Source organism: Mus caroli, unplaced genomic scaffold (assembly GCF_978045245.1).
Source record: "Mus caroli unplaced genomic scaffold, Mus_caroli_1 scaffold_3, whole genome shotgun sequence".
NCBI lineage: Eukaryota > Metazoa > Chordata > Mammalia > Rodentia > Muridae > Mus > Mus caroli.
Genome location: NW_028227258.1, coordinates 95041233 through 95185411, shown reverse-complemented (window position 1 = coordinate 95185411; position 144179 = coordinate 95041233). Strand labels below are relative to the sequence as shown.

General features: G+C 40.2%; 4 protein-coding genes across 6 annotated transcripts in view; 3 read left to right on the top strand and 1 right to left on the bottom strand.

The window, feature by feature from the left end:
• Positions 1 to 36629, top strand: part of Rsrc1 (arginine and serine rich coiled-coil 1) — a 394696-nt gene extending 358067 nt beyond the window's left edge. The window contains exons 8-10 of the mRNA XM_085836068.1: positions 29645 to 29751; positions 35148 to 35300; positions 35897 to 36629. Coding sequence (XP_085692194.1) covers positions 29645 to 29751; positions 35148 to 35300; positions 35897 to 35989 — 353 coding nt within the window. The 3' untranslated portion in view covers positions 35990 to 36629. The remainder of the gene's footprint in view (positions 1 to 29644; positions 29752 to 35147; positions 35301 to 35896) is intronic.
• A 16881-nt stretch (positions 36630 to 53510) lies between these two features.
• Positions 53511 to 84165, top strand: Mlf1 (myeloid leukemia factor 1). Of its 3 annotated transcripts, XM_029475670.2 has the most exons (8): positions 53511 to 53679; positions 64659 to 64806; positions 71345 to 71389; positions 77237 to 77320; positions 78276 to 78404; positions 79587 to 79746; positions 82126 to 82255; positions 84044 to 84165. In XM_029475670.2, the coding sequence occupies exons 1-8, from the start codon at positions 53633 to 53635 to the stop codon at positions 84147 to 84149; spliced, it is 849 nt and encodes a 282-aa protein (XP_029331530.1). In that variant the 5' UTR covers positions 53511 to 53632; the 3' UTR covers positions 84150 to 84165. The 3 variants fall into 3 exon arrangements, with proteins under 3 accessions (XP_029331530.1, XP_021014144.1, XP_021014143.1); XM_021158484.2 differs by lacking the exon at positions 71345 to 71389 and having other exon boundaries at positions 53513 to 53679; XM_021158485.2 differs by lacking the exons at positions 71345 to 71389; positions 77237 to 77320 and having other exon boundaries at positions 53512 to 53679.
• A 16360-nt stretch (positions 84166 to 100525) lies between these two features.
• Gfm1 (G elongation factor mitochondrial 1) lies at positions 100526 to 142385 on the top strand. Its single transcript, XM_021158645.2, has 18 exons — positions 100526 to 100740; positions 102096 to 102248; positions 103948 to 104080; positions 106087 to 106291; positions 108149 to 108265; positions 109669 to 109819; positions 110825 to 110979; positions 112043 to 112127; positions 116930 to 117067; positions 118559 to 118660; positions 121067 to 121123; positions 123989 to 124126; positions 125304 to 125386; positions 135188 to 135350; positions 136849 to 136993; positions 140743 to 140903; positions 141866 to 141919; positions 142036 to 142385. The coding sequence occupies exons 1-18, from the start codon at positions 100657 to 100659 to the stop codon at positions 142165 to 142167; spliced, it is 2256 nt and encodes a 751-aa protein (XP_021014304.1). The 5' UTR covers positions 100526 to 100656; the 3' UTR covers positions 142168 to 142385.
• Lxn (latexin) lies at positions 125395 to 131307 on the bottom strand. The gene is made up of 6 exons (XM_021158646.3): positions 130951 to 131307; positions 129760 to 129822; positions 128717 to 128894; positions 128332 to 128468; positions 126014 to 126076; positions 125395 to 125747 (listed from the first exon to the last, which is right to left on the bottom strand). The coding sequence occupies exons 1-6, from the start codon at positions 131077 to 131079 to the stop codon at positions 125652 to 125654; spliced, it is 666 nt and encodes a 221-aa protein (XP_021014305.1). The 5' UTR covers positions 131080 to 131307; the 3' UTR covers positions 125395 to 125651.
• Positions 142386 to 144179: the final 1794 nt, after the last annotated feature.

Genomic DNA, 144179 nt, shown 5'->3' with positions numbered 1-144179 from the left:
CTAAGCAAATGAACAGATATGAGACTCACCTTGTGGGGAAAACTGAGAAACATTTTATTTAGTAGGGATGAAAACTCAGAACACAAACATACTGTATTACAAAAATGTCTAATAGTGTCGTTAAAGAGTATATGCTAATATACAGTGAAAATGGAAATGAGACGTGAGGGTTGAGACTGTTCTTTGTGACTTTATTACGTGTAAAAAGGTCTCAGTTTACATTCTGGTCACATTGTCCTTAATGGTTGAGTAAGGTTTGGCTCTGTCATCTAACTTCACTGAACTTCAGTTATTCAAGTAAAAATGAACAAAGCAGTGCTCCTCTCATGGGCTTTATGTACACTGGCTGTATGAAAGCACCTTATAAACATTTTTTGGGTGTTAGCGCAACACCGTACACAAAATAGCCTTAACTGAGGAAGGAAGTGGTGTGAAAGGCTTCCATTGTTAGGATTCAGAAAACCACATTTGTTACGGGAGAAAAGTAATCAATTCTGTCTTTGCTGAATTGTAAGTTTATCAGATCCCTATATTTGCTATTTTATTTCAATTCTGAGGTTTGGCCTTTAAATTTCCATTCATTTATACTGTTTACTCTTTTGAGGTTTTCATTTGTCAGAATTGTGAGCTCTTGGGTATCACTAACACAAATATTGATGTGTAGCTTCGGCCTATTAGGTATCAATGGAAATCAGAAAATCAATAAACTTAATAGCTGTTCATTACCCAGTTGATGCATTTGCAGAACTCTGTTGAGTACTGTCAGTGAATAATCAATTCAGTCAACATCTATTACCAGATCACCGCCAGGACTTTTGTATAATACACTATTTTATTTATGACTTTATATAGCTACTACAGCACTTTTTACGAGGCCGTCTTTGTCTTGTGGGATTCATATTGCTTATAACTGTGGTCACTGGAAGCACCTGTCATGCTGAAGGTCTTCCAAGATTAACCCTCACTTGACATAAGAATGGCTCTAATGCTTAGCAGCAGCTTCTACATAGGACAAGTTTTAGGTAGCAATTCACTGAGCATGATGACAGTTAAAAGTCTCTACTATGTGCTAAATTGTTTACCTCTGTATCACATAGTGGGTCAAAACATATACTACTGTAACCTATGAAATATAAAATAATGATATGTTTAGAGTTTAAGCTGTTGCATATGGCAGAGATTTGAAGATGGCTTCATATGGGTTGGCATTTGAGCTAATGTTTGCAGAAGGAAAACTCATATCAGCACTAGATGGCAGGCATCCATCCTGAGGAAGACTAGAAGGAGTGTAAACAGAGAATTTTATTTTAGGGTTTCTCATGATGTTTAGAATAAATAACTTTTTGAAGAAGTAAATTCCAAACTGAGTTAAAGAAAATGTAAAGCATTGTGAAGATTAAAAATAGAAACTTTTGGGGAGGAGGACTGGGATGAGGAGCTGGGGGGGGGGGGTGGAGCTGGGAGGAAAGGCTAAAATATAAATAAATGAAATAATTTTTAAAAAGAAGTCAAAGTTAGGACTTATTTTTTTAAAGGTTTATTTATTTATTTTATATACATGAGTACATTGTTGTTGTCTCCACACACACCAGAAGAGGACATCAGATCCCATTACAGATGGTTGTGAGCCACCATGTGGTTGCTTGGAATTGAACTCTGGATCTCTGGAAGAGCAGTTAGTACTCTTAATCACTGAGCCATCTCCCCAGCCCCAAAGTTAGAACTTACTAATGTATCACAGATGGAAAGCAGCAAAAATGGATGTCTCAATTCTGAATGTTGCTGAGATGTGTTTATTAATGTTGTTAGTGTATATGTATATATTCATATATATATATATGTGTGAATTGATTTAATGCTCTTTAAACAGAAATAAATATACTTATGATAAAAAATAGAAACTTTTTTTGATAAAGCAGCATATGTGAAACATAGCAAAGAGAGAACATGATTTCTTAAAGAGTTTAGGATGAAGTTTAACATGACTGAAATTAAAAATGATTTGTTCCATGAATAAAGTCCTTACACACACACATAAACCCGCATTCAACACAGTCCCAGAGAAATGTGTTGCTGCCACAGGCTTGTCCTCAGAGCAGATTTTTTAATATGCTGGCTTTTTTTTAAAAAAAGATTCATTTATTTATTATGTACACAATGTTCTGCCTGCACATATGTCTGCATGCTAGAAGAGGATGCCAGACCTCATTACAGATGGTTGTGAGCCACCATGTGGCTGCTGGAAATTGAACTCAGGACCTCTGGAAGAGCAGTCAGTGCTCTCAACTTCAGAGCCATCTCTCCAGCCATATGTATTAGGAGGTCCAGTGTTGTAAAGGAAAAGGTAAGTGTGGCAGCATCTCGGGGAGAAAAACACTTGCGGGAGTACATTGTCTTTGTGTCTAACAGAAAACCTGAGAGTGTCCTCTTACAGTGAGCTTAGGGACGTGCTCTGGAGACTAAAACAACCATCAGGAAGGGAATCTTCAACAGTGCTCACGGCTTGTTTGTTGTTTGTTTTGCTTTCTTTGGAATACCATGTCTGTGTCTGGGATGGCCTCATTGGCTCAATCCATCCTCCTGCCTCATCTCCCATAGTAGCTGGAATGGCAGGCTGGGGCCTTAGACCTAACTTTCAAATTTCAATGAAAAACATTTTGTGTAAGAGTTCTTAAAATACCTTAGTTTTTAATCTAGTGCATTAAATATTTTTCTAGGTTTTTCTTTTTAAAGCACTGTATTAGTTTTTCAGTGAGCAAAGTTAGTTAAGTGGTTTGGACATTGCTTCTGCAGAGCCTAATCAGTGCCGGGTTACAATCAGCAGATTATGTATGGCCACTTGACTAGAGCTCTGTGGTTAGGACAGCGCACTGCCTCTCTCCATCCTACCTTGCTTTTCTACTTATTCTTCCTCTGTTTATACCCTAGTCTCATTTTTCTTGTACCTATCCATAATATACATTATGCTATGTATTATGTGTATTATATATGGTAGAATATATATGTGTGTGTGTATATATATATATGTATATATATTCAGCATATATATGCTGAATAAATGTTACATTGTGTTCCTTATGAATATGATTTGTACATTTCTTTTCAAAATGTTATATTATTAACAGATCTAAACATTAATGATTTAATTATTTACATGCTACCCTTTTTATTTTATGGGTAAATTATATATTTCAAATATTATCTATATACATCAAAAATTATTCAGTAATTTTACCTCATTAACCATACAGAACAGGTGAGGATAAAACCATAAGAAAGTACTTTCAGCTAAAGCCATCCAGTGGAAAAAAGCATTTTCAACAAATGGTGCTAGCTTAACTGGCAGTTAGCATGTAGAAAAATGTGGGTTTTTTTCCTTTTTTGTTTTTTTTTAATTGGGTATTTTCCTAATTTACATTTCCAATGCTATCCCAAAAGTCCCCCATACCCTCCCCGCACTCCCGTACCCACCCACTCCTACTTTTTAGCCCTGGCTTTCCCCTGTACTGGGGCATATAAAGTTTACAAATCCAATGGGCCTCTCTTTCCAGTGATGGCCAACTAGGCCATCTTTTGATACATATGCAGCTAGAGTCAAGAGCTCCGGAGTACTGGTTAGTTCATAATGTTGTTCCACCTATAGGGTTGCAGATCCCTTTAGCTCCTTGAGTATTTTCCCATTGGGGGAAAATTCCCATACAATACCTGACTGTGAGCATCCACTTAACTGTTTGCTAGGCCCTGGCATAGTCTCACTAGAGACAGCTATATCAGGGTCCTATAAGCAAAATCTTGCTAGTATATGCAATGGTGTCAGCGTTTGGAGGCTGATTATGGGATGGATCCCTGGATATGGCAGTCTCTAGGTGGTCCATCCTTTTGTCTCAGCTCCGAACTTGGTCTCTGTAACTCCTTCCATGGGTGTTTTGTTCCCAATTCTAAGAAGGGGCAAAGTGTCTACACTTTCATCTTCATTCTTCTTGAGTTTCATGTGTTTTGCAAATTGTAACTTATATCTTGGGTATTCTAAGTTTCTGGGCTAATATCCACTTATCAGTGAGTACATATCATGTGAGTTCTTTTGTGATTGGGTTATCTCACTCAGGATGATGCCCTCCAGGTCCAACCATTTGCCTGGGAATTTCCTAAATTCATTCTTTTTAATAGCTGAGTAGTACTCCATTGTATAAATGTACCACATTTTTTGTATCCATTCCTCTGTTGAGGGGCATCTGGGTTCTTTCCAGCTTCTGACTATTATAAATAAGGCTGCTATGAACATAGTGGAGCATGTTTGTTTCTTACTAGTTGGAACATCTTCTAGATATATGCCCAGGACAGATATTGCAGAATCCTCCGGTAGTACCATGTCCAATGTTCTGAGGAACCACCAGACTGATTTCCAGAGTGGTTGTACAAGCTTGCAATCCCACCACCAGTGGAGGAGTGTTCCTCTTTCTATACATCCTCACCAGCTTCTGCTGTCACCTGAATTTTTGATCTTAGCCATTCTGACTGGTGTAAGATGGAATCTCAGGGTTGTTTTGATTTGCATTTCCCTGATGATTAAGGATGCTGAACATTTTTTCAGGTGTTTCTCAGCCATTCGGTATTCCTTAGGTGAGAATTCTTTGTTTAGCTCTGAACCCCATTTTTTAATGGGGTTATTTGATTTTCTGGAGTCCACCTTCTTGAGTTCTTTATATATATTGGATATTAGTCCCTTATCTGATTTAGGATAGGTAAATATCCTTTCCCAATCTGTTGGTGGCCTTTTTGTCTTATTGACAGTGTCTTTTGCCTTACAGAAGCTTTGCAGTTTCGTGCAGTCCCATTTGTCAATTCTCGATCTTACAGCACAAGCCATTGCTATTCTATTCAGGAATTTTTCCCCTGTGCCACTATCTTCGAGGCTTTTCCCCACTTTCTCCTCTATAAGTTTCAGTGTCTCTGGTTTTAGTGGAGCTCCTTGATCCACTTAGATTTGACCTTAGTACAAGGAGATAGGAATTGATCAATTCGCATTCTTCTACATAATAACAACCAGTTGTGCCAGCACCATTTGTTGAAAATGCTGTCTTTTTTCCACTGGATGGTTTTAACTCCCTTGTCGAAGATCAAGTGACCATACGTGTATGGGTTCATTTCTGGGTCTTCAATTATATTCCATTGGTCTACTTTTCTGTCCTTATACCAGTACCATGCCGTTTTTAATCAAAATTGCTCTGAAGTAAAGCTTTAGGTCAGGCATGGTGATTCCACCAGAGGTTCTTTTATCCTTGAGAAGAGTTTTTGCTATCCTAGGTTTTTTGTTATTCCAGATGAATTTGCAGATTGCACTTTCTAATTCGTTGAAAAATTGAGTTGGAATTTTGATGGGGATTGCATTGAATCTGTAGATTGCTTTTGGCAAGATAGCCATTTTTACAATGTTGATCCTGCCAATCCATGAGCATGGGAGATCTTTCCATCTTCTGAGATCTTTAATTTCTTTCTTCAGAGACTTGAAATTCTTATCATACAGATCTTTCACTTCCTTAGTTAGAGTCACGCCAAGATATTTTATATTATTTGTGACTATTGAGAAGGGTGTTGTTTCCCTAATTTCTTTCTCAGCCAGTTTATTCTTTGTGTAGAGAAAGGCCATCGACTTGTTTGAGTTAATTTTATATCCAGCTACTTCACCGAAGCTGTTTTATCAGGTTTAGGAGTTCTCTGGTGGAATTTTTAGGGTCACTTATATATACTATCATATCATCTGCAAAAAGTGATAATTTGACTTCTTCTTTTCCAATTTGTATCCCCTTGATCTCCTTTTGTATTTGATTGCTCTGGGTAGCACTTCAAGTACAATGTTGAATAGGTAGAGAGAAAGTGGGCAGCCTTGTCTAGTCCCTGATTTTAGTGGGATTGTTTCCACCTTCTCACCATTTACTTTGATGTTGGCTAATGGTTTGCTGTAGATTGATTTTTATCATGTTTAGGTATGGGCCTGGAATTACTGATCTTTCCAAGACTTTTATCATGAATGGGTGTTGGATTTTGTCAAATGCTTTCTCCGCATCAAACGAGATGATCATGTGGTTTTTGTCTATGAGTTTGTTTATATAATAGATTATGTTGATGGATTTCCATTTATTAAACCATCCCTGCACCCCTGGGAATGAAACCTACTTGGACAGGATGAATGATTGTTTTAATGTGTTCTTGGATTCGGTTAGCGAGAATTTTATTGAGGATTTTTGCATATTCTTAAGGGAAATTGGTCTGAAGTTCTCTATCTTTGTTGGATCTTTTTGTGGTTTAGGTATCACAGTAATTGTGGCTTCATAGAATGAGTTGGGTAGAGTACCTTCTACTTCTATTTTGTGGAATAGTTTGTGCAGAACTGGAATTAGATCTTCTTTGAAGGTCTGATAGAACTCTGCACTAAACCCATCTGGTCCTGGGCTTTTTTTGGTTGGGAGACCATTAATGACTGCTTCTATTTCTTTACCCCTAAAAATATGGGACTGTTTAGATCATTAACTTGATCCTGGTTTAACTTTGGTACCTGGTATCTGTCTAGAAATTTGTCCATTTCATCCAGGTTTTCCAGATTTGTTGAGTATAGCCTTTTGTAAAAGGATCTGATGGTGTTTTTGATTTCTTCAGGGTTTGTTGTTATGTCTCCCTTTTCATTTCTGATTTTGTTAATTAGGATGCTGTCCCTGAGCCCTCTAGTGAGTCTGGCTAAGGGTTTATCTATCTTGTTGATTTTCTCAAAGAAACAGCTCCTCATTTGGTTGATTCTTTGAATAGTTCCTCTTGTTTCCACTTGGTTGATTTCACCCCTGAGTTTGATTATTACCTGCCATCTACTCCTCTTGGGTGAATTTGCTTCCTTTTTTTCTAGAGCTTTTAGGTGTGTTGTCAAGCTGCTAGTGTGTGCTCTCTCAAGTTTCTTTTTGGAGGCACTCAGAGCTATGAGTTTCCCTCTTAGAAATGTGTTCATGGTGTCCCATAAGTTTGGGTATGTTGTGGCTTCATTTTTATTAAACTCTAAAAAGTCTTTAATTTCTTCTTTATTCCTTCCTTGACCAAGGTATCATTGAGAAGAGTGTTGCTGAGTTTCCACGTGAATGTTGGCTTTCCATTATTTATGTTGTTAGTGAAGATCAACCTTAGTCCATGGTGGTCTGATAGGATGCATGGGACGATTTCAATATTTTTGTATCTGTTGAGGCCTGTTTTGTGACCAATTATATGGTCAATTTTAGATAAGGTACCATGAAGTGCTGAGAAGAAGGTATATCCTTTTGTTTTAGGATAAAATGTTCTGTAGATATCTGTTAAGTCCATTTGTTTCATAAATTCTGTTAGTTTCACTGTGTCCCTGTTTAGTTTCTCTTTCCATGATCTGTCCATTGATAAAGTGGTGTGTTGAAGTCTCCCACTATTATTGTGTGAGGTGCAATATGTGCTTTGAGCTTTACTAAAGTATCTTTAATGAATGTGGCTGCCCTTGCATTTGGAGCATAGATATTCAGAATTGAGAGCTCCTCTTGGAGGATTTTACCTTTGAGTATGAAGTGTCCCTCCTTGTCTTTTTTGATAACTTTGGGTTGGAAGTCGATTTTATTCGATATTAGAATGGCTACTCCAGCTTATTTCTTCATACCATTTGCTTGGAAAATTGTTTTCCAGCCTTTCACTCTGAGGTAGTGTCTGTCTTTTTCCCTGAGATGGGTTTCCTGTAAGCAGCAGAATATTGGGTCCTGTTTGTGTAGCCAGTCTGTTAGTCTATGTCTTTTTATTGGGGAATTGCGTCCATTGATATTGAGATATTAAGGAAAAGTAATTGTTGCTTCCTATTATTTTTGTTTTTAGAGTTGGCATTCTGTTTTTGTGGCTGTCTTCTTTTTGGTTTGTTGAGAGATTACTTACTTGCTTGTTCTAGGGTGTGGTTTCCGTCCTTGTATTGTTTTTTTTTTTTTTCTGTTATTATCCTTTGAAGGGCTGGATTCATGGAAAGATATTGTGTGAATTTGTTTTTGTCGTGGAAAACTTTGGTTTCTCCATCTATGGTAATTGTGAGTTTGGCCGGGTATAGTAGCCTGGGCTGGCATTTGTGTTCTCTTAGTGTCTGTATAACATCTGTCCAGGCTCTTCTGGCTTTCATAGTCTCTGGTGAAAAGTCTGGTGTAATTCTGATAGGCCTGTCTTTATATGTTACTTGACCTTTCTCCCTTACTGCTTTTAATATTCTCTCTTTATTTAGTGCATTTGTTGTTCTGATTATTATGTGTTGGGAGGAATTTCTTTTCTGGTCCAGTCTATTTGGAGTTCTGTAGGCTTCTTGTATGTTCATGGGCATGTCATTCTTTAGGTTTGGGAAGTTTTCTTCTATAATTTTGTTGAAGATATTTGCTGGCCCTTTAAGTTGAAATTCTTCACTCTCATCTACTCCTATTATGTGTAGGTTTGGTCTTCTCATTGTGTCCTGGATTTCCTGGATGTTTTGAGTTAGGATGTTTTTGCATTTTGTATTTTCTTTGATTGTTGTGCCGATGTTCTCTATGGAATCTTTTGCACCTGAGATTCTCTCTTCCATCTCTTGTATTCTGTTGCTGATGCTTGCATCTATGGTTTCAGATTTCTTTTAGGTTTTCTATCTCCAGCGTTGCCTCACTTTTGGTTTTCTTTTTTGTGTCTACTTCCCTTTTTAGGTCTTGGATGGTTTTATTCAATTCCATCACCTGTTTGGTCGTGTTTTCCTGCAATACTTTAAGGGATTTTTGTTCTTCCTCTTTAAGGTCTTCTACCTGTTTAGCAGTGTTCTCCTGTATTTCTTTAAGTGAGTTATTAAAGTCCTTCTTGATGTCCTCTACTGTCATCATAAGATATGCTTTTAAATCCGTGTCTAGTTTTTCGGGTGTGTTGGGGTGCCCAGAACTGGGTGGGGTGGGAGTGCTGCATTCTGATGATGGTGAGTGGTCTTGGTTTCTGTAAGATTCTTACATTTGCCTTTTGCCATCTGGTAATCTCTGGAGTTAGTTGTTGTTGTTGTCTCTGGTTAGATCTTGTTCCTCAGGTGTTTATGTTAGCCTCTATCAGCAGACCTGGGAGACTAGCTCTCTTCTGAGTTTCAGTGTTCAGAGTACTCTCTGCAGGTAGGCTCTCCTCTTGCAGGGAAGGTGCCCAGATATCTGGTGTTCGAACCTGCCTCCTGGCAGAAGTTGTGATCCACTCACAGAGGTCTTAAGATCCCGTGGAGTGTCCTGTGTATACCTTACAGATATCCGCAGACTCCACGCCCAGGGTACCCCTGTGCTGGTGTGGACCGGAAGGGACTTGTGCCCCTGATCAGGCCGGGTTTTCTGCTTCCCTAATTAATGCAGTCTCAGGTCCCGCGCAATTAGATTGGAGCAACAGCTGTGTTCCACTCACCAGAGGTCTTAAGATCCCGTGGAGGGGTTTAGAAGAATGTGAATTGATCCATTCTTATCTTCTTGTACAAAGATCAAGTCTAAGTGGGTCAAGGAATTCCAAATACAACTGGAGACATTAAAACTTACAAACGAGGAAGTGGGGAAAACCCTCGAAGATATGGGCACACGGGAAGAATTCCTGAAGAGAAGAGCAATGGCTTGTGCTGTAAGATCAAGAATTGACAAATGGGACCTCAAAATTGCAAAGCTTCTGTAAGGCAGAAAACACTGTCAATAAGACAAAAAGGCCAACAACAGATTGGGAAAGGATTTTTACCAATCCTAAATCAGATAGAGGACTAATATCCAATATATACAAAGAACTCAAGAAGTTGGACTCCAGAAAATCAAATAACCCCATTAAAAAATGGGGCACAGAGCTAAACAAAGAATTCTCATGTGAAGAATACTGAATGGCTGAGAAGCACCTGAAAAAAATGTTCAACATCCTTAATTATCAGGGAAATGCAAATCAAAACAACCTTGAGATTCCACCTCACACCAGTCAGAATGGCTAAGATCAAAAATTCATATGACTGCTGATGCTGGTGAGGATGTGGAGAAAGAGGAACACTCCTCCATTGCTGGTGGAATTGCAAGCTTGTACAACCTCTCTGGAAATCAGTCTGGCAGTTCCTCAGAAAATTGGACATAGTACTACTGGAGGATCCAGCAATACCTCTCCTGGGCATATACCCAGAAGATGTTCCAACTGGTTAGAAGAACACATGTTCATAGAAGCCAGAAGCTGGAAAGAACCCAGATATCCCTCAACAGAGGAATTGATACCTAAAATGTGGTACATTTACACAATGGAGTACTCAGCTATTAAAAACAATGAATTTATGAAATTCCTAGGGAAATGGATGGATCTGGAGGATATCATCCTGAATGAGGTATACCAATCACAAAAGAATACACATGATATGCACTCATTGATAAACGGATATTAGCCCAGAAACTTAGAATACCCAAGATACAATTTGCAAAACACATGAAACTCAAGAAGAAGGAAGAACAAAGTGTGGGTGCTTCATCCCTCCTTAGAATGGGGAACAAAATATCCATGGAAGGAGTTATAGAGACAAAGTTTGGAGCTGTGATGGAAAGGACCATCCAGATACTGCCCCACCAGGGGATCCATACCATAATCAGCCACCAAACACAGACACTATTGCATATGCCAGCAAGATTTTGCTGACATGACCCTGATATAGTTGTCTCTTGTGTGAGGCTATGCCAGCGCCTGGCAAATTCAGAAGTGGATGTTCACAGTCATCTATTGAATGGAACACAGGGCCCCCAATGGAGGAGCTAGAGAAAGTATCCAAGGAGCTGAAGGGGTCTGTAACCCTATAGGGGGAACAGCAATATGAATTAACCAGTACCCCCTGAGCTCGTGTCTCTAGCTGCATATGTAGCAGAAGATGGTCTCGTTGGCCATCACTGGGAGGAGAGACCCTTGGTCTTGGGAAGATCATATGCCCCAGTACAGGGGAATGCCAGGACCAGGAAGCAAGAGTGCATGGGTTGGGGAGCAGTGCCGGGGGAGGGTAGAGGGGACTTTGAGGATAGCATTTTGAAATGTAAATGAAGAAAATATCTAATAAAAATTGTTTAAAAAAAAGAAAGAAAATCCTTTCAGTTGTTATCAGTGTTTACCTGTAGGTAATCAGTTAGCTAGCATGTACCTCAGTCATGTCCATCACATGAGTCCGCTCTCAGACATCACTCTTTCTCCCTGTGCACCACACTGTGCTTCTTTTCATGCTGCATTAAGAAAGCTATTTGTTTTGCAAAATTAATATTAAAAATAGGAATATGGTATCAAATACCCTATACCAAATATAATATTTATCATATTATACTTTACATGTTTGGGATTGGTTTTGTTGTTGTTGTTATTGTTTTGGTTTTTTGGTGGGTTTTTTTTTTTTTTTGGTACCACCTAATAACTAGTATACTTGTCAAATTCTTTACTGAGTAGCTAGGGTAAATGATTTTGGTTATTCTATGGCAAATAAGGAAAGATTTGTCTCTTTCATATAACGATACTCTGTCCTGGTTATAATAAATAAAGCATGGCCTTAGAATAGAGATATCTCTCCTCAAATAATTCTACCACTCACTACCTTAGTGCTTTCTCTGTTATTTCTCTCATTGAGTAGACATGTAAAGCCATCTATCTGTTGTATATCAATACTCCTAGGGAGACATTAACCCTAAATATGGAGCTGACAACAGCCTGAAGACCGACTGAAATTAGAATTGGCAAACCAATGAGGTCTGGGGCTTTTACTCACAGGAGTATAGTAAGGTTACTTACAGGAAGAGAAATGGCTCAACGTTAGCTGAATCACCAGAATACCTACCTGCAATCTGTATGATGGTCCATGAACACTGGAAAGCTGGGAATTCACTGCATTTCTTGTAAGCTGCTTGACCAACTGGACAGTATCTCAGCAAGTCAGCTCAGTTGCTCTGAGTTTTTTGCAGGCAGCTAGGCTAGTCTCTGGCTGCTCTTAGTACCTCAACTAGTCTGAGAATCTTCTAACAACTCTGCTTGTCTAAGCATGGGTATCAGCAGTCTTTACTGCTTAAGTGCTTAGGGAAAGGACTAGGATATCTGGTCAGTTTCAGTGACTTCCTAAGCTTAATGAACTTCCTGCGGGATGGAATGCTTCACCTCCCTTAAGAAGGAACACCATGGATCTTACTTAAGGTGCTCCCCCTACAATGAAATGTTTTGTCACAGGGGCAAGTGCTTATACAATAACATCCATCCCGTTGTTTTTCTTTTCAGAGGAGTTGCTTTTCCCCGCCATAGCCCTCCAGATGTGACTTGCAATAGCACTCTAATGACTGCTTTTCCCTCCATAGCCCTCCAGATGTGACTTGCAATAACACTCTAATGACTGCTTTTGTCAAAATCACTAGTATTTCTCTTTTGCTAAATTAAGTGAATTTTTTCCGTATTCTGCCTTCCAGCGACAAATTAACTATTTTATCTAATTTTCTACCAGTCCTAGCCCTTTTTTTCTATCCAGTCTCCGATTGTCTTTGTTAACTAGTTCACAGACATGGCTTTTCTGTTTTGCTCATTAGGAAAACTTAGCATTTTCACCATATCTTTACCTGTCCTTATTTCTACATCCAACTTGTTTCTTTAGGCTATGCTTTCTTTAAATTCAGACGTGAAAGACTTTCTTTTTCTTTTTCTTTTTCTTTTTTTTTAACATCCTTTTTTAAATAAAAGGTGTCTCAATCTATAGTCTTCCAAACTGAACTTTGAACTCTATCCCTAAATCTTTCTCATTTAAATGTCTGAGCCATTTCATTCATGTATTCATAAATCTAAAATTCAACCTTAATTCCTTTATTTCCTTTATCCTTCTATCAAAATTTGTCGACTCTTCATCCAAAATATATTTTCATCTTTCTGCTCTCCTGGTCTAGAGGCTTATCATGTCTTTCTTGGACTCTAGTAAGAGCTTCCCAGCTCCGGTCTCTCCTCATGTGCTGCCTTAGCCAGTGGCCCTAGAACAATTTTTCAGAGTTCTCTTCAGTGTCTTCCTGCCTAGACCATTCCTTTTTATGAAAGGGAGAGGGGCAGTTGTCACAGAAGCCTTCTATGTTCCTGTTTCTCAACTGTGAGTCTGCAGTCATCAGTACCCCTGCAGAAGAAGCTGCCTTGCCCTCTGTAGTCACCGGCAGGATGGATCATGGACTGCCACATGGTTTGTGGCTGCAGCATAGGCCACAGACATCAACATAGCTTCAGGTGGCAACACAGGCCCTGGATATACCCATGGTTGTTGGTAGAGAGAACACATCCCCTGCAAGGAAAAAAAAAAAAAAAAAAAAAAAAAAAAAAAACAAGCTTAGAGTGCTGAAGAACCATAGAGCAGACAGCATAACTCTCAAAATGGTTAAAGATCTGGTTGAACTTTATATGCTTAAGTACATGGGAACGCCAGGGCCAAGAAGTGGGGGGGCGGGGGGGCCCACAGGGGACTTTTGGGATAGCATTGGAAATGTAAATGAAGAAAATACCTAATTAAAAAAAGGGGGGGGGGAAGAAGTTTGAGGTGAGTCTTAGCAACATAGTGAGAGCCTCTGTCTGGGCATTGTTTCATGCCTGGACCTTCTAGGAGCAGAGTTTCATTGGCTAGGAATTAATGATGCCAATGTCTGGGGCCCCCTGTTCTTTTATATTGTTTTCTTTGGGTTTGTTGTTATTGTTGTTGTTGTCTGTTGTTTTTGAGACAGGGTTCTCTGTGGAGCTATGGTTGTCTTAGAATTCACTCTGTAGATCAGACTGGCCTTGAACTCAGAGAATTGCATTCCTCTGATATTTCATAAAGCTATTATCTTTTGTTTGAAAAAAAAAAGATCTGGTTGAAGAAATTAAAAAGAAGATTATCTGGGGCTTTGAAAGTAGGTGTCTTAGTGAATGTTCTGTTACTGTGAAGACACACTGACCAAGGCAACAGCTGCAAAAGAAAACATTTGTTCAGTTTCAAAGAGTTGCTCCATGTGGCAGTAAGCATGGCCACAGCAGGCAGGCATGAAGCTAGAGTTTCCATCCTGATCTACAGGTAGGCAGACACTCACTCACTCACTCATGCACAGAAGGGCAGGAAGGAAAGAGGGAGGAAAATAGGGAGAGAGGGAAAGGGGGAGGAGAGAGAGGAGAGAGAGAGAGAGAGAGAGAGAGATCTCAAAGCCACCCCAGTGGTACATCTCCTCCAAGAAGGCCAAGCCTGTTAATCCTACCTAAACAGTCCACCAACTAGGAACCAAATATTCAGATACATGAACCTGTGGTGACCATTCTCGCTCAGACCACCACAATAAGAGTATGGAGTTTGAATTTTATTTTAGATGTGACAGGAAGCCAATGCTATGTAATAAATTGAATTTAGGAATTGGAAGAAAGAAAAATAAGATGAATCTAGAAATTGGAAAATATACCAAGACCAGAGCTCAGGATTTAAGGGTTATCAGGTATATATTTTGAAGGTCATAAAATTTAGATTGTTTGAATTATGAGTCACCTACGTGTAAAAGGAATAAGCATCCCAAAAATGTGCCTTGGTATATCCTAAGGTTTACAGGAACCAGTATAGGGAAATGAGGCACTGAAAGCAGTAAACAGAAGGAAAAGCAAATATGTACTCTGTCATGAATGATAAACTAAAAATAGTGTTCCAGTAATGAGAACGGAAGAAATAGAAATTTACTGTTTCTCCTACAAAAGTTCATTATTACAGGATTTCAAAAACAGTGAAAAAGTAACATTTAGATATGTGCTCTAGCTTGTACAACCACTCTGGAAATCAGTCTGGCTGTTCCTCAGATAATTGGACATAGTACTACCAGAGGATCCCCGCAATACCTCTCCTGAGCATATATCCAGAAGATGTTCCAATCGGTAAGGACACATGCTCCACTATGTTCATAGCAGCCTTATTTGTAATAGCCAGAAGCTGGAAAGAACCTAGATGCCCCTCAACAGAGTAATGGATACAGAAAATGTGGTACATTTACACAATGGAGTACTACTCAGCTATTAAAAAGAATGAATTTAGGAAATTCCTAGGCAAATGGATGGACCTGGAGGGCATGATCCTGAGTGAGATAACCCAATCACAAAAGAACTCACATGATATGTACTCACTGATAAGTGGATATTAGCCCAGAAACTTAGAATACCCAAGTGTCTTAGTCAGGGTTTCTATTCCTGCACAAACATGATGACCAAGAAGCAAGTTGGGGAGGAAAGGGTTTATTCGACTTACACTTCCATGCTGCTGTTCATCACCAAAGGAAGTCAGGACTGGAACTCAAGCAGGTCAGGAAGCAGGAGCTGAGAGGGGCCACGGAGGGATGTTCTTTATTGGCTTGCTTCCCTGGCTTGCTCAGCCTGCTCTCTTATAGAACCCAAGACTACCAGCCCAGAGATGGCACCACCCACAAGGGGCCTTTCCCCCTTGATCACTAATTGAGAAAATGCCTTACAGTTGGATCTCATGGAGGCATTTCCTCAACTGAAGCTCCTTTCTCTGTGATAACTCCAGCTGTGTCAAGTTGACACAAAACTAGCCAGTACACCAAGATACAAGATACAATTTGCAAAACACATGAAACTCAAGAAGAATGATGACGAAAGTGTAGACACTTTGCTCCTTCTTAGAATTGGGAACAAAACACCCATGGAAGGAGTTACAGAGACAAAGATTGGAGCTGAGATGAAAGGATGGACCATCTAGAGACTGCTATACCTGGGGATCCATCCCATAATCAGCCTCCAAACGCTGACACCATTGCACATCCCCCCTAGCAAGATTTTGCTGAAAGGACCCTGATATAGCTGTCTCTTGCGAGGCTATGCCAGGGCCTAGCAAACACAGAAGTGGATGCTCACAGTCAGCTGTTGGATGGATCACAGCACCCACAGTGGAGGAGCTAGAGAAAGTACCCAAGGAGCTAAAGGGAACTGCAATCCTATAGGAGGAACAACAATATGAACTATCCAGTACCCCCCGGAGCTCTTGACTCTAGCTGCATATGTATCAGAAGATGGCCTAGTCAGCCATCAGTGGAGAGAGGCCCCTTGGTCTTGCAAACTTTATGGGGGGAGGGTTTGGGGGACTTTTGGGGTAGCATTGGAAATGTAAATGAAGAAAATACCTAATTAAAAAATTTTAAAAAGAAACAAAAGATAGGTTCTCTATAATTTTTCATGAGATTAATAACTTTCTATTCCCAATATTTTACGAAAGAAAGCGACTCTTCAGAGTTTGCTTCCCTGATGAAGAATAGTTCTTTGGCCATCCCCCCTATGTCTCCAACCATTCATCTCCTCATTCAGCAGGTTCACTGGTTTCTGAGTGTTTAGTAGGACACAAGCACTATTCTTTTTAGATATTAAAGCGGATTGTTCAGACCCCCAATTCAGACTGGTCCGCCCCACTTCAGTTTTGTAACAAATCTCAGCACAATTGATAAGCTTTTGTCCTAGGTCAGGTTTCCTTTAACCTTACAGCTGAGCAGTGTCTCTGCCTAAACAGCCACAATACGCTCTCTCAGCAGTCATCGCCCAAGGTACTGACCTTAGTGGAATTCTCCCTTCTGCAGTCATGTACGTTTGAACAAAGACTTTTTTGTAGTTAGTAATTTGGGTGAGTGTGTACCTTTATACAAAATTGTGAGGTTGGAGAGAGACACTGAATTTTACCTTCTAAGTCCACTTTCCGAGCATTTTGGTCAAATGGCTTTCAGGCACGTTGCACAGTAATTGCTTCCAGGGACTTGTTTTACTGTCTGGCTAACCGCTGTCTCATTGCTCCTGGATTATTGACCCTCTGTCCATCTTGCTGCCAGGATCAAGCCCTGAGTCAGCTTGTAAAAGCTCTTCTTGAAATGTTTTAAAATTAATTGTAGATTTGCAGTGGTTTCATTGTCAAAGGTTTGTTTTCAATATCTACACTGTAATATGATAGTTTGTAGTAATTAAATGAGTCTGAGTCGTCCTGGGGTATATCATGCATGCATGTGGATGCATACATGCATGTGTATATGAACATATAAGTTTAATGTTACTGTACAAAAAGTTCCACAAATAATACTTAAGGTGTATACAGTAACCTGGAGACACATTTAAAATGACTTTTAAGCTTAATAACTCAATGATAGGAAAATAAGAAATAACAATTTTAAAATGAACAAAAGATTTTAACATACATTTCTGTTATTGAGTGGCCAAAATTGCATGAAATAATTCCGTATCATTAATCATCCAGAAAAATACACATTAAAACAGCAGTAAGATCTCACTGTGTCTCAGTCAGGGTTTCTATTCCTGCACAAACACCATGACCAAGAAGCAAGCTGGGGAGGAAAGGGTTTATTCGGCTTACACTTCCACATTGCTGGAAGGAAGTCAGGACTGGAACTCAAGCAGGTCAGGAAGCAGTAGTTGGTGCAGAGGCCATGGAGGGATGTTTCTTACTGGCTTGCTTCCCCAGGCTTGCTCAGCCTGCTCTCTTATAGAACCCAAGACTACCAGCCCAGAGATGGTCCCACCCACAAGGGGCCTTTCCCCTTGATCACTAATTGAGAAAATGCCCCACAGCCGGATCTCGTGGAGGCATTTCCCCAACTGGAGCTCCTTTCTCTGTGATAACTCCAGCCTGTGTCAAGTTGACACACAAAACCAGCCAGTACACACTATATTTCAATTAAAATGCTACTTTAAAATCTAACCAAATGTTGAAGATAATAAACAACTATTTTATATTACTGTGTTGGGAGTGTAAAGTGATACAGCTGATTTTTAGAACAGTTTGGCGATTTGTGGTGGCAGTGCAAGGGACTGAATCCAGGACCTCAGACCTTAGTCAAGCACTCTACCATTGAACTACAGTTGCATCTAGTTTGCCAATTCAGCATCCGTTCCATAAATCCTAGCTGCTGCAATGCTAAGATAATAGTAATCAGCCAAAACTATCCTTAAGGACACGGTTGGATGACACAGGAGGGTTACAGCATTCGCCATGCGTGTCTGATTTCCCAAGTTCAGTCCTGGAACCCTTGGTAGGAAGAAAGAACTGCCTCTGGAAAGTTGTTCTCTTACCTCCACACATACACTATGACACACGTACGTCATACACAAAACAAAATCAAAATTCCATGGAAAATTTTATCCATGAATATTATGCTAACTGTGTTACACAGAACCAGAAACAGCATGTATCTGCTGATGAATACAGAATGAAAACAGTTACAGTTATCCATACATTGGACTTCCACCATTACCAAAAGCACACTAAACCATGTAAAACAATGTGGTTCTTATCTCAAACACATGCTGAGTATAAAACGTCAGGTGTGTCATTTACATTAAATCCTAGACATTGCAGACTACTGTACACTGGCAGAAAGCAGACTCTGATGACCTGGGTCAGGGTAGGGGTGAAGGTTGACTAAAAAGGAGCACCAGGACATCAGGTGACTGGGAAGTCTGTATCCTGGTCATGGTGGTACTTACCCAGGGTTAGCATTTACCAAGTGGGAACTGAGTGGAGGGATCACTTGATCCCCAAACTTGTAACTTTTGGTAATCAATAATGTCACCCATTTAAAAGTTTAAGCCATTTTCTGTCTTATTTCATTTACAGGATTCCCTGACTGTACTAGGTGTTTCCTCAGCCTTTGCATCTCTGATAATGTTTCATGGCAAACACTTATGTAGTTATTTATATCTTGGAACTTTTATACGTAATTTTAGTTTTCTCAAAGAGATATATGAAGGATGGTAACAAATGGAAAAACATCAGTTTTGCTTTTTGGGTTTGTTTGGGTTTTGGTTTTTGGGGTTTTTTGGGGGGGTTGGGTTTTTTTTGTTTGGTTGGGTTTTTTTGTTTGTTTGTTTAAACATAACATTTTGCTACAATGTGATACAGCATTTTAAAAGAAATATAAAACTGTAAGTACTATAGACAAACAATAAATACTTAAAATTACAGCTTTAAAATAAGCTTTAGTAAGGCCTAACTTAACACTGTGACTTAACAGTGTGAGCTTTTCCTTCTAAGTTTCTTGATCCAAATACAACATACTTATTTTAAAAAAATATATTAGAATTCATAGTTTTCTACTGACTGCCTTGATGTTCAAATATGAATATGTTAAGTGTCTAATTATGACATAAAGGCATCCCAGGTATTAACCTCTCTCCTATCCTCACTGTTCCTGATCCAGAAAAAAAAGTATTAAAAATAAAAACAAAGAACTGGTCAGGAATGGAAACAGAAGACAAACTCCAGCCACATCATCTCTCTCTGTCTTAAGAAGCTAGCAACTCAAATGTTTGTTTTAGTCAGCTCTTGAGTGTGCTTCCCACCACCTGCTTCATTCTCAGCGGTATTGGGGGAGCATTGCAGCTGCGTGACTCAAAGCTGATAGGACTAACGCCAATACCAGCACTAACCACCAACATTTTCAGCAAAGTTTAATTCATTAATCTTCGTGCAGGCAGAGCATAACTTACAAACAGACAGAAAAAGAGTTGCTGCATGACTCAAGAATGCAGGCTTGAGATTTTTTTTTAATCCTCTTTGCACCTGTGAGTAAACATCCCTGGTGCTGTGGGCTGTGGGGCACTCGCGTGTTCTGTTGCCTTATTTGAGACAGAGAATTGATGCATGCATTATCTGTAGGCTCAGTGCTTCTTCTGAGAAATGTCTTCATTTTAGCATCATCTCCTAATAACCCAGAACTTCTCTTTTGCAAAATATGAGCCCTGGATTTACTATATGTATTTATAATAAACCTTTGGACAAATGGATCTTTTAGTCTTCTATTACACTTCACCTCTGTTTCATTGATATTCAAGTTCTAGATATTTTAAATGAATATTTAGGACTAAAGTTGTAGCTTAGTGGACAAGTGCACATATCATATGCAAGGCCCTGGATTTGATCCTGAACACCACAAAAATAAATGAATAATATAAGGATTTTATCCTAAGACAGTTATCCTAGGTAAAAACCCTAAAGATCTTGAAACTAAAGTTATCCTGTTTTAGGTAGTTGTTCTTGTATATGTTTGATCAGTCATTATTAATATTCCTGTTTTCCCTAATTGGTTATGAAAGCTATAACTTTGATAAAATAATGCATTGAATTTTTATCTTAAATCACAGAGGTAACTTTTTATTTGAACCTAAATGTCAGTATGAATTTGTGAGATGTTATTTTTATATGAATACCTGTATTTTATAATGCATGTGATGTGTGTGTGTATTTATTAGAGCTATATTTGACTACACGTATATACACCAAGATTTATACAAAGACATTAGAAAAACAGGCACAGTCACTCATGGATATTAGTTATATATAAAGGTTATTGAGGATGCAAAGATATAAAAGATAGAAGAACCTAGTAATTGCCTTTAAGATCAGAGCACAAAGCATTAGTTTGGATTTTACAAGGCCAGCCTGCAACAAAAGAGCAGTAATTTATGAGCTCAGCGTAAAAGAATAGCATAATTGCATTAAAAATTAATGCTAATGAACACTAAAATGGGGAAGGTGGTTATGATGAAAGTTTGTATTCATCTTCCCTGGTTTGAATGATGGCTAGTGGCTTGATTAATGGCTTAATTTCTATCAATTAGCGGGGAAAAAATCTCCTGTGAGACAAGGGTAAATTGAGCATTGAATTACATATCTTGCTTTTGTGTGCTAAGAAAAAAGAGCTGCGTATCTCTGATATTAGCCACAGTGACAAATGTGGTGTGCCCCGAGATGTCTGCAGCACTCTGCTGACAGGCGGGCTGTGTGTGGTTATAGGGTGTTGGATGGAGACGGCTGGCAGACAGCATTCACTCTTAGTTCCTTAGAAACATTTGGCTCCCATCTACAGAATTTTAATTAGAGTCAATAACAATTCTGGAATTAAAATGGACAGCAGACAGCAACTGCGATTCCTTATTCTAATCTAGTAATCTGGGTTCCTCAAGTTGCATGCCTTTCTTCTACTTTGTTACAATGAAAATAAATAGAAATAAAAATAAAACTGTCCAGCAGCCTTAGTTCTGTAGTTCTGGTCAGATGATCATTTCTTATCATTGCATTAAAGTAAACATGACTACTACATGTTTTTCTACATGTTTCGACATGTTGTTGCACACAGTAAATAACAAAATCTAAAGTGAACATTTTTCCTGCTTGTGTTATTTGTAGGCTTAAGTGGAAGTGCTACTAGGTTCTCAAGTACATTATGTTTTGTTTATTTTAAAGGTCTTAAGAATATGATGTAATAATTTCTTTAAAGTTCTGTTTAAGTATAGAAGATTCTGAAGATACAATTCTATAACCCACGTCAAAATAACGTCAGAGGAGCAAGACCGTGTGTACATCTCTTCTACAAGCAGAGCTGTGTAACGTTTTGCTGTTTGAATAAGCATTAGAATGCAGAATGATTACAATCCCAAGGACATTTGTTATTTCTAGTAAATGGAAGGAGTAAGGAGAAATCATTTATTGTGTGGTGTAAAAAGGGTAAATAATTCATTTTAGAAGCAATGACTAAATCACAGGTAAGGGTTGGTTCTGCCACCACCTACCCACATGAGCTTGACTGAGTTGCTGATTTGCTTTAGTTTTTCATCTTGCAGTCAGGTTGCCCCAGCAGCTGTGATGGGTAGAGTGTAAAGTAGTTAACCCAAGTGCCTTAAATCTGACCTGTTGCTGCTCCCCGTACCAGCATAGTACCATATGGCATTTAAATGAAAACTCTGTCTCCATCATGTTCCCATTCAAAAGGCATCACAAATAAACAAAGCAAAAGTTTCGTGCATTAAACTACAGCAAATTTTCTTTGAACATAGATTCTTCCACTTGAGATAGATCATGCTAGGGGAAATGGCAAACCCCCTATAGCTCAGAGTATTGGATCCTGGCAGCTGTGACAATCTAGTAGCTTCCCCATTCACCACACTACCCTGGCCACACTGTGGCCTGGACAGATAAAGCCATGGCGGCCTTTGTACCTTCTTTGAGATGTGCACAGGAATGACTTCCAGTGGTCCTTGTCTCTGTTCATTCTCAGAGTCTTTCCTGCCACGCCTCAGCAGGAGTGAACCAAAGCCAGTCACAGAGTCAAAACAAGTTGGCAGCTTTCCTGTCCTTAGTGCTATAACTAAATGGTGCTAAGCATGCATCTCTAGTAGCATGCATTTACTAAGTATTTGTCATGATCTAATAACCTCACACTAAGCAGGAGTATCACTAGGATTTTCATAGCTACTTTTTCATGTTACCCTTTTCTGCTGAAATGTCAGAACATCCAGGTGTTCTTGCCTGTTTCCCCTGTCTCACATAGTTCCCTAGCTTCTTTCTGATCTCTCTCTCTCTCTCTCTCTCTCTCTCTCTCTCTCTCTCTCTCTCTCTCTCTCTCTCCCTAGCTTCTTTCTGATCTCTCTCTCTCTCTCTCTCTCTCTCTCTCTCTCTCTCTCTCTCTCTCTCTCTCTCTCTCTCTCTTTCTCTCTCATGGGGTACCCACCTTATTTGTTTATGATTTGTCTCCCTACTATATGCTCTCAGCAATGCCTCATGTGGTCAATGTGCTCAAGTATTTGAAAGGCAGAAAGAAGAAAGCGGGAGGGAAACTTTCCTCCTAAGACATGTAGCCCATTATTATCCCCCTACCAGAAAGGAGAGCTCAGACCTGCACAGCTTGCACCATTTGCCCAAGGCTATGACAGCTTGTAAGTAGTAGTTTGACCCAGGCAGTCTAAACCCACAGGTTCTAAAACTATCGTGTAGGAGGCTGGAGAGATGGCGCAGTTGTTAAAAGCACTGGCTAGTCTTCCAGATGACCTCGCTTCAATTTCCAGCATTCACATAGAGAATCATCTGTAACTCCATTTCCAGAGATCCAGTGCCCTCTTCTGGCCTCCTTGAGCACAAGCCATACGTGCAGGCAAACACTAAAGTAAAATAAACACTAAAACAATGAATTTTTTTAAGTCACTTGCACATTTTTATTTTTAATGTTTTAATGCCCTTTGATTTTTAGCTATTCAAAAAATATATATTTATTGCTCACTAAACAATACAGTACCCTCAACTAAGCTCTTAAGGTAACAGAGAGATATGTCATCTCTTAACTGAGGAGACAGAGCTGCCACTCACACAGAGGTCATGATCAGTGTGAGACAGCATATGCTAAGAGCCAGGTGAATTATGGAAGAGGTCTCTCTTCACACCAGTGGCAAGTGACAGCATCATTAAAACATATGTATAGGTATGACCGTAAATGACAGTGAAAATTCAGAGACATGAAAACTTTCTAAGTAAGATATTCAGTGAAGATTTTGTTTATATGAATCACAATGGCCCAATTCGCTTGTACTTTTTATGTTTAACTGAAATTCTTTGATTGTATGGTCACACTGAAATTATTTGTCTCATTTAACATGCCAGAGGAAGTATTTTAATATGGTGAGCTTGTGCTGGACCCCCCCAGTCACGTCTTGTGAAAACCACTTGAAGAACCTCTGCTTCCCTTGGGACAGGGTTCACAGTGTCAGCTTCTGGAAGCTTCTAGGCAAGACCTTTCTACCCAATGAGTCTTCTGATTTTTCAAGCCCTTTGTGGGTATAATTTTGTGGAGATTTGTTTTTAAGAATGTGTTTTATGAACAGCTTATAAATGTTAAGATTGGATAGGTTTCTAATGTATTCTTTTTTAAAGAAATATTGAAGAGATATTGGTTTATGTAATGTATAAGTGCATAGCATGTATCCAGTGGTAAAAGTATAAAATCTGGTGTGAAGCTTACCATCTTCCTTCCTAAGTGGCTACTGTAACTGCATAGAATTCCACTGCATTATCTAGCCTTTGGTTCTGGTTCATAGTCTGGCTCTGCTTAATTTTGCTGCGTGATTTCTTTTTTGCAACTTTTTTTGATAAAGTTTATATAAAGAAAAATGATAAATTGTTTTTAAAAACAAAGCAATAACTGTAAATTTTATAAGAAATTATCTTAATAATTTAAACTTTCTAATTTTATTTACCTACAAGTTCTATTGAAAACAACTTTCCTATTCAAGTATGTTGTCTTGTTCTTCATCCTTGGAAAGCACTGGGAAATGCTTTGCAATACAGATGCTGATCGTCTTATTTAAAACGGGATGCTCATGGTTGTTTTGTATTCTTGGCTAATATCCGAGTCAATTTAATCTGGAAATTGGGTAATACTTTGTATTATTAATGGATTTGTAGCAGTAGTGTTAGTGTATAAATATATTTTCCTGGAACAATATCATAAATAACTCAGTAACCTAGACCAACTGACCCAAATTTTTTGTTAACATAAAACGCATTTTAACTTTAGATAAGTTCATAAAATATTAATAACTGGAAAGAACCAGTTGACAATGAGCTCTTTGCATGTGTTAAAGATCTCTTTGAAGCACCAGTTGTCCTCATCCCAATATGACATCTTGGGCAATAGTGCCATCTGCTGTTGCCATCCTGTTACTGCTAACACAGGAGGCATTAATGTTTGTAATCAAAAAGGTGGGGACATCCTCATGGAGACAGGGGGGTGGGGAGGAGGTATGAGATGTGGAACAGTTTGAGGGTGGACTGGGAGGGGAATAAAATCTGGAGTGTAAATAAATAAATAATAAATAAAGTATTTTTAAAAGAAAAAAAACTAAAATTCTCTTATTTTCAAATGAAGTTTAAAAATTGCATTGGACTTCATTTTATCTATTTCACAGTGTAAATCTGTATATCATCATTGATGCACAAATTGGTGATATTTTAAAAGAAAACTTTGTAAATGCTATTAGAAATTGAAATTGTCAGGAACTTCAAATAGGAGAGCTTATATTTATTTATATACTTATATATATTTATATATATATATAAATCAAGAGTAATAATATTTCTTTTTCACAAAAAGAAATCAAAATTACTTTCTGCAAAATTAATACTGATATTTTTGTCTCAAAATGGGTTTTTGGTTCCTTTTTAGGAGTGTGTGTGTGTATGTGTGTGTGTTGTATTTACCAATAATATACTTGTAGAAATCACTAAGTACTGGTGAATGTGTTTCCTTCCTGGCTTTTAAACATTCTTTAATGTTATTCTTCTAGTAACTTTTGTCTTTCACACTGACCATCAAATTCAGGAAACACCTACTTCTCTGCCCCTAAGCCATTTGAACTCACTCTCTGGCTCTTCCTTTGGCTTTGAGTCAGGGGTTCACTATATCACTCAAGCTGGCCTTGCACTCTCACCAAGGCCCAGTCCAGCCTTGGTCTCACAATTCTCCTGCCTCATCTCTCCAAGTAGCTAGGATTACAAGCCTGTACCATGAAGCCAGGCTTCTAATGACTTTTCCTTTCCTTTCTTCCTTTGTGGCTCATAAGATGATTCTGTGCACTCATGTAAGCATGCAAAAACATAATGGAGTTAACACAATTGGTCAATCTTAAATGGATACAGAGTTTCTCTGGGTGACATGTAACAAAGAACCTGAACTCAGAATAGCATGGTATGTGTTGTTGGTACATTACAGTCCTTCCTAAAACTGCAGGTGATGCTCAAGACTTGGATTTGTGGATGTCAATACTAGAATTTTGAATATGAAACAATCTAAAATATTTTATGGTTATTGTTTTCAGATACTATAGAGCAGAATTATTATTATAAAGCAGAAATTTTGCATCTCCCATGCATCTTCCTGTTTTTAATTTAAGTGTCATTGTTGCTGAGTTTGGGTTGAGCATTATAAGATGAAAGCTATGTGGCTTGTTTCCACAGCGTAAATCAGGCAAGCTGGCTTCTCCTCCGTGCCCTGTCACCTTGTTAGTCCCGAGGTGATTTTTTTCTTAAAGGACAAAGATAATGTTCTGTTTTCTCTAATCTTTCTTCTCTCCTTTATAATTTCTACAGTGCTATTTTAATAAGCATACTGGCCCTTTGGCCGAGCCTGTGATACCATGCTTATTTATATTAGGCACTGGTTGTATTCCCAAATTTAAAGCTACAAACACTACAAGCTTTAGAGATCAGTACTGTTTCTCAGTTCACCTCTGACATTTAATACTAATGATGTGCTTTGCAAATCCAAATGAGAGAATATGTTAGACAGTTAGAGAAAGGAAATCCAAGAGAGTTAGTAGCTGATACGTGGGAGGCAGCATCCTGAAGTCAGAAATAAGGCTTCTTGTTGAGAATTTGTGACAGTAAATAATCCTGGTAAAACTAACTGGGATTTAAAAAAAAAATACTGTTTTCAAGGAGACATTAAAGTTGGTACCTTTTTTTGGTTATTTTTCTCTGCTGTAGCATTCTTCCTATGCATAGAACCTTAAAAATTACATGTTAGTAAGAGATCCATTAATATTAATACATTAGCCAGACAAAGAACCTCTCATTGTATATGCTCAGTACATCACATAATTAAAATCCAGAGAACCTTTTATACTAAAGCAAAGGGAGCTATTTGCTGCTTTGCAGCACTTTGGCAGTGCGTGAATTTATACAGGAAAAAGTGTTCTTCAAAAAAAATGGGGACATAGGCTGCAGCTGCTCTTGTTTCTAAGCCTTCCACACAGCTTCTCAGTGAGCCAAGACTGGGCTCCAATGGGAGAGCTAATCTTCCCCTTGAGTAAACAGATGCTTGCATGGGACTAGACCAATCACTTATGATTGGCCAAAAGTTGAGGCAAGGTATTTAAGGCAATATCAATTTTTATTACCCTTTGCTTTTGTGTTCTTTATGTCTGTCTCAGTGGCAGCCCCTACTCATTCAGGCCAGGGCTGCTGGAGTGCAAGATCCACTCTATGCAGATCCTTTGCCTAAGGCCAGCCGTCAAACTAGGTATCACAGCTAAACAAACTAGCCGCAGCCATTATCCATAAAGTCTAAATCCAAAAATATCAAGCTGCCTTAGCTAAGTCTACATTGGCTCCTGATTGGTATTGGTACGGATTGGTATCAGTTTGAGCGAGAGTTTCAATACGCATGTTTTTTGTTTGTTTGTTTGTTTGTTTGTTTTGTTTGTTTGTTTGTTTGTCCAGCTAATGTGGAAAAGAAAGCCCAAAAATAAGAATTGACACCTGAGTCCTCCTTCTTATTAAAATGTGATCTATGAAAGAGAACTCCTTCAGTAACTCAGTCATCATTTGAGCATTCATAAAAGCATCATAAAACCATGAAGTAGATAACTGTATAGCTAGCTCTACAGTAGTGAAGAGTAAAACTCTAAGGGTAGAGATGTCGTGAAGACATCCCAAGTAAAGAGGAATGTAGTATACTAGTGTCGTCCAGGAAGAAGAGATGCGAGCGAGCGCTTACAGTTTATAAATTCCTGAGGGGTCTGGGGTAGGAAAAACAATGTTTCTGAGCGGTTATGTATTTTACAGTTTAACCTAGAGAACTACATCACAACTTAAAAACATGTTAGTCAGAGAGCAAGATGTAAAAATTCAAAAATAAACTGAAGCAAACAGATAACTCTATAAAATTAGTAGCATAATCAAATAGAGAATTGTTTCAAGTAACTTAAAGCATAGTGTTTTGACAGTTCATCAGCAGAATAAACGTTAAGGTCAAAAACACTTTTAACAGCATGCATTAATACCCTTTTGGGCTTTATAGTAATCATTGCCATTTTATTTTTTAATCTAATGCATACCTAAATGGAAAATGAATCCTTTTGACAATATTGTTAATGCTGAATGTTTTGGCATATGAAAAGATACATAACTATAAAATTATTTAAAATCATAATTGCTAATTTAATTGATAGTAATCAGCATATATTCATGCTATATTTTCTCTCCTAGCATATCTTTTTTCCGCATACATTAGAAAGACTGAGAAGCAGTGGCAGTTCAGCAATAGTGAATATGCCAAGTTATTGATCTGCTGTCTTCCCCTTCCGAAAGGAGCGGAGAAGTAGATCATATCACAAGGGGCAGGAACTGTGTGAGATAACCCTGGAATAGCATGCCGTGGCTTCTCGACTCGGGATCACATAGTAGGGTGCGCTACCCAGATGTGAACAATTTGAGCATCATTAAAACTCTTTACATATTATTGTGAGCTCGTAAATGACATCTTTGGTAATCTGTAGACCAAACATACTAGTAAGGAGAAGAAATTGGGGCTGGTGAGGAGGCTCAGTGGATAAAGGTGCTTACCACACAAACCTGGTGACCCAGCTTCAGTCTCCGATTCGCACAGTGGAAGGAGAGAAGTAATTTCCAGGAGTTGTCCTCTGGACCCCACACACATGCCATAGACACATGTGTTTTCCTGAACTCACACTCAGAATTTTAGAGAAGAAATATTTTAGTAACCCCATAATACAGGCTGCATTTCAGTCACTGACAGCTAAATGTAAGAATGTTCCCCGTGTAAAAAAATTAGAAGTAATAAATACAACAAGAAAAGTTATATCTTATAGCTTCTAATTAAATAATTGAATTAAGAAGCAAACATTAATGCTACTAAAGCAAGTAATTGAAAGATTCATGAAGAAGAACTTTATAATGGGAAAGGTCAAATTGACATCATCAGCATTGATCAGTCTGAACATCAAGACAGGTGGTCAGTGTGCTTCCTGACTTAATGTAAGACAATTACACAACAGTACCAATTATAAGTTTGGAAGATTTATTTATTTTTATTTTATATGTATATGTGAGTGCCTGCATGTATGTATGTGCACCACATGCATGCCTGATACATGCAGAAGGCAGAGAGCGTACCTCAGGTTCTCTGCAACTGATGTTGTAGATAGTTCTGAGCTGCCCAGTGGTACTGGCCACTGAATGCACGGCCTTTACACGAACAGCAATGACTCTTAACCACTGAGCCATCTCTCCAAACCTCAAATGATCTGTTTTTCATCAAAATAAATTTAGCTTAAGGCCAGCCAGATCCAGAAGGGAGGAAACTATGAAATAAGTAGTTCACTTGCTCAGTAAACAAGCAACAGTGAAAGAGTGGGAGGCTCTGCATGACAGAGAAATCCTGTCCACACGCAAGTGTCATGTGGGTACTCATTTGTGTCTTGTACAAACAAGCTACTGTAGAAAGACATCTTTGATACCAGTGAAAAGGTAAACATGGAGCATGCAGATCATACTTAATTACTGGTAATCTGAGGCCTGAGAACAGAATTATGATAACATTGTTACTATTGGTGTTACAGCTCAACCTCTTAGAGGTGACAGAGCAGTGCACAGTCTGGAGTCTGGAGTTTGTTTGTGTAGAGTAGGTCCTCCTCTTGGATCTGCTTTTACATACTCCAGGTTTCCACCCCAGAATACATGGGAATGCACAGAAGTGATGACTGAAAATTGGGCAGTGGTTATGATGGGCTTGTTGTCCTTTCACTCCTGTTGTGGGTTTTCCTAATAAGACCTTAAAAGTAGAGGGGACAGGGCTTACATTAGCAGTGCCTCTTCAGTAAGCTTTAGATTTTAGGTGAGAGTCTTAGTTTCTGGGCATATTTTGTTTTTGAAACTCACGTGGAACAGTGCCTATTACAGCTTAACTTAGTGTACCCATGTGCATGGCGTAGTGTTGGCAACAAGCTCGTACTAAAGTACATTAACATGTCTCTTTTACAGACCAAGCCACCCTGGTAGAACAAGTAAAAAGAGTAAAGGAAATTGAAGCAATTGAAAGTGATTCTTTTGTTCAGCAGACATTCAGATCAAGTAAAGACGTCAAAAAGGTAAGTGTCCACAGGGATGCTGTGAATAGGCCTTTGGGTACCAAAGGAGGTGCTTTACTCATGGGTCTTACTTAGATCTGACTGCTTCCTCCCATACGTAGAAGAATGAGGAAGAGAATGTCAGTCATGTTGGTGACAGAATGAATCAACAAAAATGTATTGTAAACATGGTTCTGATACCGTTTTTATTTTAAAGTTTATCAAAACAACTAAGATATCACCACATATGATTCTGTAATGTCCCTTCCATGAGTATAAGCAGGGTTTTTTTACACATATGTGTGTATACTTTTTGAATTGTTGTTCCTAGATAGATTATATGAAAGGACTTTAAATGATAAAGCTACTGCTCAAACAGAAGAGTGGATCTCTGGTCTTTGCCCAGATGTGTGTTACTTAGTCGGCTTCGGTAAAGAGGAGCTTTGATGGCATTTCATTTCTGTTGAATTTTTTGCTTATTCTTTCACTCATCAAGAAGACTGCTTTTAAGAATTTGCATTCCTTAGAAGGAAAAGATGTTCTAGGAAATGCATGTACCCTTTAGTAGCATTGATATAGTGAAATAATAGCTGTAGCTTACATTTATTGTAAAGTCTAATACATGAGCAAATGTGGTAAGGCTATATAACATACTAATGATAGTCATTTATTTTTTCTGGTATCAAATTTATAACTAGTTATATTCTGGATATTACATGTTTTTAATAAGATGAAGCTACTTGTTCACATTTGCATTATTTAATGTTTCAAAAATTACCCTCCAAAAATACTGTACCAATTTAAATTCCCACTAAAAGTACAGGGAGCTTTCTGTCTTTTAAACAAAAGCTTTTTCATCTTTACTAACCTGATATGTCAAAACTATTTGGAATTTTAAATCACCTAATACATTTAAAAATAGAATATTCCAAAGAATGAGTTGAGTGTGTGATGTTTGTCAGGTACGGACAGGCCTTGGATGATCCACAGCCCATGTGTTGCCTCAGTATTTATAGCATTGAACTTGTAGTAGTGCGTCACACCTCCTGAAAGCCACAGCTATGAAATGGAGATAGGTCTATTTTTTCTTAGTATCTTATTCTTGAATACTATAAATTCATTTACCTAAAAAAAATGTGTTTGAGGGTTTGGTGTCAACTGTATTTATTTTCTGAACCTCATTCTGAATTCTCTGTTCTTTTTGGATGTTCTTATAATCAAAGAGTGATTTCTTTCTGTGGAAATACTACTTACTCTACAGTCTGGGCTTTGTTCTACAGTACTTCCTATCTGGTTCTAAGTTTGTTTCTCTCTGCATTTATTTTATCTCACGTTTTCTGTCATGAAAGTGTACCTGGTGAGGGTTAGTTCCTAACTGAGAATATGCTAGAGCCTCGGGAGGTGGCGCTCACCTCTGAATACACAGTAAAGTCTCAGCCATCCAGCACATGACTGCTGTGACTAACTATGCTTCAGAAAGGTCAGAAGAGCAATGACGGACTAACAAGAATAAATTTAGCCTCCACTGAAGTAGAAAATGGGGGACAGTGTATTAGCTTAGAAAGTGGCATAGCTGTCTAGTCTGAAATGTCTGTGTCTGCAGTGTAAGGCAAGGACTCGGATGCCTAAGAAGATGAATTATTTATGAGGGGATTACTTAGCAAAGAGAAGTAAATTATCCTGAGTACTATTTCATCCAGGTCCTGGAAGACATGATGGGCTATCCTCGCTGCATAGCAACGATTAACTCTCCTGAGGACTGAATCACCAGGGCCCAGCTCCCAAGATCTTCGTCCTCTGGATAGTGGTGTGCACTTAGTGTAAAGCTACTTCTCTAAGAAGGCTGTCCATGCTTAGCTGCCTTTTCCACGGATTAAGCTGGAGAACATGCCTCATAGCAATGGCATGCTAGGCACTCTGGGTATCCTACAACACATGCTGATTTACCTAGTGTAACTCTGAGCCCTTACCCAAGGAGTGAGGACGCTGGGTAGATCCTTGATGCATCCTTAGCTTTAAAAGCTAAGATGTAGCTTGTTTTAAGATGTTGTCCCACATCAACTTGCACCAAGTGTTTAGCCTTAAGACTGTTGTGTCTGGCAGATAATCCCCCCAGTGTTCAAAAGCAGAGTAAATAACCCTGTGCCACATATGTAGCAGATGTGAGATGTGTAGCTGGGTCTTCACACAGGTCCTCACAACTGCAGCCAGGGCTACTGACTCTGTTGCCTGCTGTGGATTTCCGTTCCCCTGACTGGGCCATCTTGTCTAGCCCCAGTGGGAGAGGATGTGTCTCGTCCTGCAGTGCCAGCGTGGGTTGGTACGGGGGAGGGGAAGAAGAGGGGAGTGGGGTGGTGATAAAGGGAAGGGTTTGAAAGGGGAGACTTGGAGGAGCGGTAGGGCTGCACTCAAGATATAAAGTGAATAAATTAATCAATTGATGAAAAAATAACAACAACCATGTGCAGCATGGGCATTTCTGTTAATTGGAAGATTAGGAAAGTCGTTTTCCAGTTGGACCACCAGGTGGCAGTATTGCACAAAGGCAGAAGTCCTATGGTCCTATGCTGAGATCTGTTTCTATGGTTGACCCAAATTTTTCTCTTACATTTTCCATCACTTAACTGAGAAGCATCTATTGATTCTATAGCCACAAAATTTTAAACTTCCATGCTCCAATCCTAACTTTTGATAGTTTTAATTTGCATATTTGTTTACACTTTTTTTTAATGTTGGACTGAAGAAATGGCTTAGTAGGCAAGAGACTTTCTTGCAAGGGTGAAGATATGTGTCTGTATGTCAGCACGGGTGAGGGGCATGACAGAAAGGAGCCAGGTGTGATCACATGTGTGCTGTGCGGCTCACGCAAGTCACTGGGTCCTCCTGGACCAGCTCCAGGTTCAGTGAGAGACCCTGTCACGGGAATAAGGCGAGCATGCTAGAGCAAGACAGATGTCCCCCAGCCTCCACGCTTGTACACTGCACACACTGTGGAAGCACACAGGAACTGCAAGGTGAGAGTAACTGAAGAGGGAGAAACCACAGCTCCTCCACATCTTTTTTAGGCCGTTCAGCTTGTGGTCAGCATCCCCCACCTAAGCTCTATGGCAGCAAGTAGACTTTATGAGGCAACATGGACTACGGAGGGTTGACTTCTTGAGTCTTGTTGGACTGTGTGTCCCACTTTCCCTCACATAGAATATTGGGTTTACCTCTAACTCAGTTTCATAAGTGTGTATTATAACTTCATCACGAGGGCTGTATACCTTCTAGGCTCAGTAGATCAGAAATATACAAATGTTTGAAACCTGGATGGCATGGGAGGGGTGATGTTGCCTCCAAAATATAAGAAAAACGCCAAATAAAATGTAATGACTTTTTTAATATGTATAAAAATTAACAGTGTGATTCACATGAACATAATTGGTTATTAGGTTTAGTATTGATAAGCATGCCTTCATTTGGAAGAAGTTTGTGGCACAGATTTTTTTCACTTTGTAAGAATGTCTGCTCTGCTTTTCTTTGATGATCTCCCAGAAATACAGCCTTCAGGGTCATTTTGTCTATAAGAGTAGAAGTCTCTCTTATGTATGCAGACCAGCTTCCTTTAGTATGAAATGAATTCAGTTTGAATCAAATAAAATCCTAAAATAGTGAATGAATCATACCATTAAGCATTAGTTTATTTGGGATGAAGGGATGGTTGCGTCTATCAAACATTTGTTGTGTAAGCAGGAGGCCTGGGATTATTTATTTCTTGAGAGTATATACTGTGGTTAATAATTATGTGGTTATTGTTATATATTTGTTTATAATCTATTAATTCAGTCAACAATGAAACTCTCCAGCAAACACAGGGTCTTTTCAAGTTTATTCTCCCTTTGTCTCTAGGGCTTACCAAGCAATGTTTAAGGAGACTGTTAAATTGATAAGTCTCCAAATTGAAAATAAAATAATCTAAGAAAATTTTAATTTATATATAACTCATTCTCCAGACATTTTCCATAGTAATATTTGTTTTGAGCTCCATTCAGAAAATGGGTGTTAAGTAGTAGATATAAGTCAAAAGAAAATAGAAATTAAATAAAATAGAGCCCATAGATGTTGAAAAAAGATGACCAAGGAGAATTGATCTCCTATTCATTTGTTCTGTATTTTAATTTTAACTTCAGATTCTTATCTAATTCATACCATACACTCCCTGCTGTCTTACTGCTAATCAGTCACTCCGCAGGCCACCGTCTCTGTCAGAGAAGGTTGAAGTTGACCTGAGTCAGCACACGCCGCTGGTCCCTTCAAGGCAGGAGCAGTAATTTACCCATCTTTGTGTTCCAGCACATAGTGCTGTGTATGGGCCATGGCAAACACTGCATGCAGTTGGGGGGGGGGGCAGTAAATAATTTTACAGAATATGATGTACCTTTTTAAAAAGCTTTTATTTCAAAGTACTTTTAAGTAATCTTAAAAGAGTCGCCAGTGGATGATGCGCGGATCAGTGTGCAGATCCATACAGTGGTGTGTTCTTTAGCAACTGCACAACGGACTGCTGACATGCTATAACTCTAACGGTTCTTTAATACTAAGCTAAATGAAAACCACTTACTGCATGGTTCCTTGTGCACAAAATATCCAGAATAGACAAGCTGGGCGGTGGTGGCGCACGCCTTTAGTCCCAGCACTCGGGAGGCAGAGGTAGGCGGATTTCTGAGTTCAAGGCCAGCCTGGTCTACAGAGTGAGTTCCAGGACAGCCAGGGCTACGTAGAGAAACCCAGTCTCAAAAACAAAACAAAAAACAAAAAAACAACAACAAAAAAAAAACAGAATAGACAGCTATAAAGTAGATCGGCTGACTGCCTTTTCTTCAAGAGGTTGGAAGAAATAGGAAGTGATTGCTAGTAGATATGGACTGTCAGAAGGATTAATAATAAAGATATTCTGAAATAGATCATGATAGCAGTTATATAATTGTGTAGATAAGCTGAAGTCCATAGTATGGTATGTGAATTATAGCTAACAAGAATAGATGTGTATTTTAAAGATAATTTTTGGATTTTTCTTTAGACCTGAGGCCAACTTAATCCTACAAGTATAATATAACTTTTTGATTATTACAATTTAGACACAAAATATGTGTATGTTTATACATGTATATATGCATATGCGTGTATTTCAGTAGAACCGATTAAACACTGATTTCATTAAAAAAGTATAATGATCACAGGAAAATTTAAAAATTTCTTTCACACTTGTATTTGTTTCTTTGAGTAACATTTTTTCCCATTCAGGAATGTGGAACTTTTGAGATGACTGTCATCTCAGAAGAGACCAAGCAGTGCTATCATTGCTCAGTATCATATGTTATGAAACCCGGTTTCTAAGTGAGGCATGCTCAGGTTACTATGTGTTGCATTTTCAGGCAGTAGAACCAAGTGAAGTGAAGCATGTAACTGCAGCATCAGGACCAGCATCAACCACTGCTGAGCCACCCAGCACTGGAAAGGAAATAGACCCTGACAGCATCCCCACGGCTATCAAGTACCAAGATGACAATTCTCTGGCTCATCCAAATGTGAGACCCTTACACCCAGTGCATCTGCTCACTGAGCCACCCAAGCAGTGTCCCTTCCTCCTGACTCTAGGAAGACCAGTGCAGAAGAGTTCATGGCTTCCCTTGGCTACAAATGAGCAACTGACTTCAAGCCTTATGGTCTTTCACATATGTTTTAATCTGATGTTGTATAAACATGTTTCCTGACTTCCAAAACTGGTCTGTACTTAAGAAAAATAGTCAAAGATGGAAAATTGTTCTCTTTTTTTAAACTGAAATGGATAAGTTTTATACAGTCAAAATTCTAGTGCTAGCCCAACAGCTGTGACCCTGTCACTGATGCAATAGTCTATGTCTTTACGTAATGATGTGACTGTTTCTCAGAAAGGAACCTGCAGATGTAGGCTGTGAAGTTGCCGGTCAGGTACTTGATGACTCGTGAGGCTCTTGCCTCAGTGGGTGGGAGTTAAGCAGTCAGTGAAGGAGGCAGCAGCGAGGATTGAGCCGCACACACTGTTGCCCTTGGATTATCCTATCTGAGGGATTCGTGTCCCGTCACATCAGCTCCGAGCTACTGATGCACACTAACGTGTTCCTTCTCCTTTCTCTTCCTGTAGCTATTTATTGAAAAAGCCGAGGCTGAAGAAAAGTGGTTCAAGAGATTAATCGCTCTCCGACAAGAAAGACTGATGGGCAGTCCTGTGGCCTGAGCACAGACTTACGGTTGGATTGACAGTAACCTCGAAAACTTAGGTCGTAAAAGACCAATATTAACTTTCACTCTTAAAAATAATTTAGCCAATTACATAAAAAAGAAATCTCATTTCTTCCCTCATGTTCAACTAAATATGTGGTAATTTGAATCTAACATTGTGAACAGTGAATCCGTTATAAAAGCTCTGAGTGCATGAAAACATATTTCACTGTTAATAAAGTGGATAGTAAAAAATATTAGTGTTGAAATAAATGAACACTCAGTAGTGTTTCTCATTACAATTCTTATAAAGTCATGGTTTTCACCAACTATTAGATAATTTTCTATACCAGGGCTATGTTATTTAGTATGAGTATGAGATTTCATCTCCTGTATTATGAAACCCTTCTTGAATCCCTTAGCTCACCTTTCTTAAGGTTTTTAGGTATCATAAAAGGTCCCCTAAGAAGTCTAAGCAATGCCCATGTTAGATTTGAGGGCAGCATGTTTTGTGTCAAGTGTGGACTCAGTCCACTAACCCTAGGCCTTTGGAGGCTTAGGAGGGATGGTCCCAATTCCAGTCTACACTACCACAGCAAGTATTGGGATACCTCGGGCTAAATGTTCATTAAATAAAGGAATCGTTTTTGTTTAGAGATCAATTTGTATCACGTGTTCTTTTGAAACCTGTAACCTGACTTCAGTCTTTACCTGTGGAAATCACATGCCCAATATTTTAGTCATCACTGTGCATTGCTGTGACAGAAGACCTGGCCTAACTTCAGGGGAAAGGTGTATTTTATTTCGCCTTATGCTTTGAGCAATGTCAAGCCATGGTCAGCTGGCTCCACTCATGTAGGCCTGTAGCAGGCAGCAACACTGCAAGAGGCCACATCCCAGGAGAGCCACTCACTAATGCCTGTCGGGAAGCAAAGAGACAGGCAGGGGCTAAGGCCATGGTGCTTCAGGGACGTACTCCAGCCACCTGCTTCTAGTCTGTCCCCTACCTCCCGGTAGCTCAGTCAGCTCAAGGGGAAGGTGTAGTCCATTGATGAAGTAACAGTCCTCATGCTCCAGTAACCCTCTCGGTAACTCCACCAGCACACAGCCAGGCTTTAAACATTTGAGCCTGAGACACTTCATAGCCAGACCTTAATGACCAGGCTAGACTATGTGACTGACCCAATGTTCAGGATGGAAAAAGAATTTCTGAGAAATAAGAGCTCTTGCAGCACTCCTGCTAGGCAGTGTCTGCCCCCTCCTGAGGAAGCTGCCATGTCGTGTGTAGAATGGCATGTGTAGAATGACATTCTCTAATAGACAAGTGTGGACATCTCTGAAATCCATACCAAGCATGCCAGAGAGAAGAGCTATGGGCCTTGCTGTACAAAATGGGATTTCAACCCCTGGCACAAACACTTTTTTCCCCATTTTTCTCTGCTTGCTTTTACACTGACTCTCTGAAGACTGGAGCTGAGGGCACAGCCATGGGAAGGCCCTGGGACATGAGGTCATTTTGATTCCATCTTTTTTACACTTTAGAGCTACTGGAGTTCTCTTCTCTGTTTAAGATGAAAAGCGGCAGAACCTTACACTCGGTTGCAAGTGCTATAAAAATGTTTATGTTAAAATGTTTGTTTTCATGTAGATGTTTTCTTGGTCTAAGCAAAGGCTATTTTCCTTGGCTCTACAAATACACATGCCGAGGATGAAGGAGGCCCATGTGGTTGTTAATGTAAACACAGCTACACAGTAGGGATTTTGGAAGGGATTAATCTCAAATATTTTGCTTTTTAATTCTTTATATAAGTTGTAAACTGTGTGTTCCCATGCTATTAGGAAGTGTATATCTAGGAATGGATATACGCTACCAATGGAGTCTTCCACGCTTCTTCATCTCTACTGCAATGAAAATGCTGTGATCTACTCTCTAGTACTCCTTCCCCTAGGTTTCTCAGTGACAGGTACACCAAGTACAGATGCTTGAATTGTAACAAATTTGCATCTTAAAGATAAACCTTTTGTGGAAAATAAAAAAAGGCAAGCTTTGTTTGGTTTTCATTTGTTTTAAGTAAGCAAATAAACTTGGTCCTAAAAAACGCAGTGACTGCTTCCTCCCTTCGTTTTGTCGTGTCATTAATTTTGTTTTCTTCTGGCTCTTTCTAAAAACCACACTATGCCCACAGAAGCCAAGCAGATTTAATGAGGAGACTTCACAGAACATTATCAAACACATTGCCAAGCTCGGGCTTGATGAAGCGCCTTTGCCATCTTTAACATGGCCACGGAGTGTACCAGGACAACACAACAGCCCTTTTCAGGCTGCTTGATTAACGATAATAGCTTGGCTTCTGTGTGACCCGAAGTGCTTTGAAACAGATTTGTGGCAAATGATAGGTGCTAATGCAAATTAGGCTTTTATTTCTGGCACTAGGTACACTGTCAGAAAGAATAGAGCAAGAACACCATTTCTGTCCCTCCCTGGTTAGGAGGAGCCCAGATGGTGAGGGCAGAGTGCTTTGGGACATGTCATTCACCTCCGCGGTTTGAGTATCCTAGCATGTAAAGTAAAGGCATTCAGAAATGGCTTTCTTACTTTGACTGTCTTCCTTCCTTCCTTCCTTCTTTCTTTCTTTCTTTCTTTCTTTCTTTCTTTCTTTCTTTCTTTCTTTCTTTCTTTTTATGTAAGAGAAATGGCAATACAAATGTTTATAGAAAAGTACATTACTTAGGCCAAGTGAACATTTTGATATGAGGGTCATTTTTTTAATTTAGTTTATGCATTGTTAGTGTTTTGTCTGTGTATGGGACTGTAGTCACAGACAGCTGTGAGTTACCATGTGGTTGCTGGGAGTTGAACTCAGATGCTCTGGAAGAGCAGTCAGTGCCCTTAACCACTGAGCCATCTCTTGGGCCCAATGGGGCATTTTAATCCCATACAGAATAAGCAGTTAGTTTCATGGGTAATGGTTAGAAAAGCTACACTCCAGCTTATGTTCACTTCCTTGTACTTTGGGGTGTTTGTGGCAGTAGCCCATATCTCTGCTTTGTCCTCAGCCTTCTCTGATCTGCTGCTTCCCTGACAATACCATGAGGACCCTATCTCTGTTGACATTAGTAAACAGCCTGCCATATACTTATTTGAGGAATAGAGCCTCATGGTCATAAGTACCAACTTATTTGATATATGTTATTATGAGTGCTTAGATTATGCCTGGTACATTGTAGGAACCTGTGGCATATACAAGGTGAATCAGCTAGGATCCTACCCTCAAAAGGCTTAGGTACAAATGCCCAGTTATATAAATAATATATCTAGCACACACTGGCAGGCATGAAGACGAGGTTACAAAAAGAAAGAGAGAAATTAATCCTAATCAAAAAAGAAAATCAGGAAGGCTTCATGAAAGAACTTACAACTGAACTAAAATTAGGCACTAAGAAGGCTGGAACCGCCTGGCCTCACTGACTCGTTCTCCTGATAGCTACTCTGGGAAGCTGGACTCTTCTCCGATTCTATGGTTGGATCTTTCCCAACATTTTTGGTTTGGACATCACTCAAAAACCTTTTGGTGAAATGACCAGACAACTGTTAAAAAAGCCTCCTAACAAGACTTATTCTTGGAACCACCTATACAAAAAAAAAATGTGTTGTCTTCATAAGAAACCGTGAGGCTTTACAAGAGAGATAAAGGTGGTGGTGCAGCCTTCATCCCAGGGCTCTGGAGGCAGAGGCAGGCAGATCTGAGTTGGAGGCCAGCCTGGCCTACAGAGTTCCAGGACAGCCACGGCCACACCGAAAAACCCTGCATTGAAAAAAATCAAGGGGAAATACAGATGCCAAACACTGAAGTTTGGTATCTTAACCCTTTGCCCTGAAGATGGACTTTTAAGGCAGCTCCAACTAGTAGTGTTTTTTTTTTTAACCAAATCAAATGTCCAAACATGTTTCAAAACTATTTTTACTATCATTTTACCCCAGAATTTGGCCGAATGTTTGACATGAAGATCACAATATTTTTATTATGAATTTTCCCATTTCAGACAAACCTTTCAGCTGTCTGATTATTTAAATCGCTCAGTTGGGAATAGGGTATTTATATTAGTTTGATATTGCTGGGATAAAATCCCCGAGTAAAACAGTTTACAGGATGAAGGCTTCATTTGGACTCACGGTTTTGAAGGTCTCAGTCCATCCTGACAGGAAAGCATGGCAGAGCAGCTTAGACCACAGTTAACAGGAAGCCGAGTGCACGTCTGTGCTGGCAAGGCATTCTCCTCACTCGCCTCTTCTCAGCCTTCCTGAGGCTGTGACCCTTTAATACAGCTCCTCAGGTCATGGTGACCCCACAGCCATACAATTATTTTGTTGCTGCTTCATAACTAATTTTGGTGCTGTTATGAATCACAATGTAAATATTTTTGGAGACAGAGGTTTGCCAAAGGGGCCATACCCACAGGTAGAGAACCTCTGTTTTAGACCATTCTGTTCACTTAACCTATGGGATGGTGACAATCATGTTTAGAGAAGTCTTCCCACAGCCCATCCTTCTGGATATATGCCCAGACACAGTCAGAGTTGGAATTCAGTAATTTTCTTGGCATGTCTCCATCCAGTTAAGTTGACAGATTAAGCAGCTGAGTATTGGTGGTAAAGTGAAAACTGTGCATTTAAACCTTGATCCCAAAATAAACAGTAAGCTCAGTAAAATAAATGCTCAAGCTCTTTGGAACAAGTATAAAAAAAAAATAAGTGAATTTTAAAACCAATTTTATCTGTTTTCTCTGATTTGTATCTCCAAGGATACAGGTTATCTATCTTCTCTTCTGGAATAGCATCTATTGGCAGTAGCAAGGATCTCATTAAAGTCTACTTTGCATTGTATATTTTGCATTGAATTTTTTTAAAGCACAAATGTTTTCTAAATACCAGCACAATGAGCTGAGGGATTACAGTAAAGAAGGGTACGTGGTTTTGTTTGTTACTTTGGTTTTGCTTTGGTTTGGTTTTTAACAAATTCTATAAATGGATCAAATGTAGATATGAACATTCAGGGTGTGCCACTTACCTCCTATGTGTGCCTCTCCTTCCAAAGACATAGATCAATTTTCAAAAAAGAAAAGCTGGCCAATGTCGTAAGACAACACTTTCAACTCAACAAATGTACCACTTTATTTTTAGGTCTTTGAGAGGAGTTGCAAAATGACACCACTACAGCTCTCAGAGAGGTGAACTGAGCTGACCCTCTTCTTAGCACCCTGTGCACAGTACTCAGACAAACCTCACAGAATGAAAACCCTGCATTCAGAAGCCCTTCAGTAATGAGCTGCCAACCCCTCATGCCTTGAGAAAAATCCACAACTGTGTCTATCTCCGTTAAAAAAATGGATTTCTTTAAAATGGAAATTTTTAAACATCATAAATGTTTTCCAGAAACCAGGGCAGTGACCTGTGTACTTACACTAAAGACAGGTGGAGTGGTGTTGGGAGGTTGTTTGTTTGTTTAGAATTGTTTGGTTTTATGTTTTCCTAATAAATTCTTTGGATAGATCACTTACATTTTTTTGTAGCTAAAGTAATTCTCCTTGACCTGGAGAAAATAAATCTTAGAATTCTTAACTTTGTAACCATTGGAAATAATGGTTTTCACCCGTGCCCCCTCCAGCAGAGTGGCTCTACTGTACTGCTCAAGTGAGGTGCTGCAGATAAGGGAGAGTTGGTGGGCTGAGCAGCCCAGCTACCACCCAGACCCACCTTAAAATCTACATCAACTGTGAACTGTTGGAACACATGAAAAGGCTGGTCCTGTTAGTCCAAAGCTGCCATGACACAGGGCAACAGGATACCTGGGAGGAGTCCCTGTGAGAATCCAATATTGATGATATCACAGAAGCCACAGACCAATGACTCATTACAATGAACATGTGCAAGTGAAGATGCATAGACAGGGTATACCGGGGCTACACTGACATCTTCCATGATGTTTTCTATGCTTTGTTTTATTTTTTTTTATTTTACTTGGGCTGGGGGAGGTTGCAAGGACAGAGGATGGATATAAGGGGACCGAGAGATGCGTGGGACTGGGGGGCATGATGTGAAACTCACTAAAAATTAATAAAAAGTTGGAAAAAATAATGGTTGTCTTTCAAAATGTTGTATGTTTGAATGACAAATGTCTGCTCATATGAGGTGAAAAATAGGTCATCTAAATCATGGTCTTGTAAATATTTTTCGCTGCCTCTCATAAAAACATGTTTTATAAAGGCACCACAGTTCTGTGTCACTTAGTAGCTCTCTAACAAGAGCACTTGACCCTTTCCAAGAGAAAGCTGTGCTCACTTTAGCACCCATTCTCCATGCCGTATCTCTATTTCTACAAAAAGGCTATCCGATTATGAAGCCGTTTGTGAATTAAACCAATGGACTTAGGTTAGGGCCTTCACGAGCCAATCACTTCCTAAATATCTTGCCTTTGCAATTACACTGGGGACCACACCTTCAACACTTGAGGTTGGGGAATGTTTAATATTCAAGACACAGTGGAAGTACAACATCCCAGTTCATTCATAGCAGAAATCTCCCTGATAACTATGAAATGAAGCCTCAAAAAGCCAAGATCTTTTAAGAAGCTATATTTATATTAACAATCATACAAAAAATTAAAGCTCTGTGATTATAGTGATTATAGGGAGATGGAATATTGCAGATCAAGAGCCAAGTTTACCTTGGGCTAGCATCAGTGCCTTTTAATAACCTTTTACCATCAACCTCTGTATCTAACCTAACAACCTCATAACCACAAGGTTAAACTTAGAATATATCAAAAACCTAGCTTCCACTGATTAAGCTAAGAACACTAAATGGTAACATCTGAAATCCATCAGGAGGTTCCCACCTGGCTCTCCCTGGCCTTCCTGGTGTCCCCACAAAGGCATTTTGTAAAGACAATGTGTTTTGAATGAGAATGGCCTGGAAGGTTCATATGATTGAATGCATGGTCCCCAGATGTGGGACTGTTTTGAAGGATTAGAAGGCGTGGCCTAGTTGCCTTTTGGAGGAAGGCATATCTTTAAGAAGATAGGCTTTAAGGTTTCAAAAGCCCACAGGAGACCCAGTGTTAGTCTTTCTCTGCCTACTGCCCGCAGATCAAAAGCTACTGCCCCAGCATCATACCTATCTGCTTCCTGCCTGGATGGTCATGAATTCAACTGCCCTCTGGCACCATGAGTCCACCACGAAGTTAAATGTTTTTTAAGAGTATATTTGGGCATGAAATCTCTTCACAGCAATAGAACACCAAGACACACCGATTTCATTGTTTGGTTCTAGGACTGTAAAACTTAATGGGACCTCTTCCATGATAAAGAGCATCATTCACAGGAACTTGAATATTCACAGGAGCCGTTGGCTCATTATAATATATTTTCTTTCAAGCAAAAGCTGTGTTTTACGTCAACAAATCATAAGCAACGTTTTATCAAAAAAACCCTTAGTATACAATATATCTATTTATTTATACTTCTGTTCATGTGAGGGAAAAGGTTCATGGAAGGGCACTGGATGGCATCCTCCTCCTCCCAGCATTCCAGATGCTGGACGAGCTCTTTCCAGTGAGGAAGGCCTTAGACACAAACTTTTCACACGTCAAGTGAATAACATTTAAACCCTGAGAACTGCAAACCACCCGTGCAGTACAGCACTTTATCCAGGCTAGTCCCAGTCAGTTAGAGTAGTTCTTTGAAGCCAAAAATATCTCATGGAGAAAGTCAGGTTTGGAGGTTTCAGCTTGACTGTTAGGAAGTTATGTATCAATGGGATGAAAGCCGAGGCACAACGTTATCAATTTAACTCTGGTTTCTGTCCAGCTTGACAGCTTAAATAATTTGGTATCTTAATTAACCTTTCTCGATTTTCAAAGAAAAATCAAAAGGGACTTACCATCCATCATATATTCAACAGATAGAGTGCTCGATTCAATTCCAATTCTACATTTTCTAAACGCCGCATGTTTCCTATCTCCCCTAGCTCTCTGTCAACAGCCACTTAAAATTACTAACTATTGAATTACCCAGATGTAGGCTCTCATGCAAATGAAAACTCAAATCCAGTAGGGTTTCATTGTTGCTGTTTTGTTCTAGCCTGCAGTTGGTCCTCAAATGACAAAACGGAAATAGGAGAAAGAGTCCCTGGCCAACTTTATATATGTTTGAAAAAATCAATGTATGAGCAGGAAATAGCTGGACAAAAAGTGGATTTAACAAAAGAGAAAGCTAGAAGCCCCAACACCAACCATCCACAAGAAGCAGTTTATAGTAGTCTTTGTTACTCTGTGTGATGGCTTTGAAACATGCCTGCAAATGTGTCATGATTCTGAATGTTTATCTGTCCCTATGGCTTGCTTGCAGCCAGCAGATTACATGGGAGGTGACAGAGCATCACCCCACCAGCTAGTTCAGAAAGCTGTACGATTATGTCTAACCTTTCTGTAATACTCACACTCAGAAACTACAGAAGATGACCAACTACTGGACCCAGCATAATCCAACAAAGCCAGGCTCCCATAGAAACCACTGTTGGTGGTACCTAGGTGATAGTCTCAACTGAGTTTCTAGCTCTAAGCCTGCTATTCGAGGATAGGATAGACACCTCCAGTCACATAGTCTTCCCACTGAGGTCCCAACACAAGCATTGTCATATGTCTGAGTAAGTTCTTCACACACAGATTTTATGATGCTAATAATGTAATTGTTTTTATAGGACAAAGTTTGGGCTTTGTAATGCAGTAATAAAACACCAACTGCACTGAGTCACAGAAAATCTGGTTAAACCATGTACTGATGAGTAGTGATATTTTTATAAGGAAGAAGGGTTGGTGTGACAGTTTGAAGAAAAATGCCGACCCCAAAGGATCCTATGAGATTTAATGCTTGGTCACTATTTGAGTGGCATTATTTGAAAGGATTAGGAGGTGTGGCCTTGTTTAGAAGGAGTATGTCACTGGAGGTTGAGCTGTGAGGTTTCAGGGGCCCAAGCCAGGCCCAAGGGCTCTCTCTGTCTCTCTATCTCTCTCTGTGTATCTCTCTGTCTCTCTGTCTCTGTCTCCCTGTCTCTCTCTATCTCTCTCTCCCCTCCCCCTCCTCCTCCCCCTCCTCCTCCCCCTCCCCCTCCTCCTCCTCCTCCTCCTGCTGTCTATGGATCCAGATGTAGAGCTCTCCGATAATTCTGCAGCACCTCCTCTGCCCCTGTGCCACCATGTTTCCTGCCCTGATGAAGTGGACTAAGCTTCTGAAACTGCAAGCAAGCCCAGTTAAACGCTTTCTCTCATAAGAGCTGCTGTGTTCATGCTGTCTCCTCACAGCACTAAAACACTGACTGAGACAGTCAGCTTTGTGCTGGCCCATCGCTATTAGTAGAGAAGCTGCCTGGCCTGGTGTTCTGAACTTGAGCTGGAGAGTTTAGATTCACTGCTTCAAGCTCCTCTGTTTCAGGATCTAGTAAAAGGTGACTGATATCTTTCATCATGTCAAGCTCCTATGTGGATGGGAATTTATATGTGTAAAATATTTAACATAATACTCAGAAAAAATAAAGCCAATCAAAGTATAGGATAATACAAATCCCTGTTTTATGTTCACAGTCATTTTGCTTTTAAAGGCATTTTTTCCTCTCATGAGTATTGGTCTTATTTTACAAAGCAGACTCACCATAGACATCTATGGGCAGTACCTTGAAAACGTGCTTAGACGAAATGATAAATACAGTTAGAAAATGAGAGGACCTTATTATAACAAACAATGGGTTATTTAGTGTCTTTAGCTGAAAATCAGCATGTTCTACAAAGCTGACTGTCACGGGTAAGACTCTCTGAGCCATAACCACCAAAATGACTGTGAATTAAGAGAGAAAATTAATTCCCAAAGGAAATCACTGTAGATCTCATTATTTCAGGAATAACCCACCCTAGGACTTTAATTAAAAATAATATTTATTCAAAATAAATGAGTGCTGGCAGGTTTCTGCAGAAGCCATAATCTTGGTTATGCTAAATCTTCTTATATTAGTGCTGACATCATTAATCTCATTTGAGATGCCCTCCAGTCTGACAGCCCATACAGCGCTGGGGCAATTTCTTGCAGAAGCCTTTTTATCTTCACTGAAGAGTTATAATTCATGCAGATACCTAATGTAAAAAAGGCCTGGGCAATTACAGACATCACTCTGAGATCTTCACTGGCACTTCATCATGTCAGCAAGTATCCCTTAATGAGTTTGTTCTCAGACAGAGGCCAATATCTCAACACTGCCATCAAATTAACAGCAGCTAGCTTATTGCTTTCTGTATGCAAACCTACCAGTCTTCGCCCTAGAAAAGCTTCAGGTGTGTTATCGAAATTCACAGAATAAATCTAGATAAAACACAAAGTTCATTAAGTCAGAAAAAAAAATCAGGGAAAGGAAAGAGTGTGATCAGTGAGGTAGAGAGTGAAGGTGACGCAAATATAGAAATTATAAAGCTTGGTTAATACCCACTTTCAGATTTGCCACCTAATTGTTAGCTCCGATTTCAAGCCAGTATAGTGATTATCTCTGATAATTTTGTTCTGGCCTCTTCTGATTACTTTTGTGTAAGTTACTAATAGACACGTGAATAGTGAATGCATAATATGCCTGTCCTAACAACGTGAGTCCTGAGCTTCCATCTACAGTACTGCAATTCATAAATCAAAGAAGGAAGGTTTTTTTTTAAGTCTTCAAGGGGGATAAACAGATCAATACTTGCATAGCAGGTGTAACAAAAAGAAAAGAACTGATTGAGATTACATATATATATGTAATACATATATACCCATGACTACTATGTGTGCTATCTCCATGACAGCATACACTAAGAGGGTAAAATCTTGGATGAAGACAGTCTTATATGCAGATTGTTTTGTTTATTCTTTATTCTGACATCAATACAAGTTCTTTTCCAAAACTAGACTACAAGGCAATCTAGAAAGCATTTTAGGTTGATATAATTTCAATCTGATTTCTTTTTACTAGGGTGAGTTTTACAAGTAATAGAATACATTGAACCTGACAAACTTGAACTAAGCTTGTGTGATCCCCGTGAAAATTAGTCCTGCAGAAATAAAAATACTGCCTTGTGACCCTGACATTTTAAAATCTGGACTATGATGATGTGGCTGGGGATGGGTGTCCACTGACGAGGGCGTCATGCCAGAGGCCAAGGGACATCGTAACTCTGCCAACACATGATTTGCCAACCATCTAGTTTAGAATAATGTGCAGAAGCCAGTGTGTAGATGCTCTGGGGCTCATGTCTCTCTCCTGCCATGAAAACCACACTCTTGGTAACTGGATCACAAACTCTTCGCCTGCAGCTGAATTCAGCCCACAGGCTTGTTTTCTGTGGCCTGCTCAGAGGTACTTTGTTTTTAATTAGTTGTTAACTTTTTAAAAAATTAAGAGAACTCATGTAACAATCCACGTTATCAGTGGGCATGGATCTCTGGGGGGGGGGACATCTGAGCACTGTACAGTAGGGATGCCCCTTCATCTGAAAGCCAGCCTCCTGCAGCAAGCTGTAGGCCCACCCCTCTGGGTCACCACAACTACACAGCATGGAGAATGGAGTGGTGGTTCTCTGCAGACTGTGAGACCTTAACAAGTGGCTTCTCTGCTCTGACTCTCAGTGTGCTCTTCTGCAGTAGGCGTAATAATAGTGTTTACCTCCTTCGATCTTTTTTTTCTTTTTTAACGCATCTTTTTTTTTTCAAATGTTGTGGCTAGCACACAGCAGAAACTCAATAAAGTTGGTTATTACTTTGATTATTAATTCCATTGTCATTTTCTGTAGTTTACTTCATTTATTATTTGACTGGCTCCAATCTGTGATTTTTCACTCTGCCCGCAACACACAGTCAGGAGGACAGCTCAATGAATGTTTTTGGTTGGTTGGTTGGTTAATTTGTTTTGTTTGGGTTTGGCTTTTGTTGTCGTTGTTAGAAAAAGGAGCCAGTATCCAGTGACTGTCCCACCTGGGGATCTATCCCATATACAGTCACCAAACCCAGACAATATTGTGGATGCCAACAAGTGCTTGCTGACAGGAGCCTGATATAGCTGTCTCCTGAGAGGCTTTGCCAGTGCCTGACAAATATGAAAGTGGATGCTCACAGCTATTCATTGGATTGAGTACAGGGTCCCCAAGGGAGGAGCTAGAGAAAGTACCCAAGTAGCTGAAGGGGTTTGCAGTCCCATAAGAGGAACAACAATATGAACTAACCAGTACCCCCAGAGCTCCCAGGGACTAAACCACCAACCAAAGGGTACACATGGAGGGACCCATGGCTCTAGCCACATATGTAGCAGAGGATGGCCTTGTGGGACATCAATGAGGCTCTTGGTCTTGTGAAGGCTTGATGCCCAGTGTAGGAGAATGCCAGGACAGGAAAGCGGGAGGGAGTGGGTTAGTGAACAGGGGGAGGAGGGGTAGGATGGGGGGGGGGTTGGAGGGGAAATAAGGAAAGGGGATAAAATTTACAATGTAAATAAAGAAAACATTTAATTAAACACACACACACACACACACACAAACCAAGGAAGAAGAAAAGGGGGCCAGAAGAACTCTTACCAGTGCACTGGGTAAAACCTCAGATCCTGCACTCATAGGCAGCCTTCCAGCTCCAACTCTGCCACACCTAGCAATGTTACTGTAGGAAAACTTATTTTTCTACAACAGCCTGTGTTCCCCCTGTGAAACATTGACTCTGTGAATCAATGCACCTTGCTTATAGGAGGTTCTAGCTTTTCTTAAGTAACCTAGACTCATAAAGACAAATACCATGGGTTCTTTCACATGTGGATGCCAGATTTTAACATGTATACACACATGTGTGTGTGCATATTCTAATTAGAAGGGAAGGGGAAATGAAAGGAGAAAAAAAAGGAAAGGGAGGAGAAACGCACACAAACACACACACACACACACGCACAAACACACACACACATGCACAGTACATATCATACAGCTCTGAGCTTTGCATGACCTTCCAGTGACTGGCAGAAAATAATCTCATTATTATGACTAGTAAAGGCATCAAAACACATTATAAAGGAATGAGGAAATCCAAGTCTTCAGTATTTTCTAATATTCCCTTGGTCATCCTGCCAATGAGGCCCCTAGTCTGGATTCTCTCCAACCGCAGCAAGGATTTAAAAATAACTCTCCAAGTAGCCCTTTAGATAACCTGAATTAAAACAACTCCTGAGAACTGATAACCTCAGTATATTTTCTGAAGAAATTTTTCTACTTTTCCATCGTTTTTCATTCCATAGTTCTATTTCCTTTTTTTAATTTAAAGTGTTCCTTCTTAACTATGTCAGTGCAAAACACAGACCTCACCTCCAGGGGGATAAGAAGTACTTTCCACGAATAACTGCAATAACAGAGATTCAGGCTGCCATGGATCAGATGTCCGGCTATGAAAGCTCCTAAAGGAGGCTTTATTAAATATAGAAAAGGCCACAAGTCAGGCATGTACCTAATACCATAAGTAAACACGTTGTAGCCAAGTGGAGAAAAGTTTGCTATGGCTTTCAGATGCTATCAGACTGCTTTCTTGGCTATTGGCTTGATGGAAGCTGGTCATTAAAGACATTTCAATGTATTGATAGCCAAAAGGAAGCAGAGTTGGGCAATAAATAAATTATAATCAATGGTTATTAAGTAATGGTTATTAAAGGAATTAAAAAGAACCCAAGATAACTTGGCTTTCTGCAACAGTCTTGTCACCAAGTTTAATCAACCATTTGAGCTTGTAGAATCCTGAACATGGATAGCTTTGGTCCTTTGTTTCTGGAAGCTTCAGTTTACATCTAGAGGCACAAATTATTGACAAACTTGTTGAGCCAAATCAATAGGAAAACCCTTCACTTCATAAATTGCCTTGAGAAAAAAAAATTTCAGAATCTCAATGAGAATAAAAACCTAAGAATAATAAACGAATGTTGATTTTTAAAACATACAAGCATAGCCTTATTTTTGAAAGCCAAATTGAGGACTAATCTAAAACTCTTTTGAAGATAGATTGGTAGCTTTATACACAGCGAGAAAGACTAAAGTGCCACGACATAGTCCATCAGGGGTGGGTTCAAAAAGAAATAAATCTCAGAATATTACTTACTCTGAGAGGTGTGGCTAGAAAGTAGCATGAGGAAATCCTCTGGGTCATTAGAAATGCTTGCATCGCTGTAACTTGGCGGTGTTCACATATACCAACTACTCCATGGTCTATGTCTCCCTCCAGGGTTGTCACATAACAAATTGTATCTCATCCTCAGAACATATCTGTCCTAATTTCATTCTGTTCCTATGATAAACACCATGGCCAATAGCAATTTGTGGAATGGAGTTTGTTTCAGTTTATGCTGCCAGGTAACAGGTGGTACCTGAGGAAGTCATGGAATAAACTCAAGGCAGGAACCTGGAAGCAGGAACTGAAGCGAAGGTCATGGAGGAATGCTGGTTGCTGGTTTTAATCACTTTCTGGCTTGCTTTTTCACTTGCTTTTTTTCTTATATGGTCCAGGCTCAGATGCCTAGGGATGGTGCTGCCCACAGTGGGCTAGGCTATCTCACATCTATCATCAACCAAAGCAATTCCTCCAAGACCTGGTCACATGCTAATCTAAATGAACCAATACTTCAACTCATGTTCCCTTTTCCCAAATGACTCTGGCTTGTTTCAAGTTGACAGTAAAACTCACCAGGACAATATCTATGTATTGTAGATATATAGTCTATAATGAGACAAGGGTACAGAGTCATTGGGGGCACTGAAATCCACAGTTTAAGCCTCGGGAGTCTGGAGAACTATAATAAAGTATAATTCCAGCATTCAAAAGCCTACTGATGACTTCTTTCTTGGGCACGTGAGATAGAAATTGAGTAGAAATTTACTGAAAGTTTATATAAGGTGCTGTTACTGGGGGTTTATAGAGTCTTTGACATACGAGCTAATGTACGTCCAATAGGCCAGAGAATTTTGTATCCTAAATGATTAAAATAGTGTCTGAGATGTAACCGATCCTTCTTAAGTACCCGGTGAGCTAATGGGTATGAATTTCGCTGGCCTTTTGAACTATTATTAATTATTAGTAGAGTTGCAGAATTGGCTTGAATTTCATGCTTTGTCTCTGGAAGTCTTTCCTTGACTTGGTCAGTGTTCTTCCAAAAGAAACATAAGCAACAGTGTGGCTCGAGACCACATGTGTGAATATGTAACCTACCACACAAATGTGCTGGTAGTTCTCCTTTTAAATGTCACAGGGAGGCAAAGTAGGAAGGTGGAGATAATGTAAGCCTTGCATCAGGACAGACTTCAGTTTAAAGTGAACCATCATTTCTCTGGGCATCACTGCTTTCATATATAATAAAGGATAAACATCTTAGCACGTGAGGTGGGAAGGTTTAACTGAGAACGCGTATTTGAAAGCACTTAGGGCAGTGTTTGGAACATAAGAAGAAGAAATACGTGAGAACTATTATCCTAATAAATAAAACTTACGATTTTACTCTCTGAAGGTGAATTTCAATTGATGTGATTTCAGGTACCTTTGCACTGGCCTGGAAAGTTCAAGAAGATATCTGTTTCCTCCCTCTAACATTGTGCTCAAACTCACTTTCTCGGTAACAACTATGTGGCCTCCCCTATTTATAACTGCACACTCCTATCCCTCCTCTCAAGTTTTCAGTGAGCAGGTACCTACCATTTCATTCCTAACCTGCCCTCACACATTGTAAATGACAGGAGGGCTTCACAAATCAGTTATTATAATTGTGTCTGCAGCCAGTGCCAGGGCTCTGTCCTCTTAGCCAGCTCAACACCTCAAATAGCTTCCTTAGTGGGGTGTTTATCCTCTCCTGACCGCACCCCTTCTTTTCTTTCCATTTAAAACTGGTGTTATGGGCTTTTCAGTTCCAATTCTTTTTCTTCTACTACCTTTAAAAAAGGCATTGCGAGCCCCTACCAGGCTGTCTTTGGACTAAATGTTTCATGTTTGTTTTAACTGTGTGGTTCTGAGAGAAGTTCCATGCAAAAAGATGGGACTTTTTCTCACAAGTTTCCTTATTTTGCCTCAATGCAAAAGTGCTTTAATATGACTGTTTGTCATGCTACTGCCTGTGTTCATTTTATAGTCTCTTTAACATTTGCCTTGTGCCAAACAGAAACTAATTCCGGGTGTTGTACAGACAGTTTTGCCATGGAATTAGTTTACAAGTCCTCTGACCCATGCATGCTCTCTGAACAGCGTGCTGAGGCCAGAGGAAGATTAAAATAGCCTATTTATTTCCTGGAAGGGCCGTGTCATTTTAGATTGTAAAGTTGGCCCTGCCTCAAGCCAGTCCTCTGGGCAGCAGGACGACCAGAGAAACCTGGTGATTTGGGGGTGGGGGAGGGGGTGGGTTTCAAAGGATTACATTTCCAGCTCCCAAAAATAACCCTGAGTATTTCTGCCACTTCCAAATCAGGTCCTGGTCTCTTCTTCCCAGTGGCAGCATGCCATATGTCTCCCACAGGGCCCCAAGGAGCCATGAACACCCTCCACCTCCCCAAGGGAACTCCCTGGAGAGTGTGGGGTCAGGTGAATTGGGGTGTGTGCAAGTTGCTTCCTCTTCCTTCCTTGCCATTTTCCTCCTCTTTCTCCTTCTCTCCTGCCTCCAGTTCTTGGAAGGCTTATGTAATACTTTTCAAACCCCAACAATTGAATAAAACTTTCATATTGCCCACTTCCCACCAATCTTACCAATACCATTTCTTGAAGATCACTTAAAATGTTTGGACTTATCGTTGAGGTACTGGACTGCTTTAAGGTGAAAACCATCTTCCTTACTACAAATAGAAGGTTCCTTTATACTGTAATGGAAATAATTGAAATAGAATTTTAGCTAGATATGGCTGCTTGCTACAGATTTTGTGCCCAAATTCTGCTTGTTAAGAACGTTGGGAAAGTGATAAAGATTTGATCTGATCCTTGAAATGGAGCAATTTCATTTTGCTTGTTTTTCTTTTTCTCTTTCTTTTGTGTATTTGATCCTATGTTTAGATGTTATTTGTGTATTGGGAGACACTGCTTTGAGTTTTAGAATTACAGAAAACTGTATTTGTTTTGTTTTTGAAATTTCATAGGCTGCATCTTGTTTCCTTCTAGAAGTGAATACAAACACTTGTCAATTGTTCTCAAAACCTTTTTTCATTATTTGACCAGCTACCAGAGAATTGTCGGGATTAAGGGCGATTTGGCCAAGGTGATTCAGAACTGGTCTAATGTTTTGGTTCCCGTAGCTCCGAGACCAAGTTGTCTCTCATGAGCCTCACGGATGGGGCCTCCAGACAAACTTCACGCCGCCAGTGTGTTTACTGAGGTTGCCCATAGCAGCCGAGCGATGTCCTTCCCCCTTCTCCGCCTCACCTGAGTGACGTCATAAAGTCATGGCCAATAGGAAAACGGCCTGCGTCAAGCCCCGCCCTAGTCGCGGGCGCGGCGATTGCCGCCGGCAGACGCGCGAAGCAAGCGGGAAGCAGGCCGGTGGCGGCGCAGAGAGCTGCGCCCATTTCCATCCGCGCCCGCCGCCCGCCGCAGGACCACGATGTTCCGGATGCTGAGCAGCAGCTTTGAGGATGACCCCTTCTTCGCGTGAGTGTCCCAGCCGCGCTCGCCGGGAAAGGCGAGGGGACTGCGCCCCGCAAATTGTCAGGGGGGGGGGGGGGCGAGGGAGGGACGCCCAGCAGGAGGCGCAGAGAAATGGGGTTGAGGAGAAACGGAGTGAGAAAAAGTGGTCGTGAGGAGAAGTGTGTGAGAAGTGGGGGTGAGGAGAAATGAGGAAAAGAAGAGGCTATACGGTGTAATAGGGATAAGGAGAAATGTGAGAAGTGGCTGAGGAGAAATGCCGGTGAGGAGAATGGGGGACGTGAGAAGAGGGCACAGGAGCTGAAGGACTGGAGAGTCATTAGGATATAGGGTGTGAGGAGAGGATTTGAGGATATTTGGGAAGGAGAGATGGAGGACATGACACGAGAGAGGGTGAGCTGAGCAGGATAGGGGTGAGGAGGATTTAGAAGCCTGAGGTGAGGAGAGGGTTTGCTGGTGGGAGATGAGGACTAGGATCCTGAGCTATGGCTCAAGGTGCAGGCTGCTGACTATTTGGGGCGACTTGGTGTGTGGGTGGCCTCGAATCTGAAACCCTCCTGTGCAGCAGCAGGGCTATTAACTGGTGATCATAACTGCATATTAGTGGAACTTCTGATCAGAAAAAGTCCCTTTAACTTCACATAGGGGTGGAAGTGCTTTCTAGGGTGACAGTTCCTTGACTTGAGAAACTGTGGAAGGGGGGTTGTTTTTTATTTTGTTTTGCTTGAGAGAGGACTCCGATGTAAACCTTACTGGACTGGAACTCGGTGTAGATCAGGCTGACCTCACAAAAGTCCACCTGTCGCAGCCGCCGCCACTGCCACCATCTCCTTCTCCTCCTCCTCCTCCTCCTCCTCCTCCTCCTCCTCCTCCTCCTCCTCCTCCTCCTTCATCTTCTTTCTGGAATTAGAGGTAGTGTGCTAAGTTATTTAAAACAAGTTTTCATATAGTGAAGGCTGTCACCTTGACAGCACTACTAAGTAGGAGAGTTGTGCTGGCTGCTTCGAAGTGGTTGGACGTTGCCATGGGACACTGTTTGTTTTCTTTACCTGCTTCCAGCAGAACTGGCCTTGCTTGGGAAGAGGCTTCTCATTTTATCAATGCAATAATGGGGCAGGCAGGGGTAAAAGAAAGAGTGTGCAATGAACACCTCTGGTAACAAGGAATGGTGAGTGGTTCTCAGTGACATAAATGAGGCCTTGGGAAGAAGACATTTAAAACTAAGTTTCACTATTATCTAGTTTTCTGTGTATATCTGACCTTATTATATGCCTAGTTATATTAAAATGAGTAATGTCTTAATTAAATGTGTAATTTGATATGTAACTAGTATCTTCAAAAAATATGTCCAGCGGGAGTGTAATTTAAACTGTTGGATGACTCTCTGAGCAAAGGCTGGAAACCCAAGATTTGAGGTCAAAAATAGTAACAGGTCACAAAGACACACATCAAAAAGCTCCCTTCCTCCACGCCTAGCACAGGAAAGACCATTAGTCACTCTCTTCAACAATTTTCTAGCCTTCTTCAGAACCAAGCAACCATTATCAAAAATATAAGGCAAATTTGTAGTAATTATAATACTGATTCATGCTAATTTATTTTTACAACCACTATTTATAGAGTAAACACATCTGGGCATAAAGGAAAAGAATGAACTTCCATTATCAAGTAATGAACTTATATCAAGTAATCTGTCCTTTAACCCACCCTTTTTACTCCAATCCTAACAAAATGAGAATTCATACTTAATATAAATGAAAGAATTTAGGTGACAAATGTACTAACCCATTTATTGACCTTAGAAGAACACATAAGGGAAGTAGAACACACTAATCATGCTCACTGTTTTTTAAATTAATTATTTCTATTTCATGTGCATTGGTGCTTTGCCCGCATATATGTCTGTACAAGGGTGTAGGATCCCCTATAACTGGAGTTGGAGACAGCTGTGATCTGCCATGTGGGTGCTAGGAATTGAACCTGGCTTCTCTGGAAGAACAGCCAGTGCTCTTAACCCCTGAGCCATCTCTTCAGCTCCTACTCATGTTTTTATATAAAGATTGTACCTGATGCTATCTTTGTACCTGATCATTGCGTTCTCTATTGGCTACTTTAACATAGAAAATATTCAGTAGTAAATATTGTGTAACAATGATCTAGTATCTTTTATGATTTATCGAGCAGTTTATGGGTAATATTTCATGACTGCTAATAGTAATTACTATTTTTCATTAAATAAATACCATCGTTGATGTTGGAGCTGCCTAATTAGAATATTAATAATTATTTTTTATTTTTCTTTTTAAAATAAACATTATCATTTTTAAAAGCCTTACAAATAATAACATCATATGTCAAGGATAAGTACACCCACAGATCTTATGGATAACACTGAAGTATAAGATAAATATAAAAACAGCTTTCTGGAGAAGGTTTTTGGGAAGTGACCCAAAAACAAATATGAAAAGAAAAAGAAAATTCTACCCTGAGCTCAAGTTCCATAATGCTCTGTGCAAAGAGGTCAGAGCTACTAGGAAACTCAAAAGTCTTTCTTTTTTTTTAATTTTTAATATTTTTATTACATATTTTCCTCAATTACATTTCCAATGCTATCCCAAAAGTCCCCCATAGCGCCCCCCACTTCCCTACCCACCATTCCCATTCTTTTGGCCCTGGCATTCCCCTATATTGGGGCATATAAAGTTTGCAAGTCCAATGGGCCTCTCTTTCCATTGATGGCCGACTAGGTCATCTTTCGATACATATGCAGCTAGAGACAAGAGCTCCGGGGTTCTGGTTAGTACATCATGTTGTTCCAACAATAGGGTTGCAGATCCCTTTAGCTCCTTGGGTACTTTCTCTAGCTTCTCCATTGGGAGCCCTGTGATACATCCAATAGCTGACTGTGAACATCCACTCCTGTGTTTGCTAGGCCCCGGCATTGTCTCACAAGAGACAGCTATATTTGGGTCCTTTCAGCAAAATCTTGCTAGTGTATGCAATGGTGTCAGCGTTTAGAAGCTGATTATGGGATGGATCCTTGGATACGGCAGTCTCTAAATGGTCCATCCTTTCATCACAGCTACGAACTTTGTCTCTGTAACTCCTTCCCTGGGTGTTTTGTTCCCAATTCTAAGAAGGTGCACAGTGTCCACACTTTGGTCTTCATTCTTCTTGAGTTTCATGCGTTTAGCAAATTGTATCTTATATCTTGGGTATCCTAAGTTTTGGGCTAATATCCACTTATCAGTGAATACATATTGTGTGAGTTCTTTTGTGATTGTGTTACTTCACTCAAGATGATGCCCTCCAGGTCCATCCACTCAAAAGTCTTTCTAATAAGAACCAAGGACAGAGCTCAGTGCTACTATGATCATTGGAAAGGTGGGGCTGAGAGTGGGAATGTCCAGCATCCTGGAAGGGAGAACTAGACAGATCTTCTGTATATAAATTCTGCACAAATCTGTATTAGGATTAACCACCCATGCATGAACCAGACTCAGTGAGCAGCTTACTGAAGAGGATACATGAATAAAGCAGGATCTAGTCCCCCATTTAAGACAGAATTTGAATTCTAAGGCAACCACATTAGTTACCTGCTTAGGAAAAAATTCATCATTCCTGAAGAATATAACAAAATTCAGAACCTGTACAACATAATAGGCACATTCTATATGTTGACTTTATCTGACTCATTTCTATATAAAAGACTTATTCTGAAGTTATTAGGGATTACCTCATACAAATATTAGCATTTATGAGAAAAAAATTTAAGGCAGTTATAATTTTGCCCCATATGTGAAGGAAAATATAATTATAATGAATAAAAATATATGACATCTCAACAAAGAAAGTGAAATTTTATATGTAACTTGTCTATCTCTAATGTGTGTAAATATGTTGTTTATATATTATATATCAAATAGAAATTCTAGAGATGAAAATTACATCTGAAAGAAAAAGATTGATTGGGTAAGCTTAGTAGCAGAATGGAGATGGCAGAACAGTCATTAAACTTGCATAAATACAAAGAGAGAACAAAGTGTAGAACCAAATACAGACTTGGCAGAAATTGATGGTTTTCCTTGAAATCATTTTAAACAATGTTATTTTAGGAACGTGTCTGTTGTAGGCAGAATAATGGTTTCTGTAAAGATAACCATATTCCCAGAACCTGGGAATATGTTTTCCTGCTGGTCAGAAGTTCTCATTAGCTTCTGTGCCCTTTTTCAGCTGCCCTGTAGTTTAAGACCCTTTTCTTGTAATGTGTATTAGACATCTATTGCTGCAGTAGCTTATAGAATCTTAAAGTATTATATCACATCTTCTGTTGATCAAGAAGCTTCATTAAGTAGTTCTAAGTCAAGTCTCAGAAGGTTACAGTCTATTGAACTGTGAGGTTACCACAATTATTGTCTAAATGAGCATCCGTTTTCAAGTTCATTCACGTGGCTGTTGACTGATTTAGAAAAAGATGTTTCTAAGGTCCTTCTTGTTAACTTCTCCCCAAACTGTACCAGCTATTGTTCATGAGAGACCACCTAAGAAAAAACTCAGTCTTTAAAATACATAACTTTGAATGTAACATCCTGTTATTCCTTTATATTCAACTTATTAAAAAACAGGTCCAGAAGTCTAGCTCATGTTCAAGGACAGAAGAGGTTACATGATAGCATGAACACCAGGAATTTGGCACCACCGAATACCATTTGAGTAGTTGTCTATCACACATATTTAAATAATTGCTTAGTACACCAGTATCAAATTTATACTACTAACATAATTAAGTTTTAACAAGAGATGAAAGAAAAGACAACAAAATTGCTGTAAGTAGACTGTACTGTACAAGGTCATAATCTGTAGTAAAAACAGGCCTGGGCTGGGAAGTATGGCATAGTTGGTAGCATGCTTGCATGAAGCCCTGGATTGATGCCCAGAACCAAATAAAATTAGGCACAGTGGTAGATGCCCACAATCCTGACACTGAATGTAGAGATAGGGGGTTCAGAAGTTCAAGGCCATTCTCAGCTACATAGTGATTTCAAGGCCAGACTCTGCAGCATAACACCCTATCTCAAAAACAAAACAAAACAAAACAAAACAAAGATAAAAAAGACCTCAACCTGAAAAACAACAAAGACTTAGAGCTGTGTGGTTGATATTTTACATGAACGGGCAAGACTAAGGGTTGGTTTTTAAAAATAATTTTACACACACACACACTTAACAATCAGCAACAAAAAAAAACCATGTTTTTAAATGGATAGGATGTATTTGCACACTCATTTTGATCACTTAAAAACATGACAAGTAGAAAATCACAATGATAGGATATTACTGCTCAAATAATTTAAATTGAAAAAACCACTGAATAGTTGTAGCAGCCTTATTTATAAAGACAAAAACCTAGGAATAGTTTTGTATATGTATATGCTAGATTGAGTTAATATTTGGTGAGTAGAACAGCAGGGATAAATTATAAAAAGCATTATTCTGCTACATAATAAACTAGATGTGAAAGATGACATACTATATAATTCTATTATATGAGAGTCTGAGAAAGACAAACAATACTGATAAAGTCTGTGATGATTAATCTGGATTGACAACTTGACTTGAGAAGCGCCTAGGTTAGTAAAGCACACCTCTGGATGTTTATGAGACGTTTCTGGAGAGGATTAACTGAGGTGAAAGTCTCACTGTGAGTACAGTTCGCACTATCCAAATAGGCTGGAGGCCCAGACTGAGTGCAAGAGACAAAGAAGAGGGCTCTTGATGTGGGTGTTCTCCTTGCTTCCTCACTACTTTGAAAATGAGCAGTTTTCCTGCATTTGCCCTTCTCTGCCACAATAGACTGAAACCTCTGAAATTATGAGGAAAGTGAACCGTTCTTAAGTTCTTTCTGTGAGGTATTCCATCCTGACGATGAAAACCTAACATAAAAGCCTAGTCATGGGAAGTAGAATTGGGGGAGATAATTTTCTACAAAGGCTCAAACAGAATGTTGGGGGTGTTATATTGGTGGACAACAAGCAGGCTAATCTTTGGGAGAATAAACCAGAAGAAGCTAGATATAGCTATAAAAAGCTATAAACAAGGTGTGTTTGCCAAAATGTTTCTAGTTTTAATAGTAAAGTTTAATAGAATATTTAACAGAACAGAACAAGAGAAATCTAGAGTATATCCTAGAAGGATTGGCTCAGTTTTGGGAACTGTCTCCTTCCATTGAAGGAAAGTGCCAATGATATTACTCAGGAATGTGACTTGCATCTGGGAGCCCAAGAAGGAACACTTAAGGACTGGAAACAGCAAGCAGGCAAGAAACCGTGTTCAGACTACTCCCATCGAGCTCTCTCCCATCGGCTTCTATTTCTGCTCTATATAATGCCCAGTGCAGGCTTAACTGTTAACATTTTCTCTTTTCTATTTTCTTCTCTCTGTTCTTTATTTCTTTTTCCTTCTATTATGTTTTTTAATGAATTCCAAGAGAATACAAACAGCTGAATGAAATGAGGTTAATATGAGATTTGAAGATGGAATTCAGTAAAGAGAAATTGAGAAGGAAATTAATTTGAATGCTGGAGATGAAATATCCATTAAATCAAATAAAAAGCTCAGTGAAAATCTTCATCAATAGAATGGATCAAGGGGAGAACAGAATGGTGGAGCTTTAAAACAAGGTGGATGAAGTAGGAAAATTCAGTTATGAAGAAAAATTATTAAGAAAATACAAAGAAAATATACAAGAATATAAAATCTAGGGACACTGTGGAAAAGATCAAATCTATGAATTGTGAATGCAGAAGAGTTTCATGTTTTCAATAAAATCATAACAGAAAATTCCCCAAATCTAGGAAAAGAAGTGTTTATCCAGGAACTGGAGATATTTAGGTTTTTCAACTCAATGAAACCAGAAAAACTCCTCATACCAAGTAGTTAAAAATTAAATATGGAAAGCAAAGAAAGTATACTAAAGTTATGAGAATAACACGAGTCATATATAAAGACAGGCTTATCAGAGTAAAAATAGATTTCTCAGGAGAAACTCTAAAAACCAGGCAAGCTTGGAATGTGTATTTCAAGCTCTGGAAGATTTCAGTCCAGGTAATTATAGCTAGCAAAACTATCTGTCATAGTAGAAAGAGAAAGAAAGGCTTTCCATAATACAAGGGATTGATAATCACTAAGGCAGCTCTTTAGACACTTGAGTCATTCAGACTGAGGAGAAAGATAAATATGTACAAGTCTACAGGAAATGGTAGCTGTGCTGAAACAATAGTTAAGCAAATTAGCAATAAGAAAATACTAAGCCTGACAAAACTTAACAAATCTATGCCTATCAGTATTAATGGTTTTAAGTCTCTAATTAAAAGATCAACATAAGCTTTCTATTTGTTGTCTTCAAAGATAGCCACAAACCAAGGGTAAAAGGATGGGAAAAATGCTTCAAGGATGGCTAGGAAGCAAGCAGATATCTTTGTTCTTGTGTAACAAAATAGACTTTAAGGAAGCAATCAATGACGAGAATATTCCCATTCTAGACGCACACATACACACACACACAACTTTAAGAAAAACCCAACACTGTAAAACTTCATTTCAATACCTGTGGGAAAACTATGCTAATTAAAGTCAAAGTCCACCATGACCAGATAGCCTCTGAGCTCAGTACAAAAAATGGGAGATTCCTTTGTTAGCAGGATTTCTACTCCTCTGACCTTGTCTGGGGGATTCTAAGCCCCTACACTCGCCTCTACCTAATGAATGTCATATAACACTAATTAGTTTATAGAATTAATTTCCAGACTTCTGACAAAACCTGTTTGGCCAGCCCCTGAGATTCCTGAAATGGTTCCCCATGCTAATGAGATATGCCAGGTACCCTAACCCCCAGTCAAAGACCTTTGCCCATCTCAGATGTTCCTGCCCTCAGCCTCCTTAAACTTCATAAGCCTTCAACCACCCTAAGTAAAGTTGATCTGCCTACTGGCAAGCTGTCCCAGTGTGGTCATTCACCTTACATACTCACAGGGCTTCCAATGTCTCTGGTCCCACTTGCCTCATGGACTGTATTGGTGGACACTGCAGGAGATACAGGAGAACAACAAATATCTCACACCAATAGGTTATCTCAACAGAAAGTAGAGAACATCTGAGTTATATGACCTCATAGACCAAGAAACGCTAACATATCCACAGAATATATATTTCGCAGAAACCCATGGAACCTTTCCTAAATAGATTTTATAATAGGACAGGAATCAAGTGCTAGAAAATATAGGGAATTGGAACAATTGTTTTATCTCTGGCAACAAAGGAATAGAAATAGAGATCAAGAGAAAGAAAAACTATAGTACATATACAAACTCAGGGAGATTGAACAAAGGACTGTTGAAAGATGAATGGATCATTGAAGAAGTAAAGAAGAGAATGTTAAGAATCCTATCACTAGGCGGTGGTGGCTTATGCCTTTAATCAATGAAAGATTGAGTTCTTATAAAAAGATAAGTAAACTTTAAAAAGATAAACAAGATCAACAAACCCTCAGCCAAATTAACCAAAGAAAACAGAAGACACACTAATAATGGAATTAGTGATGAAAAGAGATACATTACAACAGATAACAATGAAATTCCAAAGAATGTTAGATTGTACCTTAAAGAATTTTTTTCCACTAAATTAGAAAAGTCACATAAAAATGGATTAATTTCTTGATGCATATGACCCACTAAAGTTAAATTAATATGAGATAAATAATTTAAGCAGATCTATAACAACTACCAAAATAAAGTAGTAATTTAAAAAAAAATCTTCAAACTAAAAGCAGTGCAAGCCCAGGTGAATTGGATCCAGAAGTAACACTAGTACAACTAACACTAGTACTTCTCAAGCTAGCTCGTAGAATAAAGACAGAAAGAATACTGTCAAACCTTCTTCTACAAGACCAGATAAAGACACAAGATCAACAAACCCTCAGCCAAATTAACCAAAGAAAACAGAAGACACTAATAGTGAAATTAGTGATGAAAAGAGAGGCATTACAACAGTTAACAATGGAATTCCAAAGATTGTTAGATTGTACCTTAAAGAATTTATTTAGATATTATTCTTTAAGAACAGAGAATATGTCAGTCGCTATGGTGAGCATAGACACAAAAATTAACATGAACATATTTGCAAGCTGAATTTCAAGAACACTTCACAAAGATCATCATATTCATATTGGCATCATTCCTAAGATACAAAGGTAGGTCAGACTAATGCAAACCAATAAGTAGATCACATAAAGGGACTGAAGGAAAGAGTCTGCATGGTCACTGCAGTACATACAGTAAAAGCTTTTGAGAAAAGACAACATCTGTTTATGATAAAAGTCCCAAAGAGACTAGGAATGGAAGAAATATGTATCAGCATAATAAAGGCTATATATAAGAAACATGTTAGCCAACATCAGAGAAAAACTCAAACCATTTCCACTAAGATCAGGAATGAGACAAAAATATACCCTTCTTCTACTCCTACCCAATACAGTTTGTGAAGTATTAAATAAGACAAAGCGTATAAATGGATAGAAGTAGGAAAGGGAGAAGTCAAACTAGCCTAAGTTGATGTTCAATGATCCTTTAAGAAAAGACCATAAAACCAGAAAACTCTTAGATCTGGTAAACACTTTCAGCAATTTGGACAGCAAACTAACATATAAAAGTCAGAAGTTTAAATATATATATAAACAAGAAACATACAGAAAAAGAAACTAGGAGAACAATCGTGTTCACAATTATCTAAAGAATCACTTTGGAGTAAAGCTCAGAAAGGAATGACGTTTACACTGAAAACCTCAAAACAGGAAAGGAGGAAACTGAAGCAGGCGTTAGAAGACCTCCCATGTGAACATCTGGCTGAGTTAATACTGTGAACATGGCTATATTACCAGGGGCAATCTACAGAGTTAGTATAGTCTACTTTAAAATTCTAATGACACAGCCAGCCATAGTGGCACAGGCCTTTAATCGCAGGACTCGGGAGGCAGAGGCGGGTAGATCTCTGAGTTCCAGGACAACCAGATCTACACAGAAAAAACTGGTCTGAAAGAAATAATAATAATAATTAGCCTTATAAAGATTATCTGTGGCTTTGGCTTTGACTATACAGATATAATCTATACTTTTATGGTGTTCATAAACATAAATATGGTTCTCAATGCTTGTATTTCAATGGTCTACTCTCAGGAAAGTTAAAAATAGTGTTCTCTTTTGTTAAGAGAGAAAGTGTGTGTGTGCGTGCAGTAGTGCAGGAGTCTGTATGTAGAAGATAGAAGATACAGTGAGAAGCAGGTATAGTGAGGAGAAGTATAAGTCTTCTGGGGGTACTGGGAGCCGAACCCCAGTCCGCTAGAACTTCTTAACTGCTGAGCTATTTCTCCAGCCCCAACAAGTACGATTACTTTAGGAGAATTCTTTCCGAATTTATTTGTGCACACTCACTTTTAAAAGACAACTTTTTAGGTTCTTTGGTGCCCATATTTAGCATGGAGTATTCTTTATTAATCCTATAGAATTATGTTGTATACTTCCCAAAATGGATTCCTGGTAGAAGTGTTTTTGTAACGTTTTTACAGTTATAGAATTATGTTGTAGACTTCTCAGAGTAGTCTTACCTGATACAAATGTTTTTCTGACTTTTTTCATCTTAAATTACTTATGATATGGTCATTTATATTTACCATATTTTTACATGAAATAAAAATATATTTCATTAGTATAATAAATATATATAGTAGATAGCAAATAGGATAAGATTTCATTTATATTTATAGTTGTAATTATAAATACTAGATCTTTTATTAAATAGTCTCTTCTTCTAAATTGTAATATTTTGTCTTCTTAACAATTATATTATTTCCTGAGTTTCTTCATAGTATTTATATGCCAGGGTTTTCTTTAAATTATAACATTTAATTTTCCATTCATCTGTATTCTCAACAGTGATTCTTTTCTTGCACACCGAGAAAGTATGCGCAACATGATGAGAAGTTTCTCTGAACCTCTTGGAAGAGACTTGCTCAGTATCTCTGATGGTAGAGGAAGAACCCATAATCGTCGAGAACGTGATGATGGCGACGATTCCTTAACTGTAAGTAATTTTAAAGACAGCTAGCAAGAAAGTTCTATTAAAACGTGACACAAATGTTATAAGTTACATACTGATGGTGTGTAACTAATACTTCTATCATGGAAATAGTATATGAAAGGGGAGGCATTTTCCAAAACTAAAACCTGGAACAATAGATTGTTATTGGTATAGACTTGCACTGTGCTCTTAAAACGTTTAGGATCATAAGGTTATACAACTACAAGCCATATTAAGCCATTGTTTCTTACATATTTCTTCTCTGATAACTTCCTTCCTTCCATGTGCTAAACTAAAACCAACAAAGACTCCTGGTACCACATACTTCCTAGGTTTAAATACTAAAAAATCTAGTATGGTGTTTTATCATTATTGGACCACTCTCGACCTTCAAAACTTGGATTAATCTTCATTTCAGAAGACTTGTGCCTTAGTGAGGGTTTTCCTGCTGTTAAGAGACATCATCACTAGGGTAATTCTTATAAAGGAAAATATTTAACTGGGGCTGTCTTACAGTTTCAGAGGTTTAGTCCATTATCATCATGGCAGGAGGCATGGCAGTGTATGCAGGCAGACATGGTGCTAGAGAAGGAGCTGAGGTTCTATATACTGAAAGGCAGCTAGAAAGAGACTCTGCCTGACTCTGCCTTCCTCAGACTAAGGAGAGACTCTCCCTCTTCTACCCTGAGTTGAGCTTAAGCATAGGACCTCAAAGCCCAACACTCCCCCAGCCCCCAAAGTGAACCATTTTGTCCAACAAGGCTATACCTTCTAATAGTACCACTCCGTAGGCCAAATATAGTCAAACGACCACATTCCACTACCTGGCCCCCAGGCTTGTTCAAACACTTAAGTCTATGGGGGCCACATCATGCAAAATACATTTAGTCCATCTTCAAAAGTTCCATAGTCTATAGCAGTCTCAAAAATGTTAAAAGTCCAAAGTTCAGTCTCTTCTGAGATTCATGTAATCACTTAACTTCACTTAAAATCAAAATCAAAAAACAGATCACATACTTCCAACATCACAGGATATACATTACATTTTCAAAATGTCATAGTGGGGAAATACTGGAACAAAGCAAGACCAAAAACCAGCTAAGCAAACTCCAGACTCTGCATCTCCATGTCTGATGTCAAAGAGCTCTTCAGATCTCTAACTCCTTTCAGGTTTGTTGACTACAATACACTTCTTTCCCTTTTGCTGCTTCTACTCTCTGCAGCTTTCCTCAACAGGTATCCCATGACTCTGGCATCTGTAATATCTTGGGGTCTCCAGAGCAACTTCAACTTTACAGCTTCTTGTTCCAGTGTCTGCAATTCACACATGATCTTTTGAGCTCCTCCAAAGGTTTTGGGTGGTTTCTCTAGGTCTGTTGTCTGTAGCACTCTAGGCTCTGGTTAACTCTACTCCACTGCTGCTGCTGTTCTTGGTGGTCATTCCATGGTACTGACATCTCTAATACTCTGGGGTCTTCCACTGCAAGTAGGCTTCACTAAAAGCCTGCAGCTGAGGCTGTATCCTCACTAATGGCCTTTCCTAGCCTCACACAGTACTAAGCCTCACCTGCTCTTCATAACCTTCAAAACTAGTACCACCTTAGTAGTTCTTATACATTTCCAAGTCCAGCTGCAGCATGAGATACAACCTTTGCTATCTCTAGAACACATCTTCTTTGTGCTCTCAGAAAACACTTCCCTCAAGATTTTACCTCAGTCATGTTGGTCTCTTCTTAATCACCGCTAATTTCTTAACTCAGCTAACCAGCATTAGTTGTTCAATAGGCCCTTCTATTCTCGACTCTAAAACCAGGGCCACATGACCAAAGCTGCCAAGTTCTGCTGCTTGCTGAGGATGGAACATGGCCCGCCCCTTATTATATTATTACATCATCACCAGCTTTCTGATTTCCAACTCTATCACTGATTATGCTTGGCTATCTGTAGACTGACCTTAAACTCAGAGATCCTTATGCCTCTGTCTCCTGAATGCTGGGATTAAAGGTGTGGACCTAATTTTTCTCTACTTAGAACTTTCTCTGTACCAGGCTGGCCCTGAACTCAGACATATGCTTGTCTCTGTTTCCTGGGATTAAAGGTATGTTCCAGTACCTAAATATGCCTGAACCTAACCTTTTCATGGCCACTGTGTCTCCAGATCTGGATAAAAGGCATGTGTCTTCCAACCTTAAGATCTGGATCACAGGTGTGCCCTCCAGTTCTGCAGTTCATTCCATATTAAAAGTCCAAAGGAAAACAATAAGCAGGTAACAATAACCAGGTAATAGTAACTCTTAACATGATATAACTATCCCTTGCTCAACTGCAAAAACATAAACAATTAGCTTAGTTAGGTGGGATCTTGCCCCAAAGTCACCACTTCCTTAATTTCCTTTAATATCCTTGAACACAGAATTTAGCTCCATTTTACTTCCCAGTGCCCCTTCTTTACTTGAACCTTTTAAGCTTGCTACACTTGATCAAAACACTCTTCATGAGAGTAAACTATAGTCTATGTTGGGCTTTTCTGAGATTTCCTTTGTCAATGCAATTAATTTGAATCTCTTCACCTTAGCATCAGGTAGACTCTTCAGACAAAGCCAGAAAAACAGCCACATTCTTCACCAAACCTAAGGATGATCTCCAGGCAACATATGAAATTTCCTCATCTCTGAAACCCCTTGAGTCAGGGCCCCAGAGTTCAAATCCCCCTCAGCACCAAATGATTTTCAATATTTATAATTAATGTGCTCTTACCTTGTCAATTTTTTTCTGATGTTAATTTTCAACTTTTAAATTTTTTTAACTTTTAAGAAAATGAATTAAACTAAAAGTTATATGTATTTAATATGTATGCAACATTAATTTATAGTATTATAGTTATATCACTTATAAATGACATTATTTACTAATGTAAAGTAAAGTAACTTCTATATTCCCACTAAGATGGCCACACTTAAAATATTCCACTGCTCTCTAAATTCAGGTTCCAAAATCTACATTCCTCCAATCAAAACCATGGTCAGGCCTATCACAGCAATATCCCATTCCTGGGTAACAACTTCTGAATTAGGGTTTCATTGCTGTGAATGGGCACCATGACCAAGGCAACTATTATTATAAAGGACAACATTTAATTGGGGCTGGAGGTTCAGTCCATTATCATCGTGGTGGGAAGCTGGTACACTTCTACATCTTGATCCTAAGGCAGCTAGGAGAAGACTCTATGCCCACCTACACAGTGATATGCTTCCTCCAACAAGGCCACACTTTCTAATAGTGCCACTCCCTGGGTCAAACAGTTTCAAACCACAACTTCTATAACTGCCTATTCTCAGGATGGGAGAACATTCAATAAAAGAATGTAAAAACATTCAGTAAAAGAAAAAGTGACGTTTACATATGTGTGGTAACTATTTTGGGTTACACCTCTCTTATTTTTTATCCTCAGGAATGGCAATTATAGAATAGTAAGTCCATAGGCATTCCTATTAAAGTGGATCTTGGCAATTCAAATATAGTTAGAATTCAGTAAACATGTCGACCAGTTCAAAGAATTCTACATGACTCTAGAAAAATATTTTCATATTTTCTAAGCAATAAACTTAAAGAAAACATAGTTTGGATCATCATAAAACCTGGTAAATAAAATACATATGCCATTTCAAATAAGAGTAATCATACTTAAGTTACTTTACATTAGTAAATAATATCATTTATAAGTGCTATAATACTATAAATTAATGTTGCATACATATTATATACATATAACTTTTAGTTTAATTCATTTTCTTAAAAGTTAAAAAAATTTAAAAGTTGAAAATTAACATCAGAAAAAATTTGACAAGGTAAGAGCACATTAATTATAAATATTGAAAATCATTTGAGAATTAAAATACTTTTTGTATCATATTTTTGTAACTATAGCAAGCATGTATCTCTTTGAATTTATATACATAAATAAGCTACTTATAGCTTTCATGAAGTAAGCAAGAAAAGACAATCTTACTACCTTAACTGTTAGCATATAAATGAGACTTGTGTATAATTCAGCTGGAAATATATTGAAGATGTTTATACAAATCAGCATTAAGTTTATTGGTCACCTATTGGAGCAGAAATAAATGTCACTTTCACAGACACTTTTACTGAAAGCACTAAATGTTTAACAGAAACTGGAATGAAAAATATGTAGCCAAATAAAGAGATAACGCTTTGTGAAACTGTAGTTGGCAAGATTAATTATTTTGAGGTATTTGCATATAAATATTCAAATTATATTTGTCTTGCCAAAATTCCTTTAAATCAAGAGGAAGACACATAGGAGAAATGTGCTTGCATAAATGTCATGATGAAATTTCAAAGTCACTAGGAAGGTAATTCTGAAAAGAAAGTCTAAGACCAACGTTTAAATTTAAATATAAAATTATTGGTTCCTTATTTTCCCATATAATTGGGCTGATACAACAAAATACTTTAGGCTGAATAGCTTTTAAACATTGGACATTTATTTCTCACAGTTTTGGTAGGCTGTTAATTCCATGTGTGTGTGTGGTGGGGGGCGGGGGTGCTTTCCTTCTCTGGTGACTGAGGGCTTGTGTTTTGGTCCTTACCTTGTGGCTCTGTCCTCAGGTACAGAACAGGCTCACATATCTACTGAATACTTGAAATATAGTACTCAACCAAAGCAAAATTGGGCAAATGGGATGGCATCAAATGAAAATATCTGTACGGTAATAATTATAAAAGTATGTATATTTAGAACAGAAACATGTTGGATGCACCAATACAATTGTATTTCTATTTCTTGTAAGCTTCAGGCAATCCACTTGACTCCACCTCTCACAGGTGTTTCCTTCTCCAAATGCCCATTCCTGAGGGTGAATCTATTTCCCTTTTCTTGATCCTGGAACTCCCCACCCCTCCTCTAACTACCAAGACCATGGGCCTACATGTTTCAAACATACACCCCTCCCCCAGAAAAGGTTTTCTTTCCCTAAACTACTGTCTTCTAACAACCAGGTGTTCTCAGAACCTGCATCCAGAAATGCTCCAAACAATTACCCACAGGTACTCCAGTTTCCCACACTACAGACAGACACTTCTACTGGGCCTGCACTTTCCTAGCTGCAGATGGGCCCACAGAACTGAACAGCAGTGAAACAACCTTCCTTGACTTGGGCAATATTCCAGCTTATTGTCCACACCAATGTCAATTTTTTGCACCCCATTGTCAATAAGAAGTAGTCATGAACAATTACGGTGTCCTTTATTCATTTATAATAATAAAAAAAAAGGTTGAATATTCTCAGCAGAGAGAGCCCAGAGGGTCCTGAACCCTAATAGGCTAGCTGGTGATGGGTTCTCATGAAGTTCTAAGAAATGTATCCAGCACAGAAGGATAGAGGGACAGAAGTGGTCCCCATGTGGCCGGGAAAGTCCCGGGCCATCTAGATGGGAACTCAACTTCTCTTGAGTTTTGGCACCATCTGATAGGTTATTTCTCCACTGGTGAAATGAGCCAATTCAAGCCACATTATATTATATTAAAGGCAGGTTTATTGGGACACTGCTTTCAGGCGAGTTCACTGGCCCCAAGGATTGAGGCCAGGGGAATCACCTTGGGGAGATGGGAAGGGAGGGGAGAGAGAGAAAAGGCGATCACAGCAGAGAGAGAGAAAAGAGAAGAGAGAGAGAGAGAGAGAGAGAGAGAGAGAGAGAGAGAGAGAGAGAGAGAGCAAAATGTATGGATTATATAGGAAAGAGCTCTGAGGAAAGGGCAGCCCAGCCCCAGAGCTGAAAAGGTCAGAGTTGGGGACAGGGTATGCCAAATATGGACTGAGAGATGCTGGGAGAACCTGGAGGCCAGGACTGCTTTGATATGTAAAATATGAGCCTCAGTCACTTAACTCAGTCCCTGGGCTAAAACTAAACAATATCTACTTATTTGGAAATGATAATAATGTAATTAAATATTTTTGTTTTAATTGGTTATGGAAGGAGTAGTGGATCTTTTAAAAAATTGTAATGGCAACAGAAAATACTTTAATCCTAGTCATTATCCTTTGTTTTAATCAGTTAGGAAATGTTTGTCTTGGTCTAGACAAAAGACTTTTTCTTTCAATTTCCTTATTAAAATAGTCATATATATATATATATATGTATATATATATATTTTTTTTTTTTTTGGTTTTTTGAGACAGGGTTTCTCTGTGTAGTTCTGGCTGTCCTGGAACTCACTCTGTAGACCAGGCTGGCCTCGAACTCAGAAATCCACCTGCCTCTGCCTCCCAAGTGCTGGGATTAAAGGCGTGCGCCACCATGCCGGCAGTCATATTTTTAATAATACTTAGGCTTCTTTATTTTTCAGCCAGTCGAATGCTACAGTGAGTAATAAGCAGATAATTTTTAATGTACACATTGAGTATTTTTTATTAAAAAGTTCTGTAACAATGGTACTTCTGAGCTACAATGAATTTTTATATTTTAGCTATGCCCATATAATAAATGCAGCCAAAATTTATTGCATTTTTTTTTTTAGGCAACAAGTTTTTCTCTTGTGCCTTTTGGAAGGTTTGGTGGAATGGTTTGTATCGATAAAATTACTTTAGCTATATTTTTTAACAGATACTCTCCCTAACTCAAGCAGAGTGAGTCTGCACGCATCTCACTAACTTCCATAATGGCTTTTAAGCTTTGTACTAGAAATCTGTTACCTGTGCCTGAATGCTCAGACATGGGTTTTCTAAACTAACGGCCAGAGTTGTTAGGGTTGCCACTGACAAGCCAAGCTTGCCCATTGATCTTCAGTGGGCCATTAAACAGACAAGGAATAGTGAAAGCTGAAAAGAAGAGATGTATTTGATGTCACCACATTGGGAAGAACTGAGAGATCCATGGACCTTTGCAACTCCATCTTCAGGGTCTGTTTGTGGGATTTTGATGGAAATAGAGGGAAGATGGATTTATAAGAAGTCCTAGTCAATATGTGGTCTCATCAACTCCAGTCCCTCCTGCCAAGTAATCTGACAATTTGTCATAATTATGTGATTTTTTTTTCTGGGAGATAGGTTCCTCCACTGGTCAGTACCAGGCATCAGCCTTTTTTATTTTCTCACCATGAAATTCCTGAGGAAAATCCAATCTCTTGATGATTAATCAGTAACTAAAGAGAGACACAAATATCTCTTTTTTAAGACTTTTTTCATTTCTATCAAGATGATTACAGTAGAAACAACAATTACTTTTCCTTAATATCTCTTAATATCAATGGTCTCAACTCCCCGATAAAAAGACATAGACTAAAAAACTGGCTACACAAACAAGACCCAACATTTTGCTGCTTACAGGAAACTCATCTCAGAGAAAAAGATAGACACTACCTCAGAATGAAAGGCTGGAAAACAATTTTCCAAACAAATGGTATGAAGAAACAAGCTGGAGTAGCCATTCTAATATCAGATAAGATTGACTTCCAACCCAAAGTCATTAAAAAAGACAGGGAGGGGCACTTCATACTCATCAAAGGTAAAATCCTCCAAGAGGAACTATCAATCCTAAATATCTATGCTCCAAATACAAAGGCAGCCTCATTCATTAAAGAAACTTTAGTAAATCTCAAAGCACACATTGCACCTCATACAATAATAGTGGGAGACTTCAACACACCACTTTCACCAATGGACAGATCATGGAAACAGAAACTAAACAGGGACACAGTGAAACTAACAGAAGTTATGGATCAAATGGATCTGGCAGATATCTACAGAACATTTTACCCTAAAACAAAAGGATATACCTTCTTCTCAGCACCTCATGGTACCTTCTCCAAAATTGACCACGTAATTGGGCACAAAACAGGACTCAACAGATACAAAAATATTGAAATCGTCCCATGCATCCTATCAGATCACCATGGACTAAGGCTGATCTTCAATAACAAAATAAATAATAGAAAGCCAACATTCACGTGGAAACTGAACAACACTCTTCTCAATGATACCTTGGTCAAGGAAGGAATAAAGAAAGAAATTAAGGACTTTTTAGAGTTCAATGAAAATGAAGCCACAACATACCCAAACTTATGGGACGCAATGAAAGCATTTCTAAGAGGAAAACTCATAGCTCTGAGTGCCTCCAAAAAGAAACTAGAAAGAGCACACATTAGCAGCTTGACAACACACCTAAAAGCACTAGAACAAAAGGAAGCAAATTCACCCAAAAGGAGTAGACGGCAGGAAATAATCAAACTAAGGGGTGAAATCAATCAAGTGGAAACAAGAAGAACTATTCAAAGAATCAACCAATCAAGGAGCTGGTTCTTTGAGAAAATCAACAAGATAGATAAACCCTTAGCCAGACTCACTAGAGGGCACAGGGAAAGCATTCTAATTAACAAAATCAGAAATGAAAAAGGAGACATAACAAGAGATCCTGAAGACATCCAAAACACCATCAGATCCTTCTACCAAAGGCTATACTCAACAAAACTGGAGAACCTGGATGAAATGGAGAAGTTCCTAGACAGGTACCAGGTACCAAAGTTGAACCAAGATCAGGTTAATGATCTAAACAGCCCAATATCCCCCAAAGAAATAGAAGCAGTCATTAATAGTCTCCCAACCAAAAAAAGCCCAGGACCAGATGGGTTTAGTGCAGAGTTCTATCAGACCTTCAAAGAAGATCTAATCCCAGTTCTTCACAAACTATTCCACAAAATAGAAACAGAAGGTACTCTACCCAACTCATTCTATGAAGCCACAATTACTCTGATACCTAAACCACAAAAAGACCCAACAAAGATAGAAAACTTCAGACCAATATCCCTTATGAATATTGATGCAAAAATCCTCAATAAAGTTCTTGCTAACCGAATCCAAGAACACATCAAAACAATCATCCATCCTGAACAAGTAGGTTTCATCCCAGGGATGCAGGGATGGTTCAATATACAGAAATCCATCAACGTAATCCAGTATATAAACAAACTCAAAGACAAAAACCACATGGTCATCTCGTTAGATGCGGAAAAAGCATTTGACAAGATCCAACACCCATTCATGATAAAAGTCTTGGAAAGATCAGGAATTCAAGGCCCATACCTAAACATGATAAAAGCAATCTACAGCAAACCAGTAGCCAACATCAAAGTAAATGGTCAGAAGCTTGAAGCAATCCCTCTAAAATCAGGGACTAGACAAGGCTGTCCACTTTCTCCATACCTATTCAACATAGTACTTGAAGTCCTAGCCAGAGCAATTCGACAACAAAAGGAGATCAAAGGGATACAAATTGGAAAAGATGAAGTCAAAATATCACTTTTTGCAGATGATATGATAGTATATATAAGTGACCCTAAAAATTCCACCAGAGAACTCCTAAGCCTGATAAACAGCTTCGGTAAAGTAGCTGGATATAAAATTAACTCAAACAAATCAATGGCCTTTCTCTACACAAAGAATAAACAGGCTGAGAAAGAAATTAGGGAAACAACACCCTTCTCAATAGTCACAAATAATATAAAATATCTTGGCGTGACTCTAACTAAGGAAGTGAAAGATCTGTATAATAAAAACTTCAAGTCTCTGAAGAAAGAAATTATAGAAGATCTCAGAAGATGGAAAGATCTCCCATGCTCATGGATTGGCAGGATCGACATTGTAAAAATGGCTATCTTGCCAAAAGCAATCTACAGATTCAATGCAATCCCCATCAAAATTCCAACTCAATTCTTCAACGAATTAGAAAGTGCAATCTGCAAATTCATCTGGAATAACAAAAAAACCTAGGATAGCAAAAACGCTTCTCAAGGATAAAAGAACCTCTGGTGGAATCACCATGCCGGACCTAAAGCTTTACTACAGAGCAATTGTGATAAAAACGGCGTGGTACTGGTATAGTGACAGACAAATAGACCAATGGAATAGAATTGAAGACCCAGATATGAACCCACACACCTACGGTCACTTGATCTTCGACAAGGGAGCTAAAACCATCCAGTGGAAGAAAGACAGCATTTTCAACAAATGGTGCTGGCACAACTGGTTGTTTTCATGTAGAAGAATGCGAATCGATCCATTCCTATCTCCTTGTACTAAGGTCAAGTCTAAGTGGATCAAGGAACTTCACATAAAACCAGAGACACTGAAACTTATAGAGGAGAAAGTGGGGAAAAGCCTTGAAGATATGGGCACAGGGGAAAAATTCTTGAATAGAACAGCAATGGCTTGTGCTGTAAGATCGAGAATTGACAAGTGGGACCTCATGAAACTGCAAGCTTCTGCAAGGCAAAAGACACCATCAATAAGACAAAAAAACCACCAACAGATTGGGAAAGGATCTTTACCTATCCTAAATCAGATAGGGGACTAATATCCAATATATATAAAGAACTCAAGAAGGTGGACTCCAGAAAGTCAAATAACCCCATTAAAAAATGGGGCTCAGAACTGAACAAAGAATTCTCACCTGAAGAATACCAAATGGCAGAGAAGCACCTGAAAAAATGTTCAACATCCTTAATCATCAGGGAAATGCAAATCAAAACAACCCTGGGATTCCACCTCACACCAGTCAGAATGGCTAAGATCAAAAATTCAGGTGACAGCAGATGCTGGCGAGGATGTGGAGAAAGAGGAACACTCCTCCATTGTTGGTGGGATTGCAAGCTTGTACAACCACTCTGGAAATCAGTCTGGCGGTTCCTCAGAAAATTGGACATAGTACTACCGGAGGATCCAGCAATACCTCTCCTGGGCATATATCCAGAAGATGTCCCAACCGGTAAAAAGGACACATGCTCCACTATGTTCATAGCAGCCCTATTTATAATAGCCAGAAGCTGGAAAGAACCCAGATGTCCCTCAACAGAGGAATGGATACAGAAATTATGGTACATTTACACAATGGAGTACTACTCAGCTATTAAAAAGAATGAATTTATGAAATTCCTAGCCAAATGGATGGACCTGGAGGGCATCATCTTGAGTGAAGTAACACAATCACAAAGGAACTCACACAATATGTATTCACTGCTAAGTGGATATTAGCCCAAAACTTAGGATATCCAAGATATAAGATACAATTTGCTAAACGCATGAAACTCAAGAAGAATGAAGACCAAAATGTGGACACTGTGCCCCTTCTTAGAATTGGGAACAAAACACCCAGGGAAGGAGTTACAGAGACAAAGCTTGGAGCTGTGATGAAAGGATGGACCATCTAGAGACTGCCGTATCCAGGGATCCATCCCATAATCAGCTTCTAAACGCGGACACCATTGCATACACTAGCAAGATTTTGCTGAAAGGACCCAAAGATAGCTGTCTCTTGTGAGACTATGCAGGGGCCTAGCAAACACAGGAGTGGATGCTCACAGTCAGCTATTGGATGTATCACAGGGCTCCCAATGGAGAAGCTAGAGAAAGTACCCAAGGAGCTAAAGGGATCTGCAACCCTATAGTTGGAACAACACTATGAACTAACCAGAACCCCGGAGCTCTTGTCTCTAGCTGCATATGTATCGAAAGATGGCCTATTCGGCCATCACTGGAAAGAGAGGCCCATTGGACTTGCAAACTTTATATGCTCCAATATAGGGGAATGCCAGGGCCAAAAGAATGGGAATGGGTGGGTAGGGAAGTGGGGGGCACTATGGGGGACTTTTGGGATAGCATTGGAAATGTAATTGAGGAAAATATGTAATAAAAAATATTAAAAATTAAAAAAAAATGATTACAGTAAATAAATCAAAATGTATAATATCAGTTTCCTAAAATGGAAAAATAGATATAGAGGAAACATTCACTTGATTTTGAAAGAGACTCAATAATTGTATTTGACTGCTGGACTTCCATGTGCCAGTGGTGACTCTCCACCAGGTAACAACATACAATATTTGGAAAACTCTACTCTGACTTTGCTGCCAAGGAGTTCTTGGTTTTGCTTGCTTCCTACACAAGCATAGCTGTTGTCTAGCAGACCTTGTCACTTTCTGACTTTGATCTGTCCTACTAATTTCCTACACCGAAGAGTAGTCCAAGAATTAGAACACAGAGAATATAGACTCTTTGTACTTCTAGTCTCATGAAAAGCTGCTTCTCATTCTTTTGCACTAAATTTGAGTTATCCGTGTCTCTAAAGTTGGAGATGTAACGTTTTTCCTTCCTGAGGGAGAAGCGACAGAAAACAAGCATATGTATGCATAGGTGTATAATTTGTATTTATATGTGTGTGTGTAGTGTAATTCTCTAATTTACATTGGATATTTGAGATTTTGTATATGCTTCTTTTTCTTTAACAAATAACTCTTATTGTTCAGTCCTTAAGTTATTTTTCCCTAGTTGATTACTGCATGATTGTCTTACAGTAAGTAGGGAAATTTTTCCATCTGTTTTTGAAGACTTATTTTAATATACCTCCTAATATCCTGTAGCATGCAGATGTCAACCCTTTTCAGACAATGGATCGGATGATGGTAAATATGCGAAGTGGTATACAGGAGTTACAAAGAAACTTTGTAAGTACTAACAATAAACTGATGAGAATATTATTTTTAGTTATTGGTATCCTACATTATAGTAACTTTCAAACATCTTTAACCATAGTTAAAATAGCAAAAATAAACTTTACACAATTAACACATATAATACTTATATATTTTGTACCTGAAACAAATGTTTAAGTGATTATATTACATCAGGATATTATAATATCAGCTTGCTGATATTTTTATAGTCAATAAAAAACTTATAATTATATCAGTTATTTTAAAAGCTCTAAATCTGAAAAGTCACATTAGTTTACTTGTACAATTAAAAAATTACAATCTCAATATGTTCTTCTGAGCCTGTTGTAAATGAACATTTTTTTATAAATTTAACATATTTTATTATTACTTCTTTACTTCAAAAACTCATTGGATGCTAGCAACTGAGATTTAATATTAAAAAAATCTTTGAAAACAGAAATGATTTGTATGCTGGATTATATCCAAACACTCTAAATATTTTAAACAAATACTAATATTTCTACTGCTGTACTTATAATAGTAGGATCAAAACAAGTAACTTGGTTTGATTTAAAGGTGACCTATTTCATTCCAATATCCATTGGGATTCTATGGATCATTTAACAATGCCAAATTTGGGCATTAGTGGTGGGTTTTGGAGTGTATCAATCTGATACCCAAAGAAAGTATGAAATTTCCCAGTACATACCTAATTCACTTGATCTTGTACAAGGCTGTACAAGAAATAGTCTCTGCCTAAGGGACTCTTAGCATCTTTATTTAAATCTAAGTTACACAGACTCAGATTATGTGAATCACTTGTAGAACATTAGCACTAAAATGGAAGTAGATTAGGACACCAGGTTCCATTAGGACATCAACTATATAGCTAATATTGTTGCTTCTTGGCATTCAATCTTCATATTTGATTAGAATCTTACTTTACAATTTCCTTTGTCTCTAGGGCCAACTTTCAATGGATCCAAATGGGCATTCATTTTGTTCTTCCTCTGTTATGACCTATTCCAAAGTAGGAGATGAACCACCAAAGGTTTTCCAGGCCTCAACTCAAACCCGAAGGGCTCCAGGAGGAGTAAGTTTTTGTTACTGTTTTTTTGATGAAGTCTTCCTGGGTGGCCTCAGCTGGTCTCAAACTTCCCCAGTACTGCATCAGTCTCTTACATCTGCAATTGCTGGTATGAACTATCATGCCTGGCATTGAAGATTTTTTAAACATTCTTAGCATTTTAGTAAGTTATGGAAAAAGTATATTGTCTAACAGTGGCAGGGACTAGAGAGAGGCAAGGTGATAAGATGCTCATCACTATGGAAACCTTAAACTTAGGATAGACTAAAGGGGAGATTTACCCCCAAGAACTCTGTGGAGATGGACGTAAGGAGACAAGGAAAAGAAATCATCCATGTAGCTAAACCAGGGTTAGAATAAAAGGGATAATACATTAAGAGCAAGTCAGAGAACCAGCTGAAGTTCACGGCCTAGGCATTTATTAATAATTAGTCTCAGTCATTATTTCTGGGAATTAAGTGACAGAGAGGAAAAGCAAATTTTTAAATATTGACCCATAGTAATGAAAGCTCTTGACTTCTACAAACTGATATGAAAATTCCCATTTTTTTTTCATTATCTTGTAGGTTACAGTAAGATTTTAGAATCACTGAATAAAGACTATAAAGTAATTCCAAATTTCAGTTCTAACATACAAACAGCTATTAGCAATTTCTTTGCATTATTTAGCAAATTCACTACCATTTTAGTTTCATGAACATGGTGAAGTCTTAAAGTAAACTAAGTATAATCATAGATGTCAAACAAAACCATAGTCATAATCTTTGGCTAGTACAAACACCCTAGTAATCCTCCTGTGGCGTGTGTAGGTAGGAGTCATGAACCGAGCCCTTCACCATACTCGATGAGTGAGTAGTTACACTTATTCACTTCTGTCCATTACATTGTCAAAGACAATGTTGAAGATTTTATATAGCCAAGTTTTGTATAACATCGTTTTAATATTTTATTATGACTTGGAAAAGGTAAAATTGTAAATGGTTGAAGAAATATTAGTGATTTTATTATCTTACCAGGTTGATAGTAGAAGTGAATATAGCTACTCATTTCATTAATTATACAGAATAGTGGACATTGGAGCAGCAAACCCACAGCTTTACTTCATAAATGGACCCTGACGGATATAGAATAGAATCTATTCTGATACAGTTAAGTATTAACTAAATAACGTTCACTGTATTCTTAAAGGTAAAAGAAACCAGAAAAGCAATGAGAGATTCTGACAGTGGACTAGAAAGAATGGCTGTTGGTCATCACATCCATGACCGAGGTCATGTCATTAGGAAGTCAAAGAACAACAAGACTGGAGATGAAGAGGTCAACCAAGAGTTCATCAATATGAATGAAAGTGAGTCACCACACACACAAAATTGTTTGTCAGAGTTAAAATAGTAGCTGCATTTCTAAAACTTCATGAATTTTACTTTTATTAAGATAGCTTAGAAGAATGTGAAGGAACTTTTTGTCAGTTATACAACTGTGGTTCTATCATCTAATATACATTTTACAAAAAATTATAATTTGTTAGTGTGAAATATCAATCAGTTTTCTCATAAGATGATAAAATTAAAAATTAATATCAATAGGCAAAATGAGCTTTTTATTTTTTTGATTGTCAAGAAGCATACTTGAAAAGTTTAAAAGAAGAAATAAAATCAACCATAACTTCAATCCCAAAGAACCACTCAAATTTTGATGATTTTCTTTTTAATAGTTTTATGCATGTATAAACATCTTTTCAACTTGATTATTTTGATATTTTGTTTATAGTATGTTCAATTTATGCCACCATTATAACATATAAAAAACCTATTATTTTTCAAAGGTATTCTAAATGGTTACCTAAAAGTTTCATTGTAAGTAGATCATAACTTCTACAGTTTGTACAGATAATTTTAATTTATAGTATATATAAGATAACATACATACTACTAAGCAAATTTTTGTTTTCTAGGTTTTTATATTTATTCTTCTGTGCATTTTAGCCCTCCTAGTGTCTAACTTTTCTCATTATATTTTAAATTATATTAAAACTACTAACATTATTAATTGACAAAGTATTCATTTTGTCTAAATAGACATTAATCAAGTTTTTTGGCTTTAATTTAAATTGAATTATATTGAAATGTCAGTACATTTATCTTAAAATTTCAGAAAGTACTTTGAATAATGTCTTATCATAGTAAAGTGCTTAAATTAATGCATCATTCAGAAAAATAAATTATGTTTGAATTAGATAAAATTACCCTTGTGGGCTTGTTAGGGGGCACTTATTACCAAACCTAACAGCGCAAGTTTAACCAGAAAGGTTCTACATGGTGAAGGAGAGAACCTGCTCTTAGAAGTTGTTGTCTATCCTCCATAGCTGCAAAGTTTACAGGCCAAAGCACATGCACAGACACACACACATAGAAATAATAACTATAATAAAGTATTCTTATGGCATAAGAGGAAAGGCAAATAACTTGAGCTTTCTTTACTATAATCATTGTGATCTTATTAAAACATCTACTGAGTCTCCTATTGTGATGAGTTAGTCATTAAGACTACATGCTACTCTTACAGAAGACCCTAGTTTATTGCCCACTATCAGGATGTAGTGAGCAGAGGGAAGCCCTAGATGAGTGAAGTCCTAAATGAATGTACATCATTGATGTGGGTACAGCCATGACAAGGACCAAGGCCTCAGACCAAGGAGAAACTGGCAAAAGCATTCCCCACATGGGTCAGCTTAGGCATTGACCAAGTCTTCTTCCTCAAGTCCAAGTGTGAATGTTTACAGTGTGTACAAAAACTAGCAACATCAGCTTCCTCCTCCTGGATGTTTTGATAGATTTAGACTACTTGTCTCCAAACACCTCTTGTGGATACTAGCTAACTCCTCCCACTGTGCTGCTCAGTAAAAGCAGTGAGGCTCTAGGTTGTTGTTAGAGGGTAAGTTGGTGCTATGCCAATAGAGTGCTTATACCCCATCTGACCCCAGCTTTTCTGTATGTGTGTCTATTTGTCGTTTCTTTATTCACTTGCAGGCCCTAGTCAGGGTTCCAGGGCCATCCTGTGTGGGATGCATCATCAGGTGGCTCACAAGTACTTTTAACTACAGCTCCAGAGGGATGCCTCTGGCCTCCGAGGGCACCAGCACTTACATGTGCTTATCCACACATATATATATAATTAAAAAAATAAGTTATATACATATGTAGATATGTACACTGAGTATTTTGTAATATGTTGGAAAAAATCAAGTTTAAGATTTTGTTTTTCAAAGGTAATCTAAAAGGCATCTATGGGTTGTTTTTATGGAAGTTAGTTTACCTACTTCATGACATCATAAATTGAGTGTTAGGAAACTGACACCAAGCTTAAGAAGTCATTAGGAACATGAAGCGCTGAATAGAAATGCAAGCTCCTGAGGGAGTGTCCAAGAATGTAGGGAACGTTATAGTCACTGTGAAACGATTCAAACATCATGGTCATTATGAGGTGATTCAAAAGGAGATTTCACAAATTAGTATACTTGAGTCATCTAGTCCATATAGAGTAATAGGATAATGAAGAAGGTAAAGGAAACGGTATTATCAGTAACCAGATAGTGACTAAGAGGGGATATTGAAGAAGCTTCCGCCTCTGCTGTGAGGTTAGGCTATGTGAAGTGTGTGATGGCCCAAGGCAATACTTAGAGACGAAACCTAAACACTCATTCCCTTTATTTCGATATTTAATATAGGTGATGCTCATGCTTTTGATGATGAGTGGCAAAATGAAGTTCTGAAGTACAAGTCTATTGGACGGTCAGGAAACACTGGAATGCGAAGTGTAGGTCATGAGCATCCAGGGTCACGGGAACTCAAAAGGAGGTAACAGTTATTTCTAAAAACAGTGCTTTTAAAGAGATTTACATGTTATGTAGATTAGGTTGTGGAGATAGCTTATTCAGTAAAGGTCTTGCCATATAATCAATATGTTTAATCCTCAAAATGTACATTAAAAAAAGAAAGTAGCCTGACATAGTAGCATGCAGGTGTAATGCAAACACTGAGGAAGAAGAGACAGACAGACACCTAGCTTACACACTTATGCACATACACACCAGTGTGAACCTACCCACATGTATGTACTCTCATCCTCATACACAAACACAACAATTGGAGTTGTGTTACCTCTTATAGAGTTCTTAAGACTATCCAAGATGTATCTTTTATGAAAAAAAGAAACTTTATATTGAATCTAAGTAGTTCATACAAATCAAAGTTTGTTTTTGAAAACTAACAAATACTATTTTGGACCTGCAATTAATCGTCAGGAAAAATATAGATAACAACAACCCTAAGAAAATTTTACATACTATGATATATATCGTAAATCAGTTCCTAATGTAAATGTTCAAGGTCATGCATTTCACACAAAGTTTAGATATTTATGTAGACAGTATAGGGGGAAAGGTTTTGTATTTTAAAAAACTTAACTTTCTTCCCAAATTCAGCATTTAATTATAAATGAATTTAAATACTTTCATAGCCAGGTGGTGGTGGCCCACGCCTTTAATCCCAGCACTTGGGAGGCAGAGGCAGGTGGATTTGTGAGTTTGAGGCCATCCTGGTCTACAAAGTGAGTTCTAGGACAGCCAGGGCTATACAGAGAAACCCTGTCTCCAAAAATTCAAAACCAAAACCAAAAAAACCCTTTCATAATATGTAATATTGTTATATTGTTATTTAATGTAATTTGATATTTCATATTCACTAGATAATTTAGATAAATTTTATAAAAACTTTAATCTTTGAAATTGCTTTTGGAATAACCAGAAAAATTTTGTTGAAACCATGTATGAAAATTTATAGCTTTTATTCATTTAGTACATATTCTGAAGTTAATGCAAGCTCTTGGGAGAAATTTCAAGTTTCTTGAAACAGAATAACTCTTGAAATAGAAATCTAGTGTAGGCTCCAAGAGAATGAAGGATTGAAGAAGGCCTCATGGAACCAGTGCTGGACAAATGGGTATCAAGTACTAAGGAAGCCTTGTATAAAATTCCATGAACTGGCATTGTTTCTTTGAAAGTACTTGTTTAGTAATTTAGAGCCTGAATACTTTCTATAAAAAGACTTGCCTCTATCTTTTTGGTAATATTTGTCTCACATTAAAAGCTTATGGTTAAACACTGTTCAAAGTTTAGATATTTATATAACACAAAATCTAGGTCCCAGTTAGAGAAAGTATGTTCATTTCAGATGTTCTGTAAATCTATGGCCCTAGCAGCTGCACTTTTCTCTTAGTAATTCTATCCAGTAGAATTTTCAGAAGGGAATTACTACATGACAAAGTGTGCTGGCCAACATGTTAACTATTAGATACGCTTGACTATTGATTCCCTTTGGCCCTTCAGCGGCACAACTCAGGAGCTGAATCAATTATAAATATCACTTATGGCTACCATTTTTAACAACACTGTTTAAGCTGCAAGTGATTTGGTAAATCTTAGATAATAGCTCCTATTTTCTTATATGGTCAATAAAGTAGTTGTCTAGAGTTGTTAAGGAACTTTAAAAATAAAACTCTAAATTACAGTGGCTTTTAACTTATTTGCAGTGACTTATACATCACTGAGTATTAATGGTATTAATAATCATATGTATATTTCTTAGAGAGAAAATTCATCGAAATTCAGCCATTGAGAGTGGAAGAAGATCAAACGTTTTTGTGGACAAACTCAATGTGAAAGGATCACCTGTGAAAATCACCAAAAAATAAATAGCCCTGCATTTCATTTGTTTAGTTGGTTATTTTAACAAAGTCATGGCATGGTGCTAGAAAATACACAAAAGACCAATCTCCTGTTGTTAAATCAATGCTGTACTTTGCAACTTTCTTCCAAATATGAATGTTCTTGTAAGTTTTAGCTTTACATTGTTCATACTTTAGGAATAAAATATTGGATGTTCAACAATGTGGTTAAATTGGTCAACCGTCTATATAAAACTCTAAGATTTACTACCTTTAAAATACACATGCTGATTTTACTTTATATACTCATACAGTATATATTTTAATAATAGATATACTACATATATCTATAGTGTAAATCCATAAACTCTTGCATACTTACCATGGTGATGGTTCTGTGAACTGATGAATTGTTAAACTGCTCTGAGATTGCTGCACCTGCCCAAGAGCTCTGGATTCATGAATGAAGGACACACACATACACACCACACAGCATTATTTTTAATATGCCTTACTAGCTCAATGGTTGGGCACTTCCCTGTGGCTAGCACACACTCCCCTCCAGTATTCCTGAGTTAACACTTTCTAAATCTATCTCTGCTATGAGAGACCCAATTAGGGGAGTATCCCCTGGGGCCACTTCCCTGACTCTTAATTCTGCTCTCCCTGCTTCCCTGTCATGGCTTGGTCCATCCTATGCCCTTCTCATGGAAACATTCCTATTTCCTCCTGAATTTCTTGCCCTGGAATCTTAAAACCCTGCCTCTTTCACCCTGCCCATTTATTAGCCTTTGAGTTTTTATTGATTAATTAAAAGGAGGATGGGGACAGGGACCCTCAACATTTAGACGTGCAGATTCCTGTGTGATTTGGGGACCTGACTTAAGACAAAGTGTTAGTACCAATCCCCAAAAGTTCTGAACTGGTTCTGTCACTTAGTTCAGTATACAAAAGTAAGATATTAAAATAAAATACATCCAGTGTCTGCTAACACCACAGTATAAATCAAAGTGTAGTATTTCTCAAAGTTTATAATGTGCTATATACCTAGCTAGCTTAAAACCTTAAAATAATAAAACTATGTTAGTGATCCAGGCATGGTGGCTCAGACCTCTGATCCAGAAATCCTAGAGGGTTAGGCAGGAGAATTGCAGTTTCTTTGAGGTCTTGGACTATAGAGTAAGACCCTATCTCAAAAATTAATAAGAGAGACCAGTCTGCACAGTAGAGCTCTCGGGCTGCAGAAGTAACATAGATTTTTGGACAGGATCACTTCGGGCCTTCATCTTCAGCCAGGAGGCAGAGCTGAGCTCCAGACGTCTGCACACTTTCCCTGCCAGAGGAGAGTCGGCCTTCAGGAAGGGCTCTGATCATGGAATCAGGTGAGACCACCATCTTGTATCCCAGGTCCCTCAGACATCAGTCTGCACAGGAGAGCATGCGGGCTGCAGAAGCAACATAGCTTCTTGGACAGGGTCTCTTCGGACCTTCATCTTCAGCCAGGAGTCAGAGCTGAGCTCCAAACTGCTGTACACCTTCCCTGTAAGAGGAGAGCTTGCCTGCAGACAGTGCTCTGATCACTGAGACTAAGGAGAGAGTTGGACTCCCAGGAGAGCTGACAGAGGCTAACAGAATCACATGAGGAACAAGCTCCAGCCAAAGACAGCTGTAACAACTAACACCAGAGATTACCAGATGGTGAAAGGCAAACATAAGAATCTTACTAACAGAAACCAAGACCACTCAGCATCATCAGAACCCAGCACTCCCACCACGGCGAGTCCTGGATACCCCAACACACCTGAACAGCAAGATTCGGATTTAAAATCATATCTCATGATGCTGATAGAGGATTTTAAGAAAGACATTAATAACTCACTTAAAGAAATACAGTAGAACACTGCCAAACAGAAGTCCTTAAAGAGGAAGCACAAAAATCCCCTAAAGAATTACAGGAAAACACTGCTAAACAGGTAGAAGTCTTTAAAGAAGAAACACAAAAATCCCTTAAAGAATTACAGGAAAACACAACCAAACAGGTGATGGAATTGAAGAAAACCATGCAAGATCTAAAAATGGAAATAGAAACAATAAAGAAAACCCAAAGGGAGACAACTCTGGATATAGAAATTCTAGGAAAGAAATCAGGAACCATAGATGTGAGCATCAGCAACAGAATACAAGAGATGGAAGAGAGAATCTCAGGTGCAGAAGATTCCATAGAGAACATGGACACAACAAAGATAAAGCAAAAAGATCCTAACTCAAAACATCCAGGAAATCCAGGATACAATGAGAAAACCAAATCTAAGGATAATAGGTATAGATGAGAATGAAGATTTTCAACCTAAAGGGCCAGTAAATATCTTCAACAAAATTATAGAAGAAAACTTCCCAAACCTAAAGAAAGAGATGCCCATGAACATACAAGAAGCCAACAGAACTCCAAATAGACTGGACCAGAAAAGAAATTCCTCCCGACACATAATAATCAGAACAACAAATGCACTAAATAGAGAATATTAAAAGCAGTAAGGGAAAAAGGTCAAGTAACATTAAAGGCAAACATATCAGAATTACACCAGACTTCTCACCAGAGACTATGAAAGGCAGAAGATCCTGAACAAATGTTATACAGACCCTAAGAGAACACAAATGGCAGCCCAGGCTGTTATACCCAGCAAAACTCTCAATTACCATAGATAAAGAAGGCAAAGTATTCCATGACAAAACCAAATTCATACAATATCTTTCCATGAATCCAGCCCTTCAAAGGATAATAAAGTGAAAACACCAACACAAGGATGGAAATTACACCCTAGAAAAAGCAAGAAAGTAATGCTTCAATAAACCTAAAAGAAGATAGCTGCAAGAACAGAATCCCAACTCTAACAACAAAAATAACAGGAAGCAACAAATTTCCTTAATATCTCAATATCAATGCACTCAACTTTACAGTAAAAAGACATAGACTAACAGACTGGCTACACAAACAGGACCCAACATTTTGGTGCTTACAGGAAACCCACCTCAGGGGGAAAAAAAAAGACACTATCTCAGGGTAAAAGGCTGGACAACAATTTTCCAAGCAAATGGTCCGAAGAAACAAGCTGGAGTAGCCATTCTAAGATCAAATAAAATGGACTTTCAACCCAAAGTTATCCAAGAAGACAAGGAGGAGCACTTCATACTCATCAAAGGTAAAATCTTCCAAGATGAACTCTCAATTCTGAATAGCTGTGCTCCAAATGCAAGGGCAGCCACATTCATTAAAGAAACTATAGTAAAGCTCAAAGCACACATTGTACCTCACACAATAATAGTGGGAGACTTCAACACACCACTCTCATCAATGGACAGATCCTGGAAACAGAAACTAAACAGGGACACAGTGAAACTAACAGAAGTTATGAAACAAATGGATCTGGCAGATATCTACAGAACATTCTATCCTAAAACAAAAGGATATACCTTCTTCTCAGCACCTCATGGTACCTTCTCCAAAATTGACCACATAATTGTTCACAAAACAGGCCTCAACAGATACAAAAATATTGAAATTGTCCCATGCATCCTATCAGATCACCACAGACTAAGGCTGATCTTCAATAACAACATAAATAATAGAAAGCCAACATTCACGTGGAAGCTGAACAACACTCTATTCAATATTACCTTGGTCAAGGAAGAAATATAGAAATTAAAGACTTTTTAGAGTTTAATGAAAATGAAGCCACAACATACCCAAACTTATGGGACACAATGAAAGCAGTACTAAGAGGAAAACTCATAGCTCTGAGTGCCTCCAAAAGGAAACTAGAGCATACACTAGCAGCCTGACAGCACACCTAAAAGCTCTAGAACAAAAGAAAGCAAATTTAAAAAAAGGAGTAGACTGCAGGAAATAATCAAACTCAGGGCTGAAATCAACCAAGTGGAAACAAAAAGAACTATTGGAAGAATCAACCAAACAAGGAGCTGGTTCTTTGAGAAAATTAACAAGATAGATAAACCCTTAGCCAGACTAACTAGAGGGCACAGGGACAGTATCCTAATTAACAAAATGAGAAATGACAAGAGAGACGTTAACAGGACACGAGGAAATCCAAAAGATCATCAAATCCTACTACAAAAGGCTACAGTCAACACAACTGGAAAACCTGGATGATGTGGACAAATTTCTAGACAGATACCAAGTACCAAAATTAAATCAGGATCAGATTAATGGTCCAAACAGTCCCTTATCCCCTAAAGAAATAGAAGCAGTCATTAATAGTCTCCCAACCAAAAAAAGCCTAGGACCAAATGGGCTTAGTTCAGAGTTCTATCAGACCTTCAAAAAAGAACTAATTCCAACTCTCCTCAAACTACTCCACAAAATAGGAACAGAAGTTACTCTACCTAATTCATTCTAATGAAGCCACAATTACTCTGATACCTAAACCACATAAAGACCCAACAAAGAAAACTTCAGACCAGTTTCCCTTATGAATATCAATGCAAAAATACTCAATAAAATTCTCGCTAACCGAATCCAAGAACACATCAAAATGATAGGCTTCATTCCAGGGATGCAGAAATGGTTTAATATAAGGAAATCCATCAATGTAATCCACTATATAAATGAACTCAAAGACAAAAACCACATGATCATCTTGTTAGATGCTGAGAAAGCATTTGACAAAAATCCAACACCCATTCATGATAAAAGTCTTGGAAAGATCAGGAATTCAAGGCCCATACCTAGACATAATTAAAAGCAATCTACAGCAAACCAGTAGCCAACATCAAAGTAAATGGAGAGAAGCTGGAAGCAATCCCACAAAATCAGGGACTAGACAAGGCTGCCCACTTTCTCCCTACCTATTCAATATAGTACTCAAAGTCTTAGCCAGAGCAATTAGACAACAAAAGAAGATCAAGGGGATACAAATTGAAAAGGAAGAAGTCAAAATATCACTATTTGCAGATGATATAATAGTATATATAAGTGACCCTAAAAGTTCCACCAAAGAACTCCTAAACCTGATAAATAGCTTCAGGGAAGTTAACTCAAACAAATCAGTGGCCTTTCTCTTCACAAAGGATAAACAGGCTGAGAAAGAAATTAGGGAAACAACACCCTTCACAATAGTCACAAATAATATAAAATACCTTGGTGTGACTCTAAGGAAGTGAAAGATCTGTATGATAAGAACTTCAAGTTTCTGAAGAAAGAAATCGAAGAAGATCCCAGAAGATTGAAAGATCTCCCATGCTCATGGATTGGCAGAATTAATATAGTAAAAATGGCTATCTTGCCAAAAGCAAACTACAGATTAAATGCAATCCCCATCAAAACTCCAACTCAATTCTTCACAGAGTTACAAAGGGCAATTTGCAAATTCATCTGGAATAACAAAAAACCTAGGATACCAAAAGCTATTCTCAACAATAAAAGAAATTCTGGCTGAATCACCATGCCGACCTCAAGTTGTACTACAGAGCAATTGTGATAAAAAACGAAACAAAACAAAACAAAACAAAAAAGTGCATGGTACTGGTACAGCAACAAACAGGTAGATCAATGGAATAGAACTGAAGACCCATAAATGAACCCACACACCTATGGTTACTTGATCTTTGACAAGGGAGCTAAAACCATCCAGTGAAAAAAAGACAGCATTTTCAACAATTGGTGCTGGCACAACTGGCGGTTATCATGTAGAAGAATGCGAACTGATCCATTCTTATCTCCTTGCACAAAGCTCAAGTCGAAGTGGATCAAGGAACTCCACATAAAACCAGAGACACTGAAACTTATAGAGGAGAAAGTGGGGAAAAGCCTGAAATATATAGGTACAGGTAAAAAATTCCTGAACAGAACAGCAATGGCTTGTGCTGTAAGATCGAGAATCGACAAATGGGACCTCATAAAATTGCAAAGCTTCTGTAAGTCAAAAGAAACTGTCATTAAGACAAAAAGGCCACCAACAGATTGGGAAGGAATCTTTACCAGTCCTAAATCAGATAGGGGACTAATATCCAATATATAACTCAAGAAGATGGACTCCACAAAATCAAATAACCCTATTAAAAATTGGGGTACAGAGCTAAACAAAGAATTCTCAACTGAGGAATACCGAATGGCTGAGAGGCACCTGAAAAAATGTTCAACATCCTTAATCATTAGGGAAATGCAAATCAAAACAACCTTGAGATTCCACCAGTCAGAATGACTAAGATCAAAAATTCAGGTGACAGCAGATGTTGGCAAGGATATGGAGAAAGAGGAATACTCCTCCATTGTTGGTGGGATTGCAAGCTGGTACAACCACTCTGGAAATCAATCTGGTGGTTCCTCAGAAAATTGGACATAGTACTACTGGAGGATCCAGCAATACCTCTCCTGGGCATATACCCAGAAGATGTTCCAACTTGTAATAAGGACACATGCTCCACTATGTTCATAGCAGCCTTATTTATAATAGCCAGAAGCTGGAAAGAACCCATATGTCCCTCAACAGAGGAATGGATACAGAAAATGTGGTACATTTTTACAATGGAGTACTACTCAGCTATTAAAAACAATGAATTTATGAAATTCTTAGGCAAATGGATGGATCTGGAGGATATCATCCTGAGTGAGGTAACCCAATCACAAAAGAACACATATGATATGCGCTCACTGGTAAGGGGATATTAGCCCAGAATCTTAGAATACCCAAGATACAGTTTGCAAAATACATGAAACTCTAGAAGAAGGAAGACCAAAGTGTGGATACTTTGTTCCTTCTTAGAATGGGGAACAAAATACCCATGGAAGGAGTTACAGAGACAAAGTTTGGAGGTGAGCAGGAAGGAAGGACCATCCAGAGACTGCCCCACCTGGGGATCCACCCCATATACAACCACCAAACCCAGACACTACTGCATATGCCAGCAAGATTTTGCTGACAGGACCCTGACATAGCTCTCTTGTGAGGCTATGACATTGCCTGGCAAATACAAAAGAGGATGCTCACAGTCATCTATTGGATGGAACACAGGGCCCTAGTGAAGGAGCCAATGAAAGTACCCAAGAGCGAAAGGGGTCTGCAACCCTATAGGAGAACAACAATATGAACTAACCAGTACCCCACACACACCAGAGCATTGTCTCTAGTGGCATATGTAGCAGAGAATGGCCTAGTCAGCCATCAATGGGAGGAGAGGTCTTGGGAAGATCATATGTCCCAGTACAGGGAAATGCCTGGGCCAGGAAGGAGGAGTGGGTGGGTTTTGGAGTGTGGCGGGGGTTGGGGGGTTGATAGGGGACTTTTGGGATAGCATTTGAAATGTAAATGAAGAAAATATCTAATAAAAATTAATTATTTATACATATATACATATACACGATTAGTATTTTATAAAACATTTTTACTTGAAAAAGAACAGAAATAATCAGTTTCATTTCAAGAAAATACGTTAAACTGCTAGTGTACATGAATTTCATTTTAATTTCTGTGTATGGTATAGAGTTTGTTCCATATCACACTTGTATAATTTATTAAATTTATATGTTCTTTCTCTTTAAATTTTTAATGTTGCATATTTTTGTCGTCAATGCTTAATGAGAGACTCCTGGTACACTAAAAAAAATCATTTTCTATTTTTGAAAACAAGTAATTGATTCATTAGATGTGCATTCCTGAGCAAGGTGGTAATAGCTCAATTGCTCCTCTTTTAGTTATTCCATTTAATAATTCAGTTATAGCCTTTTTACTCTAGAATTCATGCACTAACCTATCTTTATAGAAGTTGGGGGTGAAGTTTATAAGAATATAGAGAGCTTAGTTCTTTCATAATGTTTATCAAGGGAAAAAATCCTTTAAAAAGCCAGCATTATTCTATAAGCCTCATGATTTTCTAAAGAGTAAAACTGTGTTCACACTTCATTTGCTAACTTTAGTATATGCTTGTTAATTTTCCTGATTTTTATATTATGTACTTAATTGGTTATTAAAATTTTAAAAGTGTGTTCATTCATTTAATAACTAAAATTGAGCATGTACTAGTTAAAAGGGTCCTCTTATGCGTGGTTTAGTATACCAATAAGAGCATTGGGGTGGTGCACGACTTTAATCCCAGCTCTTGGGAGGCAGAGGCACATGGATTTGTGAGTTTGAGGCCAGCCTGGTCTACAAAGTGAGTTCCAGGACAGCCAGGGCTATACAGAGAAACTCTGTCTCGAAAAACCAAAAAAAAAAAAAAAAAAACGAAAACCCCTAATCACTAGGTTTCTCTGTCCCTTCTCCCTATGTGGTCATGTTGACTAAAAACTCTTTTTTTTTCTGCTTTTCACATTTAATTTGGCTCTTTTAAGTTAACAGATGATTGGGCCTGGCTTGGGACAAAGTTTGTGAGGACTTTGAGGACATGACCACTCCTAGATATAGTTGAGTAGAGTTTTAATTGTCAATATGAGGGAGAGCACAGCCAGAGACATCTGGAAGGATCCACACTGAATATGGCCAGCAGAATAGGCCAGGCCATTGGAGGAGAGAGGGAGAACAAGAGAGGTAGAGAAGAGAAAAGACCAGGAGCAAGCCATCCAGGAACTAAGAGGCCAAGAGAGCACATGGGAAACAAGAGAGCCTACAGCCAAAATAGCTGAGTTATTTAGGCATTCGATGCTGGAGGAGGGAATGAAGCCCTGTCCCTGGGGTGGAGAGATTTAGGATAGGGGGCTAGGTGGAAAGTGCTGGAAGAAGTCACAGGTTTTAAGTGAGACTTGTCCCAGGTTCCTTTGGGACCTGATAGTGACACACACCCCATCTCAAAATTTGATAACAGTTTCTTCCTGAGAACTTACACACACAATATACATGTATGAAATTGTCAAACTATGCATAAACCAGAAAGGTGGGCTATTTGGCTCCAGACCTGGAACACATCACAGAAGTTGCAATGGACTTATAGAATCTTTATCACAAGAGCATTTTTTTTTCTTAGAACCCACTAAACAGCTGGCAAGATACCACATGTTGTATCCCATGGCTCCAGGAAGGCTCATTCTCTGTAGTTTTTATAAAGAAACTCATGAGAGTACAAAGAATTGGTAAAGCCACTAAAGAAGAAATCCCTGGATCATATCAAATCCAGCTGTCATGATCCAAGTCTGATTTTTCCTCTGTCTTCTATATCTGACATATTTGTGAAATCTAATAGGACTATTATACCAGAAGTTAAAAGAAGCAGTAACAATAGCCTAAAAAATAAAGGTATTAGATGAGGAAAGGAAAGTACATTTTAACCAGCTAAAACCTCCGTATGTTTTTTAACTATATAGTGTTTCCCATCTGTCTATGTGTCTTGTACTCCATGAAATAATTCAAGTTAGCAGTAGTTAATATCTTTTTTAGCTTTTGTTATCTCTTTGCTAGTTTGATTCCATTACTATAACTTCATATGGAGTAGCTAGATTTTCCTTACTTTTATTGAAAGTACTTTTCTCACTCTTGCTCTTCCCTTCCTGTTCCTGATCTCTCCCTGTTCCCCTCCCCCTCTCTTTTCATGGCTGGCCTCTACTACTCTTCTCTGTCTCTGTGTCTCTGTATGTCTCTGTCTCTGTCTGTCTGTCTGTCTCCCCCTTTCTCTGCTGCTACTACCCTCTTGACTCCCCTCCCCATGCCCTGTATAAACTATTCTATACAAAAAAACTTTTCTCATATAATATATCCTGATTAGTTTCCCCTCCTTATTCTCCCAGTTCCTCCCTACCTCCCTTTCCATCTGAACCTGCTTCTGTCTTTCAATAGAAAATAAACAGGTTTCTAAGGGATAATAAAATATAATACAAAAAAATATAACAAGATAAAACAAGAAACAACACATCAGAATAGGATCAAACAAACAGAAGGAAGAGTCTAAGAGAAGGCACAAGAATCAGAAACCTGCTCGTTTCCACACTCAGAAACCCCATAAGATCATTAAACTGGAAGCCACAACATGTATACAAAGGACCTGGTACAGATTAGTGTAGACTCTTTGTATATTGCCTCAATCTGTGAGTTCATGTGAGCTTTGATCATGTGCATCTAGAGGGCCTTGTTCTGATGTCCTCCTTCCCTCTGGCCCTTATACTCTTTCTGCGTCCTCTTCCATGGGGTTCTTTGAGCCCTGAGGGGAGGGGTTTAGTGGAGAGATCTATAAAACTAACTTTTATTCCCCTGAAATAGTTGTCACCTCCAAGGCTTATTGCCTCTGCTAACCTAGGCCAAGTGTTGGAAACTTCTAGCCTCTATACAATCTAATCCAGGCCTAGAATGTTTTCATCCTCTGAAACTCACTGCTGAATAAGTCACCATGTGTATTTCTTTCTGAGGCCTGGCTGACTGGTCCAACTCAGCTGTTCTACAGGCTCCAATTCTTGTCTACACTGACTTATTCAGTCTGACTTATTTCCCTTATCTTCTTCTGAATTGCTCTGTTTGGCCTCCAACTCTGGCAAGCTGTTCCAATCTTCTGGCTCTTTCTCTCTTCAACTGTGTCTAGCTTGTTCTCTCTTCAATCTGTCTCTACAACTGTCCTGGTAAAACTGCCTCTTCTTCTCTTCACTGCTCTCTTAAGTAGCTCCCCTTTCTTCTCTCTTCTCGTGAGAGTTGAGCATATCCTATTCTGTCAAATCTTTCTCTGATTCATCACTTTGTTTGCCACTCAATTAGACTTTCATGCTTTCAAACATGGATGCTTTCTTATACAAACTAACTTTACCTTCACATTTAGAATTAAAGGTGTGTCCTAAGGGCATATTTGTATTCCAGCCAGAGGGATTAACGGTGTGTGCCAATGCTGAGTCACTCCACAACTAGAAACAGATTTGTTTTCGTTTGTTTGTTTGTTTTCCTGTAACCAACACAATCTCAGGGTTCACGGTGTGATTAAATATCCAGTGGCAGATATCCCATTCAGGGCTTAGCTTTCCCAGGTATCTCACTCTGCATAATGTCTATCTGTGGGTCTCTGTATTTGTTCCCCTCTGCTGCAGGAGGAAGCTTCTCTGCTGATGGAAGAGCAGTGTACTAATCTTTGATTACAGCTGAATGTCATTAGAAGTCATTTGATTGCTACATCCTTTCAATTAAATGACTATGTGGGATATAAAACCATGCCAGGAAGTTTGGTAAGGTAGGCGACTCCCAGCTCTCTGCCAGATTCCTGACTTGAAACACACGCCATGCTTCTCACAAAAGAAACATGCCCTATGGACACAGAGGCTCAAATCAGAGTTCTCCGTGCTAATGAGGTACCTAGAGGCCTGGAGGGCTTAGCCAATAAGCTTCTCTTCCCAGACATTCCTCCCTGCAAAAGGTATTCAATCTCAGGCCCACCCCAGAAGTTGGGTATGGTTTTATACATTCATTTTCTGCTATGACAATAAACTGTTTAGAACCACGGACTGTCTCTTTTGTCAAGATCCTCCATGAGGAACCTAGGGAAGGCCTTTGCCTACAGAGCTGCAGCTTTATTCTTCTGTAGAAGGCCTCTCTGCCCTCCCAGCCACAACTGCCACCAACCACCACCTGCCTCCACCAAGCCAAGGATAATCACCATGAGACAAGTTGGAGCATCCCCCCCCCCCACACACACACACACACTAGACACTGTCCCCAGCCCATGGCTCCCGACTCTGTTCTCTGCTCTTTCTCAACTGGATGTACAAGAGTCTGAGAACACTATAGCCGGGCCTCTTCACAGGCCTGGGAACCCCTAAACCAGTTCTGGCCTTCCCACATTTCAGATTGTGCTTTCTGACCCCCCAGAACAGTGTCTAAGCTCTTCCAAACAACCCAGCACCCTGGTGGCATGGGATAAGCGCAGTTAAACTCCCCACATTCCACCTCCCCAAGAGGCCCTGCCCAGCCTAGGAGCAGGCCTGGACAACAGACTGAAGAGATATTTGGTTTTTACTGTAGGTCGCTGGACGATCTAGTCTCAGGTTCTTGGTCACCCTAGCAGTGCCAGGTATGGGTTCCATCTTGTGGAATGGGCCTTAAGTCAAATCAGTTATTGGTTGGTTATTCCCACAAGTTTTGCGCCACCACTACACCAGCATAACTTGCAGGCAGGCCACCATTGTAAATCAATGGGTCTGTGGCTGGGCTGGTGTTTACATTTCTTTTGGTAGCATGCAGAGTACCTTTCTGTACACTAGAACATTGGGGTGAAGACTCTGTAGGCACCACTTGATTTCTCCATGTTCAATGAGGTCTCTAGGTGTTGTCCTCAGCAGTGAGGCTTTGCTGTCAATTCGTGGAGAACAATACATAGTCTTAACAACAAGCCTAGGTGCTTTGCTGACTTCCAGCAAGGACCCCTTTGACCAACCACTCAATTAGATGAACTGGAAATTTTATTTGATATCGAAAGATAGCCAGTTTGGGGTACTGTCTTCACTATTATTTAGAGATTTTATTTAGAGCACTTTCTTTTTTTTTTTTTTTTTTTTTTTTTTGTCTTGTGTTTTTGTTTTTCGAGACAGGGTTTCTCTGTGTAGTCCTGGCTGCTCTGGAATGCACTCTGTAGACCAGGCTGGCCTTGAACTCAGAAATCCACCTGCCTCTGCCTCCCAAGTGCTGGGACTAAAGGCATGTGCCACCACGCCCAGCTTCAGTTTCTAATAATATATGTCTATATTAGGTTTCTAATTTATTAGGTTTCCAGAATACCCCTCAAATGGCCCTTAAGTTTAGCTGTCTCTCCCCATATTCCTTCCTCATCTCCCTCTGCCCTTTCCCTCCCTACTCGACACTCCTTTTTCTCTGAGATCTATCTGTTCCCTCTAGTTCCTTTCTTTCTTTATTCACAACTTCTGTGATATTGTTAGATCTAGTGGGGAAACCCCCACCCAATTCCCGATTCGGCGTGCACCCAAAAAATCACGAAGGACCATCTCTTGATGTAATTACATGAGGACGTTTAATTAAGGAGCTCTGGACCGACATGTGTCCCACACAGAAGATAACGGATGTCGGATGTCGGCCCCGAGGCTCAAAAGCTAGGGGTTTTTATGGGGTAAGGGGCTTAGGGGTGTGGAAATCAGCATAGCAACATACTATTGGCTTATTCAAACATTAACAGAAAGATTACAGGGCACCAGGACTTTTGTTCCTGTGGGCTGGGGACTTATCTTTGTTCACATAGCAACCAGTTGATGTATGACTTTACCCGGCGTCAAGGGGCAGTAGACAGAGGGGAAGTTCCGGCCAGGTGGTGTTGACTCAGATAATATAGCCCTGCTGGTCCTTGCATACCTTTTCATCTTTACAGTCAAGATGTTCTTAGGAATGCCTTAACAACAGCCCTGCCCTGGCATGCCTGGGGGCTGTTCTGCTTTGTTCTCAGTCCCAGGCCGGGGCTGTGGGCTCCTAAACAACTTACAAGTTACAATATTTTATCTTCCTTCAATATTATATAGATTGTAGCGTCATTGGCATTGACTTAGCTACTCTTCACTTATCAGTGAATATATACCACATTTCTCTTTCTGGCTTACTTCACTCACGATGTTTTTTTACCTAGTCCCATCCTTTACCATCATTTCATTATTTCGTTTTTTTTTAAGTTGGAATATTCCATTATGGATATGTTCCACATTTCATTATCCATTTTTCTGGTGAGGCACATCTAGGTTCTTTGCAGTTCCTGGCTATTGTAAATAGAGCAGCAATGAGTATAGATAAGCAAGTGTCTCTACTGGTAGGATGAAGCAACCTTTGGGTCTATTTCCAAGAGTGGTATGGCTGGATCCTGAAGTAGATCAATTCCCATCTTCTTGAGGAACTACCACACTGATTTCCAAAACGGCTGCACAAGTTTGTGCACCTGTACAAATCACAGGTATAATCAAAGGTTATCATTGGTTGTTCCGAATCTAGGTAATACTTGCCAGCAAGGGTACAGAGCATTTCCAATGCTACATCTGTGAGTTGGGCGGATGTTATTAAAGAATGGTTCTGACATGGCTTTTTTATTTTACAAGAATAAGAGTTATGAAAGACATCACGGTGATTTATCATGTGATATCATGATAGATATTAAATACAATGAACTACGGGAGAAAGTACAGGGTGTGTGCAGATGTAGAAAGGGGTGAGGGAGCTGTTGAAACTTGTCGGGCAGAGGTGTACAAATTAAGAAGACAAATGACTTGAGGAACAATGAAAAGGAACAAGAGTGTTGGGTAGACATCAGTGACTGGGAATTTGGAACCAGTGTTCCATCTTTGGATGTCTTATTCTGTTCGGGTTTACAGATGAAGGTAGAAGGATACTGCAGACACAGAGCCCTCTAATGTTCCTCCTCTACAAGGAAGTACAGAAAGAAGTGTCACTGTGCCTTGGCCCCCAAGCTTTGTTCTCTTCTAACAATGCCTCCACCTGTACAGGGCTGAAGTATCCTGGAAAGAGAGCTGAATTTCCTTCCCAAAGAGCATTATGAAAACATTGAACTTGTACCTAACAAAATGAACCAATCCAAGTCAAACCAAAGTATAAATCGTTAGCACAGCTCTAGGCTCTGCCCAACAGCTACCTTGCAACAGTTTGCATCTATGCTCACCAGGTATGATCCAGGAGCTAGGCATATAAGAAGACCTCTTCCCTCTCCCTCCCACATGTCCCCTGTTGGACAGCTGGACCCTTTCTCCCTTCCTCGCTCCTCTTTCTTTCTGTCCTTCTCTGTCCCCCACTTTTTCTGCCTGTACTCTTTTTCCAGGTCCCCTTCCCTTCCCCCAATAAACTTCCTTTTATACTAAGCTGATTCCTCAGGGGGAACACCTCACCTTGGGGCGCTGAGGTGCTCCCTCCTGCCTGATCATTGCCACCTGTTTGTAAAAAACAACATAAAGGCAGGCTTATTAAAAGGTAGCAGTCTGGCGAGTTGACTAATCTCACAGGTGGAGGTCAGTAAAGTCTTTCGCCCAGGATAAAGCAAGGAGGTTTCATGGTGTGGTGATGAAGCATGGGATTATGCCCATATAAGGTTAAAAAAAAAAAAAGCTGAGCGCCTAGGCAGACTCTCCCAGGTGGGTAGCGGGAATCAGGAAGATGATGACCTGTTAGGCTGTAGTTTCCTTTGAGGGGTTGGGGAGCTTTTTCTCTGTGGTAGGATGGGGAAGGAGGGCACATAGGGTTCTGTAGCTGGGGGGTGGGGTAGGGTGGGGTGGGGTGTGATGAGCACGGGTTCCAGCCTAACAATACTAAAGTAGGGAGATCATTTTCTGCGGAGAGGGAATATGGTCTGGCTTGAAAAGATCCTTTTAGTCAGTGTGTGAGAGTTTACTGAAAAAACGGCAAAGACAAAAGTCTTGAAATCAACCCCGTTCTCATCACAGTAACCCCAGGAAGAAATAGCCCCGTGGAGAGGTGGAAGGAAATGGGAGGTTCGCCTATGCTGAGAGGCTTAGATTACAGGAGCCAGCAAGTGACTGCCCTCTTTGGCTAGGTCAACTGGATGGACGGAGATTCTTTTGCTAAGATGGAGACTGTATGAGGAGGTTTGGGGAAGACCAGAAGCTCTGTTTTAGATATGTCAACGTTTTAGAGGCCTTTAAGAAGCCCAGACAGAAGCGCCACGGGTGGTTTTGAAGATACATAGCTAGTATTACTGATGAACAATAAAGAAGGTTTTGAAAAATTTTATTTGTAATCCAACATATATCTACTCTCATTTCCTCCAGATTCTCTTTGAAGTATTTGTTTTTAAGATTTACTTATTATGTATACAGCTTTCTGCCTGCATGTATGCCTTGCAGGCCAGAAGAGGGCACCAGATCTCATTATAGGTGGTTGTGAGCCACCATGTGGTTGCTGGGAATTGAACTCAGGACCTCTGGAAGAGCAGACAGTGCTCTTAACCTCTGAGCCGTATCTCCAGCCCCTCCCCCAGATTCTCTGATGCTGTAGTAATGAATACATTTTTGTGTACTCCTTCCATTTAAATTGTTATAAACATTTTCCCATTGTCATGCAGGTAAAACAACTACGTTTAAAATCTGCAGCTTTTGTTTTGTTTTGTTTTATTGAAACAGGTTCTCACTGTCTAGTCCTGATTGGTCTGGAATTCTTTGCTGACCAGGCTATCTTGGAACTCATTAGTGATCCCTCTAGTTCTGCCTCTGAAGAGTTCTTATTAGACATGTGTGACGCCATACCCGGCACGGTTTTTTTTTTTATACAGCGATGGTTTTTAATTTTTTAATTTTTTATTTTTCCTTTAAAGACAAAGGAGCCAGAGTACCTGCCTCCGTAGTAATGACACCTCCCTGTGACAATCCTCTGCATAAACTACGCTTTCTCCTCCTGACCAGGAGAGGGCGCGCGCCACGTCGAGCTCAGACAGAGGTGCCTCTCCCTTGTCTTCCTCTGGCCGTCCTCCTGACCTTCCTCCCGGAAGTGCTCCTGCGGCTCGGGTTGCCGGCGTGACTTTGAGCATTTCCCGCTCTGCTGCCGGCGCTGAGCACCACCGATCACCTCAGAGCAGGAGCCTTGGAAGTGGCTGTTCCAGGCTTGCCATGCGGCTGCTGCGGGTCGCCGCAGCCCTGGGGCGTGGACCGTTCCCTCGGGTCCCTGCTGTCCTGGGCTGGCAGGGGAAGCAGGTACTGGTGCCAGAGAACCTTCCAGAGCAGGGCAGGTTAGCTACACCCTTCCTTACCTGGGGTCTTGAGCAGCGATTTCCCGAGCCCCGTAAGCCCTTGGGTATCCGCATGCCAGCTCGGCCTTGAGACCCGCAGCTCTGCGCTGGGGTCCCTCCTCTCCTGATGGGTGTGATCTACCTTAAAAAGAAGTGCCCCGAGTGAAGGTCAGATGAAAGTTAGTGTCCCCGGGGCTCGAATCCCGGATTTCGGACTCGTTATCCAGTGGTCCTCTTACTACTGGGTATGGTTGGATGCTCGCTGAGCGTGTGGGTTCTATTCAACATCCCGGGGCTCTTCTCTGGCCAAGTTTCCCAGTCAGGTGTATAGATTAAACTTTGTAAGTCTTTGGAGTGAGGTACTCAGAGCAGGGAAGCCGTTGGTAGACGTGACCCCTTACCTCTCATGGATACCTCGTTTGCTTTGCTACCAAGTGTCCCTGTGGTTTAACCATCTAAGCGCTTGTCAGCTGTCTTCTTTGACATGTGCCCAGTTTCCCTCTTCCCAGAAGTGTTTGACAAGCGTTTGGGTGTGCAGTTTTGTTTTGATTCAACAAATACATATTTCCCCCTCTCCGCACTGTAAAGCTGACAGGAACACCACCACCCCAAAAGGCACTTCCTTGTTTTCGTTCAGATGAAATTGGAAACCTTTTTTGGAGTTGTCTTGTGGCTGTTAGTTGGGTAGACCCATATGCCCCTAGCTACCTGGGAATTACAGGACGGGAGAAGACAGAGAACCTAAGGTACAATTCAATCTAAAACTTGTATTTCTTGTTAAAGTGGCCATTGAGAAGTATAGCTCTGACTTTTATGGTAGTGTGTATTTAAAAGTTAGAAGTGTGGATCGGCCAACCATAAGGGTAGTTGTCCAGTGTGGCAGCCTGAGTGTCAGTCAGTCTTGGGACCCACACAGTGGAGGGGTGATAACATAGCCATTTTGACCACCCCATGACTGCTCTTCCAGAGGAAGAGTTGAATGCCCAAAACTCACGTCTTTGCTCAGAACATCCATAACTCCAGCTCTAGGGGATGTGACCTTTCCGGCACCAGGCGTGCACGTGGTGCAGAGATATATATGCAAGCAAAACACATAATACACGAACCTTTAAAAGTCTCAAGTTTAAAACTAACATGTAGAAGCAGTAGTTGTGCTACTTTTATGAGTATTATTCAGAATTAAATCCAGGGCTCCTTAGATAATAGAGAGGTTGAGAATGCTTGCTTTGAGGATGAAAAAAACAAGTCTGTAGGTCACGTTTTTAATTGTGATCTCGTATAATAGGTGTGTTAAACTGAGCTTTTAAAACTGTTTCTCAGGCTGATTGGAAGACCCGCCGATGGTGTTCGTCAGGGCCAGTTCCCAATGAAAAAATACGAAACATTGGGATCTCGGCACACATTGATTCCGGGAAGACGACGCTAACAGAACGGGTGCTGTACTACACTGGCAGGATTGCCACGATGCACGAGGTGTGTGCTTAGCGGTCGATTCCAGAGCGATTCAGAAATTGATTTTAATTCTACTGTTGTTATAGTTTCATAAGTTTCAGAAAACCTTGTTTTAGGATGAAAACTGGGCAGGTGCAGGGTAGTGGTTCTCTACCTTCCTAATGCTGAGAGCATTTAACACAGCCTCATGCTGTGGTGACCACCAGCCATAAAATTACATTTGTTGCTACTTCATAACTGAATGGTAATATGCATATCTGTGTTTTCCAATGTTATTGGGCAACCCTTGTGAAAGGGTCGTTCCATCTCAGAGGGATCACAACCCACAGGATGGGAACCACTGCCATAAAATTACATTTGTTGCTACTTCATAACTGAATGGTAATATGCATATCTGTGTTTTCCAATGTTATTGGGCAACCCTTGTGAAAGGGTCGTTCCATCTCAGAGGGATCACAACCCACAGGATGGGAACCACTGCCACAGATGCTCCTTAGCCAAAGTCAGATGAACAAAGAGGAGAGGTCAAGCTGGCTTGAGATGTTACTGTGTATTCACAACCTCTCTAGAAGTGATTGATGACTGTGAGTATCCTGGGTTGATGCTGAGATGGCATGACAGACCCTTACACAGCTGTCACAACAGTCTTACACATGTCAGTGAGCCAGAAAATGTTTGTAATGTTAAATGGAAAGTGAATCTCAAAAGGTGCTGTCGATGTAAAAACAAAACAAAACACACAGCTTTCATCTTAAAGGAAATCAGAGTTTTTATCTGGAGCCATTTTGAGTGACTATGGCTCAGAAACACAGGTTGTCCCAAATTTAATGTTCTAACATGCAAGCAGTTTCATGATGTTCTAATTTTATAGAACAAAGAAAGTCAGAGATCAAGGCAAGTTTAAAATGCATTGGTGGGCACACCAGAGAGGCAAGGACAATGAGATGGGGAACTATTCTATAGGCCCAAGATGACATTCTTAGCTTTAGGACTGGCAGAAGCTACTGTCCTGCTAAGTTAATAGCATCTAAGAGGTTTTCGTTTATTCTCATGAGGTGTTATTTCAGATACACGGTTGGGCAAGGCACAGCCCAGCACGGGGTAAGTAGTCCCTGAACCTGCATGATTCCAATTCTCCCCAGTGGGAAATTCTGATGGGTCCATCATACTCTGCAGATAGACTCCTTCCAGGAGGTCTGCAGTCCCAGCCAGACATGGCTTCTTTTCAGGAAGTTTCAACCACAGCACTGAATACAAGCTCTATAAAAACCTAACAGAAAAGCATTGTTTAAAATGTTGGCCCTCGAAGATACTGCCAAACCACTGAGTGACTTAACTCTAGGTCAGGCTGTTCTTCAGCCAAAGGGCATCCGCTAAACCATATCCTTTAAAAGCTAAACACTCCCATTTTGTGCTCACAGTCTGAGGAGAGCAGCAGAGAGGTCTGCTGCCTGAATATCATGAGTTCGTAGACTCTGGAAAGCCAGCAGCCAGCAGTTCAGGGGAAGCAGATGGTGGTCCCCAAGTGCTTGTCAGCTGCCAACAAGGAAAAACTGAGTATGGGAGCCGAGACAGGAAACAAGAGCTTTATGAAACGATGCGGTTATAGGATTGGGCTTATCTCACACTTGCATATGTTAGCTTTGATTTCTGGTTCTGTTTTAGTCAAGATTTCTTTCTGGGATGAAAGAAAAATGTGAGTTCTTGTGTTCATGTTTAGGTGAAAGGTAAAGATGGAGTTGGTGCTGTCATGGATTCCATGGAGCTGGAGAGGCAGCGAGGGATCACGATCCAGTCAGCAGCGACGTATACCATGTGGAAAGACATCAATATCAACATCATAGACACTCCAGGTAAGTGGGCCCTTTGTTTTGTGTTTTCTTGAAGCAATGTATATGTAATTCTTTTTACTACCATGATCCAGTTCATCTTTGAGGATCAGATTTTAAAAGTGCAAAACTGAATTCCTACCAGATTTGGGACTTAAAGCACTTCGTCTGTCTGTATGTCGCTTCTTTGAAAAATAACATTAAGAAAGTAAGAAGAGCTCTCCCGTTGCCATAGCTCCCCCTAATGTCCTTTAGAAATAATCCTGTTGAGCCTTGAACCCAATACACAAGATTGAAGACATGAGGAATCTACATCACAGTTTAAAGATGCGTGTAATGAGCAGAGATGAGGGACTTCTCACAGTGTCCTGGGTTGTCTGTCTCTGCCAGCTTGACATGCTGTCTGCAGATGTGTCTGTCAGGCATTTTATTGATTGCTAATTGATAGAGGCCAAACCTACTGGGGCATAACTTCCCCCAACCCCACTCCCTGGCCTGCATGCAGGTGGACCTACGTGAGAGATATAAAAAAGCGTGCTGAGAAGGCAGTAAGCGGCCCCAGTGGTTTCTGCCTTAGTTCGTAGGCACCGGTTTCCCTCGTGATGGACTGTAACCTCTGAGCCAAGTGTGAAGTCTTTCCTTCCCAAATTGCTTTTGGTCATGATGTTTTATCAAAGAAATAGAAAACTAAATACAGAACTTGGTACAGGTTGTGGATTCTGCTGTGACATCCCTGACCATGTTGGTTTTGGAGAGGGTTGGGGAAGGACTTTGGAATTTTGAACTGAGAAAGTCGTTGAGTGCTTAGAACTTAATAGGCTATTGTGGGTGCTTAGAAAGTAGGAATGCTGAACAAGCTGTCAATGAGCGAGGCCTGGCTGGTGAAGATTCAGAGAAGCAAAGACTATATCAGGGCCACCTGTGTGATGTTTTGAGCTGAGATTATACGGTGTCTAGTCAGCTGGGGCTATAGAATCAGTTGTGGTAGTAAGCAGCACTAAAGTAAAATATTTGCTTTGCTGGGACAGTCGATGCTTGTCAGCTGGAGGGGAGAAGTTAGCAGTTTGGAACTTTTACATTGTTGAATTTTGCTTTTGCTTTGCTATGATTATGACTGTGCCCTGACTCTTTCCTCTTGGAGTAAGACACTATTTAACTTGTTTTTTTGATTATTTTCTTTTCCAGCAACCAACAGTTATGAGATCTTAGATACTTAAGATAGACTTTATACTTTTGAAAGAAACACTGGTTTTTACAGACTGAGACATTTAAGGTTATGCGTTATATTGTGATACTTATAGTAACATGAGGGCTTGAGGATAAACAAGAAGGAAGACCTTATTGTGTACGATTGTTGTGCTGTTGTGCCGGGCGTGGTGGCGCACGCCTTTGATCCCAGCACTTGGGAGGCAGAGGCAGGAGAATTTCTGAGTTCGAGGCCAGCCTGGTCTATAGAGTGAGTTCCAGGACAGCCAGGGCTACACAGAGAAACCCTATCTCGAAAAACAAACAAGCAAACAAACAAGCAAACAAAAGATGGTTGTGTTGTTAGGTGGGGCTGACAGGGGATCAAGTGTCTTGGTTAGTTCTTTGTCACCTTGACACAAGCTAGAGACAACTGGGAACAGGAACCTCAGCTTGTGAAAATACCCACACCGTTCGCCTGGAGGAAAGTGGGGGTGGGGGGATGTTCTTAATTGCTAAGAAATGGAAGGGCCCAGGCCCCTGGGTTGTTGTTACCCTGGAGACGAGTGATCTTGGGGCATGTCAGAGAGTGTGCTGAGCTCATCACCAGGAGCCAATGAGTGAGCAGCCCTGGGGTTGGCTCCTGGTCCTGCCTTGAGTTCCTACCTTGGCTTCTGAGGATGGACTATAACTTGTTTGCCATATAACCTTTGCGCCCATGTTGGTTTTGGTCAGTATTCTATCACAGCAATAGGAAACCTAACCTAACCAAATAGAAACTAGTTTGTATATTAAAAATTCACACTGTTCTTTAAAACCCTCCCTTGCTGCTCTGTCTCCTTTAGGCCACGTGGACTTTACCATAGAAGTGGAAAGAGCCCTGCGGGTCCTGGATGGTGCGGTCCTTGTTCTCTGTGCGGTTGGCGGAGTCCAGTGCCAGACCATGACAGTCAGTCGTCAGATGAAGCGCTACAACGTTCCCTTTTTAACCTTCATTAACAAACTGGACCGAATGGGCTCTAACCCATCCAGGGCCCTCCAACAAATGAGGTACTGAGCCTGCAGCATGCCGGCTTTCACATTCAGGACAATTAATTCCATTATTAAGTTGTTTCTTTCTTGATTGCATTTCTGTGATCTTAGTAAGTGGAACACAGTCTCAGTGGTTTAATTTACCCTGTGACTCATTAGCTTCTTTCTCTGTGAAATGGGGAAAATGTGTCTTGTATTTCTAGTGTAGTTGACTCCAGAGAACTGTGCTGCTGTGCTACCGCTGGGGAAGCTGTAGATGCTGGGAGTGCTTGTGTTTTCTTTAGATAAAGCAGAGGAAGGTTTTGTCCTTAACAAATGTAGCAATGCAGCATTGTGCCCCTATCAGATTTTACCCAGCAGAGCTGATGGGCACGGGCTGAACCCCTTGTGGTGGTAAGTGGGCTATGAACCGTATATCTGATGAGAAAACATCTGTCAGAGGATGTGCTTGCAAATGTGAAAGTGGTGTCTGTCTTCTTTGGGTGTTTGAAGTATCTTTTGGTAAGAGTAGGCAGTGCTTGGTGGTTATTGGTGGTTAACACTAGATGAACTCCTTTTACTAGTTCTTGTCCTGATTTTAGGAAACTTCTCTTTCTCTGTGACTTGATGACTTTGGCTCTTTGTGTGATTTCTGTGTGTCTTTTCTCAGTTTGCAGCTCTCACGGAGCAGATTTTGGGACCTTTGGATCTGGCCTTCATGTATCATCTTCTGTCATGCTTTCTCTCCCTCTTAGGCACTGGCTCATGAGAGAGCTCCTTTCTATTCAGTGTGTGTGTGTGTGTGTGTGTGTGTGTGAGAATGACGAGGGAATCAAAGGACAGCTTTGTGGTGGTTTGGGCCTTCCATGTTTACATGTGCTCTAGTAATTGGATTTTTCAAGCTTTTTATCAAGATTACATGTCGTTAGCAATTGAGCAGTCATATCCGCCCATTACTGACATTACTTTCAAACATGGCTACATCCTTGTATAAACTAACTTTACCTTCACTGTTTGAGATTAATGGTGTGTACTAAGGGCATATCTGTTTTCCAGCCGGAGGGATTAAAGGTGTGTGCCAAGGTTTGTGCCATACCACAACTAGAAGCAGGTTTTTTTCAGCAAAGAACTCAATCTTGGGAACAAATATCCTGCAACACTTTATTTATATGTATGTGGGTCTCTGTATTGTGTATACCGTGCATGCAGATATACAGGGAGGGGAGAAGGAGGTGTTGGGTCTCCTGGAGCTGGAGTTACAGGCATTTGTGAACTCCCTGGCAGGTCCTCTAGAAGAGCAGCAAGTGCTCTTACCACAGAGTCATCTTTCCAGCCCCAAATCTTAGTATTTTGCAAGCTCTTGACTTTCTTCAAATACTTGTAGTTCTTAGCTCTCTGTGTATAGTTACACAGAGAGGCCTAGTGTGTGCTAAATGGTGCCAACTAGAGCATGTTTCTTCTCAAGGTGGAGTCTCTACTGGTAACTGCAGTCTGTTCAGTGAGTCTAGTTGTAGGCTGACGTGAGTGTTCCTTGAACTCTCTCACTGAAAGGTTGACTCTCTGTCACTTGGTTTAAGAGTGAGAACTAGGCTCTGCTGTCCCACTGTCTCTTAATGTCCTGGTCATCTGCAACTCTTCTTCTGTCTTTCCCTTCTGCTTCTGGGTGAGCACACTGGGGAGTCTGTGGTGAGAGATTACTCTGTGTTCTGTGTTGTTGGCACGGGCTTGCTTTTTAGCTCCCTGAGTTTAGGTGTCTGTTTCAATCGCTGCCTGTCTTCTCTTCTGCTGCGGCGCCTCAGCCCTGATGTCTGCCATGGTTCTTTTGTTTCCCTTTTGCCTTTTGTCATTTCAAAATAATTTTGAGAGAAGAAGCAAATAAATGTTTTTGTTTTTCAGATCTAAACTAAATCACAATGCTGCATTTGTACAAATACCCATTGGTTTAGAGGGTGATTTTAAGGGAATTATAGACCTCATTGAAGAACGAGCTATTTACTTTGATGGAGACTTTGGGTAAGTCCTAAAGTACTAAAATCTTAAATCTTGATGTTTGAAAGACATCAAAGAAAAGGAAGACATAAGTTAAATATAGACTAATTATCTCTTTGAAATGTGACTGAATGTTATTCTCTCGGGTGATTTTAATGACTGGATTGTAATGTAAATGCAGTCTGATATGCAGGAAATCTGATATGTGACCTGCAAGGGAGTCAAGACCCACAGGTTGAGAAAGCCAGACCTGATGGCACACGCTCACTCTCCTAGCACTTGGGGGCTGAGTCAGGAGCAAGCTGAAGGCCAGCACTGGTGACACAGCAGGATTCTGTCTCAGAGCCCACCCCACCCACTTCAAGCAAGTGGCAGGCTTCAGCATAGACAAACGGCTGTCCTGTCTTAAAGCCTTTGGGTCTTACTTCACTTGTTAATAGAATTTTCAAAAGCTTAATCTTCAGGCTTCAAATAGGTTAGCTTGAAAACTAGCTTATGATTGCTTAGTTTGTTTAAACTAGCTTTCTTATCTAAAAATGCAGATAGTAGAAACTTTTGTATGGGTGTTAGCAGATCTCCAGTTTCATGCTGCTGTAATTCGGGTATTAAATATATGGTCATTTTTTTTCTTTTCTTTCCAGCTAGATGGCAGTAAAAATAGTCCCGTAGCCACACTGAAAAGAATTATAACTTCTCAGAATTATAACTTGATAACTTTTCTAGGTGTTTTTTGTTATTTTTCCTTTTTTTGAGACAAGTCTCTCTATGTAGTCCTGGCTGGCCTGGAACTTGCCTTGTAGACCAGGCTGTTCTCAAACTTACTGAGATTGACTGCCTCTGCCTCCTGAGTCCTGGGATCAAAGGCGTGTGCCACCACACTTGGCTCCCAAGTCATTGTTTTGACCATGTGTTCTGTGGCTCATTTTAATCTCTAGAATAAGATAAGCCAGTTTGTATTAAATTGGGAAGAATTTTATATTTCATCATGTATCATTAGAAAAATCTGATATGTAGAAAAATAGACTATGATGCCTATTATAACAAAGGATCACTATAACATAAAGGATTATTATGACATAAAGGATTATTACAACATAAAGGATTATTATAACATTAAGGATTACTATAACATAAAGGATTATTATAACATAAAGACTTTGTTTCCCTCGTAGCTGACTGTGTTGAATGTAGGCACTTCTGTTCACTGGTGGTCCACTCTGAGCAAGTTACTTGGTCCATGGAGTGGTTTCGCCCAAGGTCCTATCTGAGTTATAACCATGCATGTTGTCTTATTTGCTGTTTGGGTGCAGAGACCTCAGAGCTGTCCCCAGACCATCAGGGACCTTAGTTGTTAGCCATACCTTTGATGTGTGCATGTTTAACTGAACGTTCCTAGAGTTACGAAAGTAAAGCATTCTTTGTCTTAGTCAGATTGTTCGATATGATGAGATTCCGGCTGAATTTCGGGCCGCAGCCGCTGACCACCGGCAGGAGCTCATTGAGTGTGTTGCTAACTCAGATGAGCAGCTTGGTGAGCTCTTTCTGGAAGAAAAGATCCCCTCAGTTTCCGACTTAAAGGCAAGTCTTAAAATAGGTCTTCTTAAAAACATTGTTTGGGTGTTTTGCCTGCATGCAGTGCCTTTGGAGGCCAGAAGAAGGCATTGTGTTCCCTGGAACGGGAGTTGCGAATGATTGTGAATGGCCATGTGGGAGCTTGAATCTGTCTACTGTCCTCAGGAAGCCATTTTTGAGTCCTTGAAACAGCACAAGTGTTGTTGAGGTGATTTTCGACAGTCGCAGAGAGCAGGGATCAGTCTGTGTTCACTGGCGCTCAGCTCGCAGACTCTTCTCCTTCAGCCCAGGGCCAGCCTGTGAAATGGTTTCTCCCCCAGTCAGTGAGGGTCTTCCACCTCAATGCATGTTATCTGAGTAATCCCCCAAAGACGTTTCCAGAGGTTTACAACACCCCTCCCCCCCACGCCCCCTGGGATTCTGAACTGTGCATTAAAACTAATCCTCACAAAGGTTTACAGTAAAAAGGCTCCTATCCCATAAAACCATTTCTCTGCCCCATACTAAAACATGTTAATTTCTGATAGATTTTCCCAGAGATTTTGCTTTGGTTTTTGTTTATTTTGTTTTTGAGAGAAGGTCTTACTATGCAACCTTAACTGGTTGGCCTTGTACTCATAGAGATTCAACTGCCTCTACCTCCCGAGTGCTGGGACTAATGGTATGTGCTTCCATACCCAGTTCTGTGTGTATCTTTTTCCTCTTATAAAGTTATTAGCATTCAGTTTACAGTATTCTATGATCTACTTTATATGTATGAATCTCTTTTGATACCAGATTAAAAAGAATGATTTTAAGAGTGTCAAAAAGTAATTGTCCCATAAATCAGCTACTGGCGCTCTTATACAAAAAGCAATTTTTCCCTGTTTTTCAATATGCCGGCTGGGTTATTGAGCTGTTATTTTTGTCTCTTTTCTGGAGCCAGCACTCTGGCCCATCAGTTCATTCTGTTTGTCATCACTGACCTGCAGCATACATTATTAACACGAATCGTTTTCTCTTATTCTGTAGCAAGCAATCCGGAGAGCTACTCTGAGTCGATCCTTCAGTCCTGTATTTTTGGGAAGTGCTTTGAAAAACAAAGGAGTTCAACCTCTTTTGGACGCTGTTTTAGAATACCTGCCCAATCCATCTGAGGTCCAGAATTACGCTATACTCAATCAGAAGTAAGTATTGCCGCCTGAGCCTCGGTTTATGGAAAGATCCTGGAATACTAGCACACTATGGAAAAGTTTAAGGACTGTTCTTTCATTTATTTTTGAGATTTCCTTTCCTCTTTCACAAAAATCACCATTTTTAGTTGGCTGTCACTTTCGGTGTACGGGAGATACTGACTGCACAGGTGGGTTCCCATATCATTAGTGACTTAGGAGCATGATTTGTTTTATTCTCTCTCAAAAGTTTAAAGTATTAATTTTTAAAAAAAATTTGGTATCATTCATTTTCAGTTATAGCATCTTTTTAGTTTAAAAAAAATGAAATTTAGGTCAGTGAGATAGCATGTCAGATACAGGTGTCAGCTACCGAGCTTCATGGGCTCAGTTTAACTCCCAGGATCCACATGGTGGAAGGGGAGAACCAACTCACAGAAGTCCTCAGGCTCCTCATGCATGCCCCCCACCCCAGCCATGCATAAAATAAAATAACACAGAATAAAGGAAATGTAAAGCAACAAGGAAGGCCACCTCTGTAAGGCTCTCACAGGTCATTACTTTACCAGAGTTCAGCGTTTTAATCTACACTGGTCCTGTCTATAGTTACAAACCTTCAGGACTCATTCTTCCTGAACTCTTTCTGGGAGACTTATTTGTGTGTAAACCAGAGATTGTCAGCAAACATATTCTTTTCTCCTTGCTAAGAACAAATTGATATGGACGAAGTATTAAGGGCTGGATAGATGGCTCAGTGGGCAAGCATGCTTGCTGAGGAAGCGTAAAGATGCAAGAAAGAGCCACGTTTGGTGGTGTGCTTGTGATACTAGTGATGTGGGAAGGGCCTGTGTGGAGACAGGAGGATGTCTGGGCTGTGCTGGCTGCCAGCCCAGCTGCAGGTTCAGTGAGAGACCCTGTCTCAGAAGAGTAAGGCCGAGAGTGACCACAGGACACCCCTGGCCTCCATGCACAGTTGTAGATACATGCATACATTCATGTGTGCTCACCACCACACATTCACTACACACAGAAAGATTACATGTTATATTTTATAGTTTTATATTTCTTTCATTTTCAGTGACTCAAAAGAGAAGACCAAAATCTTAATGAACCCCCAAAGAGATGATTCGCACCCATTTGTAGGCCTGGCTTTTAAACTGGAGGTGAGTTGCTGTTTAACTTACTTACTGCTGTCTGTAGACGTTTTCTTTTACTGGACTTGTAGCCCTGTTATAAAATGACTCTGTGTGAGGTTGTTCCTTGCTTTTGAATGCAGTAACTCTTTACAGTGTTAAAGTGTAAGGTTTTCAGAAATCATACTCTACATAATTTTACCTCAGTATTTTCATTTAATACAGACATAATCCATATTTCTATAAATTGTTTGAACATTTACTCCCATTTTGTGTTCTCGGGTAGGGTCTTGTGTGTAGCCCAGGCTGGCCCAGAGATTGGCAATTCTCTTGCTCTAGGGTCCTGAGAGCTGGGATTACAAGCGTGTCCTTCCATGGCCAGCTTAACATTTAAACATTTTAAATGATGGTTGGATCTTGTATTAAATAGCTGGGCGGGGGTGGCAAAACACCTTTAATCTGAACACTTGGGAAGTAGAGACATGTGGATCTCTAAATTCAAGGCCAGCCTGTTTTACATAGTAGGACAGCCAAGGCTACATAGAGAGACCCTGTCTCAGAAAAGTAAAACAAACACACAAAAAACCAAAACCAGTGTATTAAGTAAATTGGCTTAAAATTATCTAATTATTGAACATTGTTATAATAACCTTTTTAGAAAAAACAGTTGTCCTGAGTCAGTTATGAAGGAACTCAAACTTGCCCTATTTTTTGAACCTGTAATGTATAGATAGTTGGAAATGAGATGTGCAGCTCTTGCGGTTTGTGTGTGAGTGGGGTGTAACTTACAATGTAGTATTATTTAGGCTTTAACAGGTAAGGTGCTTACTTATTTTAATGATGGACTTGTTTTGGCCTATGGATGCCAAAGAGGGTTTGATCCTCTGGAGTTAGAGTTACAAACTATTGTTAATCACTGTGTGGTACTGGGAAGTAAACCTGGGTCCTCTACAAGAGCAACAGGCGTTCCTAACTGCTGAGCCATCGCTCCAGCCAAAATACCTACCTATTTTTCTTTTCTTCTTCTTTTTTTTTTTTTTTTTGACATGGGAAGTTGTAGTTTTTAAAAATACACACTTTTTAGATTTGACAAAAAATGATAAAGAATTACAGAGAATGCATTCCATTTCCTCTTAGTAAACAGCAGCTAATGGCAACCAATGGAACAATGTTAATTTATTATTAATAAAACCCACATTTATTCAAGTACTTATGGTCATTGCCTATATCCCCTTTCTGATTGTATCCCATTCAGCTAACACATTAGATCACGTTATCCTGTCCTCTTAGGCTCCTGTCACAGCTAGTTTTATGTCACCTTGGCATAAGCTGGTAACGGGAACTTGAGTTGAGAAAAGACTCCTACCAGACTGGCCTGTGGTGCTTGTTCTTGAGTGATGAGTGATGTGGCTGATACCATCCCCGGGGTTGGTGGTTCTGGTTCTAGGAGGCAGGCTGAGCAGACCAGGGGCGCAAGCAGGCCAGGCTCGGCACCAGCATGGCCTCTGCAACCGCTCCTGACTTCCGCAGTGCTGCGTGTGTTAACTGGAAGCCTTCCTCCCTGGTCACACCGACGACCATGGCGATTATTACTGCAGTGGAGACCCTGACACAGCTCCTGTGACTCTCTTAGATTTTTTTTTTCTCCCTCTTTCCACATCGTTGACATTTTAGGGAAGTAGTCAAGGATGCTTTTCCATCTGAGACTCTGATGTGCCTGTGAGGATTAGATTGGGGTGGGGTGACAGAATGGCGGCAAAGGAAATGCCATTCTTGTTTGCTGTTATGCTAACCTTCCTCACTTTGGGTCCTTTGTCAGGGTCCTTCTGTATAATTGCCCTTCATTTCTCTCCCCTTCTCACTACACTCTTTAAAAAGAAGTCATTATGTTTGGTTGTTAAGTACCTTCTCATGAGGAGAGAAACAAGCATCTACCACCCAGATAGGGCACCAGTGACAGAGCAAGCTGATGCACCTGCCTGAGTCCATCAAGCTTGGTGGGCCAGTGAGTTTACTGGGGCAGCCTGCAGGAGCATGGGTGGGCCTTGGACAGCTGCAGTACCCAGCACTCAGCACCCAGCACCCAGCCAGCCCTTTGTGGTTGAGGCCTCCTGAGAGCTGCATCTGTGGAGGTCTCTGCCCACTTGGCAGGCTGCAGCACACACCCAGTGTCTGTTCTTCCCCAGAACCTTTCTGCTTCTTGCCACAGGGAGGTGGGGCTCCTGAAACTTAACAACTTTCTGAGCTCCCTGAGTCCGGCAAGGTTTCTTCGTTTCCTGAGTCTCATGTGCCAGACTCTTGTCTCCAGGTGGGAATGTGGAGGAAATGGTTCAGTTTGGAGGAAATAGCTGCTTTCTATGTGTCGATAGAGCAGCTGTATTTTGTTTAAGCTTTATTTTTCATTAGTGTTCATGTGTGAAGGTGTAGGCACATGGGTGCAGGAGCCCACAGAGGCCAGAAGAGGGCACCAGATCCCATAGAGTTACTGGCAGTACGAGCTGCCCACTGTGGGTGTTGGGACCTAAACTCAGGTCCTGGACAAGCCACACATGCTATTAACCACTGAGCCATTTCTTGTCTGCGTTTCTTTTTTATAAATGTAAATAATAACGTTTATTCTTTTATTATTTAGACCAAAGTGTTTTACTTATTTATACCAACTTGACAACAAACTGGATTTTTAAAAGCAGTTAGCGACTTAAACTTCGTAGTGCACTGTCAGTCTGCTCATTGTTCTTTTCATGTGTCACTTGGGGACTCTGTGTATTTTGTTGACACGTCCTTTTACGTTTCTGGTTTTGTCTTTGCATTGTTAATACAACTGGAATGTGTTCGGATGTGTGTTGTTAGGGCAACACATTTCTCTTCCTGATACTTCCTTTTTACATGTTTAAATATAGACTTCTTTTTTAGTGAACATTTTTTTAAAGATTTATTTATTATTATTATATCTAAGTACACTGTAGCTAACTGTCTTTAGATGCACCAGAAGAGGGCATTCAGATCTCATTACGGATGGTTATGAGCCACCATGTGGTTTCTGGGATTTGAACTCAGGACCTTTGGAAGAGCAGTCGATGCTCTTAACCATTGAGCCATCTCTCCAGCCCCTTCAGTGAACATTTTTATCTGATAATTTTATTCATGCCTGCAATGGATTTTGATCATATGTAACCCAAACCTCTTCCCATTCCCCTGGACCCATTCAGTGCCTTCCCCTCTTGTGTTAATATCCCTCTAAAAAAGATTTACTTATTTATGTGTATATTCTATGCTTATAGGTGTTTTGACTGTAATTACATCTGCACACCAGAAGAGGGCACTAGATCCCATAGGACTACAGTTATAGAGGCCATGAACTGGCATGTGGGTGCTGGAACTCAACTCAGGACCTCCCTCAGGAAAAGCAGTGTTCCTAACCGCTGGGCCATCCCACAGAGCACAGACAGTGCTTAACCACATGTGCGTAGGTGTGAGGCGAGGGCGCCTACCAGTCGCTATGCCCGTGTTTCTAGAGATGCTCCACGTTAAATGCTGACAATGTGAAATTTGAAGCTAGGAAACACAGGAGAGAGAACATGAGACGCTTGTCTTTCTGGGTCAGAGTTTGTGAAGCACCGTAATGTGTGTATGCCACATAGAAAATGTACATGCGTGTGTACATAGAAAACCAATTGTCCAGTTACCATTCTGTTCATTTCTATTTCTATTATATTCTTAGGAACTGTTCAATATAACGTGTTCTGGTTCTCTTTCAATTCTCATTACACTCTGCCATTCCTCCTGCTTCCCATTGGTGCTTCCTCTCGCCCAGAACACTCCGTGTGCGTTTGCATTCTGTGTATGTTTTTAAAGCTAGAGCCCTCACTGCAAAGAAAAGATTTTATAAATGTCTTCCCGTGTGTGACTTATCTTGCTTAATATAACATCTCTAGTTCCGTTTGTTTTTCTGAAAATGGCATGGCTTTCGCTCTTTATGGCTCTAGTGGTGAACTTACACGTGAGCATTTGATGTTCTGTATCAGTCTTTTTCTCATTACTGTACCTTTTGAGAAACGTCTGTTTTTACATAGCCTTCTGAGTGAACTTTAAGGTCACTTAATTAAAGGTTCTGTTGGGAGATGTGAGATGGTTCAGTGAGCCAAGGCAGATAGCACCAGACCTAACGGCCTGAGTGTGATGGCAGAACCCGTGCGGTGGGAGGAGAGAGCTGAGGCCCTAACACTGTCCTCTAACATCGGCTCCTGCCCCTGCCCTACCCCCAAAATACAGAGACACCTTTACTGTAAAAAATACATCTCAAGAACTTCGTTGGGATTTTGTTGCTGTCCTACTGACTATATAAGCTAACGTGATAATACATGGTGACTCCTAAGTATGTATCTGAGAGTCCAGCGTGGAACATCTAGTCTCCTCATAGACCTCCTGTGTACTTCCCAAATGATTGTTAGACTGGCTTTAGGCAGATAAAAGTGTATTATCTTCATAATTACACCATATTTTTATATCATATTAAACTGAAGTTTTTTAAATTTTGGAAAGCAAAAGATACCTTAATGTAAATAATAAAAAATGTAATAACATTAAAAGCACAACAGTATATTGGATTCTGGTACCAAAAAGATGGATTGGCAACAGTCATTTCCTTGACCTTATTGATATTCCCATGGCTATATGGTGAATTGATACTCAAATCCTATATAGTGTGACAGTAAACTGAAATGTATGTAAGATAATTTCTAAAAGTGAAAGAATATCTGGAGGTAGCTGAAAAGCTTTCCTTTCAATTTCAGTTTCTTTTGTTCTTCTAAAAATCCTATCTTGACTTGTAGGCGGGCCGTTTTGGACAGCTGACTTATGTCCGCAATTATCAAGGTGAACTGAAGAAGGGAAGCACCATCTACAACACAAGGACCGGGAAGAAAGTGCGCGTGCAGCGGCTAGTGCGCATGCACGCCGACATGATGGAGGCAAGTACATCTCTGCCTCCGCAGACGAGGTCGGCTTCTCCACCGCGGGCGGTCGGAGTAGCTGTGCCTTCCTGCTGTCCCAGCTGCACTGGGCGTTCTCTCCGTGAGCATGCGCTTTCCTCGCTTCCTCTATACTCAGACGTGCTGTGACTCTAAGCAGCACCTTGCTGGAGGTTAAACAAGTTGTGTTAAGAGCTTGGTTTATGTCGTTAGAAGGTGGCTATACTTCCTCAGAGGCCAAGGTTCAGGAAGAGACCTGGCACAAGATTTAGTATTTTCCTAAAGACCTATAAAGATGCTGCTTGTGAAGGGACATGAATTCAGGAAGCGAACGGGAACTCAGAGGCCTGCCTGGAATACGTAAGGGGCCTCTCTGGGAGAGGGAAAAGGAGTGTTAGAAGCATTTAAAACTGTAATTCTTAAAGATCAATGAGTAATAAGTTCACCGTTTTTTAAGTGATTTGATGAGTTTGCTTCCTGAGAAATCCTGCTTAGCATTAGAGCCTTTATTTCTATACGATACAAGATTTAGTACTTTTCTCAAGAGCCACAAAGATGCTAGCAGTGAAGGTACTGCGTTCAAGATGTGAGGGCAGACTCAAGGCCAGCCTGGAAAACACAATACAGACTGATAGCCATGCAGCTTGCAAATCCACCTGAATGTCTGTAACTTCTTGAGGTAGTCTGGGTCTTTGACTAAAATATGCTTAGCCTTTTGTAGTCCTTAGAGATAGTCCATGCATAGCCAGAATACCACATGCATGAAGCCACCCCTCTCTCTGGTCTAGCTCAGTGCACCCAGGGAAAACTATTCACTGGAGTGAAAAATAGGAAATTTTTGGAAGAAACACCGTTTGTCTCTTGGAGGATGAATGAGTAGTCACAAAACTTGGCAGCTTTGCCAAATAAGCTGCGTGGAGCAGGCCAGAGAGTTACTAAGTGTCACAAATATTTTGTGCCAGACTCAAGCTGCAAATATGTGTCATCAGAGAGAGACACTCACACCACAGCTGTTAGGAACGAAGCTTGAGTGGAGAGGGACAATAACTCGGAAGCCTGAAGGCAGCAGTGTTTTGTTCTGCCTTTCCTGTGTTTTCATATTGCTTGCATATGTGAGGAATTAAAAGTATTTTTAGTACAATGGCTTCCATTCACCTTTGTTTACGAAACTTCCTTTGCAGTTTTCCTTGTATGCCTGTCCTGTGTGGTCTCAGCGTAAGCCCTGCTTTTAAAACACATCAGTTAAAGATGCCATAGCTCTGGAATTTCCCACTGAGTGTAAAACTTTGTCAGTTGAGATAGACAGTGTCTTAAAGTCCTGTTGAGGACATGTCTTAGTGTGATTGTTGGTGTTGGGTTTGCCCATTGTCTGTAGAATTAATTCAGAGTTTCGACATTGCTTCTGTGCAGTGTATTTACAGTGCAGTTGCCTCATACTGCACCTTGATTATTTTTATGCCCAAGTATAACTTGCACTGTGTCTTTCTTTAGGATGTTGAAGAGGTTTATGCTGGAGACATCTGTGCATTGTTTGGCATTGACTGTGCAAGTGGAGACACATTCACAAACAAAGATAACAGTGACCTTTCTATGGTAAGCCACGGACAGCAGAGCTGTTCCTCACTTGAGTTCCAGAGGTCTGCTTGTATTTACTGTATTGCAGACTGCAGCAAAATAGCTCCAAAGGTTTGCGTTGAGTGCCGCAGGCAAGTTCACCAAGCCCTTGTTGGACAGAGAGAGCTCTTTGCGTGTCAGCTGCACGCGTGCTTTATGTGGGCTTACTTACCTGGCTCTTCCTTGTAAAACATTCCCCAAAGCTCCAAGGTTTTAGTGTGGAGGGAAATCTCTCCTAGGTAAGTAACGCTTGGAAGGGGTAGCTCCAGCTCTTCCACCCCGAGATCCGCTGCCCTCTGCGGGGCCACTGTAGCTAGTGTCACTCTCAGGCTGCTGCTCCTAGTGGAGTGCTGCTTACTAAATCAGTAACTGGAGAGATCTCTTCCAGTAACTTTCCTATTGCTGTGGACAAACACCATGATCCGGGTCACTCTTACAAAAGACGGCATTTAACTTGGGAGTTGCTTGTGGTTTTACAGGGGTTAGTTCACGGTCATCATGCTGAGGGAATCAGACAGACATGGCACTGAAACAGTAGCTGAGAGCTTATATCAGGATCTGTAGGCAGTGGGGAAAGGGCAGGGGTGGAGCTTTTGAAACCTCAGAGCCCACTTCTAGTGACATAGCTCATTCAACACGGCCATGCCTTCTAGTCCCTTCCAATCAGTTCCAGTAACTGCAAACCAAACAGTCAAATTTACAGGCCTACGAGGACCATTCTTGTTCAAGCTACCGCAGAAGACAGGGTACCAAGAAGGCAGTGGGATGCACACTGTGGACAGCTGGCTCTGGAATTCAGAGCTTTCTGAAGGACCATGAGAGAAAAGCATGCTCAGGCAGTTCCTGCCTTTATCCGCACCACTCAAATGACCTTACTTCTCCCATAGCAGAACAAGGTCTTCTACCCTATGTGTGATGGTGACACTCACCTGGGATCAGTGAGGAGGAAAAGTACACAGGGGCCACTCACAGTGGTTTCCTTATAGCAGAACCGGTCTATTTAATAATAGGGAACTATTATCAATGACAGCTACAGTGCACGCATAATTTTATAACCAGTTTCTCTATATAATATTCTCTGGGTTTTATAAGTTATTATAAGACTGCACAGAGCCCATAAGTCTGCAGTTTTGAGATCTCAATAAGGACACTTTATATTTTAGATTAGACCTTGTGTAAGTGCTTGCCTTGGGCTGGAACGATAGCTCAGTGGTTAAGAGCTCTTGCTACGAGCCGGGCGTGGTGGCACACGCCTTTAATCCCAGAACTCGGGAGGCAGAGGCAGAGGCAGGGGGATTTCTGAGTTCGAGGCCAGCCTGGTCTACAAAGTGAGCTCCTGGACAGCCAGGGCTATACAGAGAAACCCTGTCTCGAAAAACCAAAAAAAAAAAAAAAAAAAAAAGAGCTCTTGCTACTCTTGCAGAGGAAGCAGGTTGGGTTCTCAGCAGCTATATGGTAGCACACAGCTACCTAACTCCAGTGTCAGGGGATCCAGTACATTCTGCTGTGCTCATAGGCTACTGCACACACTTGGTGCACATAAGCACTTGCAGGCAGAACACTATTACCCATAAGTAAAACTTGCCATTGCGTTATGAAGTGGACGGTTATTGTGGGAGCTGCTCACTTAGACAGTGAAGGGAATTGGTCTTGGTTAGTCTCACTTCTGCCCAATGCTCCTGCCTGGTCCTTGGCCAGGTGACACCATGTTCTTTTTAGTAATTTTAGTTACTTGACTTATAATCTGAGGATACTTTCTGCTTCTTAGAACTGTCAGTCGATAAAATAAGATGTGTATATAAAGACTCCACTGCCTCTTCTGTTTCTTTTATTATAAATAAAACACCTGGGACTGGAGAGATGGCTCAGTGGTTAAAAGCACTGACTGCTCTTCCAGAGGTCCTGAGTTCAATTCCCAGCAACCACATGGTGGCTCTCAACCATCAGTAATGAAATCCAATGCCCTCCTCTGGTGTGTCTGAAGACAGCTACAGTGTACTCATATAAATAAAATAAATAAATCTTTAAATAAAACACATATTAGAAGATTGCAACAGGAAATGTAGAACAAGCAATAAGTATATGTGCCCACGAAAAGAAAAGAATTTCATATGCCCACATTTAATTAACTTCATTGTAGTGATTGTTAAATAGTTAGGTAGATAAATTAGATAAAGTATTTTATTTGGGGAGGGGCGATTTCATGTAAGTACACACCCATGCGTATTAATGTTACATTCATATTTTATTTAATACAAAGCAGATTAAGACCCATGTGGTCCAGCCTGAGAGGTTGGCTGTCTTGTTAATGTGCTACATTATTCTGTCGCTGACTCACTCGTGGCTGTCAGGCCTTTGAATTTTTTTTTTTTAAATATTTTCTAGGAATCGATTCATGTTCCTGAGCCTGTCATTTCAATAGCAATGAGGCCTTCTAACAAGGTAGGAGTTTGAAGCTTCAACAAGTTTCTCCAAGCTGAGCTCCCTCTCTTCAGTCTCCATGGTGCGCATGGCTCCTATGGGAAGCGGCCTTAGCTGGTTCCGCTGCTTCTGTCGGTGCTGAGACCGCTCTCCTAATTTAGTAGTCAGTTCTGTAAGTCTTCAGTATAGTTCACGGAATAGGTGGCATTTAACAGTCAGGGGTACTTTATAACTTTATCATAAAGTTATAAATGGTAAGTCTGCCTTCTTGGAGCCTTAAATTATTAAAAAGGGGAGAAAAAGGTGTTTGTCTGAGTTCCCAGTAAAACTTCACTGTTGGTACCTTACAGTGTTGGTACCCCTGTAAGCTTGTGGATTATAATGCATTTCTAGATTTGTGGTACAAATTCTAGATTTGGTACAAAGTATCACAGGTCAATAAGAAGACTCTTTTTTTAACTTGATAATTAGGTGTGATGTCATTTGCTATTCCAGAGTCAAAATTGCTGGAATGCCTTGCATTCATATTGCTCTCTGTTGGAATTAGTTCAACCCTGAGCCACAGTTATTTAGTTCCTAAGGTGCCTTGTTGAAGTTAACTCATTAGTGAATTCTAAAACATATTTGGATAAAGTATCCTGTAACACACATTTTTAACAGTTACCACTTTGCTTTGGTGAACCTTGGGATTTTTCCAGATCATTTTCCAATACAGAAAGGAAAGCCAAGGGAGCTAAAGGCAGGAAAGCAGCCCGTCTTTTCCGAGACCTGTGGGGATGCCTTCCATCGTACCCCTGAAAGACACCTTTGTTTGTTTCAGGCTCTTCACTAAGGCTTGTTAGCAAGGTTAGAAATGACAGGCATCTTTATACCTTTCATTCTCACAGAGTTTATGGAGATGTGTAATAGTTAATAACTTGTAATAACAAAAAGAAATCAAGATGAACCAGGGAGATTTGGAGGGTGTGGGGAGGTGTCCTTACCTTCTTATACATGCAAACATTTAAGAATGTCTTCTCATAAGTATCTTAATTTCACTCAATCAATGAAGTCTCTGTCACCATAAGGACTTGAGCTTTGGGGTAGGCGGGGATGGTGCTTCTACTGAGTGCAGGCCAGGATGGTGCTCCTGAGTACAGTGATGCAGGGAAAAGCCGAGAGTGCCCCTTGTGCACTAGCCGCGGGACTGACTGTCCTCTGTGTAACCTGTGTGGCCTTGAGCTCACGCCTTAACTTCAGTCTGCATATGTGCACGACAGTTTAATCTGAGATAACATGTACATTAGTCATTACATGTGCAAGCAGGTGATTAATGTGACTGCTAATATTAATCATACAGGACGTGTTCATTTTCTTTTGCTACCGTAAGAAATTACCAAGAACTTAGTACCTTAAAGAAACAAAAAAGTGTTTCTTTTATAGTTCTATAGGTCAGAGACTGATGGTTTGCTACAGTCTAACCAAGCAGGGCTGTATTTGTGTGAGTGCGGTGTGTCTACCACTTTCAGTGTGAGTGTAAGTGTGTTCCTGACTGTCTGAGAACAGCCTCATCTGTCGCCTAGCACCTTCCACCACCGTTGAGATAGGGTCTCCTTTGTTCTCACCTCTGTGTGCCAGGCTTGCTTCCCTGCTCCCTTCCAGCCAGTCTTCTGACCCTGCCACTCATCTGGCCATAGAAGTACTGAGATTACAGACGTGTGCCACTGTAGCCAATGCGATGAGGGTTCTGGGAATTCGGACTCAACTCCTGAGACTCGTGATGCAAATGCTTTACCCACTGAGCCATCTCCCCAGCTCAGGGCTGTATTCGTATCTGGAGTTCTAAGAGAAAGATCTCCTCATCGCTTAACTCATGCTTGGGGGAGATAACTGGGCTCCTACAGCTATGACTGGGGTTATCGCCATTTCCTTTTCACCCCAGGGCTGTTCATTCCTAGCTTCCAGGTGCTGCCCACCCACCTTTTTTTTTTTTTTTTTTTTTTTTTAGCTTTTGCCCCATATCGTATTTATATTTCATGCTGTGCAGGTCCCTAGGGAGATCAATGGCGTCTGACCTCCTGGAGCTGCAGTTATAGGTGGTTGTGAGCCAGCTGATATAGGTGCTGGGAACTGAACCCTGGGCCTCTGGAAGAGCAGAACATTCTCTTAAGTGCTGAGCCATCTCTCCAGTCCTCCCTCCCCTCCTCACGGTGTTTAATGAGGGCAGCAATGGGTTAGGGCTTTTCCTTCTCCCCTGCTTTTCTTCCCTCATTGCCATGGCTTTCCTCCCCCTCTGGCTTTCTTCCATCTCTCAAGGCTCTGTATTACATTGAGCCTACTGTGACAGTTCACAGAATGGTCCCTATCTTAAGTGTTAGGAGAAGTGGACTTATCATCCTGCTGGTTACTCTGTGAGATTGCATCAGAGCTCAAAGGTGTATCAGACAACAACCAAGGAGATTGTTTCAAAGCAGAAACATCTTGATGTGATGCTTCTCTTGCTGTTGGTCTTATCAGAGTGGTTCATCCTCTTGAGTCTGCAGAAGGCTCTTAGTAAGCATGCTGACTGTATTATTTATAGGATTTCTAAAATGCCAGGTTCTTCCTTCCACAACGGCAGTCTCCACATCCACAAATGGACAGTTTGGTGATTCTGGTAGGAAGTGACAGGGGTAAATCCTGCACCCTTGCTTTCTGTCTTCATATGGAGAGAAAGCCCTGTTCAGCTGCTGGCCCTGGTCTCCTGACCGTGGTGACCAGGGTTGCATTTTTCCAATAAAGGTGTAAGTACAACTAGATACAGATCCTCTTTATTCCTTACTTGCCAGTGTATATGGTTTTATTCAAAATACAGTGGTTTCTCATGCTTAATCAATCGTGTACTACTTTTTTCTTCCTCTTTTAAAGAATGATCTGGAGAAATTTTCCAAAGGTATTGGCAGGTTTACGCGGGAAGACCCCACATTTAAAGTCCACTTTGACCCTGAGAGCAAGGAGACCATTGTGTCGGGGATGGGAGAGCTGCACCTGGAAATCTATGCTCAGGTATGGATCATAAGAGAGCTCCATGCAGTTACATTTGTTACTGTGTGCTTTGTTTAAAGTCAGTAGTAGGACCTGGCAAGGTGGCTTACATCTGCAAACCCACTCTGGGAGGTGAGGCAGGAGGATTAATAGGACTACGTCATCCTCAGCTACATAGCTAATTAAAAGAAGACAGAAAGTCATAGTTCTCCACAACTGTAAACTGATAGAGCCTCTGCGGGCTCTACTGTGGTTTAGATACAAGCATGGCATCCTGCACTGCCTCCCTGCTGTGCTGTAAAGTAGTTTTGTTTTATTTATCTACGTCTTTGTTAAACATTGTAGATTCTAGGAACCAAAGTCTGGGGTTTGTAGCAAGATCTTCAACCATTCCCAGTCCATAATTGGATCAAGTGAAGCAAGCCTTAAGGAGATGGCATGTTTTTATTCCTATCCCCCCAGGACATTTCTTCCATGAGGACTGGAGAGATGGCTCAGTGGCTAAATTCACCTTCCGCTCTCTCCAGGGACTTAAATTCAGTTGCTAGCACTCAGGTTGCACGGCTCACAACTCCAGTGCCAGGGGATCAGTGCCCTCTTCTTGCCCACATGTACATGACAACATAGTACACGCATGCAGACAAAAAATGAGCACTTGAAAAGTAAGGACCGGACAAGGTAGCCGTTAGTCCTGGAACTCAGGAGGGAGAGGCTGGATGGGTTTTCTGAGTTCAAGGTCAGACTGGAGTCCAATAATGAGTTCCAAACAGAGTTACACAGAGAAGCCCTGTCTCAGAGAATAATGTATTAATTCAATTTAAAACATGGAGGCCAGCTCAATACAGATTAAAAAAAAGTCTCCCAAGATCAAATGTAACTCTGTGGTCAACTGTACACAAACGATACAAGATTGCCATCGTGCGTTACAAGCCCTGACAACAGATTTTATGTTATTTCACTGAGATTGTGTACAAATAGGAAACTTTGTCAATTTTAGCAGATAGAGCAGTTGGTACTAAGTATAAATTAATGAGTCAAAATTAGAATTCACTTATATAAGGTATGTAAAGATTGTTTGTGTTATTAGAATATCACATCTGATTCTTACCAGTTACTAAAGTAATTAAAAATGTGCTGTGCAGTTATTTACTATACTTTATTGAATGTTACTATGGTATTTTTTTTTCTTTCATTTTAGAGAATGGAGAGAGAATATGGCTGCCCTTGTATCACAGGAAAGCCCAAAGTAGCCTTTAGAGAGACCATTGTTGCCCCAGTGCCGTAAGTATACAATGCAATTAGACTCCGTGAGGCTGAAGTGAAGTTTTATTAGGGGATAGACATAGTACCATTACTGTTGGAAAGACATTTTTAGGTAGTACTATTCTGTATTATGTATGGAATCTATGCAGCTCGGTACTGTAGCCAAGACATAAAGAGTGACACTGGTATTCCTTTGGCCCGTTTGGCTAGATGCCAGTGAGGCCGGTTGCACACATGGTTAGCGAGCATGCTGACGGTTGTCTCTGGGTTAGCGTCTTGTTCACTACGCCTGCCCTTCCTTTGGGAGGCGGCTGTTGTGTTTTACTTTTGTGCCGTACTGTGGATGCCACAGGACTTGCATTTGCCAGGGAATAATCTCCTGCAAGTAAAGAAAGCTAATGTCATTGTGAGACTAGGAAACATTATTGGGTTTCTATTGTCTTGATGCTACTATTTAAAATGTCTTCAGCAGAAATAGCACCAGGCAAATCCAGTTGCTACAAGGATGATACACTTCGACTTGGTGCCTGTCTTAACTGTCAGTAACTTTTACTTAGTTTCAAAAGGAGTAAAGGGACTGTGTGGCTACAAAGCAATTCTTGATTTTCAGACTGGCATCAAATAAAGAAGAGTTGTATATGTTACCTGTGATGCAATGTCGTGGAGTAGGATGGTGTAATCTAGCTCAATGAAGTCATCGTTTCTTTGCTACAACAACAACAACAAAATGTTTAGACAACATCATGGCAAAAATGACATCTTAATTTTTTTTTGCATTAATGTTGATTTATTCACTTCAATTTAGCCTGACAGAAAACTAGTTTCTTAGAATAATAACAATTCTTTTAAATATTCTTTCAAGCCATTTTAAAAAAATCATTACTTGGCATTTGTTACTCTAAAAAAATTGCTTCTCTGATTTTTCACCCTCCAATTTGTGGCAGCTATTTAAAAGCATTACTGTATGTAGCTTTTTATTTATGAACCCTACTGTCAGTAATGGCAATGGGAACTCATATTAAAAGAAACCAATTATATAACATTCTTTAGAAAACTGACAATAATAAAATGTAATGACTAAGCTATCTGATTTTACAATTAAAGCTTTGTTCCGTACTGATTGTTACTCAAGAATAAAAGGCATTTATGCAGTGAGCTACATAGAACCACTGCATCTATGTAGCTATAGACATCATCAGAAGTGTGCTGTGCCCCATGAGGTTGCGGCTTCTGAAGGCTTCTTGCTGTGCTGAGACTCCAGTGGGCAGCACACACTCCTGGGGCTCCTCCAGCTCACAGTGTTTGTTATAAATGCAGGCCACAGCTGCTACTCCCTACTGAAGTAAGTTTTCCTATGAGTGTGTAAGCAAAGAGTTCCCTAATGTCATTGTTGACATGTATGGCATCCTCCATGTTGGATTTTAATAGGTACAGACGTATGACGTGCATGAACTAAGCAGTACTTAAGCCTCCTGCCGGGACTCTCAGGAATACCGCTCAAATACAGAGAAAATGGATAGGTTTATTTTTGTGAGCATAAAACCGTTAGCTTGTATGTTGGTGGATGTAGCTTGTGGATTCTTGACTATGGTTGTATGGCCTGTACCTGGCCTGGGTTGGTAGTTCAGGGCCTTTAAAGGAATGTTGTCGCCAAGGTTGGTTGGTATCTGTGAATGCACCTGAAAAGCAGACTCTATTTCGTAAGCTTTGGCCTCTGTCTCTGAGAGCTGTCACCGGCTGTGTCTAGTAAGTGCTGACAAGCCCTGAAGACAGTGATGCTGTGCTGTTGATTGCCTGAAAGCTGAAAGAAGGCAGCAGGAAGCCCTTTTCTCTCAGAATTGACAGACACAATCTTTTTGCTTCCCAGTACTCATTCTTGTTTTCCATTAGATACTAGTTGGATTTCCCCTTTAACCTCAAAAAGGTGCAGATTAAAGAACATGTTCCTATGCATTTCTGCCCCAGGAAACTGCATTTCTCCATGACCATGGTGTCAGGCTTAAGAAATCATACGGCTCCTAACAAAATGTGAGGTCAGAAACTGTGACTAAAGGGATTAGAGAACAGAATCCCGAATGAGCCAAGGAACCACTGAAACTGCTCCAAGTTTACAGACAGAGACCACAGTGCCACAGTTCTCTCTGGGGGATGCCAGTCTTGTCTCTGGGTAGCCATGGAACTATCATTCAGTAAAGAAAACTGCAGTTGGCTCTGCAGTACTTGACAGCAGCGTTCAGATACACTAGTGAGGTTGCTAAAGGAGCTACTCTTTAAAACTGAAGGAAAAAAATATATATCTTATATATATTTACATATATATATTACATATATATTTAAAAAACCATTAAAAAGCTGTCAGATTTGGACTCACAACTTGATAGTTTTGGAAGTGCGGCTTTACTTGTGAGTGCTATAAAAAGTGGCCCTCAGGACCTGTGGAAACCAAATTAAGGACAGGATGCGTCAGTGAAAGTGTACAGTGTAGCTGAGTGTTTGTGGTATACACACTAACAAAGCTACATCCCTTTTGCTCTGGAACGGATCTGAACAAAGCATCACAGATAACTACATCTGAATTTCTTGGCATGAAAGACAAACCATAAGCCTGTGAAAATGCAGTCTAGAACCACTCATTATTAGAAAGTGCTTCCTAGAAAACCCTCAGCCTTGCTCACACTCACTTCCCGTTCCGGGTGATCCCAGAAAGCACACTAACCAGAGGCAGCTGTTGGGAAGGCAGGTATTACGAGCCCTCGTCTGTGTTCTCCCTAACAAGCCACATGACCTTCAGGACCAGTGCTGTTGCTCTCCGTGCTTCCTCTAAGCTGACTGACTAGCAGTGCCTTCAGACTGCCAGCCTCACTGGTTTCAATACAAGACGGCAGTAGGAACACCATCCAAGTACGAACTCGAGTGCCTTGTCAGCATTACTGTTAATAGCACACTGTGTAGAGACTACGTACCACTTGCTTGACCGTTTGAATTTTTAACATTTTATACCATGTGTCTTCAGTCGAATTCTGCCACATTACGTAACCACAGGCGACCCAGGCTAAGTGCTGGACTGGCTTCATTTGTGGAGACACATTTCCAAAATTGTCTGGTAGAGGAAACATTTTAGATTAAAAATTAAGTCATAGTTATGCTATCTAATATGGGTAAACACTAAATTAAGCCATGAATGTATAAAATTCCAAGAGCCTCTTTTTATTGCTGGCTTAGATTAGAAGTATTTTTGCAAAAGTCAAGTCATTTCCAACCTAGGTAACATCAAACAGTTTTGCGGATGGATAGCAGAGGTGCAACTCAAGTTGGCAGAACGTGATTCCCCATGCTTTATGTATGTACCTGGGATGTCCTGCGCTTCCAGTGGTTTCTTCATAGACATGAGTCTTTGATAAAATGTGTTATCTTCCTCATCTGGGTTCTTGCCGATTTCTCCTTCAAATGTGAAGTTGACTTCTGGTGCAGAGCCTTGTCCCATTTGAGGGTAAAGAACTTCAGCTGTGCAGTTCACTGTAACTTGCTGTTCAGAGCATTTTTTACAAAAGTAACACAAAAGATCAGTCTTACCGATGGCCTTTCATTGCTGTAAGTTTCTAGGTTGCAGAATCTTAGGGATGTTAGCCCTGTTAGTGGGGTGGTGGTTTGCAATGTCAGCTTTTAGTCTGACTGCCTACCAAAGGAGGGCTACCAAAGCTTGTTCCATACCCTCTCCCTCTGCTTGTGAAGCCACTGTTTCTCCCAAATGTGGCCCGAGCAGTCTCTCCTAATATAAAGTAAGGGTTGCAGCCTGCTATGGAGATGGGTGTCTAGCAGCTCAGTGCCTTTCAGGGGATTTCCTCATGTTACCTCCTCGGGGAGAGGAAAACTTCCCACCGCTTCAAGATGGCTGTGGCGCCAGCTACAGTTCCCTTCTTTTACATTTATTTCATTAATAATTTGACATGCATTCAAAATTTTCAAACTTTCCTGTCCCACTACTGCAAGATTAGTGGAATCACTGTTGGCGGTTCTATTGTTCCTGAATTTCTAAATGTACTTAATTTGAATACCCAATTAAAAACCAAAATAAAAGGCAGGCATGAGAAAGCAGACATGACTGGAGAGTAAATTACCTCTTTCAGTCCTACAAGGCGTGAATCCAGACTGCTCGGAATCTACTTAAGGGTAATTTATTTGAACTGAAATACAGACTTTTCTAAACAATTGAACAGAAAGAAAGCGCCCAGGCAGTCCACACTGGCTTGTGAGGCTCTGCCTGCAGAGTCACGGCTGCCCATACTCAGAATCTCTCAGCAGCCACAGTGGAGGCCCAGGGTAAACCCTCAGCGAGAATGAGCTGCAACACTGAGAACCCACACACATTCTAGAAAAGACAGCTCACTTACTTTTTGGATAATTTCTTCCACAGAAAACTTAAGATGGTACTTGTGCCCTCTTCCTGGGATATCCTAAAATTAAGAAAACAATATAGTGGAAAAAAGAATATTGTAATATATCATCTCTTTTTAGTTAGGACATTCTTATTACGTGGCTGGGAGGGTGGCTGGTGGGAAGAAATACACTAAAGCGTTGCGTCTTTTAAAACATCCCAAGGGTCTTGTTCTGACGTTCCTCAGGAATGTACATCTTACCGTAATCCTTCATCATCCCTTCCCAAGCCTGACTGCTCAGGAAGGCCCGTCATCGGGTATCTAGCATGAACTTGGCAGTACCTAGCAAGTTTATTTAGGTAGGTCTAGGAAGCGTGTGGAAACATATAGAGTACACAGGTGCAGTGGCAGTAGGCACATCTTTGGAAGGGTTCATCTTAAAGCCGGGGGTACCAGAGTGTTCAGTGAGTAAATGACGTGTGGTGGATGTCTGCCAAGTGCTCAGAGACAGTGTGTGTAAGTGCTGTTGATACTCTGTCCTGTCAAACAACACTTCAAAAAAAACCCTTATGAATAGATAATTTAGATATCCCCCTTTTAAATGAAAGCCAATTGAAGTGTATAACTAACTTACTGGTACAGTTTCGAAAATAAAAATTATTTCTTTGTCAGCCAAAAAAACTTGAGCTGTAAGGGAAAAAAAAAAAAAAATCAGGGACACTCGGTAGGTCTTCGAGGCCCTTTAGCCTAGCCCTGCTTCAGCAGAGGGAAAGGCTGCATGTCAGGCAGGATGTGGGCGGCTGGAGCCCGAGCAGCCCACACTGCTTTTGTCTTGAGATTTCTCGCGTTTTCCCTTCGTTTTGGGCAAAGGGCTTAAGAGTTACTCTTAAAAGTTTATGGAGTCGTTTGGAGGCCATGAGCTTTTGTTGGCCAAGGCTCCGGGCAGATGGAGAAACAGTAACAGCTTCCAGATTGTTTAGAATGCGTCTTCCCTAGACCTCATCCCAATTCCTTAAACTAAGATGCACAAAATCTGTCTGCATAGGTTCTCTGCCTTACCGTGAAAGCAAACAGTTCTGGGATGAGACCCATATAGGGGAGCTCATAGCAATGCTATTCAGAGGCGGAGCAGGGTCCCGCGGCCGGGATCGGGGTGGGGGCAGTAGGGGGAGCCGATCGCAGGGCTTCCCCACCTCGCAGACTCACCTCCTTGCTGGCCTGCTGGACGGTCTGCACCAGGAACAGCTTGTGGGGAGTCCCCTGCTGGTAGTTAATGCAGTTCTCCGCCACCGAGGCGGCCCTGGACGCAGCATAGTGGGTGGGTGGGATTTCCATTTTGGGGGAGACAGCGCGGGCTATCCTAGTTCAAAGAGATCACGGCGGGTGCAGCCAGGGTCCCGTCGTCAGTGTGGAGTGCTGGCCAGCCGAGTGGGTGTCCGAGTGGGTGTCGGTGAGGTGGTGAAGTCAGTCCGCAGCTGGGCTGGGCGTGTGCGCTTGCTGCTCCTCAGCGCCTTCCTTCCCTCTTCCTCCTTCACTCAGGAAACCGTTCCGGCAGTGGCTCTGCTGGGAGCCTCGGCCCCGCCCTGGGGTAGGCGGGCACCTCCCGGAGAAAAGCCCGGGCATTCCCTCCGGCTCCCGCGGGTCTGGGCAGGTGTGGAGCGGGAGGGAGAACTCTGGAGGAAGGGAAGGGCTTTCTGGCCTTGCCTCGATGGGTCCTCCTGAGGGCTTCAGCTGCCGGATGAGGAATCTCTGGCTGTTTCACGTACAGATTAGAGTACACCTCTCCTTTTTTCAAACGGGCCGTCACGGGGCAAGGGGCAAAGTGCTCCAAGTGTGATTCAGCCCTTGACCCTTCCCTTTGTGAGACTCCAGGAACGGGCTTGCTCAGCCAGGTTCCTTTAGAGGCAGATCAGAGTGGGGAAGCAGAAAAGCCATTTTAAAACGTTGGGAGACTGATCAGGATCAGAGGAAATACTTCCCCATTCTAAGACCTTAGTGATCTTAGAAATATAAAGCTTAATGAGCGTGAACCACCACTTCCATCTTTCTTGAAATCCTATTTTAATGATTTTTTTATGTGTATGTGCACACGTATGTGCAGGCACATCAGATTCCCCGGGAGCTGGAGTTGTGTGCCACACAGTATGGGTGCTGGGAACCAAACTCAAGTCCTCTGCCTCAGCTGCCGAGCTAACTCTCCAGCCCCATCTCTATTTCTCATAAAAGGTAGATGGTTGGAGGCTTTCTGGGTAGACTGTCTATGTGTGCAACGACACTCTGCAGAGAAGGGGAAGGTGCCGTTGCTTTCCTCGTGTCTAATGAAGCTTTCCTATAACTGAGAACTTTCTTTGGGCCCAGTGGATTATTAAATACCAACCAACACAGTTCGTTCATTCCCCATCCTTTCTAGTTATGTTAGCCAACAGCAATGAAGCAGCTAGGGGATAACAAGCCTAACTTTATTTTTCCTCTTGAAATTGGAAATGTTTGTCTTTTTAGCTGTAAGCCAACCCCTTTAGGAGAGAGTGTGTGTGAGAGTATGGGCTTCTAAAGTCAGTGTTTTAAAGTCTAATGAATAGTCAAAGATTTTGTATTTAATGATTAGTATAGACTGGCATGATGGCACTTGAACTTTCTTAAAATTATAATTATTACTTAAAAGGGAAACTTATTTTTTCATTTAGACATTAAATAAACTGAATTGCAAGAATTTCATTCCTAGCCTTGTGCCTTCTTTTAAAATGTCTTAGAGTTTTTGCCTACATGATGTGTGTGTGTGTGTGTGTGTGTGTGTCCCTATTGCCCAAGGAGGTGTCAATAAAAGGTGTCTAATTCCTTGGAACTGGAGTTAGGGATGGCTATGAGCCACCATGTTGTTGCAGGGAACCAAATTCCAGTCTGCAAGAGCAGAAAGTGTTTTCAACCACTGAGTTGTCTGTTCAGTTCCACTTGGGCCTTAGTTACCTACTACAACCTCACCAGTGGTAGATATTCAGCCCATTATCCTCCGACTTGAGTAATATGTAGATTGTCTTCAAGGTAATAAGTTATTATGAGTCCCCAGGATTATAGACTTTATACTACTGGTATTATATTACAGTATGAGCATTAAACAAGATAAAAAAAATACTGTGGCTTATAACTTAGTATGAATATAAAATCAAAATGGCCAATCATGGTGGCTCATGCTTTTAATACAAGCACTTAGAAGACAGAGGCAGGGGGATCTCTTGAGAGTTTCAGATGACCCAGGGCAAAATAGTGAGACCCTGTCTCAAAAAGAAAAATAAAAAAATAAAAAAGTAAAAATAAATCTACAAATTATAGATTTTTTTTAAAAACCCACAATTCTTAATATGACATGAGATTTTGACAAAGTCTTTCACTGGTTGCCAGCAGTGTGACTCCAGGCTAGTCTTTGCCCTTCAGCATGCCTGCCTGCCTGCCTGTCATTCTCCTCTTTCAGTCTGTCCTCGTGCAGTGCCCACCAGTGACAACGCAGTGACGGCCATGCCAGTCAGGGGTCTGGTTAGTTTCTACTTCCTGTTAGCATTCTAGGAAAATGTGTGGTTAAGGGTACGGCTGTTGATGCAAAGCCTGGCTGTGGAGGTAGGTAGCAGTCGCTACTGTCTGTTACTTAGCCTCTCTCCCTCTCTCAGGTCTCACAACTATAAAATAAAGACCAGAAACAGAATTGCTTTCTGGGTTTAGTCTGCGCAAAGTGTTCAACACAGCCTGGCACTGACGTGTTCTCTCACCTGCTTTCCTCTCATTCATAAATGACATTGGTTGTGAGCTAATCCTAGAGGGCTCTGCTGCCTGAAGAGCTAGAGGTGCTGGAGTGCCCTGCCCTGCCCCGCCCAGCCTTGTGGACACTGCTTCAAGTGCCCTGTATTCGAGTTGTTATGTTGTGGAATTTTCAGTTAAGTTTAAGTAGCTGTGCTTAGTTTTAACCACATGGTTAGTTTATATAGTACAGATATAGACTATTTTATCATTAAAATTTGTCATACTTTATTTTGTATGTCACACTGTATAGTAACCAAGGACTTTTTCTTGGAAATAAGAACTCTGATGGCCATAATTAATCATTTAGGCAGTTCCTATTTGATTTTAATATTTGGCATTACCGACATTGTGGTACGGGGGTATATGTGTGCTGAGGCAGGAGTGTGGAGGAAAAGGACAACTTGAGGGACCTTGTTCTGTTTCTACCATGTCCTGGGGATTGAACTCAAGTCATCATCAGCCTTGGCAGCAAGCTGGTTTCCCTGCTGAGCCATCTCTTCAGCCAAGGCTGTTTTATAGGGATGCTATGTTGTTAGACTGAGACTGACTGCTCAGAACCTCAGGAACGCTGGGTACCTGGTGGAGCCTGTGTGCGGCACTTGGACCCCTCCTGTGTGCGTCTAACCTGATCTGACCAGATCTGACAGGATCATGGTGCTTCTCCCACCCTCTGCTTGCCTCTCTTGCTTCTGATGATGCTGGTTTGTCCCTCCTGGAAAAATTCCATTCTGACTCTCTGGGGTTGCCCATCCCATCCTGAAGTTCTGGGCCAGTGGGAGATTTCTGGACAGCAGCTGGACACATTTACATTTACACTTGGGCTGTTTAGGGAGTCTGCCCCTGCCAGGCGTGCATCTCCTACCATTACTTACATTGCCTTTTCCCAAGTCACTTACAGGCACACCCACTAATGTCCATTCTCCTGCAGGTAGTGTTAATAAAAAGTGATTGTCCTCGGAAAGTTCCAGGTTAAAGGAAGAAGCAGCAGGCCTGTGTCCTCGTGTTTCCTGAGACATAGCCGCCTGTGAGCTTGGGTCTCTGATATGCACTACTTGTGTAAAATACTCTGTCCAGTGGCTTGAAGTAAACACTAACTTGTGGTCATTTCTTTTTGAAAGTCTTTTTATGTTCATCATATCATTTCATCATTAATCATTTTCAGGCATTAATTATTACATCTGGCTCAGAATTTAAATCACCGGAGTCAGTAATGCCAAATATTAAAATCAAGTAGAAATTGCCTAAATGATTAATTATGGCCATCAGAGTTCTGATTTCCAAGAAAGAGTCCCTGATTACTACACAGTGTGACACGCACGGGCGGGGTTCCAGAACTGGCTGAGCTCTTTGGAGTGGCGGTTATTAGAAACCTTAGGCTGAGCTTTCTGTTAGAAGAAAGAAACAACCTGCTTAGGTGGTACGTGGTATGTCTCACTTTCACCCCTGAGTAAGAATAGAAAAGAATTTATTCTAAATAACTTCTGTAATAAAATGTCATAGTGTGGCCATCACAATCAAAGGAAAAAGTCAAAACAAAACAAAAAACAAACAAACAAAGCCACCCAATGAAATGTGGATTTTTGTGTAAATCAGTGGGGGTTTATTTCATTTTGCTAATTACTGATGCTCTTTGTTTTCTCCTAATCATTGGCAGGTTTGATTTTACACATAAAAAGCAGTCGGGTGGTGCTGGCCAGTTTGGAAAAGTTATAGGGGTGCTAGAGCCCTTGCCCCCAGAGGACTACACGAAGTTGGAGTTTTCCGATGAGACATTTGGGTCCAATGTTCCAAAGCAGTTTGTCCCCGCTGTTGAAAAGGTAATGTTGAACAAGGCTCTGCGCCACTTGTTTGAAAGCAGGCTACTTGGAATTAAATTATACTTGTGTTCTGTCACGTTTGTGTCTACCGTGGTTCCTTTTAGTTGACCATCTTTACGGGACTGTCCGGCTTTCATCTTAGACCCCTCCAACTCAGTTCACGCTCTGTTAATCTCATCTATAATCTCTCTTCCTAAACTGACACTACCACACTGATTACAGTCAGTTGTTATATTTATGGATACTGTCTTTAGGGGGTCATGGAAGTCTGTGTGTGTGCTGTTGGGGGCATGCGCAGTCGTTAGGAGTCCCAGCACCTGGGGACGGCCCCTGCAGCATTTCTGCTGCTGCTGAACATACTCCTTAGTATGAGTGTTCAGAGCTAGTTTGTTTCTTTGAGACAAGGAGTCTCTATGTATCTCTGAATGGCCTCAAAATCAGAGATTTGTCTCTGCTTCCTTTTTAAATTTGTAAATTGGGAGTGAACTAGTTGCCTGTAGCCTTCAAATATTTGGAGGCCAGGTAAGGCTGTGTGGGAGGAACTGCAAAGAGCGGTGCACACACAAGGGCCGGCACTCGCTCTGCTTTCTGTGTTGCTCGCTTAAGGCTGCTGTACATGCTAAGCAATTGCTTGTTTTGTGGACAGCAGGTTATAATTTTGTTTTCAGTGGTAATAGCATTTTTTGGTAATGTATTTAATTTGGTATACTCTTATTTTAAGATAATATTTTGCCATTCACACACTTGTAAATACCAGACAACTCAAATTCACACAAGAGCAGAATTTACATAGTTTTCAGCATACATAATGTATAATTTTGAAATGTCAGAAATATAATCCACTGTGTGTGTAGCTGTGTGACTGAATTGGGGGAGTTCTATATGTATTTAAGTGACTGAAAATGAATTGCAAACTTATTAGCTGTACTCTTTAAATCTATGCAATTTTTTTTGTATATGAGTTATTCCTCAATGAAGCTGTCTTGTAAAAGGTGAATTGCATTTGGGACAATGAAATTCCCTTTAATTCTAACAACAAGATGTTTTTATGATGTGGTTTTTATGGTGTGATCTGCCAGTATTGCAAAGCAGTACTAGACCTGTAACAGGGACTCGGGACACCGCCAGTGCCCGCACATACATTTGGTGAGGTTAGTGGCCTTAGTCTGCCTTCCCTCCCATTTTCTCATTCTGAAATTAAGGTCCTGCTGTCACTGTAAGGGAGCGTGGGAGCGTGAGCATTAAGTCAGTCCTGAAGTTGACATTCTGGGATGACAGTGATGAGTGTCCTTAGCTTCATGTTCCAGCCAGCTCACACTTTCAGATCTTGAACTTCTCTACAGAAGTGCTCGTCTGAATGCCAGACTTACTGAGAAATGAGAGGTGAAAGACAGCGTGTATCCTAAGAACATGACACTTCTGAGCAATAGCCTCTTTTGGCATTTTGGGCAGTATCTGCAAGTGAAGTCTCAATGCCGTTGCATTCACTCCTTGTTAGGGGTTTCTGGATGCCTGCGAAAAAGGCCCTCTTTCTGGTCACAAGCTTTCTGGGCTACGGTTTGTTCTGCAAGATGGAGCACATCACATGGTTGATTCGAATGAAATCTCTTTCATCCGAGCTGGAGAAGGTGCTCTTAAACAAGGTATGTAGTTTGCTAGTGAACTCTGTATCTGTGTTCCTTGGGAGGCCATCATGGTCTCAAAAGCAGTAGTGTTTGTCTTCCCCTCCCTCGGAATTGGAGGGAGTATGGAAGGTAAGGATGAATGCTTATAGAGCGTTTGAGAGTGAGAGGACCTGGCTGTGTTCTTTCTTGCAAAAATCAAAGCCTGCCCTGTTCTAAATTATCTGGGTATTTGTTTTTAATATGTTTTAAGTTTGTATATAATGTAAAGTTCTAGTTTCAATAGAGAAGACAAGTGCTCAGAACTTTAAGAAGTATTTTAAAGATAAATTAGTCATGTTATTTTAACCGATTTATTTAAATGTCAAGCACCTCATACATTTGTAAGTAATCTCTTCAAATATCACATTTTAAACTGTTAGGCATTATTATGAGAATGGAAATGTGTTTTGAGAGACTTCAGTAAACTTTATCAATAATAGAGACTTCCTGCTAAACTGCTAAGTCTGTCAACAGTACATTTGCTCACACATCATACAGTTATTAAAACTGGGAACCAGAACTCAGGGCAGTTGTGGGCAGGCGTATCTGATTCTTTGCTTTTAATTCAGGGGAAACAAATGACAGGAAAGCAACTTGACAGGAACATTGTCCAGCAAAAGAACTTCACAGTTACCCTGAAGTCTGAAACCTCATTCTCCTCGCCTCTTTATCCATACCTTGCATTTGTCAATTCCTTAGTGATATAAAAAAGGGTCTTTCCATAATAAAATTGATTCACTTAACAGTTCAAAAATATTTCCACCAAAGAGCTAAAATAGACAGGGAGAGAATTAACATCTTGATCATTATTTCATAAGCATTCAGTACATCAGAGTTCTACTGATTCTGATTGAAATGTAAGCTCTTTGAACTTTTTTTGGTCTCAGTTTACATCTCTGGTTACTGTTAGGCAGTGGCCGAGAGGACTGCTGTTTTCTGCACTAGATTGTTAACTCCTTTATTGATTGATTGATTGATAGGTTTTTTTCAAGACAGGGTTTCTCTGTGTAGCCCTGGCTGTCCTGGAACTCACTCATGGACCAGGTTAGCCTCAAACTCAGAAACCTGCCTCCCAAGTGCTGGGATTAAAAGTGTGTGCCACCACTGCCCAGCAATACAAATTAATAATAATTAATGTAATTAAATAAAATCAAGTACAGGAAGTTCTTGCCAAACAGTAAAGGATGTGTGTGTGTATGTATGTATATATATATATATATATGTGTGTGTGTGTGTGTATGTGTATATGTATGTATATATAGGTATATGTATATATATGTATGTATATGTTTATGAATGCAATCTGAAGGCGCTGGATAAGGATGTTGCCTGCTAACTGAGCTTGGTGTTAGAGTGACTTAGATTATTGTGTTGAGTATTATATAAAATAAAATATACTAAAATATGTGACATAGTATCAAAATTAGGAGATAGTTTAGATTTTATGTATTACAGTTTAAACCAAAATTTAAACTTGCCTCAGAGATCAGTCAGTGATATAACTTAGCACTGAAGTGGCAGCTGAGTGTGCTTTGTCTGGTTCGGCTCTATCGCCGTGAGTGTTGCTGTCTCCTCCAGAGAGAACACCTTGCTTATTTTCCCAAACACAGAGCCAGAACCATATCTTTACCTCACTAACCCAGCAGCTCTGGGATCTCTTGCCATTCCATGCCAGGTTTTAGACTTTCTCTTCTCCTTACTGTGTACAAATAGGCCCATCACTTGAACTTCCCCAGACTGCCTGGGAATATTACTTTAAGATGTACCGTGCGTGTGCGCTCGCGCACGTGTGCGTGTGCATACCCTACCTCCCTCCCTCCCTCCCTTTAGGCACAGTGAATACAGTCCTTCCTGTTATCTTGCCTTTGACCTAGAGTTGTGCCTTGCCGCTTGTTTCCCAAGATGTGTGCTTCAGTTGTTGCTCATACAGTCTATTGACTCTTTGTGTGTGCTGTGTCATGATGAGGGCATGAGTGTCCTGACAGTTTCAGCACTGTGGGGAGAATAGAGCCCATGGCAACACTTATCAAGGAAACATTTACAGAATCAGAGGTTTAGTCCATTATCTCATGGCAGGAAGCATGGCAGTGTGCAGGCAGACATGGTACTGGAGGATCCGAGAGTTCAGTACCAGTAAGGTGACTGGATTCCACACTGGGTGGAGCTTGAACATAGGAGACCTCAAAGCTTGCCCTCACAGTGACACACTTCCTCTAACAAGATCACAAGGCCACACCTCCTAATAGTGCCATTCCCTATGAGCCTCGCATTCAAACCCAGGAGTCCCTGGAAGCCATATCTATTCAAACCACCACAGCGCCTGAGCTTATCTTCAGTGTGACCTAGAGCTGAGAGAATTGAGGTTCAGAGCAATTAGTTCCATAACTCAGACTGACATTCTAGTTTAGTGGAGCTTAACGTTAAATCTAGACTAGTCTTAGCCCTTGACTCCCTCCTCATTCAGCCACTTAGCACGTGGCCTCTGATACTACTGTTTTTACTATTGGATTAAAGTAGAGACTCACCAGTATTTCTGTTACATAGACTTACCTTGAGTTAAGTATTAGAATCTATAGTAATTTTAAGAGTGCTATATTCAAATACTGAGACACTACATAAATGGCATAAAAACTTGAACATCTCTGGATTTCTGAGTTTCCTGGTGCCAATCCCCTCCTGTACTGAGGGTTGGTCTTACATGGTTACTCCAACAGTGACTGAATTCGAGTTTGTGGTGTCTTTGGAAGTGCCTGTATGAATATACAGGAATGGCTGCTAGTTAATATCTTATGAACAGTCTGATGCCTCTGGAAAAACTGTGGTCATTTTAAAGCTTACTGGCTTCTGGGTTGTCTTTTCTATGCTTTGTTTAAAACCTTTTATTTGGGGACAGTGCAGCCAGTCTGAGGCTAGTCTGCTCTAACCCCACTACGAAATTTTCGTAAATATTTGAAGTGTAAATATTTGAAGTTTTATTTTACTTTTTCTGTAAATATTAGTCAGTATTTGTAACTAAAACGTGTAGTAGTTGTGTATTAAATGGGACCGAAAAACATACAATGAGTTTTATGTTAAAGTGGTTGTTAACATCTAGTCCGATTTTTTTTTTTTTAGTTATTAGTGAAGAAGCTTAAGATCTAGACAGACTGTTTTCACAAGAATCAAACAACTTGTTAGAGACGGAAACTAAAAGCCCGAGTCTCAGTCCGGCTGTGGAACTGGTCAGCCTAGAAAAAGAAAGACTTCTCAGAAGTGACTTGCTTCTTCTAAGCACCCCCTCTTGCCCTGTGCTGAATTGTTGTTGTGTGTGTGTCTGTGTCTGTGTGTGGGGGCGCGTGCGTGTGTGCATGCGTGCCGAGGACCAGTAAGAAAGAATGGGTTTATGTTGGTCTCCCACGTGACGATTCCAGGGAGAGCAGTTAGCACAGCCATATAGTTTACATAGCGTTGGACTTGATGATTGGTGTTTTCTGTGCTCTGAAGTTTATTGAGATTTAAGGATTTTTTCAAAAGCATGCTAATGGAAATACACCAGAATGAAATGTTATCTTTGGCATTTTCACATAGATAAATGTTACCATTACTATAAAAAGAAAAATGAGTCCAGGGGAACTTTAAGCTTATCATTTTGTACCTTTGGGAAAGTGCCATCTGTCTCATGTAGAGCTGGAGAGGATTTCACTTTAATAACTAATATACTTAACTTTGCTTTTTCTTTCTAAACCTAGCGTTGGCAAATGGCACACTATGCATTATTGAGCCTATTATGTCTGTGGAAGTTATAGCCCCCAATGAATTCCAGGGAACAGTGTTCGCAGGGATTAACCGGCGGCACGGAGTGATTACAGGGCAAGACGGCATTGAGGACTACTTCACACTGTATGCAGATGTAAGTACATATTGACAGACTTACAGGGTTCCTTCACACTGCAGCTCAGGCTAGCCGGGAACTCAGCCTCATGACGTTACCCATCTGGGGTCTTGCTTTAATTAGCCACAGAAGGTAATCAATTGGGCTTGGTTTTGGTAATTGTGGATTTCACACTGGGGTCACAGATATGTCTTACTTTAATTAGCCACAGAAGATAATCAATTAGGTTAGGTTTTGGAAATTGTGGCGCAAACTGAAACATTTGCTTTTGAGTTTGTAGTGTCTGTTTTGTGATTTTCTGTGAAAGCAACTCTTAAGTGCAACAACTAAACATAGGATTCTTTATATCTTGGCTATATATATTTTGATGAATTTGTTAACCTTATTTGTATAGCTGTTTTATTGTGTAATAAGGCTAGGATTTAATTCCCTCATCTGTACCTGTCTTATCTTAAATCTCACAGAGGAGAAAGTATCGGTCACTTTATAAATAGATAGCCTCTAGAAAGCTGTCATTGTCAGTGTATCGTGTAAGTACACACAGGAGGGCTTGGGCACAGCTCAGTGGCAGGCATGCTCTCAGCCTTCATGAGCCTCCAGGTTCTGGGCCCAACGCGTGTCTCTCTCTCTTTCTCTCTCTCTCTTTCTCTCTCTCTCACACACACACACACACACATTCAGTGGAAACTCATTAACATTTTCCCAGAAAAAACCACATGTGAATGTGTGAACTGGACGTAGTATAGGGATAAGAAGGGAAGCCCAGCAGTGGTGTGCCAGTCTGAATAGAAAGATTTGGTATAATTATACCTGTCAAAACAATCTTCAAATAGGCTTTCCTGTCTGGGATCAGCTTTTGCATCTTTTAAACATAAAATTGTCAATAGAAGGCTAATTGTAAGGCATTAAATTGATATATCCCTGTATCTTCCTCATTTTTCAATAAATTGTGCTAAAACACTTTCTATGTTTGTTTTTAGGTTCCCCTAAATAATATGTTCGGTTATTCCACTGAGCTTAGGTCTTGCACAGAGGTAAGCAGCTGTAAAGCGCATTAAACTTCACTTCAGTGCTCTTCAGAAGCTGCTGTGCACGTTACCTCCGTCCTGACCTGCATGAGCACACACATCTCTCTCTCTCTCTCCTGCAGGGAAAGGGAGAGTACACGATGGAGTACTGCAGGTACCAGCCGTGTTCGCCATCTACACAGGAAGAGCTCATCAATAAGTATTTGGAAGCTACAGGCCAGCTTCCCGGAAAAAAAGGGAAAGCCAAGAACTGACGCTCCTCACTCTGAATATACTGACTATTTGACTACCAGACCTGGGGATGATGGAGTCTGCTTGAATGAATTCTGACGGCAGAAACAAATTTAGGAGCCCCTGCTGGCCCATGTTCAGGAGCTTCTATATGTACGCCAAGGATAACTGTCTATTTAAACTGTATTGACTATTTTTATTGTTTAGTAAAAGACCTTAAATAAAATTATATTATTACTGATGTATATTTAATATTATATAAGGGAAGAAGAGAATAATTTTCAGCTTAATATATATATAAATTTACTGCTTTTTTTTTTTTTTTTTTTGGACATAAGGGCTGTGTGTATATATCCCAGGTTGGCCTCAAAACTCACAGTCCTCTCATCAAGAGGTAGGATTCTGGGCACACAGCACCCAACACCGTGCACATGTACATGCCAGAGGTTGTCTTTTGTAGTTGTCCTCCAATTTAATTATTTAGGTAAAGTCTCTCACTACGCCTGAAGCTTGTGTTGCTGAGCAGAACGTCCAGGGATCCCCCTGCCTCTCTTTCTCCAGACTGGGATTACAGGCATGGGTCAGGCCCAGCTGTTTTCACATGGGTCCTGGGGGCTTGAACTCAGGTCCTCATTCATGCCTGCCTGCCAGTGGTTTACTGACAGAGACTCCTCTCCAGCTCCTTAATTTTATTTTAATCATGTGCAGGCATTAAGTTTCCAAAGAGATACTGTGGTTCCAATTACTCAGTAGCTCCCTGTCCTTATGAACGTCTGTGGCTATACCAGAGCATCAAGCCTGGGGAGTGGTGTGCTTTAGGTACTATGAGTATATTCTCAGTAAGGAAACAGTCTCATAGAATGTAATGCAGTCTCTGGATATTGAGAATAATCAGAAAAGTGGGCTAAATTGCGTGTGCTTTTAATTTGCTAAATAATTCCGAAGGTAGAGGTAGGTAGATCTCTGAGTTCAAAGCTAACCTGGTCTACATGGTGAGTTCTAAGCCAGCCAGGGCTATACAGTGAGACCTTGGAGAGAGAGAGGTGGTAGGGAGAGAAGTTATAATAAGTATCCTGGGTATCTAATCCATTAGTGACATTTCATAGGCAAAGGCATGAGCCCCATGGGAGTGTGGATAGAACAGGATCCCATAGGAACAGTTCCAGTAACAGAGCCCACATCTGTGGCTAGCTCATTAGATTAGTGATGGACGGGTGGTAAAGACCAAACAAGTCGATAGCCTGGAAAAGACTAATGTGGATATTAATAAATGAGGAGTTTTATGCCAGTATCATGAAGTATAGTTGTAGATAATTTAAAGAAAGTGTTAGCTTGTGTTGGGGAGAAGCTGCACTAGAAGCCTCACTAGTGGCTGCTGTATGACTGCACTCTCCTGACTCACTCTAGAGCTTTAAGTGAGGACCCCAGTTCCATCTCCAGATATCCAGGCTCCCTGGAACATTTCCAGTTGATTCCAGCATGCATTTGATGTTAAAGACCACTGCAGTGTCACCTGCACATAGGCCCAAGACATGGAATTAGAGTTTTTTGCAATTCTAATGTATACTATCAGAATTCTTTTGTGTGATACTACATTTGGACTATTGTCCCTTCAGCTGATAACTGAAATTAAAGAAATACATTTGCGTTTTCTCTTACTCTTTTTCTTCCTGCTTCATTGTGTAGCTTGTGAATCAACAAAATTTAATGTTTTGAAAAATAGGAATTTTTTCATATTAGTATTTTAACATGTGGAATCTTTAATTTGACGCAGCCACCAGAAAGGAGCGAACTGTGACACGTTGGAACGATCCCATTGCAGAAGGTAGCTCTTTGCACGGATGAGATGATACATTGTTGAATCAGAATTTTAAGTCTTCATCTAATTTTGCAATGTTTCAGTGCAGTAAACAACTTATACTCCCAGAAATTCCATGCATAGATTAGGGAGCATGGTGGCTGAGTCTTGTTCAAAGTTAGGGAAGGTCACAGAACTGACCAGAAATTTCTAAACTGAGAAAAATCAGTGTAATAA

Coding starts and splice junctions, on each gene's coding strand:
- Mlf1 (XM_029475670.2), top strand. CDS start 53,633: ATGTTCCGGATGCTGAGCAGCAGCTTTGAGGATGACCCCTTCTTCGC. Junction 53,680..64,658: donor GAGGATGACCCCTTCTTCGC/GTGAGTGTCCCA, acceptor TATTCTCAACAG/TGATTCTTTTCTTGCACACC. Junction 64,807..71,344: donor ATGGCGACGATTCCTTAACT/GTAAGTAATTTT, acceptor TTTTTTTTTTAG/GCAACAAGTTTTTCTCTTGT.
- Gfm1 (XM_021158645.2), top strand. CDS start 100,657: ATGCGGCTGCTGCGGGTCGCCGCAGCCCTGGGGCGTGGACCGTTCCCT. Junction 121,124..123,988: donor CAATGAGGCCTTCTAACAAG/GTAGGAGTTTGA, acceptor CCTCTTTTAAAG/AATGATCTGGAGAAATTTTC. Junction 136,994..140,742: donor AGAAGGTGCTCTTAAACAAG/GTATGTAGTTTG, acceptor TTCTAAACCTAG/CGTTGGCAAATGGCACACTA.
- Lxn (XM_021158646.3), bottom strand. CDS start 131,079: ATGGAAATCCCACCCACCCACTATGCTGCGTCCAGGGCCGCCTCGGTG. Junction 129,823..130,950: donor TCCAGCAGGCCAGCAAGGAG/GTGAGTCTGCGA, acceptor TCTTAATTTTAG/GATATCCCAGGAAGAGGGCA. Junction 128,469..128,716: donor GGAAGCGCAGGACATCCCAG/GTACATACATAA, acceptor TTCCTCTACCAG/ACAATTTTGGAAATGTGTCT.